The sequence below is a fragment of the Sturnira hondurensis genome, unplaced genomic scaffold (genome assembly GCF_014824575.4).
Source record: "Sturnira hondurensis isolate 20B ecotype Veracruz unplaced genomic scaffold, ASM1482457v3 Scaffold0010428, whole genome shotgun sequence".
Classification (NCBI taxonomy): domain Eukaryota; kingdom Metazoa; phylum Chordata; class Mammalia; order Chiroptera; family Phyllostomidae; genus Sturnira; species Sturnira hondurensis.
This window is the reverse complement of record NW_028083059.1, coordinates 20,119,977-20,264,155: the sequence shown is the minus strand read 5'-3', so window position 1 is coordinate 20,264,155 and position 144,179 is coordinate 20,119,977.

Genomic DNA, 144,179 nt, shown 5'->3' with positions numbered 1-144,179 from the left:
CTATTTCTGGGAGGAAAACGAACTGCATACCAAATGTAAAATTATATTATTTGACACTTTTTAAAAGTTTTTTACAAAAGGATAAATTAGTTAAATGTCATATGAGTGGTCCTCGCAATAATGCTGTCATGATGTCACTAGAGAAAGAGACACCTGTGTTCTAGACTGGCCAAGAAAACTTTCGGATTGCTGAAGAAAGGGCTTTAAGAATGGATAGCATGTAAAATATCATATGATCTCACCTAATCAACAAAACAAACAGGCAAGCAAAATACAACCAGAGACATTGAAATAAAGAACAAACTGACAGTAACCAGAGAGGAGGGGGAGGGGGGATAATAGGAGATCATGGAAGAAGGGTCATCAAGGAACATGTATAAAGGACACATGGACAAAGCCAGAGGTTAGGTTTGAGGGTGGGAGGCGGGGATGGGTGGAGTGGGGGGGATGGTGTGTGGGGGGAGAAATAGAGACAACTGTACTTGAACAAAAATAAAAATAAAATATTTTTTAAAAGTCATTGGGCCCTGGCTGGTGTAGTTCAGTGGACTGAGCATGGGCCTACAAACCAAAGGATCGCAGTTCAATTCCCAGTCAAGGCACATGCCTGGGTTGCAGGCCAGTTTCTGGCAGGGCACGTGTGAGAGGCAACCATACATTGATATTTCTTTCCCTCTCTCCTTCCTTTCCCCTCTAAAGGCAAATAAATAAAAGCTTTAAAAAAAGTTCTTTAAAAAAAAGTCATTAGGATCAAGGAATGCATTGCAGAGAAAAGATATAGAATCAAAGACCCAGAAGTGGAATATCCCTAATGTTTGCTACAACAGAATTGTAAAAGGAAACAGGCCAACAAACACACAGTGCTTATGTAATTATGTTGTACAATTTCACACAAATGAGTACGCTTATGCATTACTGGACAAAAATATGAATCCCTGTGTCAGTTGGTAACATCTGTGAAGAAAGCCAATCCTGTGCACATTCCAGACAACAGTATGTAATTCTTTCACTTTATTATAGGAATAGACACTAATAATGATCAATCTTACAAAAATATCCTTAAGGGGAAAATGATTTCTGATTTAATTCTTGCAAGATGGTATACCTGTAGCCACCAGCCCAGTATTTTAAAATTTGGCATTAACACAGATCAGGAGTCTATCCTAAGGCACACAAAAGAAAAAATAGGCCTTTAAAGCTCTTCTCTTGCAGCTGGAATAAGAGTGAAACAAATATTAATAATCATGAATTGTCACCAGGATTTGTAAATGGCAGTTTTCATGGACGAATATAATAAAGCAAAACATATAAATTATAAAAGTATTAAAATGAAAATTTCACCATTTTCTCCCTTCATTCCTGATTTGATATAGAATTAAGTGCATATAATTTGTAACTCTGGAGGATTCCTTTTTTAATACTTATGAAATTCTTATATACCTTGGCAACCAAATGAACTAGAGAGCTCAAGAACACAATCAAACTCCTACATGGTCAGGGTTGTGTAGACGGTTGCCAACTCTTGTGATCCCCGTGGTGTGAGCTGTGATGCTCCCACAATCTCTCTGTTAATTAGAATAACGAAAACAGACATGAACTACTTGTGATGTGCACTGCAGGAACAAAGAGCACTAAGTACATCAGTGCGTTCCATAAAAGAGTTAGAGGAATGATGCTTGAGGAAGAGTCTGATAGCAAACCTATCAAAATTTTTATGCAGGCTTGTGCTTAAAAACAAATGAGTTATTAAAAATAAAGCATCTTTATGTGCATTTACCTCAATGCTACTCTTAATTTTTGCATTTTTTGCATATTTTTACTTTTTATTGAATCAGGTAATTATCCTGCTATTTTTTTGTGCACAGTCTTGTGGAGAGGAATGAAAGAGAAGCTCTGAAGTTAATGCTCATCTTTCACACCTGTCAGTAGAGGGAAAAGTTAGATTTTTCTCAGAAAGAATATATGTCCACTATAGACTTTATATTTATGATTGTATAAATGTTGTACATATATATGGTTATTAATCAAATAGTATAAAAGACTGATGGAGAAAGCAGTAGTAAGAAACTGCAATCTTATTTTAAATCCTACCTCCTAATTTTTATTTTTGTTAATGTTTAGAATGATAGTAAATATACTTACGCTTCTATTTCTAATTCATCTCTTGCAGACTATATACTTTTGAAAAATGAGAATTTAGCTTAGTCACGCAAACTCTTCTTCCTGAAATATCTCTAGATCTCAGATACTTATGTTATAATTTGGTTATTTTATGGTAGCTTTTGTAACTATAAAGATTACACCAGAACTCCATTTCCTATTCCATGAACTATAAATAGTAAGAACTCCATAATGTCTTTTCACTTTTTTGAGGAAACTTGCTATATTTATTTCTATCTTTTTCCATATATCTGCATGATGCCTTATGTTTTTCATATTTACATTCCTTCTTGTGACTACAGTTATGTCTTTATATATTTGTTTATAGGTGTATGTGACATATCAATGCAGATGGGAGCAAAAAGAAAATAAAAATAACAAACCATTTCAAATAAATAACTGTTTTTCATAGATAACATGCTTCCCATTTATGTATTAGCAATTCTAATAAGCCCATCTAAACAGTTGTTTTTCTTAAAACTGACCCCTCATGGTTGACCTAACAGTACCAAATAAATATCAGTCGCATCAGTGCACATATACCCACCCACTTCCATTGCTGGTTTTATAAAGCAATCCTAATCTAACACATGCACACAGTTAAATTAAAATTAAAAAGAAAGTTGGAATCAAGTTTAAATTTGAGATATGAACATATCAGTTTGTATAATAGGGTAGCTTGATGTGTCTTCAACAGTTTTGTATCACTTAAATTTTTCTATCACTGCTTGTCATTTCTTCATAGAGATTATCTTTCAGTCCAGTGGTTTGAATTGTGTCATCATCTGTTCTCCAGTTCTACTTGTAGTCAATGATTTTGAAGTGCCTTGAATGCTACCAGAGTAGATTTCAGGATATAATTAGGATGTGGAGATATAATTTTGTTATTATAAACATTTAGGAGATACTACAAACTAAGGGAGTAAACAGATTTTCTCAGATATAACAAAGAACAGAGGTGATATCACAAATGAAATATAAATAATCATTGGTGGTGAAAGCAGTGAGATATTTGGTCCTGTTTCTGCTCTCATGGTTGTGTGGAGGTCTCCTCACTGCCCAAAGCTCCACAGAAACTCTAGTCACAGAAGTAGTGGTAGGAAATGTACTTTTTCCCTCACAGAATCTGCAAGAAACCTACACTAGACCCCAGTTTTCAGTAGTATGTCCATTTCAACTCCGTGACGCTTTCGGAGCCATTAACACATTGTTCTGCCAGAAACTGCCACTTCTGCAGCCTTTTCAACCAGCAATGAGCAAGCCAGAGTTGCAACCAATTCTCACCTGCTTCAGATTTTAATGTTGTTTTGTTATGTTTGTGGTCCTAAAATCGTCTATATTGTTTTAAAAATGACTTTAAATTTTTAATATTTTTATATGCCATCTATTATTTCTGGAGCAATAGGATGGTTTAAAACATAAAAATCTAGAACAAGCCATTTTAATTGAAATCATAGCATTTTTTTAGACCATTAGGACCCTTGACTGTTAAATTTGTTTTTACAACAGATGGAAGGCTAGCAAAATTGCTGAAATTTAAATACATGATAGATGGCAATTTCCCATCAGAGTGCACTGAAAACACAGGTTGGTTAACATATTTGAAATTTATAAAAAGATATATTATTAATATACCTGCTATTCAAAAGCAGGTATTTTGTTTCCTATTTGTGTTCATTTTAATGCACCATACTCTCTTCCCCACATAGCTGGAAAACAAACAAACAAAAAAAGGTGTAAGTTGAACAACAAGTGGAGTTTTTTTTTTCCTGAACTCAAGAGCCCTGAGGAGAATTGTTTGCCTTGTATCCAAATAAAAGTTTCACCGTCCTACGAAGCACCTAACTGTGCTGTAGTGGAGCTTCTCTGTGCCTGTGTGATGCAAGTCATGGAATGACTGTGAATGACCAAGTAATATGTAGATTAGTGTGCGCTCCAAGGCTGGGGAGGAGGAGTAAGAAGAGAAGTTATCTCATTATTCACTAACAAAATTACTTCTTTTTTCTTTGTAAAATAGTGTGACCTCTGGCCAAGTGTGACACTGGGAAAAAAACAAACAACTGTCTCACTCTAAGATCACAGACAAGAGTTACGAGCTCCTGGGCCACTTATGACTGATTTGTTGTGTGACCCAGGGCAAAGCTCTTAAATCCTCCACTTAAGTGTTTCCGCAGGTCACTATTTGATGACAAGGTTGAGTCAACTTCGTTTCTCTGTTCCCTTCACTTACCTCATATTGTATTCTTTGCACCCTTGCTTCTCTTTGTGGAGAAGAGCAGGTTAAATGTTTTCAACCACTTCTTTTTTCATGCTCTGCTTGAAGCTCTTCATGGTGCAATTGATAGCCTTGCAGAATAAACTTTTCTTAGGGAAATGAATAACTTTTCATGCCCACTGGGATTAATATTAGGAAAGTAGGAAGAAGCCAGGCATAAGAGATAAGGACCTGTATTCTTAGCCTGTCTATACAATAATGAGTTCCTTGCTATAAACCCAATGATTTAATTGCATCCATAGGAACAATTTAATTTAATTTAATTGGAATGTGAACAGAGTGATGTCTGAAGGCATCAAATCACACCTGGAAAGTGAGAAGTTATAATCCTTCTCATTAAGTTAAATGAGGAAAAGGCTCATTTTAAGAATGACTTGGGATGCCTTCAGCAATATGACCCAAATTTTTTGTTAAATAGCCTGCAATGTAAAATCACTTATTCATTTTCAATGTTATATATAAAGTTGAAAATCTAGAATATATTAATTATGTAAATTAAACTGTTTTTTAAATGTAAGTTAATATAAATTATTGACATTTGATGTGTAAAAGAAGTTGGATAAAATATGCATTATCTCCTATCAATATTCATTTTAAAGTGCTACATGCAAAGTTCTTTCATATTTATTACATATTTTTACTCTAGCTACACTAAATGTTATTGTATCATTTTTACCAATAAGGAAACATGAAGCAGAGAGAACTTAGATGGTTTTCCTTAAGTCAATTTAGAATAAATGCCATCTTAATTGATAAAATTTAGATTTCTCAAGTTCTCTCTCTGATTTTGAAAATTATATTAGCCAATTAGAAAATACGTTTAATTGCCATCTCTGTAATTTATTATCATTATTAATTTATTCATGATCAACTGGATTATAAATATTTATATTTGCCTTTTAGCTATCTATTTTATTTTTTCTTTTCTCCAAGATGCTCTATTGCTGATCCATAATAGAGCATACTCCTAAATTTATGGAAAGGGAAGCAATTGAGTTACTCTCAAATAGCTATGAAGTAATCTTCAGTTTTTGTTTAAGGTAGTGACTTTTAAGAGGGAGGCCGTAACTGTATAATCTGCCTCTTCCAAGTCTAATTCATCTCTGGAGTAGGCAAAGTGAACACTTTATGTAAGTTCGCCATGTCATCTTCTAACTCTGTTAAAAACAATAAATTTGTTTGACTTCATCCTGAGGATCTGAAATTTACTAACATTCTAAGTTAGAATTATTTTAGATATTACACTCTGTTAACTCCGTTTGATTCTTGGTAATTCTAGCCATTAATCGTAATGTTCTCGTATCCTCCACAGTGCAGTAGAGATTCTCTGAATAAACATGAACTAAATGCATACTAAGGCCAACCTGGAGGTGGGTGTTGCAAGGCAATCATTCTCCAGATTGTTCTCAAACCTAAAGACGTGTGTTCTATACTACAGTTAAGGCCAGTCCCGTGTCTATTGTTTTATAGAAGCTAAAATGGACACTTGTTTCAGGTAAAGCAATTTTTTTGAAATTTTATAAGTAGCATAAAGTGTGTGCTCTAGAACAAGAGAGTTTAGTTTAGAATTCCAGCTCTACCACTTCCAGCTGTGGAACTTGAAGCAAGTTCTATTACAATGGGTGTCCTTATCGTCATTATAATAAAACGTGGATTGACTTCACGGTATGTGTAATGGACAGACTCTAAAATAATCCTCTATAATCCCTGACTATGGGGTCATTTCTTTGTGTAATTCACTCTTCTGAGGTGTGAGTAGAAACTATGACTTGGATCTAACCAATAAAAATATGGCAAAAATGATGGCATGTCTTTCTATATTATATTATATAAAGATATAATATATCTATATTATATTATATTATATTATATTATATTATATTATATTATATTATTATAATAACTTGGCAGAAGATTCTCTTCAGAGACTTACTCTTTTGCAGATTTGAAGAAGCATATAACCATGTTAAGTCCTCAAATCAAGGGTGACTTTCAGGAGTCAAGTCCTCTATAAGCTGAGAACAGTCTCCACTCAAGAGCTAGCATGAAGTCAGAATCCTCAGTCTTACAAGTGCATGGAGATGACTTCTTCCAACAAATTTATGTGGGTTTGGAAGAAGACTATTCTCCAGTCAAGTTTCCAGCTGAGAACACAGTCTACTAACACCTTGATTGCAGTTTTGTGATATCCCAAGCAGAGGATTCAGGTAATCCAAACTGCTAAAGCTGGCAACTAGTACTACAAGATTATGTCTGTAGTATTAAGGCACAGAGTCTGTGGTTATGTGATACACAGGAAGAGAAAATCAAGAGTGTTGTGAGTGTACATACATCTACACATAGACACATGTCTCAATCTCATATCTTTATTTTCAATTTTTTAAAATATTTATCTTTTAAGTACAGTTGACATATAGTGTTATATTAGTTTTAGGTGTACAACCCAGTGATTAGTCATCTATATAACTTACAAAATGATCACCCCAATAAATCTAGTACCCTTTGACACCATATAGAATTATTATAATATTATTGACTATACTCCCTATGCTGCAGTTTACATTCTTGTGGCTATTCTGTAACTATCAATTTGCACTTCTTAATCCTTTTATATTTTTCACCATCTTCTCCCACCCCCCTACACTCTGGCAGCTGCCAACATGGTCTCTGTCTATGAATCTGTTTCTGGTTTGCTTATTTATTCATTATTTATTTATTATTTATTTTGATTACACATATAATGCCACATAAAATCATGTGGCATTTGTCTTTATCTGCCTGACTTATTTAATTCAACACAACTTCTACATCCACTCATGTTATTGCAAATGGGGAGATTTCATTCTTTATTTTGTTTTATTATGTTGGAGTCATATCTCATTATCTATATGAACCACTTCTTCATTTATTCATCTGATGATGGACATTTAGGTTGCTTCCATATCTTAGCTACTGTAAGTAATGCTGCAATAAATATGTAAATTCATTGTCTTTTTTATTTATTTTGGGGGTTTCTTTAGATAAACACCCTGAAGTGGCACTGCTGTGTCCTTCACTGTGTTGTGTTGTGACCTTTGTTTTAAAGTCTGTTTTCTAGGGTATTAGTATTGCTACCCCAGTTTTTCTTTTCTTTTCAATTTTTGTGAAACATATTTTTCCATTCCATTACTTTCAATCTGTGTATGTCTTTTGATCTGAAGGGAGTCTCTTATAGACAGCATTATGTAAGGATCTCGTTTTATTATTCATTAAGCCACTCTATGTCTTTTAACTGGAACGTTTTATTCACTTACCTTTAAAGTGACTGTTGATAGATATGAATTTATTATTACTTTATCATGCATACTTTTTATCTTTTTATTTTTTCTTCTTCTTCTTAAGACTCTTTAACATTTCTTATAATACTGATTTTGTAGTAATGAACCTTCAGATTTCTCTTCTCTGGGTGGCTCTTTATCTGACCTCTGATCCTAAATGATAACTTCACTGGCTAAAGTGATTTTAGTTGTATGTTCTTCTTTTTGCCACTTTGAATATTTCTTGCCAATCTTTTCTGGTCTGCAAAATTGCTGTTGAGGAATCAGTTGATAGTTTTGAGCACTCCCTTGGAGAAAACTAACTGCTTTTCTCTTGCTCCTTTTAAGCTTCCCTCTTTGCCTTTCACAATTGGCAATATATGTCTTGCTGTGCAACATTTTTGGTTCATCTTGTTTGGGACTCTATGAACTTGTATGTCTATTTCATTCACCATGTTAGAGAAATTTCCTGTCATTATTTTTAATAGGTTTTTAAAACCTTGCTCTTTCTTTTCTCTTTCCAGCAGCCCCATGATGTGAATGTTGGTAAACTTGAAGTTGTCCCAGAAGCTCCTTACACTCTCATTTTTTAATTTTTTTTCTCTCTGCTGTTTGATTAGGTGTTTTTTGCTTCCATATCTTCCCAAATCACTGATTTGATCCTCTACTTTATCCACTCCCTTGTGGATTCCTTGTAATGTATTCTCTATTTTATTTAGTGTATTCTTCATTTCTTACTCATTCTTTTGTTTCCTAACTCTTTGTTGAAGTTCTCAGTAAGTTCTTATATTCTTTTCCCTAATTTCATTGAGAACACTTATGACTAGTGTTTGGAACTCTGCATCTCGTAGATTACTTTTTTCCATTTTCTTAAGTTCTTTTTGTGGAGGGTTTTTTTTTTTCATTTGGAACCTGTTTATTTGTCTCCTTATTTTTGCTGCCTCTCTGTGTGTGTTTCTGTGTAATAGGCAGAGCTGCTACATCTCTGGTTTGGTAGAGTAGCCTTATGTAGTAGGTGTCCTGTAGGCCCAGTGACACAGTCTCCCCAGTCACCTAATCCGGGTACTCCAGCTATGTCCCTGTGTGAGTTGTGCACCCTCCTAAGTTGATTTTTTATTGCTGTTGGTACTTTAATGGGAGGGATTTATTCCCAGGCTGATCAGTTGTGTGGACTGGCTAGGACCACCACCCCACCCCTGAGGAGGAGCTGCTGTACAAGGGCTGACTCCATCTAGCAGTACTAGCTTTAGCAAGACCCTGGTGATTGATGAGTCTGCTTTTTGATTGTGCTTCTCATGGAGGTGATTGGTGTTGCTCTGATGTGGTCTAAAACTGTCCACTCTGTGTACTAGTTATCCAAGGCCTCCCAGGTAGTGTGAGTCAAGAAGAGCCTTGACCTGAGCCCTGCCCAAGGTCATTCAGCATGAGCTACAGAGTGATTTGCAGATGGCTAATACTTGTGCTAGGCTTAGGTGTGCCTGGAAGAGGCCAAGCTTCAAACTGAGGCTGGTTCACATTTGTGCTGTGCCTTGGGCAACTTAGGAAGAGAGGTATGGAACATGCTGAGGCCAGGTGCTGACAGCTTGGGGTTTCTGAACCTTCAGAGAATTTAGGAAAGTCCCTAGCACGAGCCAGGCCATTTATGGAAGAGCCACTGGAAATGGCTTCTGTGGGCCTGCAAGTTGGGTGGGGTGGGGTTTCAGGGCATCACCAGGGAGGGCAAATAATGTTAGCCAGATAAGATACCCACCTGCTGGTTCTCTGGGGCCAAGGGCCCAGCAAACAAACAATGGCCTTTTCCAGCACTTCCATCAAGGAGAAGGGCCTCTCCAGCCCTTGCTGAACAATGTAGTTCCAGCCTAAATGTCCTTGGCACCTTTCCCACTGCTGCCCAGTGCTGGAGCTCAGAACAAGTGAATTTGAGTAAGTATGAGTGTAAGCCCTTTAAGTGGAATGTGTGAGACTCCAGAAGCCCTCTATTTCAGCCACAATCTCTGCTGCCTTTTTATAGCCAGAAGTTATGGGGACTTCTCTTCTAAGCACTAGAACCCTGAGCTGGAGGTCCTGGTGAGGTGTTGGAACTATTCAGAAGGTCCTCTGCACTGGAGATACCCCTCCCTATTCTTGTCCACCACATGTAGGTGCGGGAACTGGCCCTGCTCATCTCTACCATTCCTAATAGTCTTGATGTGATTTCTTCTTTGTTTCTTAGCTATAGGATTTCTATTTAACTAGGTTAAAGTGATTCTAAATGATGGCTGTTCTGTAATTTAGCTGAAATTTTGATGTGGTTGTGGAAGGATGGGGGTTCCACCTTTACCCATGCCACCTTAACCAGAGCCCTTTTCTATGTGATTTTTTGTCCAATACAATGCACATAGTGTACAATCTAATATCTGCAAGTGTTATAAATATATAGTAATATTTTTATCAGATAACATAATTCACATAAAATAGATCTTAATATGATAGAAATACTAATACTTTATTGCATGTCTATGAAAAATCATATGGCTTCATTAATAAAAGTAGTTGGAATATTCTTTCTTAGAATTATTTCATTACAAAAATACATTTCAAATATTGAAAAGTTATTTTATACATACAAGCCAGGTGCATATATATTTATATAATTTTATATACTTATTACATATGTAATGTATATGCAATGCTGTCATAGCATTAATCCACATATGTATATGCAAATTATATACCTTATACATTATATATAATTATACATGTCTATATATTAGATGTATTTTTCATATTATACATTGATCGTGTTATGTGTATGTATATGTATATTTTACATGTATTGGTATTACTTTTTTTTCCTTTGCTTCTAGACTTTATGCTGCCTGAAGGAGTGCCTCTAAATTGTGATTGCAACAGGATCTCCTAGCACAGTATGGAGTACAGAGTAGGAACATGAAATACTATCTAAACAATTGACTTTACCAAAGATGCCTCTACAGTTAGAAGACACTGATTGAACAACAGTCATGATTCAGGACTTACAGTATAAACTGAAGGTATAAATAGTTTCAATAGGACTCTAGAAGTTCATTGTCTAGGAATAGAATCAGACCTACATAAACTTTTGTGACATGTACAGGGCTGGTAGACATAAAAAAAATTAAGAAAGCAGAAGTAAGTGAGGCAATTTTCTGACAGATGGGGCCAAAAAATTCTTTGTAAAATAAAGAATTATATAAATAGAAAGCACTTGTGGGTTGAAAAGTTTGGAAGTTAAATTCATTAATCTCTTTTCTTCTTAGAAAGATAAAGGTCAGAGCCCCCACTGGCAACGGCTCTGCGAAAATCTACTGTACAAGCCATCAGTTTTGGTTCTGGTGGTTCCTGATACTTTTCTTATAAATGAGAGGAAGGAAAGATTGAGGAATTCCAGCAGCAACCTCATGTCTCCAGTTGCACAGGGTTTTGACCTGGTACTATGTGACCGTTCAGTTTGCCTTAAAAACCTGTTTTCATGTTTTTAGAGAAAAAAAATAAACAAAAAATAAAGAATATTTTCACTTGCTTCTTTAACTTTTATCTTCCTTGTAAGCATTGTATTATTATGTACAAAATTAAATACAAAATCATTTTAAAGCAGAAAATGCGTGTCTTCAGATCTCATCACCTCTGTTTGTTTCACTCTTCCTCCTGAGGATGATAGCTTTTGTGTAAAATAGCCCTATCTTTCTCTCTATTACCCCCACCAAACTCCTGCTAAACATGATAAAGCTATGCAACATGTTGTGAATTTTAGTAGATATGGTAATTAACATCTTTTTGATTCAATGTAATTGTTGAACACACACTGTTTAAATGCCCAAACTGAATAAAGAGTTTGCATGCACCAGCAGGAGAAAGTTCCTGAGCTGCAAGGGAGTGGTGCTGCTCAGTGGTCAGACTTAGGTGCTTCCATCAAGGCCTGGCTTTTATTAATTCATTTTTACTTATTTGTTTTATAGTTTAAATAAAAATACTGATGAATTACATTTATGTATGTAGTTTATAATAATTAAAATGTTCCTGTCCTCCCCCAGTCACACACACACACACACACACACACACACACACTCTCTCTCCAGGCTTTCACAGCATCTCATTGCTCACTGTCCTTGAAAAGATAGATGAATAACTTATAACCATAATCACTGGTGTAATGAAGAGAATTAGAAAATGTGTACACAATAGCAATGCAGGAGAGAGGAATCATAATTGGCAACTCTTAATCTAATAGAGAGAAAAGTAGTTGGCTGGAATAATTAACACATGCCACGTAGAGTGATCGTTTATGATAAGGATGACTGAAAAGGCAGCAGTATTACTTAGCTGTCCCCACTGGCAAGGAAAGCCAGAGAAAAAACAAAACGAGTCTTGGCCCAGACAGCAGCCATCATGTTTTCTGAGCTGTGGTGGAAGGAGCCTCTTTAGGAATTCATTTAGTAATTCTCCTTTAATCCCTGCTGCCACTAAAAATATATAATCTTGGGTCAGCAGCACAATGAATACACCCAAATTGTATTTAAAACAATCCTTGGTTATGAAAATATTTATCCCTGAGCACAATTTGAAGAAATGAAACAGTCATACATTTGAGAGGAAAGCTCATGTGCTCTCTGTATTAGGTTTGGTCCATTCTAAAATATAACCCACCCAAAATATCACTGAAAACTGTTCTAAATGATCCATACACAGGCATGTAGTCCTCACCATTAAGGAGAGATTAAATCTATTTACATAGCATACAGACAGGAGCATAGTACAGACATTGCTAATAAAGCCCTCATTTGGCTGAATTAGCTGAAATAATCATTATTTGATTATTCTTTTGGTATTCTCTTCACATATAAGTTAATAATTATATTGAACATCACTAATCATAAGAGAAATGCAAATTAAAATCATAATGAGATATTGCCGCACAGATTCTATTGATGATGTCTATCATTAATAATATCAATAACCAAATAAGCTGGCAAGAATGTGGAGAAGAGGAAATACTTGAGCACTGCTGGTGAGAATGAAGACTTGTGTAGCCACTGTGGAAAACAGTATGGAGTTTACTCAATAAATTAAAAATGGAACTACCTTATGACCTGGCAATTCCACTGCCGGGATTATACCCTAAGAATCTTGAAAAACCAATACCAAAGAACCTATGCACCCCAATGTTCATAGCAGCACAATTTACAATAGCCAAGTGCTGCAAGCAACCTCAGTGCCCATTAGTAAATGAGTGTATTTGAAAACTGTGGTACATTTACACAATGGAATACAATGCAACAGAAAGAAAGGAGCTACTACCCTTTGTGACAGCATGGGTGGAACGGGAGAGTGTTATGTTAAGTGATATAAGCCAGGCAGCAGAAGATAAATATCATGTGATCTCACCTGTAAGTGGAACCTAATCAACAAAACAAACAAGCAAGCTAAGTATAATAATTTGTTATATAAATATTGTTTTAAATATTATTTTCTTTTTCTTTGCCTTATATCTATCCCTTACCTCTATTATTTTTCTTCCCCCACCCTCTCAAAATCATTTTTCTTTATATTAGCTACCTCATATTTTTTCCTTTCATATAATCTTATTTCTTCCCACCTTTATTAATTTTAGCTTATTTGTTGTTGATCTCCTGGTAGTGGTTGGGGGTATTTTTGCTGGTGTGGGTTTTGTTTGCTGGATTGTTTTGTTTTGTTCCGGCAGCTCCTGTACAACAGCACACAATATGTGGTGGGAGTTTTGGCTCTCAGTCAGCCAGCCAGAGGGGAGAACCCAACAACAAATGAGTCTACAACAACAAAAACCCAGTTACAACAACACAGGCCCCATATATTGCATAAAGGGCATCCCTAGAGCATCCAGCTCAGAAGATCAAGGAAATTGTACCACTGAGATCCATAGGACTCCTACCAGAGAAGGCCACCCCGTGGAGACAGAAAGTCAAAGCAGATCAATCTAAGGTGCAGAGACAAACATAAAGTGTCACCTGAAATGGGAAGAGAAAGAAACAGCACCCAATCAAAAGTAAAGGAGGAATCCCCAGAAAGAGTGCCAAGTGAAACTGAGGCAAGAAATTTATCACATACAGAATTCAAAGTAATGTTTATAATGATGCTAAAGGACCTCAGTGAGAACTACAAAGAACTTAGTGGGAAATACATTAGCATGAAAAAGGACATAGAAACTATGAATAAGAACCAGGACGAAATGAAGAATACACTGGAAGAAATTAAAAGCAGGGTCAGTTAAGCAGATGATTGAAAGCGTGAGCTGGTTGACAAGGCAAAGAAAACAAAATCATAAAAGACTCAAAAAGAATGAAGATATTTTAAGGGAGCTGCAGGACAACATGAAACATAAATATGTTTGCATCTTAAGGATCCCAGAAGAGGAAGAAAATGAGCGAAGGATAGAAAACCTTTTTGAAAAATAAACACAAAAAACTTCTTTCACTTGGTGAGGGAAAAAGTCACAAGTTCAGGAAACACAGAGGGCCCCAATTAAGGTCAACCCAAAGAGGCCCATTCCAAAACACATCATAATTAAAATGGTAAAAATTTAAAGACAAAGAGAGAGACTCTTAAAGGCAATAAGGGAGAAACAATGAGTAGTATACAAAGAAGCTCTAATAAGGCTATCAGCTGATTTTTCAACAGAAACACTACAGGCCAGAAAGGAATGATAAAAAATTCTCCAAGTAATGAAAAGCAAGACCTGCAACCAAGACTACTCTACCCAGCAAGGATTTCATTTAAAGTGGAAGGCAAAATAAAGGAGCTTCCCAGAAGAAAGAAGGCTAAAGGAACACACCACCTATAGCTATACCTCTCTTTATTATACATATAGATTTGGTAAAGGAATCAATAGTAGACAGGAGTTTGGAGAGAAGTGTTAAATAGATAAAGTACAACATAATTTTTAGGGAAGTTAAACTATTATGTAGGACTTTGCATCGGTGAATAAGGGTTGATACTATGCATTATTAAAAGTCATAAGATTTTTTTCATTTAAAAAATAAAAATATTTATAGCTTTACAATAATAATAAACCTATCCCATGTTAACATAAGTGATATACTTTTAAAAATGCTGTTTTTCAAAACAAAGTTTGAGTAAGGTGATGGGCATCATTTTTACCTTTTTGAAAATGTCTTCAAAGTTTTTTTGCTTCATAGAGGAAAGTTGCTTTCTCACATCAGCTTCCACTTTTTTTATTACTGACACTATTACAAGTGTCCCCCACTTCCCTCCCCCCATTTTCACCTCTACCGAGCCCCACCCTTTCCCCTGATCTTCACCATATTCTTGTCTGTGCCCATGGGCCATGCATACATGCATATATATTCTTTGGTTAATTTCTTCCAGTCCACCTATTCCCCCCACTCCTCTGAGTTCTGTCAGTATGCTCAATGTATCTATACCTCCAGTTTTATTTTGTTCCTTAGCTAAGTTTGTTCATTAGATTCCACATAAGTGAGATCATATGATATTTGTCTTTCTATGACTACCTTATTTCACTTAGCATTATATTCTCCAGATCCATCTATGCTGTCACAGATGGTAAGAGTTCTTTTTTTTATACAGCCACATAATTTTCCATTGTGTAAATGTACCATGGCTTTTTTCATCCACTCATCTACTGATGGGCACCTGGGCTGTTTCCAGATCCTGGCTAGTGTAAATAACACTGCTTTGAACATTGGGATCGATAAGAAACAATATATGCAGCACTATGTTTTTAAAAGTTATAGAATTTTAATACCAACAGTAATCATTAATGTAAGAATTCAGACTTTGAAGAAAGATCAAACTGTATTGTGATTGTAGAAAATAGCCTCACAAAAGCTTAAGAGAGAGGAGTAGTAACTGGAATATATGTAGAAGCTATAAGCCTAAAAACAAGAAAAACTACCAAGCACTGAACTCTAGTTGATAAAATAGTTTTCACAGCGGGTATAGGTTATTAGTTCCAAAAACACTATATATGTACATTGGATTTGAACATTTAAATAATGGATAGCCTATTATGAGAGCCAGGTCCCTTACTATTGGAGTAAGAGATTACAAATAAAGAGAGACTAGAATAACCCATGTGGTATTGGATTAAGCTTGGAGATATAAATATGAACTCATGCTGCTTCAATATAGATACAGAAGAAATATGGGAAATATTAATAGACAGGAGTATATACATTCAGCTTAGTAAACCCACACATATATATGTCCTTGTTCTGTCAGCTAAGAGAACCTTGAAGCCATGAGAGCCAAGTAGCAATGAATATATCTCAATTCTAGATAGTGTTTATTACCATTTTCTAATAGAAACAACTGGGGCTTCTAGAAGAAGTAGCTTGTTTGGAGGCTGAGACAGGAAATACAGAAGATCTGAAGCATTTATAACGTTGGAAAGTTAAAAAGTGCTCAGAAATATCTACCACAAGCCCTGGCTGGTGTAGCTCAGTGCATTGAGAGCGGGCCTCAAACCAGAGGATCACAGTTTGATTCCCACTCAGGGCACATGCCTGGGTTGCAGGCCAGTTCCTGGCAGGGGATGCATGAGAGGCAACCATACATTGATATTTCTCTTCCTCTGTCCTTTCCTTCCCCTCTAAAGATTAGTAAATAAAATCTTTTAAAAAATGTACCACAAGAGGGACACAGGAGATAACTGAAAGAGACCCTATGGCCAAAGCTTGAACAATTTTAACCAACAAAATAAAATAATATTAAAGTATAGAACCCACAATATTAAATAAATATCTCTGAGTCTGTGCATATATAAAGTTGAATATCTAAATTAGGGAAAAGAGGCAAATCTTCCTTGCAGAAAAATTCTAAATAATTTATGTAAATTCTCTGCCCTGAAAGTAGAAGAACATAATTTCTCACCCATTAAGTGTGGACTGTATATTGTGACTTTCTTTTAAAGAGTATAGTATGTAAGAGAGGAAAATTAAATTTACAGTGGAGAAAACTTTTGAAACACTACACTAGTCAGGTGATCAAAGTTAACATTAACAATGTTAAGCCATGAGAGCCTGTACACTAGATATATTGTGATGAAAATAACACTTTACCCCTGTGATCTTCCTCTCAAGAAAACATAATGCTAGTTTAGTCACAGACAAATACAATACAAACTATATTGTGGGACAATATATATATAACACACCTGATCAGTATTTTTCAAAATTCTCAAAGTTCTTGATAATAAGACAACTCTGAGAAATTGTTGCAGGCAAGAGGATCCCATAGGGACATGGCAAATAAATATAATTCAAAATGATGGATGAGATTCTGGAACACTAAAAGGACATTCGATAAAACTGAGGGCATATGAATACAGAATGGATTTTATTCAATGAAGAAAATATTGGCTCAGTAATGTGACAAATATGTTTTATTAATATAATGTATTAGCAATAAGAGAAGTGGCATAAGACATCTATGGTAATTCTCTATATATGTTGGAACTTTCATGTAAATTTAAAACTATATATAAACTCAAAAGGAAATGTTAAAAGATGAACAAATAATTTTAATAGGCACTTCGTGGAAGATGTATGGATGGCAAAGATGTACACGAAAAGGCGCTCAACTGTATTGGTCATTAAGAAAATCTAACTAAAACCACAATGAAGAACTACTACACAACTACTGGAATGACTATCATGAAAAAAGAATAAATATATCACATGATGGTGAAAATGTGGAGGATCCAGATCTGTCATACACTGTCAGTGTGATTTATGATGGCAGAGCTTTGGGAGGTAGTGTAGATGTATCTTCAAAGATACTTATGACATAATCCAACCATCCTGATCTTAGATATTCACTCCATCTACACTTTACTTGTTACAACCAGTACAACTAACTAGTGTTCTCCCTTCCACCCTCCCTCTACCCCAATGACTACACACACACACACAAATATTCAAATTATTATTTGAAACAAATAATTGTATGTTTGTTAAGAGGGCACTACATTAATATTCTTTCAAAGTTAAGCCTGTAATTCTTTCAGGAAAACTTAGATATTGAATCTAAAACTAGAAGAAATCTTGGAGATTATCTAGTAAATTGCTCTACTTTACAAGTAGGGGCACATAGAGAAAATAATACTTAAGCAGCTCTTGTATGTAATCACAGTCAAAAAATAATTAACATGCCAGACTACCACTTTCTCTTCTTATATCTTATAGAACTATCAATAGAAAACTGTAGTTTAATCTATATACGAAGTATGTCCAGAAAAAGTCCAGAAATTGTTAATATAATGAGAACAGTGTGTGTGATGTTGATGTAACCTGGCAGCCAAGGAAAGTGGACTGGAATACTCATGTGTGAATAATGAGGACTTTGCTGTACTAGTCAGTGAGGGCAGTAGATCCCACTGAGTGAGTATGTGTACTGTGTGGCCATTGCATTCAAAATGACTGAGCAAGTAGAGAAATGAATCTGCATTAAGTTTTGAGTTAAGCTTGAACATTCCTCCATGGAAACCATTCAACAATGCACCTGTCCATGCATCAGTCTCCTGCAGAATTTTTTGGTGAAACATCAAATCACCCAGGTAACTCATCCCCTCTCCAGCCCAGATTTCATGCCCTATGACTTCCGCCTTTTTTGAAAACTAAAATTACCTTTGAAAGGGAAGAGATTTCAGACTATCGGTGAGATTCAGGACAATATGAAAGGGCAGCTGATGGCTATTGGGAGTACTTTGTGAGTTCCCAAGGTATCTACTTTGAAGGAAACTGAAGTGTCATCATCCTATATACAATGTTTCTTATACCTTCTTTAATAAATGTTGCCCTTTTCATATTCCGTGGCTGGAACCTTCTGGACAGATCTCATATGAATTCCTATGCAATGTATTGTTTTCCATGTTTTCTCCACATTTTCACATATGACATCACACTAATTTACTTCATTTGCATCACAAATAACTCTATAATCTAAATGGTGTTTGACACTAAACATGTGCAGGGAGGGAGGAAGGAAAGAAGGGATAAAGAAAGGAAAGAAAGAAGAGAAAAAAATTAGAGGCAACCACACATTGATATTTCTCTCGCTCTCTTTCTTCCTCCCTTCCTCTCTCTCTAAAAATAAAATAAATAAAATATTTTTAAAAAAGAAAAATTTGAACATTTCAAGGCCTTTCTAAACTACCTATAAATGTTCTAAATTTTGTTCTTTGTAAAATTAGTTAAGATCAAAAAGGAAATCAGATATAATTCATTCATTTTACCAACCTTAAAATGGAATCAGGATTCATTTCAGTTAGAATTCTGTTGATGACTTAGATGTGTGAAAATGTACCCCAACTCTCTATTCTTTTAATATTGTTTCTGTAAAAAGTGTTTTTATAAAAGATGAATTGTTAACTAGTATGTAACCTGTGGATAAACTGCATGTTTGTGGAAGAGTAACAGTTATCTTTGAGGAAGGAGGGCAATTCCAGCAACCAGACATTCTGGCTGCAGGAGACTTGCTGATTCTCAGCCATAAGAAATAGACTTTCACTTGACTGGTTTCAAGATAATTGTCAGAATGGGCTGTGCTGACTTACACACAGAGAACTTTCAACTTTCATCCCTCCTCTCCCTGATTTGTTCTGCTCTCCCTCTCCCTCCAAATAAAAACCCCTGCCTGAACTGAAATGTTAAGATGAACTTTGGGACAAGAATACCCCATCTTCTCAGGTGGCTAACACTTGAATAAACTGATTCTTCACACCAACACCTGCCTCATGAGTTTGCCTTTTTTTAGAGATTTTATTTATTTATCTTTAGAGGGGAAGGGAAGGAGAGAGGGAGAGAAATATCAATGTATGGTTGCCTCTGCCGGGGAAACACAATGTTTCGTGTGTCCCCTGCTGGGAACTGGCCTGCAACCCAGGCATGTGCCCTGACTGGGAATAGAACTGCGATCCTCTGGTTCTCAGGCCTGCGCTCAATCCACTGAGCTACACCAGCCAGGGCATGAGTTTGCCTTTTGTTATGGTGGGCAGCTAGCTGAACCTGTGTTTGGTTCCAAAAGTGGAGAATGGAACCAGTTCCTCTGGACATTGATAATTTGCTGTGTAAAACTACAAGACTGACTTACATAATGTTTCTAGCTTTAATATTCTATGATTTTTCCAATATATTATGTTGGAAGTGAGATGGAATGGAAGTAAGAGATTGACAGAAAAAATGTTAAGAAAATAGATAATGAATCCATAATGACTTTCATGACTACCACAGGGCATAGTGAGGAATTACTGTGATTTCACTCTACAAAAATTTCAATGCTCTCTGCTGTGCTGAGCATTAAGGAGAAAAATTATACAACTGCCAGTTCCTACATTTACAAATCTATACAGACTAATTAGCAATTAAATGGAAATATTAATAAATGCTATGAATCAAGCCTAAATGCATATTCTGTCAGCTAGCAGTGATGTGAAAAATGCCATTTCATATTTTTTCTCTATTACTCTGAATAATTGAGAATAAAGTGGGTGTGAATTGCTGAACAGTTCCTTAGTATTTCAAAAACATCAAGAAAATTCACAACTCTTCTATTTCTATGGAAAACATTAATCAATTTTACATTTTCTTAGATATGAATATGAAACAAGCAGATCATAAAAACATGTCTTATTCTGAATTATGACAGTAAAATAAATATACTCTCTCAGAGAAGAGAAATTAGTCTTGAGCTAAAAAATTTCATGTTTATGCTCCAGGCACCTTCGATGATGGTCTATGTAATGATAATAATACTAATAGCATAAAAACAAACTTGAACATAATAGATTATCTGTTTGTGCCCCATTTTGTAATTTATGGTACAATGAATCATGAAGGCATCCTTTGATAGCCAGACAACCCAATGACACTCTTTTATTTTTAGTCGTTGATATTTCTCTCTCACATTTGATACAGGGCACAGCCAAGAGGGGGACCCAGAAAAAGGGATTTAGAATGGGTCCCAGAACTCAGGGTGTCCAGGATATATTACAAAGACATATAAGATGTCCTCACCCCTTCCCCCACAGGTGTGAGTTGGGGGAAGGGACACATGGAGCAGGAACATGCAGAGCTGTTTTGTATAGCCACAGCTTTGCAGCTAATCCATGGCATGGTCATTTAACATATCTATAGCCTTTGGCTGGTTGCTTAGATATGTTAAATAGCGGTGGCCATGCTCTGAGCCAGAGGGGTGGAGAGGAACTCTCCCGCAAGATGAAACTGGGGGCAGGTCCCCCAAGTTACAACACCTGCATGGGAGCCTGGAGAAGATTGTCTCCATGACATGGGGCCACACCTGCCTAGACTCACGATGGCAGCCCAGTAAACTTGGAATCATTCAGAAATGCTGGCAGGTGTAACTGATTATAGGAGGAGTTGGAAATGGGGGTACAAAGGAAGACTGGCACTAGGTTTTAAACCCAGACAGGGCAGCCACTGAAGGAGAGATCCATGTGCTTTTGGCCAGAGTGGGGACCCTCGCAACTGGGTAAAGAGAATCAACATGCAGCTCTAGCAGAGAATTGCCACTTGGCTTTGACAGAGTGGTGACTACCCCCTGTTCCCCATAGCTTTGGAGGAGAGGAGAGATCCACACAGTTTGGCCAGAGTGCAGACCTCTGAAGCTCTGGTGGAGAGAAGAACCATGTGGTTTTCACCAAAGTCAGGACCCCTGCAGCTTTGGTAGAAGAGGACCACACAGCTTTGGGGTGCTCCCTTTGGCTGAGTGGCCTGGGAAGCAGAAGAGACTTTGCCTGGAAGAAGGGTGAAAGAACTCTTGCCAGTAGGCCATGAGAAGGTGCCGCGTGGCTTTGGATTAATTAGAGATTCTGCCTGGACGGTGACACAGCTGACGGTGCCAGTGGCCTGAAACATGTCCGTGTGCTTCTTTTCTGGAGTTATAGTACCCTCAATTAGGGCAGGGGGAGAAGGAAGCATGTGCCAACATGGGCATCTATGGGTATCCTAAAGAACTTTGATATTTTAATGAAGACATTAGGTCACTACTTTAAGTCTCTATAGCATTAAATAAACACTTCCTTTCCTTTTCACAAATTTCTGGCATCGAGAGATGTCTTTCCTATTGGTGATAGACAACTGAGCCCAGTAGGGGGTCCTTTCTGTAATAGCATATTGTGGCTCCCCGTGGCCCTGTATGTGTGCCCTTTGTTCTGTAACACATTGGTATTTCTCTCTCCCCGCCTCCTTCCTTTCCTCTCTCTAAAATAAAAGCAACAAAAAAAATGTCTTCAGGTAAAGATAAAAAAGAAACCTTAATAAGTCCTGAAGTGCTACATTACGTTTGTTAAGTCCAGAAAATCCTATCTTCAGATGTAATATGTATTAGTACGTAATCTGAGAAATATTATATCTCAGCATGTAGAATCTTCAATTTTTATACAAGGATTACTTCATGATACAGGAATAGCAATAATAAGTTAAAATACTGCTTCTACTAGTTATCTGTTGCATATAAAATTACCTCAAAATTTAATGGGTTAAAACCTAATTAATATTTATTATTGCACAGCTCCTAAATCAAGAATTCAGAAGTGGCTGAGCAGGGTAATTCTGACTCAAGCTCTTATGAAACCCACTACAGGTTTCAGCCATGTGTACAGTCATTGTAATAGTCAATAGTTAGCTATTTTCTTTATAATTCCAAGTTTTAAAAAATATAATTCTCAAAAAAATAAGATTTGGGACACATTGTTTTATAAAACATGATGAGTACAAGAAGTAATGTGGTTTAGAAGATCAGGGTTTGACTTGGAATCCAATGCCAAAATTTCAAACCCCAAACTCTTTAGCTTGTACCCACTGAGACACTGAGCAAGCCGGGTAGACATTCAGGGCCTTAACATCCTCCTTGATGAGGTGAGAATAACAGCTCTACCTCAAAATTATCAACGAGAACCCACTGAAATATCTTCTAAACACGTTTTAAGTTTTAACATGTGTTTGAGGTCTGAGATATTATTAACATGCTGATTCCAATGCTCATTTGTGTAAAAACAAATCAAAGTTAATTTAATCAAATAATACAGTATAGTGAGTAAAAGAAGCAGGTAGTACATAAACTAGACATTTTTTTCCATTTCTACTGTGGTTTTTTTTTTGTTTGAGATTATTATTTTTGTCTACTTCATTAATATGGCTGTCTATAATCAATGCAGTTATAAATATTTGGTATAGTTGTGAAATTCTTTTTAGCCAGGTACAAAGATACTTGTGCATTAACCATAATTGTGTAATGTTAAAATTATGCTTGATGCATTCAGCAACTCCACACCATGAATCTCATTTTAAAAGTAAATTTAATGATGCAATTCATGTAAGTTGGCTTCTGCAAATTTGTAAAATAAATGTGATTCAAACTCAATTGTCTAAAAAAAAAGTTAAATTAAGTTTTTCTTAACTTCCATATTACATCTTATAAGACAAAATATTTTTGTCATTTTGACGATTCTGTTCATTTGTTCTTTTATTACTAAAGGTTTAGGCCATATCCTTAGCTTATGCTAGTATAAAAAGAACCAATAATGGTAGTTTACTACTCAATAGTAACACAAATTTAACCTAATTTTCCTGAATCATTGCAACTACCCTATATCATAGTACAATAGAGAATCAGTAAGCAACATATATGCTTAACAAGAGATGTTTTTCAGTTTCTTTTTTATTATTTTGTTTTCTTTGGTTGGTTTTCAATGTTAACATAGAAGTATGATAGACACATGAAAAGAATATGAAGCTTTGAAAAGGAATGTAGTAGCCAGTCTCCAAGATGGCTCACAATAAAACTCCCTTTCTATTTAAATTTTTAAAAAGAACCTCCCACCCCACATTGTAGCAGAATTGGTCCGTGTGACCAATACAGTATGGCATAAGTGAAAACATGTGACTTCTGAAGATTGGTTATAAAATATTTTGCCGATTCTACAATGTTTTGTCATGAATTGCTAGCTATGAATAAAGTCAACTGGCCACTTGTGAGGACAGGTAAATTGTCCCAAGCAGACATCTTTGCTTAAAGAAACTGAAAGCCCCTACCAACAGCCAACACCAACTTACTAGCTAAGCTGAGTGAAACATGTTAGAAGCAGATTGTTTCACCTTAACCCTTAAAATGACTGCAACCATGTCTGAAATTTGTCTGTAACTCATAAGAGACCTTGAACCAAAACTACCCTGCTCAACCCATTCTGAATTCTTGATTCAGGAATTGAGATAATTGGATATGCGACAGAGATAACTAGTAGAAGAAGCAGTATTTTTAATTGTTATTGTACATATACCAGAATTACATGTAACAATTATTTTATAAAATTTTAAGGCTCTACATACTAAGATATGTTATTTCTCAGATTGCCTATAAATATATTACATTTGAATATAGAATTTTCTTGGCCTAATGAACATGATTTAACACCTTAGAATTTATTTTCTTTCACAAACATTTAAAAATTTTTTTCACTTGTGAAAACTAGATTCTTTCAGTCAAAGTCCTCAGGGCCATGGCATTTTCACTGATAGTCCCATTTTATTTGCCCATTTTAACACATCATATATTTCATTGATTGGCAATCTCATGACTCTTGACATTATAAAATTTTACCTATTAAACCATAAGCAGGGTCTCATAAAATTTCTATTAATGCTTTTATTATACAGGAATGCTGTAATATATATTTAAGATAATTGAAAAAAAGAGAGAAATTAAAAACTAACTTCAAAAGGCCTATGAAGTCTTTCCAATGGAAAATCATGGCAAATTAACTCTTTCTATGATGCTATTTATTAATTACTAATGGACTTTCCTATAAATTTAAAAATGTATTTTTTTGTATTCAGCTTTACTTGATACATTTGAAAAGCAACATCACTTGATGTTCAATATTAATTAATTTAAAATTAATGGCATTTTCCTCTAATTTTTAAAACAAAAGATATAAATTAAATTTCAATTACATTTCAGGTATCAGTTAGATATTCAAATAATATTTTTCAAAAATGATGGAAAAATGTACTTTAGCAGAAATGAACTGGAGTTGATATTCTTTTGTTCTTTACTTTTGAATTATGAGCAATTTTGTTTCTCAAATGGAATGTTTTACTATTATTCGGCATATAATGTAGCCAATATTAAAATAGTTACTTTTATAAACTTTAAAAGTAAAATTAATTTTTGCTAAAATTAAGTTGACGAGAGAGGAGAAAGAGAAGGATAGAAACAGCAATGTGTGGTGGCCTTCATGTGCCCCCCACTGGGGATGTCGCCCCCAACACAGGCATGTGCCCTGATTGGGAATAGAACAAGTGACCTTCTGGTTTGCAGGTTGACACTCAATCCACTGAGCCATACCAGCCAGGGCAAGTTAAGTTAATTTTAAATAAAATTAATTTGTCCAACCTTTCTTAAGAGAAAATACAAATTCAAATCACAAGAAGTACTAATTTAAGTTTATTAAAAGGATGAAAATTAAAGTTTTTGACACACTAAGCATAAGTAAAATAATAATCTTAGACTTTAATAGTCCAATATGGTGAATGCAGACAATTTGGAAATGATCTGAAGTCAACCAGTAAAGCTGAGCAATAATTTCACTGTGTCCTTAGATAAGTTTTTGTCTAAATACATATGGAGACATGGCTCAAAATACCTATAGCAGCATTTATAATAACAAACACTAGAGTGACTCAAATATCTGTCAAAAATAATTTAAAAAATGAGTGATGAGGTACTCATAATAAGACATTAAATAGCAATAAAATGTAAGTAAACTGAAACTATGCAAAATCAATGTGACTGATTTTCAGGAGCATACTGTTGCAATAAAAGCAAGTTTCAAAATTTCACATACACTTTAATTTTATACATTACACTTTCAAAACCATACAAAAGTAAAAAATGCATGTTAGTTACAGACACTCAGTAGAAGAATGACAAATACAAATTTATGGATAATTTTTTGGGTGTGATGAATGAGTTTATAGAGATACAAGTTACTTCAAATCATCATGTACTGTTCTATTTCTTTTGCCATATATGTGTGTGGATATATATATCCACACACATATATGGTCTTTCTATATTTTTTCATATATTTTTACACAGTCTTTTGGATATATTTCTATGTATATAAATATATATATGTATGTAAACTATTTATAATATTTTAAGTAAAAGAATATAGACATTAGGAATATACCCATTTCATTCTAGAATGGTATATTATATACTGTGGACTGTAACAGAATAATTCATATATGTTTAAAAAGCAATCTGTTATAAAGAGCGATTAGAGTACGTACAGATGAAAAAATTAAGATTTCCTTAAACTACAAATATAGAGTGAATACAACTGAAGAGAAAGAGATGGGAAGTAATTAAAAGGAAAAACTTACTTCAAATTACCTTGGTAAACACAGATGGGCATCTACAGACAGAGTAAAATGCAGGAAACAGACATCAAAAACTAATTCAATGTTATATTACATTTAATAATGACTAGTGTGAGTTGGCTTATGTGGGTTCATGTGACAGGAGCCTAGTTGCAAGAGGCAAAGGAGGAAAAGGGAAATGTGTTGAGAGGGGAAAGGAGAAACAAGGAAAAGCATAACTAAAAAAACTCAGAAAGTTGGTAGGTAAAAATTAAATATACAGAGGGATAAATAAATTTTCTTTCATTGTAAACTTTTAATGTACATATTGTTGAAATTTAATTTATTACTACTCTATATTAATATAGATTTGCTTAGGAAATAGAGAAAAAAACAAATATCTAAGTAGCATGATTATTTATTGCAGGAAACCAGTTAAAATATGATAGATGAATCTAAAGCCACAATATTGACAGACTAACCAAAGTAGGTGCTGACCTTCTGTATCAGTATAGTATGAAATTATTTGTCCTATATACTTTTTAAATAATCCTTGTTGCTTCCTTAGACAAGATCATACATAAATATGTCTGAAAGAAAATGTTCAAGCAGACATTTATCTTTGCTTTAGGAGCATAAGTCAAGAGCAGAAAAAGAAGCTCCCTTAGCATCTATCTACATTAACCAATACACCACTAAATTATGGTTAATATGCTATCATAGTCACAGATCATAAAACACAGCCATGCTTATAACACAGTTATGGTTATCATTTCAAAACCTTGAAACATAAATTAAAATGCAAAACCAGCCCTTATTTTTTAAATCTTCACCTGAGGAAATATATATTTTTAATTTTATTCATTTATCTTTAGAGGGGAAGGGAAGGAAAGAGGGAGAGAAATATCAATGTATGGTTGCCTCTTGTGCATCCCCTGCTGGGAACTGGCCTGCAACCCAGGCATGCTCCCTGACTGGGAATCGAACTGCAATCCTTTGGTTCACAGGCCTGCGCTCAATCCACTGAGCTACACCAGCCAGGGGGAAATATTTTTTTAATTGATGAAAGAGAGAGATAGAAACATCTATACGAGAGAGAAATATTGATCTGTTGCCACATGTATGTGTCCTGACTGGGTATTGAACTTTCAACGTAGGCTTGTGCCCTGACTGGGGATCAAACCCACAACCTTTTGGTTTATAGGACAATGTTCAAAACAGCCAAGCCACCTGACTGGGGTTAAACAAGACTACTTTAAATAAGTCAAAGATTTAAAAATATTTAACTGAGAAATTATTCAAAAATTTAGGGCATTTTAAAAATTACATAACCCTTTCATATCTATGTAATATTTATCATTCTCTCATCCCAATAGGCTTTCTGATTTGGTCATCTTCACCCTCTGTGAAAGGAATGCTTTGGGAAAGACTCAACACAGATTTTACTCGAAACCCTGTAGTTCTGTGAGGCATTACTAAAGGAATGCAGGACCAAGGAATGCAAGCTTTCTGAGCCTGGGGCAAAGTAATTAGGTGATACAGACAACAAGATAACTGTTTTTGTCAAGCCACTTGGGAAATCATTAATAAAAAATCAAAGATGAAATTTGATATTTAAAGAAGGACAGTAACATCCAACATATTGAAACCTGTCTATCTCCACCAAACCTTGAGACTTCAGGCAGATGCCCCAGGGACTTCCTCTAAAATTACAACCCATTTTCTTACTAATGCTTCAGAAAACACTAGAGAAATTTTCAGATATATACACTCTATAATTTTAACATATATGCCTGAAACTGTGCAAAAGAGCTTTTGTTTTTGTCATTTCAAGAAAAAATAGCAAAAATATTATTTTATTTCATTAAACATTTCGAGGGCTATGCATTTTTTATTCTCTATAGACAAAGCCTTGGACACATTCTTTTAACATTTATTCTTTGAAATTAGCCATTCACCTCTTTCCTTTTATCATGCTATTGAGAATATACCAATATAAAAAATATTGACATAGTGTTCACCTCATCCCATGACCACATAAACATTACAATTATATTATAGAACAACTACCTTGAGAACCAGGTGAGCACTAGCTAAACAAAACTCATAACTAAGGATATAAAGAAGAAACCACATCCAGAATGGTAGGGAGGGGTGGTAACACGAAATGGGCTGGTTCCACACCCATGTGGCAGTTAAGAATTGGGAGAGGTTTCTTGGCTGAAGAAGTCCCCACCAAGGAGCAAGGTGTCCCAGCCCCACACTAGGTTCCCAAGCCAAGAGCACTGGTACTGGACAAAGGACTCTACAACATTTTGCTGTGAATCTCTGTGGGGACTGCATCTGGGTGAGATGATGGGTTGATGTAGACCCAGGTGACATCTTAAAAGTCCCAATCACAGACTTACTCTCTCATCAACACTGACCCAAAGCGCCAAAGAATACACAGCTTAAAAATTTCCAGAAACATATAGGAAGGAACCTTATTGCCTAGCTTCAGAGTGAGGGCTTGGAAAGGTAGCTCTCTCCCAGACAGAAGTGTTAGCAAAAGCTGTAATTTTTTTGTTGAGCTCTGCCCCGACGCAGCCATTAAGTGGAAGCTGGCGCTGCATGAGTCTACGTTAAACTGGCCAACACTACTGGCTATGCCACTGTGATTCTAACTACTATCCTGGCCTGAACATCATTCAGCAGAAGTGCCACACAAGTTGCCAGCCTTTGCTGGTGCTTCAGTCTAAAGTCTCTCAAAGGTCCAGAAACACTAAATAAGCAGAAGCTGGCTTCAGCATGCCCTGTACAGATGGTTAGGCAACTCCAAGCCGAGTACTAGTGGCAGCAGGCCTTGGTTCACAGCACAGAATCTCTTATGGTCCTTTCGATCAGCAGCACAATCTTAGAAAAGAAGAACAAAGGTATAGTAATTATACCATCTGATATATAAAACTATGCTACAAGGCTATAGTAATCAAAGCAACATGGTACTGGCATAAAAACAGACACCTAGATCAATGGAACAGAAGAGAGAGCCCAGAAATAAACCCACACCTTTATGCTCAATTAATATTACACAAAGAAGGCAAAACATATAATGGGGTAAAGACTGACTATTCAGTAAATGGTGTTGAGAAAATTGGACAAATACAAGTAAAAAATGAAACCAGACCACCTTCTTACATCACACACGAGGATAAACTCAAAATGGATCAAAGACTTAAATGAAGGACTCAAAAATATAGAAATCCTATGAGAGAGTATAAGCAGTTGTATCTCAGATATTTCTTTTTTCTTTACTTTTTAGAAGATTTTATTTATTTATTTTTAGAGAAAGGGGGCAGAAGGGAAAAAGAGAGAGAAACATCAATGTGTGGTTGCCTCTCACATGCCCCCTATTGAGGACTTGGCCTACAACCCAGGCACCGCTGCCTTGACTAGAAATCAAATCAGCAACCCTTTGGTTCACAGACTGGCACTCAATCCACTGCACTACACCAGCCAAGGCTTGGATATTTCTTGTAGGGATATTTTTTCTAATATATCCTCTTGGGAAAAGGAAATGAAAGCAAAATATATAAATGGGACTGCATAAAAATAAAAATTTCTTGCTCAGAAAAGGGAACCATCAACAAAATGACAAGACCATTTACTGAATAGAAAAATATATTCACCATAAAGGTTTAATATCCCAAGTTTATAAAAAAGTTGTACAGCTCAACACCAAAAACAACAATAAACACTCCAATTATAAAATGGGCAAAAAATAGACACTTCTCTAAAGAGGACATAGAGAATACATAAATACATATAAATATGGCATATAAATACATATAAATACTCAATGTCACTAATCGTCAAATAAATTCAAATGAAATCAATTAGATCTTATCTCATACCTGTCAGAATGACTATCATCAATAAATCTACAAACAAGTGATGGAGAAGATGTGGAGAAAAGGAAACTCTCATGTACGATTGATGGGAATGCAGATTGGTACAGCTGCTATGGAAAGCAGCATGGAGTTACCACAAAAAAAAACAAAAAAACTGGGACTGCCTTATAGTCCAGTGATCCCACTTCTGAAAATACGTTCAAAGAAACCTGAAAGACTAATTAGAAAGAGTATATGCACCTCTATGTTCATTGCAACATTATTTACAATAATAAAAATTTGAAAGTAGCCCAAGTGTCCGTCAGTAGACAAGTGAGTAAAAAAGCTGTGTTACATTTACATAACGCAATACTACTCAGCCATAAAAAAAGAAGCAAATCTTACCTTTGTGACAGCACAGGTGTGCCTGGAGAGTATTTTATACTAAGTGAAATTAGCCAAATACCATGTGATTTTACCGATATGTGGAATCTAATGAACAAAATAAATAAACAAACAAAATAGAAACAGATTCATAAATAAGGAGAACAGACTGACAGCTGTCAGATAGAAGTGATATTAGGGGGCTGGGTAGTAAAATGTGAAGGGATTAAGCAATAAATAAAAACCACTCATAGGCAAGTTGACAGTATGGTGATTAAGAAACAAAGGGGATGTGGCAGGTAGAAGAAGGTAAAGCATGGATAAATGGTGTTGAATGGAGATCTGACTCATTGTGGTAAATAAAAAATACAGTATACAGAATATATATTATATAATTGTATACCTGAAACATATATAATTACCAGTGTCCTCCTAATAAAATCAATTGGAAAAAAAGATAAGCCCAGGTAGCTACCAACTGCTGGTTACTTTCTAGCTCTTACCTGGTGGTCCTGGAATGAGGCATAAACAGTAGATGAACTGCAGTAGATGAACTGCAGGCTCTGGGCCTGCACCAGAGCCACTCCCAAGTAGCTTTAGAAGAAACACATGGTAACCAGCTTCAGATCATACTAGAATTCCAACCAATCAGAAACACAAATGGAGGGAGGATGGCGACAGAGTAGGATGGAGTGGATTCCATTTCCCTGTACACATGGGAGAAAATCTGGCTGATCTACAGAAGAACAGTACAAACAACCAACAGTTCCCCAGCATGTATGAAAATAAGAGACCAGAAATTGTAACGGACATTGGAAACCCAGATGGTAAGGAGACGGCTGCAGGTCAGTAGGGTCTCTGGAGCCGAAGCAAAGACAGGAGCAGCAGTGGCCTTGGCTGGCAGCCAACAGCCTCGGCTGGCCACCAGCCCCCCTCAGCTGGGGACCAGCCCCCAGTGCCCGGTGCATCTGCCACAAACTCTTTGGGAGCCCTGGAGCCCAGTGGGTCTAGGACAGAATGCTTGGGAGCCTTGGGCCTTCTGCAGGGTCCTTGGGAGAGAGCCGGTCATCTGCTCTCTCCCTCTCCATCTAAGCAAGATTGGGCAACACCAGGGAGAGACCTTTCTGCTTGAGTTTATAGAGAGGGTGATAAGGACAAAAGGCCATGTTCAACCATGGACTCTGTGGTTACCAGCCAGCCTGGGAGAACTGAGAGGTCTATTGTCAGGCTCTGACTCTGATAGTCACCGGTCTGGCTGGGGGATTAGGCTGTGCTGAGAGGCAAGCTTTCTTGAGAAATTTTTTGGAAAGTAAACTGAAGGATTCTCTCATGACAGCTGCTTGGCCTGCTTCCCAACCAGCCTGTCAGTGATCCAGAGGAGGGGTGGAAGCCCTTGAGTTCCCACACAGAACTGGGAAGGACCTGTACCAGATCCCACGGGACCCAGGCAGCCTGGGTGGTGCACACGTGCTTGCACCCTAGCCCACAGCGAGGACTCTCGGGGAAAGTGCTCTCAAGAGGACCTAGAATCCCTTCATGGGGCACTGGAGAGAGCCACCCGGTTAGCTCTGGGAGAGCGCTTGCAGAAAGACCACACGAATCACCCCTCAGCCTGCTGCAGCTAGAAAAACCAGTTTGGCCAGTTTGAAACCAAAAAGAAATGTTTTTTTTTTTAATTTAGTAATCTTGTATCTTTTTAATTTTATTATTCTTTTATCTTTCAATACTTTTTCCCTCTCCTTTCTTCTTTTCTGTTTTATTCCTTCTTTCTTTCTTTCCAAACCTATTGCTTTTTCCTCCCTTCTCTTCCCTTTTTTTTGTTTGTTGCTTTGTTTTCTTTTACCAACAAGGGACACAAACAACTGGGAACTGCAAAAAGACCAGAGTTGGACCCAAGGAGGGGGCATCCCAACAGTAGAGATAGATATATTTCACTTTGCTATAGCAGAGAAGCCAAAAGTTGCTGCATATTTGTATTATTATTTTTTAATTATTCTTACTTCTTTTATATTTTAATAGTATCTTTGTATTCCTACTCTTTCTCTATAGGCTTCTTTGCCTTGGCTCATTATATTGTATCATTTGACAGGTTTCCCCAGTTCTCACCTCCACAGTGTATTGCTAATTTTCTATACTTCACACCACTTGTTTTCCTTTAGCACACTATCCAAAGTTCTATACCCCTTATTCAGACAGATCACATAGAGTCTGTCATATGATTATTGCTCTAATATTATTGTAAATAATAGCTGTTCTATACAACTGTAAGTACTTCACAACACATCTCTCAGATCTTAGCCTAATTTACAGGTTCCTGAATTCTATTACTGTAATGATTAACTCTATTTGCTCACACATTACACCTAGTTACTATTCTTTACTCTCACCTTACCTCAAAATCTGACTGCCTGCAACCTCACTGCTTTCTAGATCCAACTCACAAACCTTGCCTCCCCAACAAGAAACTTATCTTTTGTCCATCCTTTCTTAAAAGTGGCAAGTTGGGTTGAAGATTACAGTTAACACTATATATAGCCTAAATATCTTCTATCTCTTCTCTACCAGCTGTGACTGTAAATATCATAACATATTCTCCTGCTGTCATAAACCATTTTGCCTCCCCCTCCAACTGATCACACACACACACAAAAAGGAGTAGGTGGAAGCCTAGAACACCAGGATATACTAAAGAGACTTCAGCACTGAATTTCACAGGTATTCTACCACAGAAGTTCACACCATACACCCAAGGAGTTAGAACACATCAATTTAAGAAGCTGAGGCTAATAAGACTCTCACAAACAATGGGAAAACAAAGAAACAATCCCTAAATGAAAGAAAAGGAGGAAGCCTCAGAAAGAATGTTAGATGAAATAGAGGCAAGTCATCTATCAGATATTGAATTCAGAGCACTGCTTATCAGAAAATTCAAAGAGCTCACAATGAGCTACCAGGAACTACAGGGGAGCTACAATGAACTCACCACAAACTATATCAACTTGAAAAAGGAAATAGAAGCTATCATCAAAGGCCAAGAGGAAATGAAGAACACAATTTCTGAACTGAAGAACACAGTTGAAGGAATCAAAAGCAGGATCGATGAAGCAGAAGATAGGATAAGTGAGTTGGAGGACAAAGTAGGAAAAAAAAAAACAGAAAGGGCAAGAAAAGGAAAAGGGGCTCAGAAAGAACGAAGAGGGATTAAGAGAAATTCAAGACAATATGCAACATAACAATATCCGAATGATAGGAATACCAGAAGGAGAAGAAGAAGAACAAGGGTTAGAAAACCTATTTGAAAAAGTAATGATGGAAAACTTCCCTAATTTGATGAGAAAAAAAGTCATACAAGTTCAGGAATCACAGAGAGTCCCAATCAAGAGGAAATCAAAGAGGCCCACTTTAAGATACATCATCATTAAAATGGCAAAATTCCAAGATAAAGAGAAAATCTTAAAGGCATCAAGAGAGAAAAAGGAAGTGAGATACAAGGGACCCCCAAGTGGGGTAGCTACTGACTTCTCAATGGAAACATTCAAAGCCAGGAGAGAATGGCAAGAAATATTCCAAGTAATGAGAACCAGAGGCCTGCAACCAAGACTACTTTACCCAGCAAGGCTCTCAATCAAGGCCAAATAAGAAGTTTTCCAGACAAAAGAAGTCTAAAAGAATACACCTCCACCAAACCAGCTCTACAAGAAATACTAAAAGGACTGCTTTAAGAAAAGGAAGGAAAAGAGAGAGACAGAGAGGAACTCAGGTACAAAAATGGCAATGAATAAGTACCTATCAATAATAATCTTAAATGTAAATGGATTAAATGCTCCAATCAAAAGGCGTAGAATAGCTGAATGGATAAGAAAGCATGACCAACACATATGATGCCTACAAGAGACCCACTTCAGGATAAAAGACCTACACAGTATAAAAGTAAAGGGCTAGAAAAAAAATTTCCCAGCAAATAAATAGGAAAAAAAAGCTTGGGTAGAAATACTCATATCAGACAAAATAGACTTCAAAAAAAGCATCATAAAGAGAGACCCAGAAGGTCATTTCATAATACTCAAGGGAAGAATCAACTAAAAAGACATTAATATTGTAAATATATATGCACCCAATGTAGGAGCATCCAATACATAAAGAAAATCTTACAGGATGTCAAGAAAGATATTGACAGCAACACAATTATAGTAGGAAATTTTAACACCCCACTGTCAAAAATGGACAGATCTTCCAAACAGAATATCAACAAAGATATTGTAGCATTGAACAATGCCCTAGATGAAATGGACTTAACTGATATATAGAGAGACCTTCATCCCAAAGAAGCTAAATACACATTCTTTTCAACTGCTCATGGAACATTTTCTAAGATAGACCATAAGATAGGGCACAAAACGAGCCTCAACAAATTCAACAAAATTGAAATCATACTAAGCATTTTTCTCTGACCACAAGGGACTGAAACCAGAAACCAACCCCAAAGGAAAAAAACCAAAACACCCCAAATCATGGAGATTGAATGGCATACTATTAAACAACAAATGCGTCAAGAATGAAATTAGGGAAGAAATAAAATAGTTTCTGGAAACAAATGAAAATGAACTCACAACAACCCAAAACTTATGGGACACAGCGAAGGCAGTCCTGAGAGGGAAGTTCATAGCAATACAGGCCTATGTTTAAAAAGTAGAAACATTTCAAACAAAAAACCTAACCCTAACCCTACAAGAACTCGAGTAACAACAACAAAGACAGCCCAGAGCAAGTAGAAGGAAGGAATTAACCAAGATCAGAGCAAAATTAAATGACATAGAGACAAAAAGCACAATTCTAAGGATCAATGAATCCAGGATCTGGTTCTTTGAAAAGATAAACAAAATGAACAAGCCATTAAGTGGGCTCATCAAGAAAAGAAGAGAGAGGACACAAATAAACACAATCAGAAATGAAAAAGGAGAGATTACAACTGACACCACAGAAATAGAAGGGATTGTAAGAAATTACTATGAAGAACTGTATGCCAAGAAATTTGAAAACCTAGGTGAAATGGTCAAATTTCTGGAAAAATATAATCTTCCAAGACTCAATGAAGAAGAAGCAGAAAGCCCGAACAGACCAAACATAGCAGATGAAATTGAAGCAGTAATCAAAAAACTCCCATCACACAAAAGCCCTGGACCAGATGGTTTCACAGGAGAATTCTACAAAGCTTTTAAGGAAGAGCTAACCCCTATTCTTTACAGACTTCCAAAAAATCCAAAATGATGGAAAACTCCCAGACTCTTTTTGTGAAGCCAACATTATCTCAATTCCAAAACCAGATAAAGACACAACAAAGAAAGAAAACTTCAGGCCAATATCGCTGATGAACATAAAGTCTAAAATCCTCAACAAAATATTAGCAAGTTGCATTCGACAATACATTAAAAAGATTGTACACCATGACCAAGTGGGATATTTCCCAGGGATGCAAGGATGGTTCAATATTTGCAAATCAGTAAATGCAATACACCACATAAACAAAAGCAAAGATAAAAATCACACGATCACATCAATAGATGTGGAAAAAGCTTTTGATGAGATACAATACCAATTTATGATAAAAACACTCAGAAAACTAGGAATATAGGGAGCATTCCTCAATATAATATGGGCCATATATGAGAGACCTACAGCCAACATCATACTCAATGGGCAAAAACTAAAAGCTTTTCCACGAAGATCAGGAACAAGACAAGGTTGTCCACTTTCACCACTTCTATTCAATATCGTATTGGAATTTTTAGCCACAGTGATCAGAAAAGAAAAAGAAATAAAAGGCATCCAAATAAGAAAGCAAGAAACACAACTGTCACTGTTTACAGTTGACATGATAGTGTACATGGAAAATTCTATAGACTCTACCCCAAAACTGCCCAACCTAATAAATGAATTTGGCAAAACTGCGGATCCAAATCAATATCCAGAAATCAAAAGCATTTTTGTATACTAACAATGAAACAGCAGAAGCAGAAATCAAGAAAAAATCCCCATTTGATATAGCAAAAGGAAAAATAAAATATTTGGGAATAAACCTAACCAAGGAGGTAAAAGACCTGTATGCAGAAAACTACACAACACTGAAGAAAGAAAGCAAGGAAGACACAAATAAATGGAAACACATACTGTGTTCATGGACTGGAATAATTAACATCACCAAAATGTCCATACTACCCAAAGCAATTTACAGATTCAATGCAATACCTATTAAAGTGCCAATGGCATATTTCACAGACATAGAACAAACACTTCAAAAATTTATGTGGAACTATAAACAACCCGGAATAGTGGCTGCAATTTTGAGAAAGAACAAAGTAGGAGGGATCACAATACCTGATATCAAACTGTATTACAAGACCACTGTAATCAAAACAGCCTGGTACTGGCATAAAAACAGGCACATAGACCAATGGAACAGAACAGAGAATGCAGAAATAAACCCAACTCTCTACAGTCAATTAATATTTGACAAAGGGGGCAGTAACATAAAATGGAGTAAAAATAGCCTCTTCAACAAATGGTGTTGGAAGAACTGGACATCTATGTGTAAAAATATGAAACTGGAGCACCAACTTACACCATACAGCAAAATAAATTTGAGGTGGATAAAAGAACTTAAATATAAGCCCTGACAACATTAAAATCCTAGAGGAGAACATTGGCAGGAAAATCTCAGATATTTCACGCAGCAACGTTTTTACTGATATGTCCCCTAGAGCCAGGGACATAAAGGAAAGAATAAACAAATGAGATCTCATCAAAATGAAAAGCTTCTGCATAGCTAAGGAAAACAGTATTAAGATAAAAAGAGAACAACTGTATGCAAAAACGTATTTGTTAATGATACCTCAGACAAAGGTTTAATCTCCAAAATATACAAAGAATTTACATGACTCCACTCTAAGAAGACAAGCAACCCGATTAAAAAACGGGCAAAGGACTTGAAAAGACACTTCTCCAAGGAGGACATACAGAGGATCCAGAGACACGTGAAAAGATTCTCAGTATTGCTAGCTATCAGAGAGATGCAAATTAAAACCACAGTGAGATACTATTTTATACTGGTCAGAATGGCCATCATAAACAAAGCAACAAACAACAAGTGTTGGAGAGGTAGTGGGGAAATGGGGACCCTAGTTCATTGTTGGTGGAATTGCAGACTTGTACAACCATTATGGAAAACAGTATGAACTCTTCTAAGAAAACTAAAAATGAATATGGCTTTTGAGCTAGCAATTCCACTATTAGGAGTATATCTTAAGAACCCTGAAACACCAATCCAAAAGGAACTATGCACCTCAATGTTCATAGCAGCACAATTTACAATAGCCAAGAGTTGGAAGCAACCTAGATGCCCATCGGTCAATGACTGGATCAAAAAACTATGGTACATTTACACAGTGGAATTCTATGCAGCAGAAAGAAAGAAGGAGCTCCTACCCTTTGCAACAGCATGGATGGAACTGTAAAGCATTATGCTGAGTGAGATAAACCAGGTGGTGAAAGACATATACCCTATGATCTCACCGTTAACAGGAACCTAGACAACAAAACAAACAAGCAAGCAAATTATAACTAAAGACACTGAAAAGTAGAACAGGCTTACAGGGACCAGAGGGGAGAGGGGAGAGAATTTCAGGGGAAAAGGGGAAGGATTCACAGGAACAAGTATAAAGGACACATGGACAAAAACTAAGGGGGGTGGAAATGGGAGAGAGGTGGGGAGCACTAGGGAAGTGGGCTGGGATGGGAGTAAAAGACAGAAAACTGTACTTGAACAATAATTAAATAAAAAATGCTTAAAAAAAAGAAACACAAATGGCATGCCTAAGGTGTCATTAGAGCCCAGCTAAAATGAATTCCATTCAATGGAATCAGCTTCTGCACAGTAGTGCACCCACCATAGTCACTGCCAGTCTTCACAGCCATGTCAGCCAGAGAGTCAGTCACATCCACTGATGGCCCACAGTAATCAAGGACCAAACTACAACAGGAGGGCATATAAAACCCATACAAGACACATCCTTGGAGCACCCAGCTCATGTGTCCAGGGAGACAGATGACACAGGACCTCAAGAACACTTCCTACAGAAGGTCACCATGCTAAAACTGGGGAATGTAGAAGACCTATTTAATATATGGAATGACACACAAGAGAGGTAGCCAACGAGAAGACGCACACACACACACACACACAATTCCCAAATTAATGAACAGGACAAAACTACAGAAAAATAAACAAAATTAAGTCAAGCAATATACCAGAAGCAGAATTTAAAACATTTGTTATAAGGATGGTTAATGAACTTAGGAATATAGCAGATAAACTTAATGAGAGCTAAGAGACAGGGAATATAAAGAAACAATCATAAATGAAGAACATAATAGCTAAAATAAAAATATATCAGATAGAATCAACAGCAGATTTGATAAAGCTGAGGATTGAATAAGAGATTTGTAAGAGAAAATAGTGGAAAACACCCGATGGAAGAATGGAAAAATTAAAAAAAATAGGAGCAGTAGTTTAAGGGATCACTGAAACAACAGTAAGTATAACAACATTTGCATCATAGGTTTATAAGAACTAGAAGAGAGAGCAAGGGAGTGAAAATTTATTTTTAGAAATAATAACTAAAAACTTTCTTAACCTGATGAAGGAAATAGACATACACGTCCAGATAGTGTAGAAAGTCCCAAACCAGATGAACCTTAAGAGACCCACATTGAAACACATCATAATTAAAATGCCAAAGTTTAAGGACAAAGAGAATTATAAAAGCAGCAAGAGAAAAGTAGTTAGTTAGCTACAAGGGAGCTCCATAAATCTCTCAACTGATATTTCAACCAAAACTTTGCAGGCCATAAGGGAATGGTACAAAAGACTCAAAGTTATGAAAAGGGAAGACTACAAACAAGATTACCTAGCAACACTATCATTTAAATCAAAGAAGAGATAAAGAGAATCCCAGAGCAGAAAAAGTTAAAGGAGTTCATAATCACCAAATCTGTATTACAAGAAATGATAAAGGGACTTCTTTAAGAAGAAGAAAAAGAAAAGGAAGTCAAAATAAAATGATAATAACTACATATGCATTAGTAATTACTTATTTTTAAATTTATTTTTTTAATCCTTACCTGAAGATATGTTTATTTATATTTTAGAGAGAAAGGGAGGGAGGGGGAGAGAGAGAGAGAGAGAGATGATTTAAGAGAACAATATTGATCAGTTGCCTCCTATATGTTCCCTGACCAGGAATTGAACCCCAAACTTAGGCAAGTGCCCTGATGTTGGAACAAACCTGTAATATTTTGGTGTATAGGATGATACTCCAATCAGCCAAGCCAGGCCAGGTCCTATCAGTAATTACTTTACATGTAAATGGATTAAATTCACCAATCAAAAGACATAGAGTAGCTAAATGGATAGAAATAATAAGACCATAGATGGGCTACCCAGAAGATACCCACTGCAGTTTGAAAACCACATAGAGACTGAAAGTAAAGGAATGGATAAAAGATACAAAACAAACAAATAAAAAAGGTTGGGTAACAATACTTATACAAAATAGACTTTGAAACAAAGGCTATATTAAGAGATAAGGAAGGACATTTCATAATAATAAAGAGATTAGTTTAACAAGAGGATATAACCTTTATAGGAGCACATAAACATATAAAATGAGTATTAATGGATATAAAGGAACACACTGGCAGTAAAACCGTAATAGTGCAAGTGGAAAAAGTTAGTATTCTTGCTGCCTGTCACTACCAGAACTAATAAGTAGAGGCAAGGAAGGAATCTTAGTTCACATGCTGAATATCTGAGAAGATGAGAGATTATGTACCCTAAAAACCAACCTAACATCACGTCTCAAGTGATTTTTTTATAAGAAGAAGAAAAAGGTAGCAAAGGGGTTTGGAAAATAGGTAAATCAGATAAAAGTTTCAGCCTGGGGGTGATTTTCCTAGTACTTCTTTATTTGCTGATCAACAAGTATCTGTTTCATAGACTTCCCTACTTGGCACACAGTGGTTCAGATACCATCCTGATCACTTGCTGACCGCTGGGATACAAAGGTTGAAGTGCTTGTCAGCCTCCTGGAGTCACAGGTCATATATTTGAGCTCCTGGAATAATAGCTTTCCTCATGCACTAATGACTTAGGCCTACCAACTCTAACTACAGCTAAAATTGTTAACTTTTGAGTTTCCCTATCAATAGTAGGAGACTTTAAGCATGCATTAACATTAATGGGTAGATCATCCAGACAAAAATCAGCAAGGAAACAGCGTTCTTAATTGACACATTAGACCAGATGGATTTAATGGATAGTTTTAGAATATTTTACCCCAAAGAAGTAGGATACAGATTCTTTTCAAGAACATATGGACATGTCACAAGACAGAACATATGTTAGGCCACAAAACAAGTCTAAATAAATTTTAAGAGAGTCAAAATTATATCAAACATCTTCTCCAACCACAATGATATAAAATAAGAAAGCAAATATAAGAAAAAACTGAAAAACACTCAAACACATAGAGGCTAAATAATTTGGAAGTAAACAATGAATAAATTAACAAGGAGATCAAGGAAGGAGTCAAGAGATACCTTGAAAAAATAAATATAAAAACACTAATATCCCAAATCTTTAGGACATAGCTAAATCAGTGTCAAGGGTAATTCATAGTGATATGAGCCTACCTCAAAAAACAAGAATAATATAAATAATATAAGCTTACACCTAAATTAAGTAGAAAAGAACAACAGAGTCCAAAGTGGTAGAAGGAAAGAAATAATACATATCAGAGAGGAAATAAACAGCAAAAAGATCTAGAAGAACAATACAAAAGATGAATGAAACCAAGAGCTGGTTCTTTGAAAATAAAAACAAACCCATGCCTATAGGATAAGTTAGTCTCTGACAAAGGAAACAAGTATATATGATGGGGTAAAATGATATATTCAATGAATGGTGTTTGGGGAAGTGGAAAGACAAATTTAAAAATGAATAAGAAACTAGACCATATTTTTACTTCATATACAAGAATAATCTCAACATAGATTAAAGATATAAATGTAAATCCTGAAACCATAAAACTCCTAGAAGAAAATAGGCAGTTTTGACATCATTCTTAGCAATATTTTGGGGGTATGTCTCCTTGGGCAAGGGAAATGAGAAAACCAAAGGCACTATATTACGCTAAAAAGTTTTGCACATAAAATGAAACATTCAACAAAATGAAAAAAAAATCTATTGAGTGGGAGAAAACATTTGCCAATGATATATTTGTTAAGGGCTTAATATACAAAATGTCTAATAAGCTCATACAACTTAATAACAAAAAAAATCCCAAGCAATTTAATTTAAAAAATGGCAGAGGACTTGAATAGACATTTCTCTGAAGAGAACATACAGATGGTCAATAAACATATGAAAATGCTCAATATTACTAAAATCAGGGAACTACATATCAGTACCACAACGAGGTATCACCTGATACCCGAGAATGTTTTTAACTAAAATATCAACAAACAGCAAGTTCTTGAGGGATGTGGAGAAAAGGAAACTCCAGTGCATATTGGTGTGATTACAAACTGGCACAGCCACTTGGAAACCAGTAGGGACTTCCTTCAAAACACTAAAAAAGAGTTCTGCCACATTATCCAACAATATTCTTTGTGGGTACATAACCACAGGTGATTGGTATCTTTATGGCATAGGTTATAGTGATGGTTTCATGGATGTAATACTGATTGCCAAACTCATCAATTTGTATACGCGAAATATATATTGCCTTCTGAATGTTAATCATGCCTCACAAAAGTGTTTTCTTTAAAAACTTAGTTTTCTCTATATGCAATTGAAACTATATATTTTCCTCAAGGTTTGCTTTAAATAACTCCATAAGCTTTGACATGTTTTGTTTTTATGTTCCTTTTGTTAAACATACTTCTCTTTTCCCTGTGCTTTTTTAACTCATTAATTATTTGGAAGAATGTTGTTTAATTTTCAAATGCTTAGGGCTATAGAGTTTTATATATAGTTCTAGTCAGTAAATCCAACGATTTTAAATGTATTGAGACTTGATTTACATTATCCTGCTACTTTTCCCCATCTAGCATTTTTATAGGATGACAGACATTGTAAAAGCTATAGGTTGATCATTGGATTTATTTATCTCCTACAGAGAGAATGAGGGTTTAACATATAATTACTTGTAGATCAGTTTGATTGCTCTGAGGATTATTTTTAAGCATTACTATGGAAGGTACAAATTAGTCTTCACTTCAGGGATATTTCAGTTTTATTACTAAGAGTTCACTGAGCTGTGGTCTGTCCGGAAGAAGTCCAGCCGATGTTAATATAATGAGAACAGTTTGCACGACAAAAATGTAACCTGGCAGTCAAGAACAGTGGACTGGAATGTGCATGTGTGAACAACAACAACTTCAATGTACTAGTCAGTGGGGCGGGTAGATGCCACTGAGTGAGCATGTGTACTGTGTGGCCATTGCATTCAAATGACTTAGTGAGTAGAGCAACAAGTCTGCATCAAATTTTGTGGTAAAGTTGAACTTTCCTCTGCAGAAACGGTTCAGATGACTGACAAGGCTGCAGCTAGGGGCAACTGGAAACTGGCAGCATCATCATGTCTCCATGCAGAGTTTTTTGGTGAAACATCAAATCACCCACATGACTCAGCTCCCATAAAGCCCAGATTTAGTGCCTTGTGACTTCTGGCTTTTCCCAAAACTAAAATCCCCTTTGAAAGGGAAGAGATTTTGGACTGTTGAAGAGATTCAGTAAAACATGATGGGGCAGGTGATAGCAAGTGGGTGCTTTGGGAGGTCCAAAGGTGCCTACTTTGAAGGGGACTGAGGCATCATTGTCCTATGTACAATGTTTCTTGTATCTTGCATCTTCAATAAATGTCTCTATTTTTCATAGTGCAGAGCTAGGTACTTTCTAGACAAACCTCTTGTGACCCCAAAGTGCTCTCCACCATGCCTGACTGGAGTTTGAATGCCCCCTTTCTTGGTCACACTGGGATTGTTCATCTTACAACTTCCATGTAGTTCTTTGCCAGAGCTTCCTGTGTCTCCCTCTGCACTGCAGTTAAATGGTCTAGTGCTCAGAAGAAAATAAAATTTCATTTAGGTAACCCTTATTGAAATACTTGGAGCGCTTTCTGTATCTTCCTCTTTTATTGAAGTTTGTCCCCCAACTTCCAGTTGTATCAGCTCCTTCTACTTTCTCTAACTACAATTTCTGTCTTCTCAACTCAGTGATTCTCTGGATAATTTAAGATTTCCCTCCCTCTTTCCTCTTCCAACTATTTTACCCAACCATGAATTTAGGGTGGTTATTGGCTCACATTGTCTGTTTCTGTTATTCTCGGATCACAGTCATGCTCTGTCTGTTGTCCAAAGTCAGAAAACTATCATTATATAGATATTGTTCAGTTTGGTCTTTGTTACTCCATCATGACAAAAAAGAAATTCTCCTAAATCCGTTTTTAGAAATAAATGTAGGTGTATGGGTTTGCTAGTACATAGAATTCAACAAAGTTCATTGGTCACTAAAGCATAAAAACCAATGCCTAATTTAAGGAAGGTAAACTATATTTAAAAAAATAACTTAAGTCTAGTTACATGAGTATCCAATGTAATGTAGGTGCAAGGTGAGCCCTTTCACTTACTAGTTTCCTGAAATGTGTCCTTGTTGTAGATGTTTGGCTTCACATTAATCAGAAGACAAATTCTAAACAAGACTATTTTATAAGCCTTTTTAATAAAAAAAAAATCAGAGGATTCTAAAATCATGTTTTAATGTATTTGCATGAATATCATAATTTTAGTGGAGCTGTTTGTGGGGTTAAAGGTGGAAATCTATCAAAAATATGTCTAGCTTTTCTTTGTACAGACATGAAATATTAGATGTGATGATAAATTATAGATATAATTGAATGTGACACAGAATGATTAAACTTGGACCAAACAGTAAGCAGTCAGTAAATACCACTTGACTGATTTATAGGCAAGGCTGTAATCTTAAACGAATCTAAAAGTTAAAAAAAAAAAACAGCACGCAGTAAAAGTACAAGAAATAAATGTTAATAATGTGTTGTTATAAATCCCCTAACCCTTTATTTCTTTGAACAGATAAACCAAAATATAGGTTTGCCTATCTCTGCGGTCAATAAACTGATTTTCTTAGCAGGCCACTTAGGAAATAGAGAACAAACAGAACATGTCTGAAAATTTGTCCATTTCCTGTAGTTTTGTGATTGGAAATTCTAGGTAAACTACTGAAGTGTCCAACTTAGCACACAAACCATAAGATATAGATATTTGTATTTTCCAATATTTTGACTTCAGAGTTATTCTTAAGAGAATTAAGAGATATAATGAACATTTTTTAAGCTTTTTATCTACTTCCATTTGATCTTCATCTCTCTGGCACTAAAATATGTGTGTCTCAGTGTTTACCTTTTGTAATCAAGTATAATATCACCATCTAAATGTTTCTTTCTTATCCTCCAAAAATGTAACTGCTGTTTCTCATTATTTTATGGGCCTTATATTAAGGCAATGGTGAAGTTAGGTGATAAATTAATTCTAGGATGACTATATAATATCAAAATCTGTTCATACTAACTCTCCAAACCTGTTCCACAATGGAAAACACCCCTGTGTAATAGTGGCCCTCACTGCAATAACCTCATTTTGTTTTGAACTTGCAGAAGTTGAGTTAACACAAAGTTATTAGTTCATGCTACTAAGCAGGGCAGATTTCATCATGACGACTTAGCAGCAAATGTATCTAGAGAGACTAAATCTAGTGGAACTCTGAGTCACTGCCCCGGCCTTATTCCAGGATGTGAATTTTTTATCCTGTTCTCATAATGTTAAACTATGTATGGAAACTCATTTCCTGCTATGTGGAGTCTAGTTTAGAGAATTCCTTAAGTGTTCTTTTGCTAACGTTCAATGGACTTAAACAGGGGCCTCTAACCTATGACACAAATTTTCATTTGTTGAATAAGTAACAGCATGTTCAATTTATGCTCATAGTAATTTGGCATATGTCTATGAAAGATTTTGAAGTGTTGCAATCAATTTTTCTCCTACCTTGTTGCAGAAGTCATTTTGCTAGTTAGAGGTATGTATTTTGATAGCAAAAACGCAAAAACAGTTAAAAAAAGCAGTAGCTAAACTTACTTTCAGAAACTCTGCCACTCATCTAAAACAGAATTTTTTCAGAGAAGAAAATTGCATTTAATCAATACATTGCTTTTGTAACTTTAGGTACCTTAATTCTTATTCAAAGTTCTAATAAGTTTCATTGTCTTGACTGATAAAACATAGGCATATATATGATTTTTAACAGAGGTTGTATTATAATAAGAAAGATAAATGACTTGACCAGAATTGAATGCTCATCTGAGAACAATTTCAATCAATGGCAATATCTTGGGTGCAATCAGACATCACAAACTTGGATTATTGTTCAGCCACAAACTCCTGATTGTCAAATAAGCACAGGGAAGGAGCTTCAAATTTCAATCAGGATCTGGAAAAATCTCAAAGCCTTGGTAGATCTGTCTTATTTTAAAAAATCTTCATGGATGTCACAATTATAACAGATTTAAAACAGTGGGAAAAGAGAAAAACTGTTATATATAAACCTCTTAAATAAATCCCAATATCAGAAAATATTCAAACAGCAAATGTTTTACCATGTAATATTAATCTATATTGTTCCTCAGACAATTAAACTGAGGTTCCCTCCAAGAACTCTTCAACCACACTTGAAATTATAATAGAGAAGACAGTTTCAGACAGAAAATGAAAGCATGTGTAACACTATTCACTTTCATGTAGCATGCTTTAACAGGTAAAGATTTTTTTGTGCCATACAATACAATATCATGTTAGAATCTTTTAAAAAAAGTTTTGTGTAATTTTTATTTTATTTTATGTATTTATTTTTAAATAGAGGTAAAAGGAGGGAGAAAGAGAGAGAGAGAAACATCAATGTGTGTTTGCCTCTTACATGTTCTCCTGGGGACCTGGCTAGCAACCCAACCCAGTCACATGCCCTGACTGGGAATTGAACCATCAACCCCTTGGTTTGCAAGCTAGTACTCAATCCACTGAGCCACACTAGTCAGGGCACACTTTTTGTATCTTTTGATATAATGGGATACAATTACACCAGTGTGCTCCTGAGAGACACTCCTAAGGAGATAATATTTTCACTAAGACCACTTAGATGGCTATATCTATAACTGATATATCTTGACACAGGTACTTAGAATTTTTATGGCAAAATATTTACTACTAAACTTATAAAGAAGAATTATCTTTATATCAAAAAGTAATTTATTAAACAACATTCTGAGTATGATTTTATAAGAAAAGTATGAAGTGAATTTTTGCATTTTTTATTACTCTAATTTTTAGATTAACAGACTATTTGAATGTGGGATAGTCACTAATTTTTTTGGATCTTGTTTTTTTCTTAGGAAATAATGGAATATTAAAGTATAGGATTCCATAAGGTTATTTTTGTTTATTAAATCAGAAGACAAGCTGTCTGTCCACAAACACCTTAAATTCTACTGAATTATGGATACAGTGTTTTTCAGTTCCCACATTTTTAAAACTGTTATTGCTGCAAGAGAGCTTCATACATGAGAATGCATTTAAACTTTTTGTCAATGAATAACATAACCAGGACTTATCCTTCAGAATTTCTCTGAAAAAACCTTAGCTATTCCTTTCCGTTTAGAGCTAAGTATATGGAATATATTTCAGGTGCAGAATAGTCTCCAATCTTGTGCTTACCATGTGACAACAGGAAGCAGACACATTTCCACATATATGAAATGGAAAGATGCTTGGCTGTTTTTCTCATTGATATAGACTGAAAACTTGTGATTTGAAAGGTAGCTAATGGAAAGGATGCATCATCTTTATTTTTTCTTGTACTGCAGAAGTATATTTATAATAACAATTGTTTGCTCACTTTAGTTCCATCTTCACAATTGTCAGGAAAATTTCTCTAGAATTTAGACAGTGGTTTATATTTCAGTGCTCCTATAAGCCTTTAGTTCTGGAACTTAGGGAGAGATGCTTGTGGATATTTGGTACTTTAACCAGAAATCCACTGTATATTAATTTCATGTTGCAATCTACTAAATGTGATAAATATATTTAAAAATTATTTAGTCAAGGCACTTAAGAGTTTAGTTTTACCTAATCCTGAAAAAAAAATACCCTGTGAAGATCTGGTAAGAAAAATAGAAACAAATATTATTGTCACTTTGATGGTGTTAAGGATATCATTGATAACTAAATGCTAAACGTTACTGCACTGTCCCCCCGTCCCCTCATATATTTATGTGTGTGTACACACACACCCACACACACACACCAGATTTGGTTACTGACTCATCTGCTAGCAGATGTCTAGGTAATAATCACTATTTGTGATGCCTGTGGTAACCAGGTCTAACCACTCCCTTTAGCAAAATATCCTAGTGCCATTAGTATTTAGATTGGAATTTTGTATATTTTATAGTTCATTTGGGAGAAAGCAAATATCTTCTGCATTTATGGAACTAGTTATTCTCTCTTCCCACGATCTTATATTTATAAATGCTATAGCTTCTACTGAATTGAAATTCATGAACTTGTTTGTTGAGTACTGATGAAGGAAGGTATAAGAGGAAACGAATCTAGCCTCTTCCCAAACTTGAACACATTCAATAGGGACAATGCTGGCTTGCTTTGCAATTGCACATATACTGTGGATCTCATTTTGTAAAAAAAAAAAAATTACTTAACAGCTGAATCCTCCATATAGCTTCTATTCTAGTGAACATGATTTATCATATTCATGTAAATGATCATAAAATCATCACACATTTTGGAATGTTTTCTTATATTTATTACATAAAGTTTTAGCAAGCATGCATTCTTCTTGTAATTTTTGATGTAAATTTTCTGGCAAGTATGTATATGCCTGTGTGAAGATTTTAAGGCATATTAGGAGATGGTATATAACTAGCATATATTTAACATACATTGCCCATTTTCTTGGAGTATTTTCAATATCTACTTAAAGTATAGGTTGAACTTGGCTAAAAAGAATCACTGAACATAGAAATGACAGGAATTTAGTTTTAAAATATCCAGTCTGGCAATTAAAAATAAAATCTGTTAAAACTCTTGGTATACATTTTTTGAAAGAATTGTTTTTGAAACCTTGCTTTTTGCAGGAGACCCATAATAGATTAGAGATAGAGGGGGGAAATGTGCTTTTTTTCTGATAAGCATTTAGAAATAATTTTGGCACTAAAAAGTTAATTCATTGTGTACAGTATAAGTAATAGTATAATGTATCTATATAAAATTTTCATCTTGGGGATGCCAAAGCAATATAAGGCTTGGATGTCTAATTCTGAAACACAGAGGAGGGGCGCTGCCCACTTTCTTTCCATTAGCATTTATATTGAGAACCCAACAGAGTTGGGCTAACACAAAGGTTGAATACCAATTACAAGTTTGTTGGTTTCAATAGAGTCGCATGAGTGCATATCATGTTGTCTTGGAAACTAGATACTTGGAAAGTATCTATAAATACAATTGTCCTCCATTTAGATTGTGTGAGCATCTATGGACACTTTCTTGGATTTCAAATTATACAAACAGTATGTTCATATTCATGTTACCATGGTAACAGGACAGGTGGTCCATTAAATAAAATGAAAAACAAAGAATTTGACTAAAGAAAGTAGAACCATATATAACTATAAATGTTTCCTTTTTCTTTAACTCTGTTTTTTCTAAAAACATGATATAAATATAAAAAACATTTATGTCCGTAGAGTACATACTCCTTATATTTCACTTATTTTCAGAAAACTTTATACAATTTTTAAATGCTTAGTGATTTAGTAAATTACCTGAAGGTTCATTGATTAATATTTACTTGGTCTTGTTTCTGGCTTGATTTAATTTTCTCTGTTATATTAAGATTTATTAAAATAAAATACAAAAAAAGATAAAATATATGAACTAGTTAATGATACTTCTCTTTGAATCACAATTGATACAAACTCACTAGCATATTATACTTACTTCCCTCCCTGCTTTTATATAGACAAATACAAATTATTAGTGTTTTGGTTAAGATAAAAGAGTTTTCTTGTTACAAAAAAGAGGATTATTTTAATGGTTGTATTAAAATTTAGATATGTAGGTCTTTTGACTATATTTAACTGTTTGAATATTTTTCTATAGCAACTGAATATTATTAATTTTTATTTTTAATTAATATATATTTTATGAACAAAATTATGATAATCGATCTATAAATAATAAGAAACATTATAAAGGAATATAAGTGCGGTTTAGAGATTTATAAATAATGTGTTTTTAGGACTGGTAGATATTCTGTTAAAGTTTTCTTTCTGACAAAAACTAATTATTAGTTAATTGAAGCTAAAATGGTTTTCAGTTGTAAAAGGATTTTGAATAAAAGGCTTTGCTAGAAAGGTATTTTTCACCGAAAATAGTGGGGTCTTTTTATTTTCTTATCAATCCCTCCTTTTTCAAATTATAAGTTTTTAATCATTTTTTTGTATTTCAATTACAGTTGACATGCAATGTTATATTAGTTTCAGGTGTACAACTCAGTGATTAGACATTACATAACCTAATAAGTGATCATCCAATAAATTTCTTACTCCTGTGACACCATACATAGTTATTAGAATATTATAGACTATATTCCCAAGGCTATATTTTACATCCCAATGACTATTCTGTAACTACCAATTTGTACTTCTTAATCCCTTCACTTTTTTAACCATTTCCCCTCTCTATCTGTAAACCATCAAAATGTTCTCTGTATCTATATGAGTCGGTTTCTGTTCAGCTTGTTTGTCTAGTTTGTTTTTTTAGATTCAATCATTGATAGATAAGTATTTATTGACATTTTATTGGTCATATTTTTGTCTTTTTCTTCTTGTTCTTAAAGAAGACCCTTTAATATTTCTTGTAATACTGGTTTGGTGGTAATGAATTCATTTAGATTTCTGTTGTCTGGGAAGCTTTCTGTCTGTCCTTTGATTCTAAATGATATCTTTGCTAGGTAGAGTAGTCTTGGCTGTAGGTCTCTACTTTTCATCACTTGTGACATTCCTTTCTGATGAGCAAAATTTCTGTTGAGAAAACAGCTGACAGTCTTATAGGAGCTCTCTTTTAGGTAACTAACTGTTTTTCTCTGGCCTCTTCTAAGATTCTGTCCTTGTCTTTAACCTTTGGCATTTTGATTAGGATATGTCTTGGTGAGGGCTTCGCTGGGTTCTTTTTGCTTGGGACTCTCTAGTCTTCCTGGACTTGTATATCTATTTACTTAACCAGGTTAGGTGAGTTTTCTGTCATTATTTTCTTCAAATACATTTTCAATTTTGTGTTTTCTCTGTTCTCCTTCCAGCATACCCATAATGCAACTGTTGGTATGCTTAAAGGTGTTCCAGGGGCCCCTTATACAATCCTCATTTTTTGTTTTTTTTTCTTTTTACTATTCTGATTGGGTATTTTTTGCTTTTTATATTCCAAGTTGCTGTTTTGATTCTTAGCTTTGTCTACTATAATATTGATTCCTTATAAATTATTTTTTATTTCAGCCAGCATATCTTTCATTTCTGTCTAGTTCTTTATAATGAGTTCTATTTTCTTTTGTAAGCCTTTTTATGTTGTTCTAAGTTTATCTACTTTTCTCCTAGCTTCATTGAGCTCCCAGTATTTTGAACTCTGTATCTTCTAGATTGTTTGTCTCCATTTCATTTTGCTTGTTTTGGGGAGTTCTGTTTTGTTCTTTTATTTAGGGCATGTTTTTTTTTGTCTCCCCATTTGATGGTCTTCCTGTGTTTGTTCCTAAGTATTAGGTAGAGTGGCTGCATCTCCTGGGTTTTGAAAATTGGCTTAATGTAGTAGACAACCTGTAGGGTTCAGTGACACCTTCCTGTTCACTCAACCTGGGCACTCCAGGAGTGCCATACTATGTGGGATGTGTACACCTTCCTGGTGTAGTTGAGTTCTGTTTGCTGTTGGCACACAAATGGGAGGAATTTATCCTGAGGCTGATTGGCAGCAAGAACTGGCTGTGACCACCATGGAAGACCAGTTGTTCAGGGCCTCACTCCACAGAGTAGAATTTAGTTCAGCAAATTTCTGGTGCCTGCTGAGTCTGCCACTTGAGTGTGTCACTTGTGGAGGAGGTTGGGTACTGGTGCTTCAATATGGTCTGAAACTGTCTATCACATGTGTTGGCTCTGGGGTCTCTCAGGAGGAACAGGTCAAGGTCAGCCATCACCTGTGTTCTGCCCAGGGCTAAGTGGCATGAACTATAAAGCATGGCTTTATAGTGCACATGGTTGCCACTTATGATGGGCTTGGAGGTACCCAGGAGAAGCTGAACTATTATCCAAGGCTGGCTACTGCTAATGCCAAGCCTAGCATGACTTAGTGAGAGGCATGGAACACAATACAGCCAAATGCTCCTTATTTGAGAGATTTTAGAGAAATCTGAAGCCTAAGCCAAGACAAACCATTTGTATTGAAAAACCACTGGAATCAGCTTTAGTGGGTTTAAAAATCGGGTGAGGTGGTGTCTCTGGAATCATCATGGTGGGACAAACAGTATAAACCAGGTTGATGGTGTCTCAGATATGGTGCCTGCATACTAGCTCTATGGGGGAAGGGCTCATCAAAGGAACAATGTTTTCTGCCAGCACTCCTGTCTGTGTGAAAGCTGCCCCTCCAGACCTCACTGGACAATTCATTCCCTCTTCAAATGTTCCTGGCACCTTGCAGGCTGTTGCCCAAGTACTGGAGCTCAGAGGGAGTGAATCTATGTCTGTATTCAAGCCCTTGAAGTGGAAAGCCTAGTTCTACTTCCACCCCTCCTGCCAGTCTCAGGGTGTCTTCTTCTTTATACCCTGAGTTGTAGGATTTCCATTCTGCTAGATTCCAGGTGGTTCTGAGTGTTTGTTGTTGTTCTTGTTTTGTTTTGCATTTGTAATTTAGTGGTATTTTTGGTGTGGTTGTGAGAGGATGCAAGTACTGCATTTACTGATGCCTCCATCTTGACTGGGTCCTTTATAGAGACTGAGTTTCAAATATCATGCATGCTGCCTATACAATTTTAAATGTAAAAAAGTTAATTAGAAGAACATCCCAAACCATGCATTTTTTGAAAAATAAGTTCTTATTTGGCTCCATCTTTATTAATTATTTTTCTTAAGAAGATGCACATATATCTTATATGAACATATCTGTTTCAAAATTATCTGTATAGCCATTTTATAATTTGTATATATCATTATTTATGTGTCTAATTCCCTCTTAATGGAAATTTAGGTTCTTTCAAATTATCCTGTTACTAATTATGTACAACGAACATGTATGTGTGTATATATATATATATATATATATATATATATATATATATATTTGCTTAAATCTGTATAGTTTCTGTAGGATAAATTTTGAGAAAAGACTTTGTTTCTCAGATAAAATCTTGATAGAAACAATAGTATAAATGATCTTTGACAACATTCACTAATAAATATATGAATGGATATACTTTCTGTTACTTTGGCAAAAATGCAATGTGCCTGTATAAAATTTTATCATATATGTTCTAATGCATACAAATGTAGGACACATTTTAAAAATTGATTATCTTAAATACATATCACACAAACAAAGATGGTTTTATTTAAATATCTATTCATGAGAAAACTTGCAGTCATTTTTTAATTGTTCAATAAAGGTGCTTAAACTTAGAATTAATAGTAATCAATTTTAACAAATAAATACTATATAATATTAGTTCTTAAAAATCAACTATGATGAAATCCATGAATCCAAGAGACAAATATTAAGAAGAGAGTCTTGGCTGTTGGATTACCACTGTCATTGAGTACTTCAAATTACAAAGTGAAGTGGAGAAGTTCTAATGTTATTCATAGAACACAACTAGAGGTTAGCCCTAAATTTATGATAGACAGATGCTTGCAGATTTTAAAGAAGTATTTCATAATACTTTATATAATTCAGTATTCAGGTATGGCTCAAATAAATAAATCTCAGTAATCTTGCAATGTATATGAGTAACCTCAAAATATGTCAAGCCCTCACCCCATGGTACTACTGTGAGGTTCACTCAGATTTCCCCATGACATTTTTTTCTTTCCTATGTTGGGGGCTTTTTCCCTCCTTGGTACTACTGTGAGGTTCACTCAAATTTCATCCCATGGTACTACTGTGAGATTCACTCAAATTTCATCCCATGGTACTACTGTGAGATTCACTCAAATTTCCCCATGACATTTTTTTCTTTCCTATGTTGGGGGCTTTTCCCTTCTTTCAATGCTTAGGTTCCTTGAAAGCAACTCTTGCTGTGATTTGTATCACCAAGAATTAGGTGTATCAACTCACAAGGTAGTGAAAAACTGAGTCTTACATCCTCTGACCAGACCCAAAATTTCAGTGCTTGCTTCTCTACCTATGCCCACCTCAACCAAATATCCTCATGGCTGAGTAAGCTCCTCAGTACTTTAATAGTATTCAATTTGGATAATGTTATCTAGCATAGTTGTTCTTTGACCCTTTGATAACAGAACTGTCAAAAGTTCTAAGTGAACACTTGCTTTTTAATTATTATCATTATTTTTATAATTGTTATAGTTGTTGCTATTGTTATCATTGTTACTTGCTAGTGAACCATTTAATATAGTTTTTTTGTTGATTCCAGCCACATGCCAGTTTTTTTCTCCAAGGCAAAACAGGAATACAGTGTCTCAAGATTATAGAATGTTACTTAAATATTGCAAAATTTTAACACATTATTTTAAAGTTTCAATGTCTCTAATTATATCTTGCTTACTAGTCTGTTTTATTGATTAGGTTCCACTTAAAGGTGAGATCATGGACATAACTGTGGAAAAAGTGAAACTAACTCCAATTCCCTGTTCCTTTCAATCTGTGTGATAATATGAAAATACCTAATGCCATTCATGTTTATAAATAAGTGTCATTTATATCAATATATACACTCTAGAGAGCCTAACAATACTAGGGTACCCTACAGAATTATTCCACACAACAAACAAACAATAGCAAAACCACCAAGATTCAATTGCTACCAAACATGGTACATGACCATTAAGATTGTCTGCCAGAACTGACTGTTTCCATGCATGTTTTTTTCTCAGAATAATTAACCACCTAGAAACTCAATAAACAGTGTCATAAAGACTCACTCATGGGTTTCCTGTTTTCTAAGATATAATCATTTCTTTTACTATTAGAATGCATTAAAAATGAAAGGCAAGAACATGTTGGTCTAAACAAAAGACATAAAAGAAGACATATGGGCAAGAAATGTCTAATGTAAAAGAAATGTCTGAATGTATAAGATATGTAGAGAGTTAAAAGATAAACTTTTCTATTTAACCAAGTAAATAGATTGACCTGATTAACCTATTATATAGATTGACAATCTGTTCAAAAATAAATGGATTAATTCCTTTAGGTTCATAGTTGTTAGATAACTCTCCACAAATGCAAGATTCTTTACAATTTTGCTAACTCAAGCCTTTTTAAAAAAAAAAATTAATTACCTTTAGAGGGGAAGAAAAGGAGAGAGGGAGAGAAATATCAATGTGTGGTTGCCTCTCATGAGTCACCTGCTGGGATTGGGCCTTCAACCCAGGCATGTGACCTGACTGGGAATTGAACCGTAATTGTGTGGTTTGGAGGCCTGCGCTTATTCCACTGAGCTACACCAGCCAGGGCCAGGTCCTTGTCTTTCATGACTTGGAATACTTCAAGTCTTGGGATTAACTCAAGCCTTAAAAGATGATACAAGAGCAATTTTCATTTGAAAAATTTCTTATTATTTAAGAATTGAATAACTCAATTATTTTATACTTATTGCAAGATAATTTTGGAGGAAAAAATTGAGTCATTATACCATCAATATAATATAATACCAATAAAAATTGAGCCATTATTATATTACTAATAAAATATAATATAATGTAATATAATATACATATTTTGGCTATATTTGCATTTCACTGATAACTTTTGCTGTTGGTTATCAGTTGATATATTCATCATCATATATTCTTATAATTTTGTCAGATATTTATTAAAATATTTTGTCCATATTTGTCTTTTATAATTGAATTTAAATATTTGTTTATAATACCATTTTATATACGTTTTGTGGATATTTTATACCCATGCAGGCTTTATTTTTTGTTATATAATGTTTATTGAAGAACAGAAGTTTTTAGTTTGATAAAATCCAATTTATCACTTTTCATACTGTATTTTTATTTTTTTTCCTGAGGAACCACCGTCTATTTCAAGGTTTGCGAAGATCATCTCCATGTTTTTTTCCTACAAGTTTTGTAGTTTATTTATTACATTTAGTATGTGACCCATTTCAAGTATAATTTTGTTGGCATGAGGTAAAGTCAAAGTTATTTTTCACATATGTACCATTATAGCACCATTTATTTAACAGATTTATTCCACCATTTATTTGTTTAAAAGACATTTGTTTCTTTGATAAATAAATCATATATATGTAAATTTATTTGTTGACCCTGTTATATTCCACTGGGCTGACTCTCTTTGTACTAGTACTGCACTCTCCTTATCACTGTAGCTTTATTATAAACCTTGATGTCCTATATGAAAACCCTCCAAATGTTTACTTTTCATTCAATATTACTTTTCTACTTCCCTTGTATATTTGGTAATTTTCACACTCCAAACTTTAAAAGAAAAAGCCTTCTGGGATTTTGATTTGGGTTTAAAAAAATCTATAACTAAAACTGAGAATTAAAATCTTAATTTTCCTCATTTATGAATGTGCTATATCTTTTTATTCATTTAGCTTCCCTATAATTTTCTCATCCATGGTACAAAACTTTCAGACACAAAGACTTTCACTTATATTATTTAATATATTCCTAATAGTTTAGTTTTACATGTTATTCATATTGCATGTTTAAATTACATTTTACTATTGTTTATTGATAGTTACATAAAAATTGAGTTTATTTTTGTATTTTGACCTTTGTCCCTTTCCAAGTTTACTTATTAGATCTTGTAGCTTTTGGGGGAATATTTTTAAAACTTTTTATTTAGGCAGTCATGTCATCTGTGATTAAAAGCATTTAATTTCAAAAATGTGTGCCTTATATTTTTCTTTCATTGCTTTATTGCATTCGATGCATTTTCAGGTACCTGGTATGACTTTTCTCTCTCTCTCTCTTTCTCGCACTCTTCTCTGATTCTATGCTCTGCTTGTTTACCCATTTTTTCTTGTTATTTTATTTACAGTGTGTCTGAAATGTAATTTTAACATGTAATAAAAATAAATAAATCTAGTACTCAGTACTTATGTATTGCTAGAATAGTCCACTAGTGAGACACGATCTCAATGGGATTCTTCACTGAAGCACCGTAGGCTCCCAAGGACTCACCATTTCACTACTCAATACTCAAACCTCTCCTAACCTTGTGTCAATTCTAGGAACTTTGAATTTTTTGTACCAGGGCCAGATTTTGCACAGCTTCATAGAATTTCATGCTACACATCATATAGATTAGTTGTCTGTCACAAACCCAGAACAAGTTTTATTACATTCCTGGCCCTGTTTCTTGATGCAACACTCTCTTCCCTAGTACTCTATAAAAATTCCTGACACCTCAGCCCTTTGATGTCTCGTAATTTCTTCTCCAGTCAGTATGAAAGCTGTGCAGTGCTTGGGTTCCATAGCTATGCAACCTAATCCAGAAAGTGTCTTCAGACAGAGGGCCTGGGCAGTTGTAGAGCTCATTGGCATTGTTTTTGTTTTCCAGGCATCAGTCCTGTGCTGTTTATTGTCCACTGTCCAAAGACAGCTACCTCATGTTTCCACCCCTCCAGGCTTCTAATTGTTTTGGATGGGGTGACTGCTAGCTATTATTTTTTTAATTGAAGGAAACATTTCAACTTTCTGTGATTTAATTTCCTTATGCTCAGAGTTTGGGTAATAATATATAGCTTTAAAAAGGTTATCTTTATTACAAACTGCACTACAGATAAGACACTCCCAACTTTTATTGTTTCATTTTCCCATAAATGTAGGCCTTTCTTTTGGGAGACAGTTACATAAGGACCAAACCGTGACACCAAATGTATGGTTTATTTGAGTCATATGCTAACGGCCCTTCATTAGACTATCAGATGTAATCATGCCCATCTGATGTGCCAGTTGCCTTTGTCACCAAAAGTAGACACCTCCTTCGTCCTCACTAAGATATTTATTCTCGTAGTGCTTTGCACATCTCTGTCTCACCAATCCTCTTTTGCCTATCCTCTTCAATATTTTCACTGGAACCTAATTTACCACATTCTCAGGTTTTCTCAATCTCTTTGAAAGTTTCTTCCACCTCCTGGTATATACTGACCCCTGGATATTTTCTGTGATTGTTTCCTAGCCTCCAGCCTCTTCCGTTGTAAGCTGCTTCTTTTCAGCATCTCTATTGTGTTAGTTGTGAAAATGGTAGGAAGTATCCTTCCTCTCTTCCATCTCTGCTACCCAACCATTTCTTTTCTTTCTTCTTAACATACTCTACTCTCTTTTAAAATCAGGCTGTCCATTTAGGTCATCCACAACATTTCTTCCTTCTATCACTCTTGGTTACTCCTCATAATTATTTGAAATTTTAGCTCAAGTCTGCTCTAGCCCACTAACTTAAAATTTGAGTTATTAATATAACTCCACCTTCAATGCAAACGATATCTTCACAGAGCTAATAATCTCTTTATTCCTATTTAATTGATTTACCTTCCTCACTCTTTTATTGCCTTTATAGTTTTAGTGTCATTACATTTTATGGTTTCCCTAATAATCCCTTTTCCAGTTAATCCTCCTCTTTTGTAAAATTAAATATCCCCAGAGTTCTCTTTATTATCTTCACTTTCTGTTTAGTTTACCCAGTCCCCCTACTTTACATGCTACCTAAAACATATTCCCATTTATTTTTCTAGTATTATTATCTTTCCTGGGCTTAAATTTCATATAATAAGCTACTGAATAGAAAGCTAGATGTTCGAATAGGCATCTCATTTAATAAAACCAAGAGTTCTTAATTTTTAATATTCTGTCACAAACTTCTATTTTCCAGTCTTTCTCTAATTTATTTGTAATATTAGTAACTCAGTTGTCACAACCAAAAAGTGCCACCCTTATTGTCATTTTTCTCATTATTATTCACATTCAATTATTCAACAAATACATTGTGTCCCATCAGCTCACATTTCTATCATGTCCTATCACTAATGACATTATTATGTAATCTGAGCTACTGGAACTGTCTCTCAAGTCACTTTCTTTGTCTCCCATTTTCTTTCCCCACAACTCAATACCCACTGTATAACCAGAAAGACCTTTCTTACTCTCTATGGCGCATATTTTATTATAAATATACTGACGTGTTTTCTGCTGAAATGACCCAGTCCTTTTCCATTTTGGGGTTTCTGCACTTGCCCTGCCTCAACTTAGGCACACTTTGCTTTACTAGAAATAGTAAACTACTTTCATGGTCATTTTAATTTTCACTTCTCAGTTGATATTTCAGAACTCCAAAAAGTCTTTTACTAGTCCATAAAATAAGTATTTATTTAATAATTTTAATATATTGTCTGTATTTGATTCAAAACACTTATTATAATCTAGTTTTGTTATTAATTTTGTATTTTTTCATATTGCTTGTAAGTTCCTTAAAGGAATGATGCTTTGTCTTTCATGCTTTCCAAAGCATTTTCAGAATTTAAAAGATTGCCTATAAGCAAATGTTTAATATTTGTTGAATAAGTAAATAATAAATCAATATGAGGAAGACAGGTTTCTAAATCACCTGCAAGAGTTTCTTAATAGTTAATGTTATATCTGCTCTGGAACACTTTGAAATACCTTGTAATTTTCTCAGGTGTAATTACACCTCCTGTGTAATTGGAGGTGTAATTCCCACCTCCAATTTTGCATCAGAAGAGTCTGCACTTTAAGCTTAAATTTTTTAATTAGGTAGACACTCCATATACTTTCCTAGAGTCATGTAAAATCTGAGATTAGGAATCTTCTCTGAACCCCAGGTAATGGCTATACGTTGTATCCAACTCTTAGTAGGCTTACCTCTCTGGGTCTATATATTGCTTTCCATACTTTGTCTCTCTCATCTGGACACCTCTCTGCATGGATAACTCTTCCATTACTGATAATTTCTTCAACTTCTGAATTCATCATTTGGCATAACCCTCCAAAATTAGACCACCTGGTATGATTACCAAAATCATTGATTTATTAGTACCTTTTGGTACTTGACTCTGAATTTCTGACAATCTTTGCCAAGTCTTTGATTATGTATTTGAATGAATTTCCTCTGCTCACCTGGATACCTCATCTCACATCCACCACCAGGCACATGTTGCAAAGTGTTCGTTTGTTTTTTGTGCCTAAAATTACCATAATGAGTCAGCAATAATTATATTTATACTATTTGTTAAAAAGTATTTTAAATATTATTATATTTTTATACATAAAGCATTTAGGTAGTAATTGGTTTTAAGTTAAAATGAATAAGCAGACCTTTATAAAGGAGTGTAGGAAAGTCCTTCTACTTCAAAGGTATTTTTCTCTTGGTTTTTATGTTCAAACCATTCATATGAGTTTTGTTCAAGGAGTAGGAGGAACATGATAAAACATAAAAGTGCTACCTGAGAAGGTAAAGTAATAAACTACCTCCAGCCATTAATCTTGGGTGCTTGAGGGAAAATGAGACCTAAAGGCTTCTCAGAAGTATGTAGCATTTCTAATAATTGGAACAAAAAAATGACCAAATTCTGGTTCCAGTTGACCCAATTCTTTTAATTTATTTCCATGAGCAGTAAAGTATGAGTAATGAACCACCATCTACATTACCTATCTGGAATCTACTTCAGATATCTGTTCTAGTGTTCTGGTTTAAATTAAATCCTTATTGTATCAGAAACTTACCAAATCATTCTGTTCTTTACTTAATTTTAAATATATTTTAATAAAGCATGAATGAGCCTAAAACTTGCATTATTAAAAATATACTTCTTACGTTTTTTTTTAAGACATGCGAAGTTTTCCTTATGCATTTCAGAGTCCAAAAACACCAGCTGGTGCTGCCATGTGTTATGGGATTCTGGCAACAGGCCTTGGACAGAACAGTTTTTTCATGACTTTTTTTTTATTAGTCACAACAAAGTGAACTTGTAACAGTGCACCAGAGGAAAGGTGAAGAAACACTTGAAACAAACCCAACCAATTAAAACTAAGCAGAGCTTTAAGTTTCAAAAAAATCTGTTCAAGGAAAAACTTTAGTGATTTCTAAAAGCACAAGGTAAAATCATGTTTCTCTATCTCTCAAACTCAATAATAATGTTATTATTGACTTAGATTGTCATAATATGCAGTGCATGTTTGTGTGTGTGCTAAAAATTAATAGGCTATTAAAAATTTATACTAACTCTATAATCTGTAGATCCAAAGAAAGTATCTGTTAGGGACCCAAAAGTTAGCCACTTTTCCATGTGTATATTAAATTTTCTGTTCATTTTTGATATTATAATTTGAATATATTATTATTTAATAATTTGTGCCATTTCCCATTGCTTATTTTGTCACCTACCAATATATGCAAATAGATAAATGCTTGTATAATTTTGTTTTCTAATTTTTCTTAATTCTTAGGTACTTGAGGATTTTAAAACAATCAAAAATCTTGAAAATGGGATTTTTCAGATTTTTAACTTTCATTCTATTACAAATATGATATTCTAAATTTAATGATCATATTTTTATAAGTTTTTTAAAAAGATTTTATTTATTTATATTTAGAAGAGAAGGGAAGGAGAGAGGGAGAGAAATGTTAATGTATGGTTGCCTCTCGTGAGTCCCCTGCTGGGAACTGGCCTGCAACCCAGGCATGTGCCCTGACTGGGAATCAAACTGTGTGATCCACTGGTTTACAGGCCCGCACTCAATTCACTGAGCTACACCAGCCAGGGTGATCTTTTAATATTTAATCATCTTTAAGGATTAAATTTTAGAAAAATGATAGCATAAGTTATACTTTGAAAGACAAATGCAATTTAAACACATCTAAAGTATTGTTTCTTTCACTAATGTGTTTGTATTATTAGCTTTGTGAAAAAAGAATCCAAAAGTCAGAAAAAAAAAAGAAGGAAGCAAATTAAAGCAGAGAGAAAAGACATATTAAAGAAATAACTATACCCATAATTCTTGAATAACACACACATTTATATTTGATAAATGTGATATATTAAAATTTTTAAATAGTGTTATATTATGGGCATATTTCATCCTATTAAAAGAAAATTAGTAGTTTGCAAAAAAACCCAAAAATAATGTTCTTAGTTTTCAGAATAAAAAATAAAGACCTTAGATATTATTATATACTTAAATATGGTTATGCTCCTAATTTAATATATACTTGATTGAGTTATGATAAGGATCTTTGAATGTTATGTTTAGTATTTCAAATATTTGTATTGCATTATTTAAACTAGAAAAAGTGGTTAAATAGAGTAATTGTTTCTAGTTAACTTGGTGACTTTTTTGTTACAAATTTTTATATTTCTATTATAAAATATCAGGCATGTAAATCTGATTGTGTCTACGGTTTTTACTCTGCAGAAGTTGTAGCCTTTCCTAAAAGGATATGTAAAATTAAGGTGATATATAGATTATATTTACAGTGGGGTGAGAAAGTAATGTTTCAGATGTTTCACTGGGGAGTAAAAACAAATCCTGAAAACTTTTGTGGTTCCAAGTAACCAAATAAATTAGGATTGTGTGTTTACTAAACTGAATTATATGCATATCATTGAATAAATCTGGAATGTTGACTACAGTAATGAGTATACTCAAACAACACCAATATTTCATCACTAATAGTAATATATATTGCAAGACAGGTTGTAATGTGTTTGCAGAAACATTCAGGCAAGGAAATCAGATGAGTAGCTTTATTTTGCAGAGCAGCATACACTCATTATGCTAGGTGATTGTATATCATCTCTGTTTGAGTCTATAAATCTATGTTAAAAAATTAAAAATCAGATTTTGAGAAGGTATTGAAATTAATAGAGTGGCAAAATACTTAGCTTACATACAGTACTTGAGAAATAAAATTTATTTTTCTTCATCCAAAACGGAAGTAAATTTTTTTCTTTTTCTCTTTAGTATATTATGAGTTTTAGATTAAAAACACAATTTTAAATAATATAAACATGTTTAGTATGGCTTTAGGAAATTTAAGAATATATATTTTAAATAAAATATATTTATTTGGAAATACTACATAATGTTAGGATATTCTTTTTGAGATTTTATTTATTTATCTTGAGAGGGGAAAGGAAGGAAAGAGAGAGAGAAATATCGACACGTGGCATGGTTGCCTCTCATGTGTCCCCTGCTAGGAACTGGCCTGCAACCCAGGCATGTGCCCTGACTGGGAATCCAACTGCGGTTACTTGGTTTGCAGGCCCACACTCATCCACCTAGCTACACCAGCCAGGGCTCATCGTTAGGTTATTTTTAACCTTGGAATAGATATCTTTCTCCTTTTTTAGACTTAACCAGGTGGTATCACTTACTCATTTTTATAATAAAGGTATGAATGTTCAAAAAAATAGACTTTCCATTGTTTTCAACAATTCTATAGAAACAAAATTTTTATAATTCTAAGACTAGTGAATTTCATTTTCTGCCATTCCCAGTCTTCTTAAATGCAAACTGCCAGGGTACTATTTGCCATCATAAAATTAATAGCCCGACCTTAAGCAATGCATTCTTTATCTCATCTTCCAAAATAAAGATATTGACATAAATAAATCATTTTCAAGTTTTTTTTCTTTTTCTTTTTGCCAGTTCTAAATGCTATGAATTAATTAACACAGCTGTGGGAAACTGTCACCCATACATTTCTGGTGCAAAGTCCAATCAGTAGAATTGTTATAGAGAAGAATTTGACAGTATCTACCAAAACAACACATATGTTTATCTTGTGACTAAGTATTACCCTCCTAGGAGTTTATGTTGAGGATACACCTACAATAATGAAAACACCTATACAGAAAGTTATTACTTACAGCATTGTTTGTATTTACAAGATGCTGTGAATAGTCAAAAGGCTCCTATACAAAAAGTGGCTGATGAATTGGTATGACCACAAAATGGTCACACAGCTTTGTATGGGAGTGGAAAAGATCTACAAGGACAGATGTAGAACGATTTTCAAGAAAACAAAAATGAGTATATATACACACAAAGAAATAACACATTTTGTGAAAAAGAAAGAAATGATAAAATATATATGTACTTGCTCATTTATTCATGAAGAGATAAAGAAATACAGAAAGGATACACGAGAGACCAGTGATATTAGTTACTTACATTGGGACAGATGGATATAGGGCAGAAAGAATAGAAATAATAGGGATTGAGAATGGCATTACTGTGAATATACCTTTAAAATACAATTCTGACCTTTAAAATTGTGTTAATGCTTCACATATTCAAAATAATATCAGAAGTCAAAAAGAATAGAGAAAAGACACTAATAGGAAAATGAACAGAAACATATTTATTCAAGTGGATTTTAAAAGAATACTATAACTATACTAAAGGAGGAAAAGAGCTCTTAGGCTAAACACAAATTCTGTACTTTAGCTGCTGCTTTAATTTCCCATTTTTACATGTTAGTGATTCTGAAAGTACTTTCTGTGTATTCTGTGAATGAGTGAATAGATTAAAATATTGTTGCGTACTGAGATTCAGATTTGTTACTGTCAAAGAAAGAAATTAAAAATACAGAAATAAGGAACACTTGAATGGACCATGTGATGTTGAACTGTAATTGGCAGATGATAGATAGATACATACTGAAATAGAAGAGATGTTAATAGAGAAGTGTGAATGTATGAATATATATTCATTTATTTTCTAGCTCTGTCCTCTCATATAACCAAGAAGCCATAACTTTCAGTGGCACTGAGCGCAATCAGTTTCTAGATTTTGACTTCTATATACAAGTCTACTAAAAGGAACTAGAGATTCTTCATAAAATAGTTGGTGCCAAGACTAGATCAGTTAGTTCTAGATAAGCCTAGAACATCTTTTTGTGCTAAATATTCAGGAAGTGCTATAAAAAGAGTGGAGATATTTCAAAAGAACACAAGGGTCAAAATGAAGGAGTTCTTATTGAGAAACTTGGGACAATTCAAGGATCAAGTAAATAATAAGTAAATGATTATAATATAGTAAATACAGATAGAAGCCATAAGCCAACATTGATATAAATTAATTAATAAATTCAAAGAATTAGAAACAATTGATTTTACAGTGGAAAGACAACTGAAATGTGTAGAAGAAATGACATAATTATAAAAATTGCCATTTGACAAGCATGAAAAATAATTGACATAGGGAAAGATCATCACTGAATGTTAAAATTAGCATTAGAAAGTTTTATGACTAATAAATTATTTATTATAATCTCAAAATATATTACCATACTTAATGATTACAGTGGAGAAAATAATAATTTTATAGTGGAGGAATCTGGCAATAACAGCTTTACCTTAGTGATTAGAATAAAGATCTACAGAAGTAGGTCAAATAAGCATCATGAATCCCTCGATTTGATGCATTGAGAAAAATGAAACATCTTTTCTGCACTCTTCAATCCATATATGCAAACCCTGAATGCAATCATGAAGGGTAATCTAACAAACCACTATTCAAAGATATTTTATGAAATAACTGATACAAAATGTAAATATCATAAAAGATAAAGAGAGAGTGAGCTAACTTGAGATTGCAAAAGAAAAAAACAATGACATGTGAATGGAATACCTGGTCTAAATAACATCTGCAGATTTAAGTTTTTGTCAATGTTAACTTCCTGCTTATAATAATTTTATGGTTATACATAAAAATGTCCTGATTTGCTAGGAACTGTATGTCTGTAACATGTTAATATTTTGCAAATTTACCTTTTAACAAGATTAGTAGGTAGTACTCTTTCTTGTAGCTTTCTATTCAATTTTAAATTATTTTAAATAAAACATTAAAATATATTTTCCATTGCAACATTTTCAACTGTAATATTTCTACCTATCAGAATTCTTTTTTATTAATTGAGTCAATTGATCACAGTTTACATGTAGAATAACTCTACTAAGTCACTCAGTAATAGGAAGTGCAAAATCCTTATGTATGTAGCACTGCATTTTTTATCTATTGCTTTCATAGTAACAAGTGGTAAATATTTAAACAGATAATTGTTTGATATTACACAGGTTAATAGTAAGAGTCTAAGTTCAGAGATCTGAGTTCAAATTCTCACTATACCACTTCCTAACTGTGTATCATGAATGCACATTTTGATTCTTTTTTATTTTTCTTTCCTGTGATGAATTTATTTATTTATTTATTTATTTATTTATTTAATTCTTGTTCAAGTACAGTTTTCTGTCTTATATTCCCAGCCCTGCCCCCCTCAGTGCTCCCCACCTCCCTCCCATTTCCACCCCCCACCTTAGTTATTGATTCTTAATTTTTAAAATGTGGATCTTAATGGTATCTAACTTATTGAACTGTGTTGTGCAACATTATAACCATTGCAAATTAAACTGGGACACTTTACAAGGTGAACATAGCTTAGTGACTGGCACAGTAACCAGTTAATATAGGGTGGGCCAAAAACAGGTTTATAGTTGTTCGTATGGAAAGTAGTACAATAATTAATAGATAATAATACAAGAATAAACCCTGTGTTTCACATATTCACAACTGTAAACCTACTTTTTCCTCACCCTGTACATGTGTGGCAGGCAGAGTTCAAGATGGTTCCACTATTCCCACTCCCTGGAATGCAAACCCTCTGTAATTCCTTCACTGTCAGTGTTGAGAGGATCTACGAATATGATTGGATGTCACTGCTGTAAGTGACTTACGGTGTGTGGCAAGAATAAAGAGAGCTTGCAAATGTAATTGAGGTCCCATACCAATTATTTTGAGTCAAAATGAAAGTACATTATTTCCAGTGAGGCTGATTTAGTCAAACAAACCTTTGAAGAGGAACTGAGCCACTGGTGAGGAGACATTTTCCTGCTGTCCTTGAAGAAATAAGCTGCCACATTGTAAACGAACTTGTGTGAGGTTCTTGTGGCAAGAAATGCAGGAAACTTTAGGAGCTAAAACAGACCACATGCAGACAGTCAGCAAGAATATGTGGAACGTTTTCCCACAACTGCAAAAAACTAAATTTTTGAATTTGGATGAAAAGCCTAAATTCCAGAAAAAACAAAGCACACCCAGTAACTTTGAAAGGTTCTTTTTTTTTTTGATTCAATACGACAAAATGTCATTTAATAAAAATAAAAGGGAGTAAATGACGTATGATCCCAGCATTGTCTGATAGAACTTCCTGTGATCGTGGAAATGTTCTCTATCTGTGCTGTCCAATACAGTAACCACTAGCTACATAGGCTGTAGAGCACCAGAAATGTGGTTAGTAAAAGTGAAGAACTGAATTTTAAATTGAATTTAATATTAATTAATTTATTTTTTTTTCAATTTTTTTATTTAATAATTTTTCAAGTACAGTTTTCTGTCTATTACTCCCATCCCACCCCACCCCCCATCTTCCCCCCTCCCTCCCATTGAAAGGTTCTGAGTGAAGGACTCAGCTCAGTTTTGCCCAGGCTCCTAATCCAAAGAAGCTTTGAGGAGATAAATCCATGTCAGTTTATTCTCTGAAGGTTGTGATAATTTATTACACAGCACAGACAAAACATACATGTTATCACAACCACATTAGCTCTGCATCTGTAATATGTTCTTGATCATATTGAAAGTATATGTGGCATTTAGTTTGTTTTATAAAGTGTAGAATACAGTTTTAATACATTTAATATTTATTATTTCTAATTATCTCCATTCCACTCTTAATTCGATTTCCTAATTTATTAATTTTTCAATTATAGTTTATATTTAATATTATTTTGTATTAGTTTTAGGTGTTAGGCACAGAGGTTAGACAATCACATACTCTACGATGTGCTCCTCCTGATATTTCCAGTACCCAACTGGAACCATACATAATTGTTACAACATTACTATCTGTATTTTCTATGCTGTACTTTACACTTTAATAACTATTTTGTAACTACCAATCTGTACTTCTCAGTCCCTTCCCCTTTTTTACCAGTCTCCAGCCCCACTCCCCTTTGTCAACCATCAGTTGGTTCTCTGTATCTATGAGTCTGTTTCTGTTTTATTTGTTAATTATTATTCTTTAGATTTCACAAATTAGTGTGTATGCATATGTATATATATTCTTTGTTATATTCTTTCTGTTACCAGTGAGTCCCCTTCTACCTCCTCCCCCAGCAATCATGACACTGTTGTCTGTGTCCTTGAGTCCTTTTTCCTTTTTGCTCAAACCTTCTATCTCCTAACCTCCCCCACCCACTAGCTGTCACCTGTTCATCTTTGAGTCTGTCTCTGCTTTGCTTGTTAGTTTAGTTTGTTCATTAGATTCCCCACAGGAGTGAAATCATATGGCATTTTTCCTTCTCTGACTGGCTTATTACACTTAGCAAATGTTCTCCAGATCAATCCATACTGTTGCAAAGGGTAAAATTTTCTTCCTTTTTATAGCTGAGTAGATTCCATTGTGTAAATGTCCCATAGTTATTTTATCCACTAATCTACTGATGGGCTGCTTCCATATTTTAGTGATTGTAAATGACCCTGTGATAAACATAAGGGTGCTTATGTTCTTTTAAATTAGTGTTTTGGGTTCCTTCAGATATATTCCTAGAAGTGGGATTGCTGGATCAAAAGATATATCCATTTTTAATTTTTTGAGATATCTCCATACTGCTTTCCACAGTGGCTGCACCAGTCTGCATTCCCACCAACAGTGCAGAAGTGTACCTCTTTCTCCATATCCTTACCAACACTTGTAATTTGTTGATTTATTGATGATAGCTATTCTAACAGGTGTGGGATGGTATCTCATTGTGCTTTTTATTTGCATTTCTCTGATCATTAGTGAAGTTGAGCATCTTTTTATATGTCTAGTGTCCATCTGTATGCCTTCTTTGCAAAAGTATCTATTCAAGTCCTTTGCCCATTTTTTAAATTGGGTTGTTTATTTTTTTGGTGTTGAGCTTTTAAGTACTTTATAAATTTTGGATATTAACTCTTTATCAGATGTATCAGTGAATAAGTTCTCCCATTCTGTGGGTTGTCTTTTTATTTTGCTGACCATTTCCTTTGCTGTGCAAAAACTTTTTAATTTGATATAGTCCCATTTATTTATTTTTTCTTTTGTTTCCCTTGCCAGAGGAGAAATATACAATAAAAAATTTCTGTGAGCAATGTCAGATATTTTATTGTCTATGTATTTTTCTAGTATTTTTATGGTTTTGAGTCTGTCATTTAAGTCTTTAATCTATTTTGAATTTATCCACTTGTCTATTTACAGGCACTTGGGTTGTTTCCATTGTTTGGCTAATGAAATAAAGCACAGACAGCAAAGTAAACAAGAAAAAAAAAAGGCAACCCACTAAATGAAAGAACATATTCACAAGGATATGCCTGATAAGGGTCAATATCCAAAATTTATAAATAACTCATTCAACTCAACACCAAAAAACCAAACAACCCAATTAAAATATGGGCAAAGTATCTGAATGGACAGTTCTCCAAAGAGGACATACAGAGGGCTAATAGGTATACAAAAAGATGCTTAATGTCACCAATCATCAGATAAATGAGCATTAAAACTACAATGAGATACCACCTCACACCTGTCAGAATGGTCATTATTAGTAAATCAACCAACAAGTAGTGGCAAAGATGTGGAGAAAAGGGAACCCTCATGAACTGTTGGTGGGAATGCTGACTGGTGCAACCACTGTGAAAACATCATGGAATTTCCTCAAAAAATTAAAAATGAAACTGCTTTATGTTCTCATGATTCGACTTCTGGGACTATATCCAAAGAAACCCAAAATACTAATTCAAAAGACTATGGGTACCCCTGTGTTCACTGCAGTGTTATTTATAATAGTGTTATTTACAATGGTGTTATTTACATTATTTACAACTGTTAAATATAAAATCTATTACAAAACCAAATTTTAACTATCAATGATTTGTTATTGAGAATGGGTTTAAAAAAGTAAATCTTTCCTGGAACTATATCATATATGACATTATTTAAATAGTGAATAGCTATTTTTTTCTGTATTACTTGTAATGATGTTCCCCAATTTAACTATTAATATGTGTGTCAACATACTCTGAAAGACATACATTTTTTTAAATAATAATAAGTTTTAGGTAAAACTTAAAATAGGTAAATATAAGTTTTAATAAGTTTTGATCAAACTTTTACTTTTAAGAATAGTTTTATATTTAGTAAAAAAAATTGGAGAAGGTAACTAAAAGAGTTCTTTGTTTCTTGCATCCAAGTACTAACCAAGCCTGACCCTGTGTAGCTTCTGAGATCAGACAAGATCTGGTGCATTCAGGGTGGTATGGCCATAAACCTTGTTTTTCTTATTATTAACACCTTAGTAATTTATTACAGTAAATAAACCAACATTGACAGTTTAGAATAACCTGAGTTTATTTAGATTTCATAATTTTGACATAATGTTCCCTTTGGTTGCAAAATTCCACACTACATTTAGTTTCATATCTCTTTAGGCTCCTCTTGGCTATTGCATTTTCTTACTTTCCTTGTTTATAGTTTTTAGTTTTTAGTTTTTTATTTTAAAACTTTGAGTGCTTTAAACAGAACTCTGGTATTTTACAAAAGTTTCGCAGTTGGGATTTGTCTGATTTTTGTCATGATAAAACAAGTGCTATGGGTTAATCTGAGAAAGACTGCAGTGGAAAAAATGCCATTGCCATTATATCGTATCAAGTGTACATATCATCAACATGATTTATGACTCTTATGTTGCTATACATGTATACTTAGAATAATTAAACAAATGGGTGACAGATGGTAGGAGACAGATTTCTCACTGCTGCAGTGAGAGTTTATCGATAAGCAAGAGAAGGAAACTAGAATGGTGATATCATGAGGGACTGGAGACACCAGAAAAACCTCAAGTTTAGCTTAATGTAGACACAAATGGTTACATATAGAATTACTTATAGATATGTGTGTATATGTATATATATATATATATATATGTATATGCACATTTGTATGGCCACATATAATTTTGATCTGTTAGCCAGGAAGGCAAGACATGCAAACCAAATAATAAGAAAACAGAAAAAAGAAGCAAAAAATCTCAGTAGCAATGAGTACATATAACACCCAGACCTTGTTTTACATGCCATTCTCCAATAAAAAGAATGAGGACTCTCAGTAGAAATGGCTGATTCTAGGAAAAAGGCAGGCTGTACACAAGATGAGACTATATCTTCTTATAATAACAATAAGTAAGGATGTGCCCAAACACACACACTCACACATATCTGCAATGTATGTCCAATGAGTACAAAAACCAAATGAATGAGTCCCTGATGTTCAGCTTAAACCGAAACAATGTGAGCAATGTTAAAATCATATATTGCAAACTGTAAAGTAAATATATACTCATATAATATAAACAATTGAATAAATTGATTAATTAGTAAATGGGGGAAGAGACAAATCTCTTATACAGAAACATTCTAAATGATTTATGTAGATACATCACCCTCAAGGTGCAGGAGTGTAATTGCTCATTCCCTAGGGGTGGACTGGGAACAGTGCTTTTCAAGGTGAATTGGTCAGAAAAGATGGGGAGAGAAAAGTGTGCAAGGTACTAACTGCATAGAGCAGAGGCTTCAGTAGGCAATTAGCCAATGAAAAAGATATCACCTCTTTGTTATTTTGAATTTGTAATTCCACCAAGTTGTATTAGTGTCTGAAATTTATTGAATATGGTGACAACATGTTGGTATGCCCAGCCATAGGATAAACCAGGCCATTAGAATTGAGAATGGGTGTCTAAAAAGGACTTAGAAAAGAGACGTTATTAATAAGACTGTCTTGTTTGATGCATTGCCACATTTTAAAGGAAATATAATTTATGGAATTACAAATAAGTAATTTCAAATTAATAATGTAGTTTTTAAATTTATAAAATTGTATACAAGTAATTCTGAAGCAAGGGAAAGAATCTACATATAACTTGTTTCTTAGTCCATTCTAATGCTACTAAAGTTCAGTGGGTAGTGGATTGCCTTGCATCTACAGATAATCAATACATAATTTTTATTTGATGTGATTATAACTTCATAGAACAGAAATAGTGCTGTAAGGTGATTTTCATTTTGACATATAATTTCCTGCTCTTATAAAATATACAGATTTATATATATGGCAATTGCATAATTTTAAGATACTCCTGTTCAAGAAAACTCAGTTGGTCTTTCACAGAAGAAATATGTAAAAACTATCTTCTTTACCAATTAAAAATCAGGAGAATAAGGATTTTAATAAGCTTCCTGGGACATTTGTCTTTTCTATCTTTGATAAATACATGATTATAAGGACAAGTTATATGAGCAGCAGTAATTTCCCAGTAATGTGACCATTAAAAGACCTCTCACCTGTAATATATCAGTATTAATTGGGGACAGATGATCATTTTAGTGACATGCTCAAGTAATTATCCATATTTCAATACTTCATGAATACTTGAATATTCTTAACAAAGTGATTATATTTTTTATATTTTCAGTGCAAAATATCTTAAGTGTGGTGTATATTAAAATTATAAAAATAAGTAGAATTAAGCATTGTTAATTAAGACTATTTAATAAACATATTTGGAAAAAGTAAACCAAATATTAACTTTTATAAATTTTGGATGTAGAAATGCTTTAATAGTTACTAAAATTATGCTAACTCTTACCAGTTTTGTTGTAGAACCAACCATTCATGTGTGTTCTGAATCATTGTTCCAAATTATATTAAAACACCAAATAATATATACCCCGAAATCCCTATAAAAATCCTGTATTTTCTAATAATTATTGTTAAAGAATATTTTATTGATTAGACTATTACAGTTTTCCCAATTTTTCCTCCTTTATTACCCCTCTATTCTGTACCCCCCAACCCTCCAGCATTCTCCCCCCTTAGTTCATGTCCATGGGTTGTACCTCTAAGTTCTTTGAATTCTCTGTTTTCTATACCATTTTTATTATATTTTGCTTGTATAATTTATTTAATATTTTTGTATATTTCTCCCTCTATAGAATGCAAGTTCCAATATCTCTACTATTAGAAGGAATTCCAAAATAAGTCATTTGTTCATATCTTTATTCTTTCTATAACAAATTATGTATCTCTTAATTTTGAATATATCACAATTGTGTCCTGTTATTAAGCTTACTAAACATACCAAAAGTAGTTTTTACTACAGACTTATTTTATAAAGTTCAGCTTGTGTTCTTTTAATAATACAGAATATTGCATAATATTAGTATAAAGCCAAATTCTTGGCAAAACATATTATGCTTCTTTCTTCTGATAAAATCAATCTTTTTTCCTGCATTTTTGAAGTCCACATCCTCTCCATTGGCCTCTTTGGCACCTTTCTATTCTGTTTCTCTTCTTGGCTGTCTGGCTACTTTTTATTTTCTAATTTGATATATATTTCTTTATTTGAAATTCTTTAATATCAAGATTCTACAAGTTCTTTTGGTCATTCATTTCTTTTCTAAATTCTCATCCTGCTACTAGTAATCTTATTTCTGTATTCATTAATTTATGAATCTCAGAATGGTGTTTCCCCTGCCTTGAGATTCTGTCACTGATTTAAAATTAAAATTGCTATTTCATTTAACCTTTACACAAACTTGTGGTTAGTGCTGTTCTCATTCTCTAATTTTAGATAAGCAACATACAGGGAGGTTACATAATTTGCTCAAGATCACACAGGAAAGTGATAGAGCCAGGGTTCTAACCAAAACAATAGTACTCCAGTTACTGTCCTTCATAAATGTTTTCTGTACCTTTAAAAACTATGGTACATTTACACAATGGAATTCTATGCAACAGAAAGAAAGAAAGTGCTCCTACCCTTTGCAACAGCATGGATAGAACTAGAAAGCATTATGCTGAGTGAAATAAGCCAGGCGGTGAAAGACAATTACCATATGATCTCACCTTCAACAGGAACCTAAACAACAAAACAAACAAGCAAGCCAAATATAACCAAAGACACTGAAATAGAAAACAGGCTGACAGTGTCCAGAGGGGAGAGGGGAGGGAATTTCAGGGGAAAGGGGGCAGGATTCACAGGAACAAGTATAAAGGACACATGGACAACAACTAAGGGGGGTGTAAATGAGAGGGAGGTGGGGAAGGCTGGGGGATGGGCTGGGATGGGAGTAAAAGACAGAAAACTGTACTTGAACAATTATTAAATAAACTTTAAAAACTTAACAAATCTGTGATTTCCTAAGAAAACATGTTTTCTACTAGTCAGTAGCCCATTCTCATAAACTGGAAGGCTTATTATTCTCTTCTTTTATAATCCAAATTCATTAAATTCCATCTCTTCTTTTTCAAACCTGACTTTCACATTTAACCACTCCATTCCTCTCTCCACTGCCATAATTTTGGACCTTGACATTCTTAATTTTAGTGATTACAACAGCCTCTCATCCATGTCATCAATCTCTAAAACTATCCCATTTCCAATTAATAGATCATCATACTACCTGCACTGTCTTCTCAAAAGATGAATATTGATCATGTTACTATGTTGTTTAACTGATAGCATGTAAAATATTTATACGCCTTTTTAAAAATAACTTTAAAATTATTTATTTATTTTTAGAAGAGAGAAGGGAAGGAGAAAGAGGCAGAAACATCAATGAGTGGTTGCCCCTCATGTGCCCCCTGCTGAGTCCCTGGCCCTCAACCCAAGCATGTACCCTAAACTGGAAATTGAACTGCCAAACTTTTGGTTCTCAGGCTGGCATTCAATTCACTGAGTCACATCAGACAAAGCAAAATACTTGTATGCCTTGAACTGGTGTCATGAAAGTGGGAGAGTATGACCAAGTCAATTATATCAGTCCCATTGTATATTAAGAAACAAAACTATGAACATTGGGGTGCATAGGTTCTTTTGAATTGGTATTTCAGGGTATAATCCCAACAATAGTATTGCAGGGTCAAAGGGCAGTTCCATTTTTAGTTTTCTGAGGAAACTCGATACTGTTCTCCACAGACTGGTTCTCCACCAGTCTGCATTCACACCAACAGTGCATTAGGGTTCCCTTTTCTCCCTAATCAACAAAACAAACAAGTACAACCAGAGACATTGAAATAAAGAACAATCTGACCAGAGAGGAGGGGGAGAGCGGTAATGGGGAATTTGGGGGGAGCATTAAGGAACATATATAAAGACACATGGACAAAACCAAAGGGAGTGGGTTAGAAGGTGGGAGGTAGGGGTGAGTTGGGGAGGTGGGGCATGGTGGGGTGAAATGGACACAATTGTACTTGAACGACAATAAAAATAAATAAAAAGAAACAAAACGAGCCCTGGCTGGTATAGCTCAGTGGATTGAGCACGGGCCTGTGAACCAGAGGATCGCGGTTCGATTCCCAGTCAGGGCACATACCTGGGTTGCAGGCCAGTTCCTGGCAGGGGGCATACGATACATTGTGTGTCCTCGGCAGAGGCAACCATACATTGATATTTCTCTCCTTCTCTCCTTCCCTTCCCCTCTAAAGATAAATAAATAAAATGTTAAAAAAAAAACGAAATAAAATTTGACTGTGGTGCAGTAAGCAAAATTATATATGGTAATTAGAAAGACCCTTATTGCTGACGGGGCCAAACCTCCAGCCCAGTGGTGTTCCTGTTTCCTTTGACTTGGCAGATGTCTCGTTCTCTAAAGTCTTCATTGGTCATTTCTATTGGTAGCCTTTTTGAGAAAAAAAGAAAAGAATAAAAAGTGTCTTATTGACTCACTTGCTTTTCTGACCGTGTGAGTATACTTTGTATGGTTTATTAGATTGTTATTAAACCAACTAAAAACACTCCTGAGTCTGTATTCTCCATTCTCTTCTGCCTTTGAAACAGGACCAGCTTTCATGTCAGCACACTAACAGACTTAAAATCTTACCCCAGCTTAACTCTTCTCCACCATGTACCTAACTTACACTGTGTAAAAGTTTCTATTTGGGAGACACTGTGGTGCTTTTTGTGCTTCTACTTGAAACATTCAATTCTTTCACAAACTCCATCTCAGCCTGCCAAGCCTATCAAACACATTTTTTCCGCAGTCACGCCCACTTCCCTGTGCTCCCAAGAGGTTCTGTTGAAAAGACAGCTCTGCATGTCATTTCTTTGGGTTTCTCATACTTCATTGTAATTTATTTGCCTCTGCCTCGCATTTCATTCTTTTGATAATTAGAACTTTAAGAGCAAGAATTTTGCTCATTGATTGATGTTATATAGCTTGCTCTTTTTTCTATTGCTGTTTTTATATCAATTATATAACGAATATATGGAGAGTTTCTGCTCTGTCCTCCTCTAGGTGCCTCTCGTTTGTGACACAATGACTATTCTGCAGTCATGTTTCTGTCTTATTTTCCTTTCTTTATCGCCTCCCACCCTTACCATTAAATTACCAAATGCTGTGAAGATAAATGTCTTATTTCACTAATTTTTATTCCCTCTGAAGCCCCTAGAACATTGTTAAGTATGTAATAGGCTCAGGATAATTGTCTTTAAAATAATGTGTCTAAAACCAAGCAAAAGCTGGATTAACAGATTTCTGATGATCCTCGTATTTGAAGCTCTGTTAGCCTTTATTATAATCCATTCAACCACCGAAGAGAATGTTAATTATTTCCCCTGATAAATTTTGCATTTCAATCAAACTGTATTTTTACATACCATTTAATCTGTGATTAAGCAAATGCATATAAAACTGACCATTAGGGTTTGTTATTAATTTTAAAATAACTACAGTTATTGAACTACAATAATTTCTGCTTTAAAAAATGATGAAACATTAGTTGTTTTTATAGTACCTTTTTAAAGGAAAATACGTAGTATTCATTAAGCATCATTTTTCTTTAAATAGCACCTCTACAGCAACTTCCCACACTCTAATGGTCCTGAACTTGGGACAAGGCACCATGGAACGTGTTTGTCACTGGTCATATTTTTAAATGTTACTATCTTTTCAGGAATAGTAACAGATTGTTATTGTCTTCTTTCTACTCTCTTTGATTCTTTTAGTTAAAATAAATGTAACCTTAGCCAAAATAAGTGTGCGCATTTTGGTTGTTTAAAACAAAGAATTTTATGAAATGAGTTAATACTAAAGAGATTATTAAAAATGTTTTTCTATTAAGATTGTGATTAGCTACGGAGAGATGGAGAATAACAAAAAACAAAATGAAGAAATTCTAAACAGGGGTGCAGAGGCTGTGCCCTCGGGGTTATGAAATGGAACAATGGGAGACTGGAAGCTAATATCATGATGCTGGTATAACCTGGAAGTTTTACCATAATTGCTAAAAATAAAACGCATATTTTAGAAAGGGATTTTGATTGACAGAAAAATTGACGACATGGTGCAGAAATTCCCATGTACTCCATACTTAGCCTCCCCTATCATTGACAACTTATGTAATTATGGCACATTTAAAAATAATATTTATATAGTGTTATTACTACATAAAGTCCATACATCGTTCATATTTCCTTAGATTTTACCTTATGTCTTTGTTCTGTGTCAGGATCTCATCCAGGATGTCACATTACCTTTAGTAATCCAATTTCCTTAGGCTTCTCATTATTATAATGGTTTCTCTAAATTGCCCTTGTTTTTGATGATCTTGTCAATTTTGGGGAGTTCTGATCGTTTTTTCTCTATGAGATTTTTCTGACATTTTAAAAATAGTAGGCCAGTGTTATGGGTTTTGAGGGGGAAGATCGCAATGTGTCATTGTCATCACGTTACATGAAGGGTACATGCTATCCATATAGCATATCACTAGTAAAACTGACCTTGCTCTCCTGGCCAAGTCGAGGAAGTATTCCTCAGGTTGTTCCTCTGTAGTATTACTCTACCTTGCCTGCTCCACACATATACTTCACACTGTCCACTTTGAGAGGAGGTCACATATACAGTTCATACTTAAGGACTGGGTAGTTATGCTCTACTTCTTTGAGGGTGAAGTGCCCACATAAATTATTCGAAATACTTCTGATTAAGAGATTTCTCAATTAAATTATATTTATGTACTGAATTATTTATTTATATTCATATGGCTCATAAATATTTATATTACACTTTGGGTTAAAATCTAACACTCCTTAATTTACTGTGTTGTTCAAATTATCTATTAACATAAATAGCTACTTAGTTATTAATACAGAACAGGAACTAATGGAATCCAACATTAAGTCTCATTAGTTAGAACACTGTAGCATTCAGACTCCCCAGGGCACAATCTCATCCTCTTCCACCCAGAGGCTAATCCCCAAGAAGGAAGGAAGAACCTGCTTTCCAATCTCTCCCAGAGGGACAGCTGGCCAATTAGCTGGGATTATTGGTTGGGGGTGGGAGTGTAAACCAGCAGGGGAAATCCTCCTGCTGAGCCTGTACTCTGCAGAAACCAAGATGGCAGAGTCGGAGGTAAGACTATGTGCGGTAGAAACCAAATAAGAAGGCAAAACTTTGGGGCATGCACAGTAGGAACCAAAATGGCGACAAAAGGAAGGTGTTTGGGAAAATCTGGGAGAAGCATGGGATGCAGATAAGGGCATGCAACTTGGGAAGATACAGGAAGGTGACTAGTTAGTGGGAACCCAGCACAAACTCACAAAGAATTAGGAAGAAAATTGGTTGGTTTGAAAGCTTAATCCTTCCCAAGTCCAAGGAGATATAATCAAAGCTTAACAAAGGCCTGGGGCTTGCTGGTTTTCCAGCCCTATGTAGCAACGGTGAAGGCCTGGCAGCAACACAGGCTCAAGCACAGTGCCGGTCCAGCACCGTCCAGCCTCGTCAGTGGATGCACCGATGGGGAAAGGAGACACAAAGTTCTACATCCATGGGTCTTAGCCCTCCTGAGCCTAATAGGCTGGGTGCCTGTTTAAGGCGCCATAGCTTGAAATTCTTCCACAGCAAGTCAGCGCTGAGCCACCTGGTTGTGGATGAGGCACCTGGAAGAATCCTTTGTTTTTGCTCCAGTAAAACTTGTCATAATTGCTCACATCCTCCTATGAATGAGTCCAAGAAATGCGTTTCTCTGGACTCTGTGGAGGAATCCTATTTCCACCAGCAACAGTTTCAGTGTTGTCTATTGGCTCCTTTATCTGACTCCTGTATCCTTTGGACACATCACTATCACTGTTTCTTTTTCTTTTTAACACTTCCTTATTTCTGACACAACAAAATACTCCATTTATGTATGCATTTATTGATTTTCCTTAATATTCTGGTTTTGCATGAGAGTTAGTATAATTTATTATATATAACCTGAACTACTCTTTTCACATTTAAAACAGTAGAGAGTGGGGCAAAAGCGGGTTTACAGTGTGAATATGCAAATCAGAGTTCATCTTTATATTATTATTTATTATTTATTGTATTATTTTCTATACAAACTAGTATAAGTGTACTTTTATCCTACTCTGTATGACTAAAAGGCTTATTTTGGATCATGAATAAAGATAACATTAAAGTAATCTTAAAACTATATATTTTTGTATGTATATATTACTTATAAACATAACTTTATAGATCAGAATTAAAGGAAGAATTTTAGGATGACCCTAAGACCTTCACCCTTTACTAATATGCTTTGGGTTGTGTTATATTAGTAGCAAACGCAGATTACCCAGGTAGGCCTAAGCATGATCCCTTTAGAAGTAGCAAGTTTTCTTTCTCTTGTGACAGAGAAATTAAAAGAGATTTGATCTTAAAGAGGTATTCCATTTCTGTCTCTGAATATGGAAAGGACATGAGAACAGCCTATAAAGAGCTGATAGTAACCATTGGACTATGACATAGTCGGATTGTGGACTTGATTCTCAGGCCCGCAGAAAGACATTGAAAGTTTTTATCAGGGGGAGGACATAGACTGAGCAGTGGCTTTCAATATTTATCCATTCTGTAAACTAATCAATTATCATCTCTTGCCTGATTCTGAGACCTACAAATTGAAATGTGTAATAAAGGTCTCTAAGTGGGAAACTTGACTTTAAACCCAATATATCACAAATACTTGTTCACCCCATCTTAACCTATACTCCACTCCAAATATTCCATTTCTTGAAGTCATTCCCATCTCACTTCAAATATAGAAAAATTAACCTCTTTTGTCTTCTTCCTGTGTCATTATCTCCAAAGACGCCACTCACCGTTTAATTAGGACTTTTGCAAAAAATCTCCTTAATATTCTTGTGTTCCCCTTCTTGCAGTCACAGTGATCCTTTAAAAATCTAATCAGATTACACAGCCAGTTTAAGGTTTCCCATTGCCTTCCCTTTTAATCAAATGAAGGTAAAGGGCTTATCATGTTCAACAACATCCTAGCTAATCCAGCTCCTCTTGATCCTCTGACCACATTATCTTTTAGGTCCCCCCACTGTCCCTCTACTCCAGACACATTCACCTTTTGTTAATTTACAGGCCTATGCCTTCCTCAAAGTTTGCACTGTTTACTCAGCTTGGTAGAATCTTGCCCCAGGTATCCACATGGGTCATTAATTTGTTCCTTCATGTCTCTCTATATCTCCATATCAAATTTCTCTATATCTGAGAGGCCAAAGCTGACTTTTTTTAAAATCTAAGACCAGCTTCTGTGCTTTTGTCATCACTATCTATTCCCTATCTTGTTTTTATTTTTCTTTATAGCTCTAAATGCCACCCAGCATATTATATATTTCTCGGTAATATCCCCCTTCAAAGTAGTATAAACTTATTGAAATCAGGGTCCTTGCTTTGTTTTTTTCTGTGTAGTCACAACTTAAGGCATCACCTGAAACATAGTAGATACTCAGTAGTTATTTGTTGACTAGATGTTGATTCTGTGACTGCATTAAAAAACTCAACCTGCCTACCATTGAGAAGAATTGATCTTGGCCAAGAGTCTGAAATACTAAGAAAATAAATTGGAATGATATTGCAGTAGTTTTGAAAGGACCTGGTATTAATTCATACTACAGTGTTACTAACATAGATGAAAAATGTAGAGATACAATATTTGGCCATAAAGCACCCAGGGCTCCTGTAATTGAGAGAAAGAGGGAGAGGGGGTATTGCAGACAGCCCTTTGGCTCAAGGGGGTACAATTTACTAACAAAAAATAAATTAAGGATTGGGAAAATAGTAGGAAAAGGGCTGTGATTTTTACCATTTCAGATGTCTATTACATAACACTTTTGGATATTTGAGTTTTATTTTGGTAAAGGGGTAAAGTTACAAATTTAGGAATTGTCCTATAATAGACTATTGTGATCCAGTCATTCTTCACTTATTTCAATTTCCATGTGACCTAATAAAATAGATGAAGTAAACATCCCAATTCAATGATTTTCCACTTACTCAAATACCTTTCTGTGGCCAATGAAAAATTAAGAAAGGTGATATAAGTGGAATGTTGCCGGGTCAAGGTTGTCACCTTGCACTTCTACAATCTTCAAAGGACATCTATCAAAGGACATGACCCCTAGTAGCTATCAGTTTAAGGGGAATAAAAGAGATAAATGGAATAAGCCTATAAAATGCACAAATAGGAGGCAAATTTAGCTGATCTAAGAACTGCAGCTAGTTGCACACTTATGAGAAAAATAAGTGCCTGGTGAGTTGTGGGTTGGTTGCAGTATACAACTGGCATATAAATTGGCTTATAAATGGTAGTTAAAGTGTGGATTTAGGTTATTTAGGCAAAAAGAAAACAGAAGAGGTGAGAGTCTAGAACACTAAAGCATTTTGAGGTTCTATTATTGAAATAGGTTGAGTATTGTGTGTATATAGGGCTCCAAGAATGTAAGGAAGATAGAGTTAACTATGTTAAATGATGCTAAAAGGTAAACAAAATTGATATTAAATAATTATATTTTATATTAAGTACATTGAACAAAGAGCAGCACCAAAGAAGATATCTAAAAAAGATAGCTGCTGAGTTAGCTCTTTAGTTCTCTTGATAATATAGTTCTTTTTGTCTTTGAGATAACTAATTTATCAAGTAAGAATAAAATATCTATCTTTTTTCAAGTTCTATAAATCTTATGAAGTGAAACACAATCATATGTCATGTTAAAATCTGGGTAGTTTCTTTTTATTTTCTTCCAGTTTATCACCATATTATTTTAATTACTGGCAGTCAAAAATTATTGTATAACAAACATTGTTCTCAAATATGAAGTTAGGTAAATTTTAAGTAGTCAAAACTGTATTCCACTTATGAAACTATATTTTTCTCTGTGTTGTCATGAGTGTTTTACTGAGGAGTAAGAGATATGTGATCCAACAGTGTGGTTTTCAATTTAACCTCCCACTTTACAGATATTTAAGTATGTCTAGTTGATAAATTTTTATTTTCTTCACAGAAGACAAATCACTCACCTCACAATGTCAACTAATCTGAAAGTAATACATTTATAAAAATGTATTCTGTAGCTCTAAAATGTATCATTTCTATAAAAATTACAACTAAGAATATATACATTTATCAACTATTTTATTTGCACAATTTCAGTCACACACAATTTTACTTGTAATCAATTTATTTTAGAATACAAAAGTATTTAATTTATTTCTAGCACTGGGCTTACTAAGCCTTAATTGATTACCATAGTTCTTTATATATATTTTTTGTTCTCTCCCAACATTTCCTTTTAGTTCTTCCCTTTGTGCTTGCTCGTCTCCTGTTTCTCTCTTTTCCCCTGCCCCCCTCTTTTTTTTCTCTTCTACACTTGCACACACACACACTTTAGATATTTCTCTACAGGCTTTTGACAAAGTGAAAATGAAAAGACTATTTATAGATTCCTCTGAAGTGTCACTAAAATTATAAAACCACAACATAAAGTTCAACCACAAACTATTCACTACTGGTAAGAAATTGTTATTTTCTTTAATTAATCATGACAAATTTTTTTCTGAAAAAGTAATGAAATGCCATGTTTTTATTATGATGTTTTGAAATAGATTGAAATAAAATCACTCCAGCAAGTTTCCTTGATTTTATCATGTGTAAAATTAATTTTATTTTAAGGCTTATTTTCTTATGTTACCTTGGAGTAGTAGAAGGGAGATTTATTATTTCTTTGCTGTATAGGAAAGTGCAATTTTCAAAAATTCCATTAGACGTGATCTATTCTTTGGTTATGCTTTAAATGTGAAAATACTTTTAACAAGTCCTCTGTTCAGAATCATATCAAAGGTCTAGTCTTTCTCACTGTTAGTTGAAAGGGAGAAAAAATAAGGGAAATTACATAATTTGCTAGGCTTGTTTTTCTCTGTTATTTTTGTATTGACATATCTAAATGTTAAGTATATTACCAAAGTTTCAATGTTTACACTGGAGGGAAAATAATGAGAAGCATTTCAGTTAGTAGCACTAGGGTTTTTCACTTTCTTGATGATAAGGACTTCCATACTTGGTTCTCTCATAATCACCATTTTATTGCTATTTTATCAAGTTGGAGTGAGTAGAGCTGTTTGTCCTGAAAGAGTTGTCCTACCTCCATTCTTTTTTTTAAATTTTTAAAAATATTTTATTTATTTATCTTTAGAGGGGACGGGAAGGAGAGAAATATCAATGTATGGTTGCCTCTCGTGAGTCCCCTGCTGGGGACTGGCCTGCAACCCAGGCATGTGGCCTGACTGGGAATCGAATCGTGTGGTTCGCAGGCCCACGCTCAATCCACTGAGCTACACCAGCCAGGGCCCTACCTCCATTCTTAACCCAATTTTTATGACTAAATAAAGTGAAATTTTGAGAGAGTATGAATAATATTCTGAAAGTTGACTATTCATTTGTGTGCTCTGACACATTTGTTATTGCATGCCAAAGCTTGTTTTTAATCTTCTACACTGTGGTTCTTATTTAATGTTTTCTTGCTGGTAAATTCATTTGTCCTTTGAAGTCAATACCAGCTGTAGATAAGCCTTATTTCCAGCCTAAGTTTTAAATTTCAATTTAACTAAGTGGGAGAATTATAACTTTAGAACAATAACTCACTGAGTCAGCATTAAACTTGCCTCAGAGCAGGTTCTGTCCTGACTGTGATAACCAAGTTCCAGTACCAGGAAAATGTGCACCAAGGCTCTAAGTTCCTGATCGTTCCACTTTCAGAGACTGAATCTCAAGCTTGTATACTAAGTTTCTCTAAAATGAATGAATGCTGGACATGAACTCCAATCTTCCAGTAAGTCCCTCTTCTCTGTTTTAAAAATATATATATTAAAAAATTCCAATTACAGATGACATTCATTATTATATTAGTTTCAAGCATACAGCACAGTAATTAGGTAGTTACATAATTTACAAGGTTATCACTCTGATAAGTTTTATGCCCATTTGACACATACATAGTTATTACAATATTCTTGACTATATTTCTCATGCTGTATTTTATATACCTGTGACAGTTTTGTAACTACTAATTTGTACCTCTTAATCCCTCTACCTTTTTTACCCATCCCCATCAACTCTTTCTCACCTGGCAACCCTGTTTGTTCTTTGTATCTATAAATCTGTTTCTCTTTGGTTATTTTGTTTTTTAGATTCGGCATATAAGTGAAAGCATATAGTATTTGTTTATGTCTGATTTATTTCATTTAGTATATTATACTATATTATCATATAAATTATATTATATTCAGTAAAAAGAGAGACAACTAAAGACATATATTTTTCTTTTCTTGGACTCCTTTCCTGGCCATAAGAGATACGGCAGGTCCAAGACTGAAAAGACAGAGTTCCAGTCCTTTGCATCTTCATTCCCTATTAACTATTGCAGGAATACTCCCACGATCTGTTTCCTTAACACTTGTATGCCTATCTCACATTTAATGAATCTGTGTCTTCCATTTATTGCCATTAGAAGTAAAGACACATTTCTTTATGACTAGCCTGAGAATGATCAATTCCTTGATCATCAGTTTAGAGAATGTTAATTTCCTTAAATGTGCCATACTGGCCTTCCCTTATTCATCAAGTTTTTGCTGACTGAGAACTGTTTATTTTTTAATATTCTGTATAACAGTTGTTTTTACTACACTGTATAATAATGTATTACTGTAATACAAAATTGAATGAAATTACTGCAGTGTTTTAGCTTCAAGCTATCTCTAACTATTTTTTCCTATTTTTTCATTTAATTCTTTTTCAAGTACAGTTTTCTGTCTATTACTCCCATCCCATCCACCCCCATGCTCCCCGCCTCCCTCCCATTTCCACCCTTCTCAGTTGTTGTCCACGTATCCTTTATATATGTTCCTCTAAATCCCTCCCCTATTTCCCCTGAAATTCCCTCCCCTCTCCCCTCTGGTCACTGTCAGCCTGTTCTCTGTTTCAGTGTCTTTGGTTATATTTTGCTTGCTTCATTGTATTGTTGTTTAGCTTCCTGTTAAAGGTGAGATCATATGGTATTTGTCCTTCAACACCTGGCTTATTTCACTCAGTATAATGCTTTCCAGTTCCATCCATGATGTTGCAAAAGGTAGGAGCTCCTTCTTTCTTCCTGCAGCATAAAATTCCATTGTGCATATGAAACCTAAAACACCAATCCCAAAGAACATATGTACCCCAATGTTCATAGCAGCACAATTTACAATAGCCAAGAGTTGGAAGCAACCTAGGTGCCCATCAGTAAATGAATGGATCAAAAAACTATCTCTAACTCTTAGTACTCCGTCATATATTTAACTATAATAATATCGAGCATATTTAAATATGAAAAAATATAAGAATGTTGATACACATATTTCTATAGTAAGTTTATGTGGTGCTAAATAAATTAAATAAAAATAAGATATTCTACTCTCTTATTACTGATAGTCTTCATAAGTAAACTCAAACATTGTTATAGTAATTAAATTTAATAACTAGTAATCTATTTTTAAGGATATTTCTTAGCATATTGTTATTTTTCTCTGGTGTTTTAGAGATTATCAATTATATTAGTGAGGCTTCAGTATAAGTATATTAATCTATTTCTCAACTTTGGATGTTAAAAAATAGGTGATAAAAGTTGTCAAATATCATATATAAAGTAATTTCTGAGAAAGTCAAATTTTATTTACTGTTTCATCTGCTGAGATGGCTGTCTTCATGTTATTCAAGAAATCAATTCTGTAAATATTTGATAGGAAAATTTGTTAAAATTTGTATCATATTTGGAAAGAATACAAATAATGCTTTCAAGTGCATGAATGTATCACTGTGATTTGCAGTCCAATAATAAAATTGTTTGTTGAAAAACAAAATAATATGACATTCCACATTTGTACATGTAGAAAGTATAATCAAGGCACTTAGAAGTAAATCATGTGTTCAAATGTTTAAGAAAATACCACTGCGGCCACTGCCTCTGTCAAGTACTGTGATGCCTAATTGAGAAAGGAAGGAAATACAGATATATTTTTATTTTACTATTTCTTTCCTCTTTATTCTGGTTTGTTTATTTGATTTTTTGCCTTTTTATTTTTATGTAATATAGAATAAAGCATTCTTGGGTTCATAAACCTGTCCAGGATGGAAATATTCTAGGATATTTCTTCAAATTCAAGATAATATACTTTCAATTCACTTAAAGATATGAAGAAAGCAGGAATTCTGATTTAAAAAGATATGAAAGTCTTTCACCTGATGTTGAAAATTAGAAATGTCAATAATACTGATTTTAAAAATGAATCAAAAAGCAAGTCAATTGTTAAAGGATGAAACTGTAATTATGGTTTATAAAAAAGTTTAATCCACTTTTATTTTTATATACAGGTGTAACCACTGATATAAAAGTGAAAAGCAGATTTATGTTATTTAAATAAAAAAGAACTTATAGCTACATTGAAGATATATGAAAGGTCTAGTCATTTTGAATATTATATTATTTTCCAACAACACAGCTACCGCCAATATAAAAAATGTCTAGAAAACAATGCAGAAGAATAAGCTATGTAATATTAATGTAAGCTTGTATTCTCAATGTGTACTTTCTGTGAAACTTGAAAAAGTAGTTAAAACGATAAAAGGTATAAGCAATACTATATTTTGCTTTCTTACACTTTATTACATTGGAACAATAGGATATTTCACAAAGTTTAAATCCAATTTTCTTGAGAAAAACAAAAACACATTCACCTTAAACTGCTGCATTTTTTCTTGGTCAGAGGAAGTAAATAAATTTCAAACAACAAAAACATACTATAGTAGCCAAAATATGTCTTATATAGAGCTCCAGTCTTGATTAAATTAAAAAGGCAAGAAAAACACAAAGGAGAGTGAAGAAGGGAAAATAGAAAGAGAAAAATGGAAAGTACACATTAGGTTAGTTTGGGCACTAAAACAAATTCACTGGGAAAAAAAATGAACCCAGTGGTTTGGAGCTTGGGAAATTACCCAGACCTGGATGAAGACTGACATTATTAATGAGTCAAATGTTTCATGATTACAGATTGTCAATCCATTATCTGGCAGAAATGTATGAATGCAACCAGAATTCCCTTGTCGAATAGTAGTAAAATAGAAGTCACAATCCTGAGTCTTCAAAGGCTTATAGTCCGGCTGCAGAGAAAGAAAATGATTCAAACACATAAAAATCTCTAAATCATAAATTATCTAAGTATAATATCACATAACATTTTCTAAGCTCCAGACCAGATGGTTAAAACTTAGATAGTTTGGGATGTGTAATAGGCTCAATAATGGCCCCCAAAGATGTCCATATTCTAAATCCTGGAACCTGTGAATGTTACCTCATCTGGTAAAAGGGACTTTGCAGGTGGGATTAAATTAAGGACCTTGGAATAGACAGATTATTCTGAAGTATATGGATTGGCTCTAAATAAAACCACAAGGGTACTTTTACAAAGCTCCCTTTGTAAAAGGGAGAGAGATTTGACCACAGAAGATAGAAGTGGAGTTTGGGGAGGTAGGAGGCACTGTGATGGGAAACTGAAGAAATTGGAATGGATTCCAGAAATACAAAAAAAGCAGGAAAACTAATTTTCCCCAAGAGCCTGTGAAAACAGTGCAGCCCTGCCTACACTGATTTTGACCCAGTAAAACTGATTTTGGACTTCTGACCTCAAAAACAAGAATGTACTATGTGTTTGTTTTAAGCTACCAAGTCTGTGATTATTTATTACAATACCCATTTTAAACTAATAGGAAGTGCACTCCTGAATTCATTTGTCCTGTATTTGTTAAGGACTATATGCTAATAATTCTAGGAGTACTCCATCACTGCAGACATAAAGGAGTTATCTGCCAGCATGAAGCTTACATGTTTTGTGGAGTATATGGACAGTAATTAAGTAATCCCATAAATAAATAAGTGAATGTCACAAACTTTTAACCATTATGCAAAAGAGATGGGCAGAATTATATAAGAGAGAATGACTTTTAAGACAATGAAGGACAGGCTACACACTAGAAGAAAATATTTTTGAGTCATGCATTCAACAAAGGACTTAACTAGAATACATAAGGACTTAACATCAGAATCTAAAGCAAAAACCCAATTTAAAATACATACAAAACACATGAATGACTCTCTATGAAAAATGTGCAATGCAAACAACCATATAGGAGACTTCAAGATTATCACTGTTTAAGGAAATGTAAATTGTAGCTTCAATGAGATACCACTAGACACATAACAGAGTAGCTAAAATAAAAACAGACAATGTTTTTATTTTACATGACACCAAATACTGGTAATCATGTGGAGCAACTCAAATTATCATATATTTATTGATGGGAGTAAAAATGATACAACTATTCTTAAAAACTGGCAGTTTATTGTAAATATAAACACATGGTTATATATGCTAATAAAAAAGGAATGAGTTGATACAAGTAAAAGGTGGATGAATCTGAAGTGCATTATGCTGAGTGAAAGAAACCAGTCTCAAAATGTTATATACTGTTTGATTCCTTTTACATAAAATCTTGTGGAGATGAAATATAGTGCTAAGAAGAGGTCAGTGAATGCTCGTGGTTTGGGGGTGGGTAAAACATGTGTCTACAGAAAAGTAGCACAGGGAATATTTTGGGAATTTTGGAACAGTTTGATATACTGATAATAGTTGTGGGTACACATAACTATACATGTATTAAAATTGATAGAATGTACACCAAAATGGTAAATTTCATTGCAAGTCATTTTTAGTTTAGTTAAAAAATAAAATCTAAAGAAAATGTTTCTGTGGTTTTCCTTTTTTCCATTCAAAAATAATAAATAACAGTGACAAGAATAAGGTAAAAAAATTAGAAAAGAGGGGTCAGGAAAAGGTTCTGAACAGGTAGAATCCAAGCAGTAACTTATATGACAAGAGGGATCAATCAGAGGGCGATCTAGAAGAGATGGATTCCCGACATGGGTGGGGACATATGCAGGGTTAAAACAGAGCAGGCTTCTTGTGTCTAAGTGAGAGAAAAGGCTGATGTGGGTGGCATCGATGGGGCTGGGAAGGAAGGTAGCACTAGAATAAGGGCAGAGAGAGATTCGTTAAGAAAAGTTTTACCAAACAGATGAATCTTGAGCAGTTAGGACAACATAGTTTAAAAGACTTAAGAAAAAAGAACCAAAAACCTATCTGAAAGTTATGCATACAATATGATTCCAACTATATGACTTTCTTGGAAAAAAACAAAACAAAACAAAACTATGGAAACTAAAAAAAAAAATCAGTACCTGGCAGGGTTTGAGGTACAGAGGAGTGTTGAATACAGGTGGAGTATAGAGACCTATTAAGAGAGTGAAAATGCTCTGTGTAATACCATAGCACATACATGCCATTTATTACACATTTGTCCTAACCGTTTGAATGCACATTAAGAGTGAATGCTAATGTAAACTATGGAATTTGGGTGATTATGAAGTGTCAGTGCAGGTTCATCAGCTGTAACAACAGTATCACTGTGGTGGGGGATGTTGGTAACAGGCAAGGATATGCATGCACGTGTTGGGGTAAGGAGACATGTCTATGGGCAAATAGGTGTTTCCCCTTAATATTGCTGTGGACCTAAAACTGCCCTACAAAAATGAAGTCTTAAAAGTTAGTAAATCTAAAACAATACAAAATATTTTTAAAAACTTTAGTACACTTCCTATATAAAAATTCTTTACTCTGAATTGCTTTATCTCCATTGCCAAGGTCAATCCTTAGGCAAGAACTCTACACTATCTTAATAGCTCTTTTTCTTCCCTTATTTCTTTCCTCTCTTCCTCTTTTCTCTCATTCCTCTCTAATTTTGTGTGTGATATTTGTACTTTAATTATCTTGTTATTTTTTTTCTTCCAAGTTACCGTAACGACAATACAAATACTCTTAAGTCAACAGTGAATGTAAAATTTACTTGCAGCCCCAAAACTGAGGATAGTCTACTCAACAGAGTAGACACTTGACGGGTATTAGTCAGCTTTCTGTTTGTTTGCTTCTCAACATTTTCATAAAATGTATGCATTGTATAAAGAAATAAAGTATGAAAATTTAAAATTAATTTTCTAGCATATTAGAAAGCACAATTTTTTTACTATGTTCTATATTTATCTCAGTAGAGCATTCCCACTTCAAGATGTCTAAGAAAACTATCAAGATGTTTAGAAGGAAAAAAAAGTGGTTCTATGGAAAAATGTAGAACAATTATATATAGATATATCCATATATATATATATATATATATCCATATATATCCATACACACACACACACACACACACACACACATATATATATATATATATATATGTATATAATCAAATTCAGATTAAGAAATAAAATGTTAAGGGTATGTTTTCAAGTATACTAAGCTTGATTATAGGAATCATGTTGACCATATATTTTTTAATTTTTAAAGGTCATGACAAAGATAAAATCATGAGTTACTTTAATACTATTAATTAGACATAAAGAAGGCAAAAAGTGTTTAACCGTGTCATTAATTAATTACTAAAGCAAATTATCATGGAGGTTGTAAAATTCTAAACCTCAAAATAAAAAATACATATATATATATTTCTGGATTATTTTTGTCTTAAAGGAAATGTGTAATATAAATTAACCTTTGAGTATAATTTCTCTATCATAAAAAACTTGCTTTAAATTATAAATCTTTTGTGAATAAAGTTGCTTAATTTGAAATTTTCAGTGTCTTAATTTTAAACATTAAATACAAGTTATGTCTACTTGGATAGGTTTAATTAATTTGCAATAGTTTTTCTAAGTAAATTGAAGAACCTGGAATGTCACAGTAAAATTTATTTATTTATTTTTAGTAAATTATTTTACTAAAAATACAAAAATTAAAGATTTATATTAATTTGTATTTCTCGTCTATATTTTTGACCTTTCCAATGAAACATTTTCTATAAACAAAGAATATTTTATGTCTTCACTAATTTCAGAGTTTAGCACACAACTAGGCACAGAGAAGGCTGTTGTACTATATTCCATGTTTTAAAGCCATACTCATATATTCTAAATATTGAACAATAGCAACTTATCAAAAACATTCAGTCATTGTGGTAGATGATATTGGTGATGTATATTAAAGAAATATAAAAGAGTATCCTTTGTCAGAATTAAAAGATATAGGATATGATCACTGACAAAAAAACTAATTTTGTAAAATTTATGTCATTGAATGTAAAATTATATTTCCAAGGATGGGGGGGTCTGAAGCAAGTGAGCAGGTGTTCAAGGCTTCATTTAATTATTTATCAGGTATCTCACATTTACCTATTTCGTTTTCCTCTGAATTGGGAATTACCAATGTAGAAACCTAGCCTCTGCAAAGGAGGTAAAACCTGAGCAGTGACGAACATTTCATAGTAAAAAATTTATACATAAATGCAGAGAGAGGACGTGGACATAGTGTGATGGCAGGATGCTCTGGTAAATGCTAGAGGTCACAGGAAGTGTGATTGGCTGGGCATGCCAACTGAGAACTTTTACTAGAGATTGTCAGTAGTACAGAACTGTTACGTTCCAGGTTCTTGTTTGCGGATTCATTTTTGCCTTATTGTAAACTCACATCAATTATCACATGCCTATTAACAACACAGAGAATTTCTTTTTCTGAATATCTACTTCCATCTCTAAAAACTTTTCTATATAACTATAGGAATATCCTTTAAAAAACTGACATTGCCCTCTTCCCTTTCCAATACCCATCATATTTACCCTTCTCGTTTAAGCATAAAATCTGTGTATAAATGAAAGCCAGCCCTCTACCTAAAAATCACAGGCTATTCCTCTATAAACCCAGCACCTTGACTTCATCCATTAAAATCCAATGTTTCCTTTCAAAATGAATTATTTCCTGGATGACTCATACCCAGAGGCATCATCAATTTCTATCTAAACTATCAGTTAAGATCTTGGCAACTATTAACTAGTAACCCAGAAGGAAAACGGATCCCAGAATAAGTGCGAGGCTTGTGAAGGTTCTTAGAGAAGAAGAGGGAATTCTGCAAAAAATGAAGAGTTGTTTATGTAAGGGTGATAATTATCACATATTGTACTCTTTATAAATTTGATGAGGCATACTATATAGATTCTAACCCAGGTATGTTTTGGGGGTTTTTACAAGATTTTTTTTTTCATTATCTTGTGTGGGTGGTTCTTAATCTAATTGTCACCATTGATATGAAATTCTGCTTTAAACTATTCTGTACAGCAACAATTTTTAACTCTTTCATCTCATGCTACATGTAAACTAATTCTTGAAATGTTACGTATTTTCCTATATGACAAAAATAGATATAGTTTTTGATTTATTCACACTGAACAGCCATTGTTGTGCTAGCCTTTGTCATCTTTCTATTCAACAATCCAGGAGAAAAGAGGTCAGTACCCCTGACTAAATAGTTTTAAAAATTCCTGCAGCACACCAGTTGAAAATAGCTGGTGTACAGTAACAGATTTTTCTTTTCTACCAGGAGCCAAGTGTGGTAGAAGAAGGGCAATTGGTCACATTAGCCAGTAGCAGGATAAGCTTATTATAAATTGGACTAAATCTGACTGTAGGCTCAGCTGAGTGGCAAGACACAAACACCTACTGAAAAAACAAAAAGGTGTAGGTCAATACTAAATATTCAAGACCTCATAACTGTAAAACCTCAGTTAATCTTCAGATTCCTAGGGGTATAAATGAGGCAGGAAGTAGAAGACCCAAAATGCAAACCTGAGGAGATGAAGAACTGTTTCAAAATAAGGCCAACCAGGACTGTCATTCCAAGAGGGAGTTTCAGACAATCAGAGATCTTGGGAACCTGCCCATAGCAGTGAGTGTTGATTTAATGGGGAGGTGAAGGGCAAGTTGACTGAAAGACATTAAGTAAACCCAACAGAAAGAATATACAATAAAAGAAAGCAGACAGGAAGCCCGTTGTTTTCCTTTTTCTTTGTTTTTCTGATCAGCCACATGACCTTAGGCAAGTTATTTAATATTCACACATCTCAGTGGACACTCCATACTTACGTGACCAGGAGTAAGTAGGGCACCCGGGAGGCAGAAATGAATAAGGCATGGACATAGTAATATGGAACATGCCCGAAGGAAGCTGACCAGACTAGAGGATATTGAGAAATCCCCCTGCGTAATTTTGTTAGAGATGCAATAAAAAATTCTTTGTTACTGATTTTTATATCTGTGGTTTGTTTCGTTTGTGTTAAAAAGCCACATCAGTGCATTGGGGAAATTTTATTTGCTAGCAGAGAATCTAAGCAAATGTGTGTGTTTGTGTGTGGCCACTGGTATTCTTCTATACTTCTTATTTTATCTTAAATAGTGTGTTCAATTTCACGAGTAAGCAACATATCCAAGTCATTGCCTAACAAGAACTGGGGTACATCAGAGGGACTGAGAACCATGTTCTAATTTTTATTTTGAGGTTTACCAATTTACTACTTAGTCAAAGTCAGAATAGGCTTTGTGTAAGGCAAAATTTACGAGACTTGCCCTCCCTTAGATTATGATACGATAATTCTACTTTTAATTTTGTTTATGAACAAAATTCATGCTAACATTATAAAATGAGGAAGTGGCCAAATGTCTAATATATGTTTTGTTTTAAGTCTTTTTTTTTTTTTTTTGCATTGCATGCTCTATGAGTCAAGAAGCATGGCTCTTATTTTCTTAGACTCTGATACTATGTCTCACATATACTAAGAATTTGGTAAATGTTATAAATGAAAAGAAGGAGAGGGAGGGATGGAGGGAGGGAGAGAGGGAGAAAGAGAAAGAGAATTATTCATTTTACTCGGCATTTTCTCTTAGTCTGATTTCTTCCTGATGTGTCTTCCTTTCTGTTTATCATTAAACAAATTCCTCTTGATTCTACAAGATTTAGATTAAATATCATTTCCTAAGAAAGCTTCACTATCACCCCAAAATGACTTAGGCTTCTTCCTCATTGTTTAGTCTAATCATTGTTCTCTATGCATTTACTTTACACGACTTATCAAAGTTGACAGTGAATTATTACACAGTTTATTTCCATAGGGAGATGATTGCAAAAAAATACTCAATCCAAAGTATTATAGCTAGCCTTCAGTATTTTAGGGGTCTGAGCTCCCTTGGAGAAGGGGAGATTTGACAGTTATTTTAAATGTGTCGTAATACCTAGCCTTTAACATATCTCCATGCTGGCCTTGGTCCCTGTGTCTGTGCCTTTCCTTCTCTCTCACTGGAGGATGCAGAACTTCCACGCTTCCATTAGAAAACTAGGGAGTGGCCAGATGCCCGAGACATTTTATGCGTTGTCTCTTTTTTTTTTTTGGATGGTATGTACTGAATGTAAGAGTTATGCATGTCACTGTATTTATTTGCTAGACACACTGATACTCTGTTTCATACTAATAATTCAACAAATGATACAAAATTGATAAATGAAACATTCCAACTTTGCTTCTGTCTAACCTTTTTATCCCACTTCTATCTTTAGATTAACCTCAGTCCTTACAGTGTGTGTGTGTGTGTGTGTGTGTGTCTGTGTGTGTGTGTGTGTGTGTGTGTATTTACCATTCTTATAATGGACACATTTCCTTGAATGAGTTACATATGCCTGGCAAGAGTAGATGTCAGAAAGTTTATGCACCCAGTAGTATTTAAAACTCCACAGTTCTGATATATTTTGAAACTACTAACAGTTTTTAATTCAATAATTTCTAGTTAGTTTTGTTCAAGATAAAAAGAGAAATTGAAGGGTAATTGAATTTATCCTGTTTCACAATTCACATCTCCAGAGAGAGAGAGAGAGAGAGAGAGTTGGAACAAGTACAAAAGAGAAAATCAGAACCAAAACATTACTTTAAGGGGAAGAAGCATGACGCCACGGACATTTTCATTCAAAACATTTTATGGCACAAATCTGTTTCCACACAATATGTTCCATAATTCTCGTTCCAAACTAAAGCACATTAACTTTTAATCATACATAAAATGTCAGTTCTCAGCCAAAAAACAGGAAAATTCTTTACAAAACTTATTCTGATAAATTAAAGCCTAATGTTACTTCTGCCAAATCTGCTAGCAGAATTCTTTAATGAATTTCAATGTGACTCAAGGAAAGAAATCACAGCTCAGAAAATTGCCAGCAGAAGCCTTTCAGTTTGAGTTCTTCTCCCTCCCTGACTTCAGAAAATAGAGTTGGAAGAAGAGAGGGGCTCTATAAAAGGCACTGCTTTGCAGAGTGAAGCTTATACTAATAATCAAATGCATATGATAGATGAAGGTAAAATAGACTTTAAAATACATTGTAAAATTTTTTCTCTCCTATCATGTTTTCATTTCATTTTTTCTCACTCGAGATCATTTTTTTTCATTGTTTTTAGAGAGAAAGGGAGGGGGAGAGGAAGGGAGGAGTGGAGGAAGTCGGAGGGAGAGACTCAGATGTGAGGGAAAGAGACATCAGCTGGTTGCCTTCCACACATGCTCAGACCAGGGATTGTAGAGCATCCAGACTGGGAATCAAACCCACAGCCTAGGCATGTGCCCTGATAGGGAATTGAACTGTAACCTTCTGATTATGGGACGATGCTTTAACCAGCTGAGCCACACTGGCCAGGGCATGTATTCTATTTTAAATAAAAAGTCTTATTAAAATTAAATAGTTATTTATTCAACAAACTTAAAAGTGTAGAATTTCTGAAGAGTCGGGACAGTGTTGTTTTTACTAAGCAGCTTATATTTAGCAAGAATTTACTACTGATTCTTTTTATGAAGCTATTTACACAAATGGGTTTGAAGAAATTAAAACTGATCAAGAAAATATATTGGAATCATCAGATAATGTTCAGGGAAAATAATGCTTACAAGCAGTCTGTTGCTATTATAAAGCAAATAGAACAGTTTGAAAATTGATCATTTTATTTAACTACCTTAATTCGTATGAGGTGAAAATACTACCACAAGCATTTTAAAATAATTGTGAGTTTAACATCAATGCATAAGTGAACGCTAGTGTTCTCTTTGCTCAGTGTGCTCTTCCTTGTCTCAAATTGCAGTTTTTCATTACTGTTCAAGTGTTGCTTTCTGCCCTGAATACTTTCATTCTGAAGGACCTCACCTAAAATTTGCCCCCAGGCCACACATTCCCTTATGCTCAATCAGCTGCCTTCCGCCTGTGCACCCAGTGACAACCTGCTGTAGCTCTTACATTGTGTTTGAGTGAGCACTATTCTTCTATAGTTCCACAAACCACCAGAGTCATGGAATTTGTTTTTTATATGTGTATGTATTAGCATCTAACCTAGTGTCTATTCCAAAGCAGGCTCTTTAGCAATGTTGAGTACTTTACGATTTTTTTTTTTGTTCAGTCATTGGTAATTGTGTTTGTTGTCATTTTACTGTTCACAGTTTTGATCTTTTTCTTAGATAAATCCCCTTAACATTTCACCTAATATGGGCTTGGAGATGATCAACTCCTTTATCTTGACCTTATCTGGGAAGCACTTTCCAAGCAAGAACAAAAACAAACTAAGCAAACAACTAGAAAAGGAACAGAGTCACAAAAATGGAGATCACATGGAGGGTTATCAGCATGGAGGGAGAAGGGAGAGAATGGGGGGAAAGGTACAGGGGATAAGAAGCATAAATGGTAAGCACAAAATAGATGGAAGCAGGTTAAGAACATTTCAGGAAATGGAGAGGACAAAGAACTTAGACCCATGACCCATGGTCGTGAAGTAAGGTGGGGAAGAAGGCTGGAGGAAGGGAAGTGCAGGGTGGAGAGGGATGAAAATGGGACAACTGCAATAGCAGAATCAATAAAATATACTTAAAAGAGAGAAATGTTGAGTACTTTAGTCTATTATGTAAAACCCAGGATAGGGAACAAACAGTTCATTCATTGTAGTTAGGAAAATCTACATTAGTATCTCGCAGACTTTAACTTTTAGAGTACTTCATTATGCCAGTTCTGTTTTGAATCTGTGGGACTGATTATGTCACTTTGACACTGGAGTGATTTTTTTAAATACCCACAGGATGATTCAAAACAGGGGAAGCAAAGTCATGCACTAAAAGGGGCAAGGAAATTAGTATAGTTTAAAGAAAATGGGATAACAACGCTATGCAGCAGGCCCTGGTGAAGACTATGGCCAAATAACACTTACTTTTGTCATTCAAAAGGAGGCGGCTTCTACTCACTTCCAGATGAGTGCACAGAAAGAGGGTACTTTTGAATATGCTGATTTTTCATGAGGAACTCAACCTTATTTTAACTAGTCTGAATCTCATTCATAACATATTTATGACGATCCTTCCGTTACTTATTTGTCTTATGCAACTTCTCAAATTTAGACCACGACCTTAACTATCATGTGAAGATATGAAAGATGTACATATCTTTATTATTCAATGCCATACTTTGGTTGAACGTTCTCTGACTTTTGTGCTGCCTGTGAGAGGAATCCAATGTGTCTAATCCTGAGGTTCTCAGGTCTAACAGCAATCACCCAATTCACATTTATACATTTTGTAAAACTTTATAATTTGGAGCAATCAATCAATCAATCAATCATTTGTGGCATTGTATTGTCTTCCTGTTTAAATGTGTAGAGCACTCTCCTAAGAGAGCAACCTGCAAGGAGATTTTCAGTACCTGAGTCTCTTAGTTAAGATTCTACACACTTGGTTACTCAAGTGTCTGATTTAACACAGTCACTGTAGTATTCACAAATCACCTTTACCATATCAAACCCATCTGTACTATAAAAGAGCAAGCATATATTTTATACATTTACAGATTAGCTAAGATTCTGAGAATATTTTCATTTTATGATTTAAAAATTATTCCAAGTAATAATTTGCATTGCACAATTTGAAAAAGGACCTTAGGAAGTGGAACGCCTCTTACTTTTTCTTATTGAAGGTAATAAGAATCAGAATTTTGTACTTTAAAGTAAGATGTTTTATCCATATTTCATCTTTCTTCCTTGGTCTCATATTCGTTGCAGTATAAATGTTCTACAACTCCCTCCACATTATCTAACTGATAGTTTTTGGCCCAGCACTTTGATATTTCACATCAGTTAATTTTATAAGATTTTTGTCTTGAAGTCTTATCATGAAAAATAACTTCTATTAATTTTATACAAAGCCCAATAATATTTTATTCTTAAATTTTCTGTTTGTAATAATGAATACCTTTCTTTCTGTCCTTTAAACATGCCTTGTAGGTATTCATATTCTCATGCCTTTTATTGCTAACCCTAACCTCAAATTAATTATACACTATGAAAATTGGGAACTTCTAACATTTTAAAAACCTCCTCCAGATCATAGTAATCTTTTTCCCCCCTGAAATGTTAAGCATTAAATTGTATTCCATTGCTTGGAATTTTTAAACCCTGATTATTTCCAAACTTGCTGTAAATAAGCAGCACAAGAACAAAGAGATTTTTTTCTATTTGTGTTATACTTAGCATAGTGATTGGGTACTCTGATTGGGAAATAATCTTATAGAAAGAGGTATCAATAAAACTGAGGCTGGCATTGTAATTTAGAACACAAAATTTGACTAAGGCTTCTTGTAAATTAAAATAGAAATGAAGAAGAGTCAGTTAAAATACTCTCATCTCCTAATAAAAAGTATGTAAATACATTGATAAGGAGAGGGAAAAGAAGCTTTTCTTGATTCTGTATGTAAAGAGGAATTCACAATTCTTTGAATTGGAATTCTGGAATTCACTATTTCTTTGAACATGCCTTAATGGGCATGTGTTTAATAACAATGTCACAAGATATTAGATTGATTTGTCATCTTATTGTTTCTTATGTCTATTCACACTAAAAGCAATACACATAATGCAGAATCAAGTGTCTATGAAGAGATCTCTGGAATTAAATAGTATTACAGCATAGGTTTGAAGAGTTCCTGTTGTGAGAAAGAACCATTGAATATTTTCACGTTCCTGAAAGGGTAAAACTGATAGGTAGAATAGGAGGTGGAAATGGTAAAAATGTAGGTTGGAGGTAAATAATGAGGAAGTAAAGGTATTTAGATTTAACTTTGCTAGGAAAAATGAAGGATTGTAGTGTGACACAAACATGGTTGGCTTTGAAGTGTTGAATAACAATTTGGATTCTTTGTACAAGCACCCTAATTTCTGTGTATTTATTCTATTGAAATAACCATACGGATATATTTTCAAAGGCTGCTATAGAGCAATGCTTTATTGAAAAGTAGAATGATTTGTGACTGTATTAGGAATTGGTTATATAATATACTGTAAATCCATAATAAGAAAAGTTGTAGCTCTGGCCAGTATGGTGCAGTTGGTTGGAGTGCTGTCCCATAGACTGAGATGGGATATTTTTGATTCCTGGTCAGGGCACCAACCCAAGTTGTGGGTTTTATCCCCAGGTGGGGCACATACAAGACGGCAGCTGACTGAAGTTTCTGTCATCTCTGTTTCTCTCCCATCCTCTCTCTCTAAAAGCAATGAAAAACTGTCCTCACATGAGGACAAAAAAAAAGAAAAAAAAACTGTAGAGCACTGCAAAAATGAAGTAGATTTATGTTTACACATATAGGTAGATTTATGAAATATGATAATAAAATAAAGAGGTTCAGCTTCAGTATCTTGCCCCCAGCATGTATGTATGTATGCATGTGTGTGTATATATGTATGTATATATATATATATATATATATATATATATATGTATATATATATATATATATATATTGCAAGAAGCAAGGTCTTTCTCATTTTGACAGTCTTCAATCCATTTTGAATTTATTGTTGTGTGTGGTTAGGAAGGTGATCTCATTTAATTTTCCTGCATGTATCTGCTCAATTATCCCAATACATTTATTGAATAAACTATCTGTAGCCCAATAGATATGCTTACTTCCTCTGTTGAATATTAATTGACTATGAAGATGTGTGTTTATTTCTGGGCTCTCTACTCTGTTCCATGGATCTATATGTCTGTTTTTACTCCAGTACCAGGCTGTTTTGCTTACTATAGCCTTGTAGTATAGTTTGTAGTTATTAAGTAATGTGGTTTTTCCAACTTTGTTCTTTCTCAGGATTGCTGATGCTATGAAGGGGCTTTTCTAGTTCCATATACATTTTATGAAATATTTATTCTAGTTCTCTGAGATACCTCATTGGAATCTTCATAGGAATTGTTTGAATCTATAGATTGCTTTGCGTAGTATGGACATTTTAATGATGCTAATTCTTCCTATCTATGAAAAAGGTATGTGCTTCCACTTATTTGTATCTTCTTCAGTTTCTTTCTTCAGTGTCTTATAATTCTCTGAGTACCGGTCTTTTGCATCCTTGCTTAGATTTATTCCTAATTATTTTACTCTCTGTGAAGCAATAGTGAATGGGATTATTTTCCTAATATTCCTTTCTGTTAGTTTATTTTTGGCATATAAAAATACAACTCATTTCTGAATATTAATTCTGTATCCTGCTACTTTGTTGAATTTATTTATCAGTTCTTTAGTTACTTGGTGTGTTGGGAATCTTTCTACCTGGTTTCAGAAGTTGTAACCACCCCCACCCCCACCCCCCCCCCCGCCCATGGCTAAGGCCGAGTGAGCACCTTCAGACCATAAGCCACTAAGGAGACAAACAAAGCTAATTTCCCTGGCAGAAGCACCACTTCTGCTTATTTTTTCATAACTGGCCCCCAATGCTTGATCAGTTAGCCAATGATGGGTAAGATTCCCCAAGGAAGGAACCACCTAAGACAGGCATGATCACATGGAGGCCCCAGCGAAGGACTTGGGGGGCTATGGAGAAAGGGGGTGACGGAACTTTGCCCCTTGGCTTTGACAAAGCCTGACTCCCCTGAGTCCACAAGAAGTCTCTGAAAATTCCTTGGTTATCTGCCTCCTCTGCCTGAAACAATGACTGAGGGTGGTGCAGCCCTGACTTAAGCCTGAAACAATGACAGAGGGTGGTGCAGCCTTGTGCTAGAAAAAGGCAGGCTCCCTGGGTGATCAGGCCTGAGAAAGGATATGTAAAATCCTGTGAAGGCTGCATTGCTAAGAACACTCTTAGTTAAATGATAAAGGTCCGGGCAGGAAAGGAGTTTGTTTCCCAAAGTTTTGTAGCCTTTTAGCTAAAGGACCCTGACTCAGACAGAATAAGCCCTTGTAGTTCTTTGTATGCTATCTATCCTTTGATCCTTACTGCCTGGCAATGATTAATGAGCTGGATTCCTGTGCAAATTAAACCCAATAAAAGCCTGTCTAGGCAAGGGTCAGCACGCTCTCCCATTGAGAGAGTGGCCAGGCTGCTCTGAGGCGTTCCCCCTTGAGGGAGTAGCTGACGGTCCCTTTTCCTCCACAGGACTCAGTAGTCCAAATGAATTTGTCTCATATTTCATCTATGATGCCATGGGCATTGCAAGCTGGTGCACGTGTCATTGGTGGAGTCTTTGGGGTTCTCTATGTACAGTATCATGTCATCTGCAAATAAAGACAGTTTTACTTCCCCCTTTACAATTTGGATGCCTTTATTTCTTCTTGTGTGCTTGCTGTGGTGTGGACTTCCAGTACTATGTTGAATAAGAGAGGTGAAAGCAGGCGTCCTTGCCTCATTCCTGATGTTAAGGGGAACACTCGTAGTTTTTTCCCCATTGAATATGATGCTGGCAGTGGGTTTGTCATATACATATCCTTTATTATGTTTTAGGCATGTTTCCTGAATTTCCATTTTGCTGAGAGTTTTTATCATAAAAAGGTGATTTGTTTTTTTAAAAGCTTTTCCTGCATCTATTGATATAATCATGTGGTTTTTTCCTTCATTTTGTTGATGTGGTGAATCATATTTATTGATTTGTGAATGTTGTACCATCCTTGCATTCCCAGAATAAATCCCAGTTGATCATGGTGTATGACCTTTTTTGATGCACTGCAGTATTTAGTTTGCCAATATTTTGTCAAGAATTTTAGCATCTATGGTCATCAGTGATATTGGCCTATAATTTTCTTTCTTTGTAGTGTCTTTATCTGATTTTGGAATTAGGGTCATACTGGCTTTGTAAATGATTTTGGGAGCCTTTCTTCCTCTTGAATTTTATGAAATAGTTTCAGAAGGAGAGCTGTTAGTTCTTCCCAGTATGTTTGGTAAAATTCACCTGTGAAGCCATTTGGTCCAGAGCTTTTGTTTGTTGGGCTTATGGGAATATTTAAAATGGCAAGTTCAAGTTCATTACTAGATCTAGGATTTTTCTTGTTATGCCTTTAATCTTGAGTGAGTTGTATTTATTTGCAGGTGTTTTTTTTTTTAAGACTTAGTGTACCTTAGTAGACTGTAAATATCTACAGCCTGTATAATATTATATATTTTATTTCTCATAATTTTAATTTGCTTTTCTATTTTATTTTTCCATTTTTCCTGGAGGTTCATTCACTTTATTGACCATGACAATTGGAGCCTGGAGGGAAAGCTGACTCAATATGGATGAACTGAGCCCTGCCTACCATGGATTTAAACTTTGAATCTAATGATTATGGTAGGTACTTGAATGATATGAGTGGTAGAGGTAAAGATAATGTGCTTAAAAGGTCTTCCAGGGAGGGACCACAAAAGCCAGAATTACCTTCTGACAGCCAGGCCACTTGTAATACAAACTTTTTTTTCACTAGGTGGGTGTTCTAGGAATCCATCTGTATCAGTATAACAGCTGGTATTTTTGTGAGAGGGGTCATTTGACTTCAGTAAACTTTTTTTAGAGGGATGAAGTATCAAGGAAAAAGGACTTGTGGACATGCACAACAATGTGGTGATTGCTGGGGGGAAGTGGGGTATGGGGGACTAAATGGTAATGGGAAAAATACATTAAAGATTAGATAAAAAATTATTTTGGGGGAAAATTCAATGTATTTGCCCATTTGTGATGCACAATATCTGAGTGCAACTGCACAAATTGCTCTGAGTGTTCAGCAGTTTTTGAGTGAAAATGCTTGGATCCCTGTGCCCCACCCTCTCTATGCACCAGATCTGGCCCGAGTGATCTTTTTTCCCCCTGGGTGAAAAATGTTCTCAGAGGGGAAATTTTTGTAAATACATGAGAGGTGAGACAAAAAATGGTAGAAGCACTAAAAAGCATCAAAATCAATCAAACAGAGTACAAAATCTGTTTTGAGCAGTGAAAAAATATCTCTATAGGTGTATTGGATCAAATGGACAGTACTTTGAAGGTGACTAAAGTTTAAACTGTAAGAATAAATGTACAATTTTTAATAAATAAATTCTGGGGTCTCTGTTTGTAAATCACCCATTGTGAAATTAGCAAACATGTTAAGAGAGTCTTCAAGAAAAAAATCACTGAAGCTGAATGAAGCCTCTCACATCAATGCCAGCTGGTATACTGATACAGATGAGTGCCTAGAACACTCTTGTAGCCTGTACTACAAGGAGACTACCCTTCAGAAGATCACTCTACTTTTTGGAGGGACTCCCCCTCATAAATATCCATGTTTACATCCAGTCAAATTTTTCAACATATTCTTCCTAGGTTTTAATACCTGTTAGGATGATTCCTTCTGTATAAAACAGAAAGCCATATTTTACTGAATTTGAAAATTCAGGAAAAATTATTGTGTCATAATACCAGAAACTTTAAGACATAATAATGGTTAATTTCAGAGTCTATAGGAATTACATATGAGGATCCAGTTGCTATTTGTAGAAAATTGACGGTGGGGAGACAGAACTAACACAAAGAGAAGACAATTTATAGCTAAGGGTAAGCTATGATATTGCATACAAAATGCACTGTACAGACTTTTAACATGTTAAAGATGATTTTCGAGATGAAAGCTGCTGCCAGTTATTTCATCTGGGCACCAGGATTTCAACTGAAGGAGTATTTTTTTTTTACACTGTGAGTTTCCACCCAAGATTCAATTTAAAGAAAGAAGAGACTTTCAAAAAATATTTGCACACAAAAATAATCAGAAAATTATGGAGAAAATTGTATTTGAAGAAAGACCTACACAGTTTGGTGGTATAAATCATGTATTTCAGTTATTTTTCCTTATCATATCAGTGTAATATAAGGTTGTGTATATGTATATTTTTTTGACATGATCATCAGAAGTTTAAATAAATGTCATTTTTATATTGATGACAACAATTCATCTCTCATAAGGTAAATGTCTTTTGTGGTATATTTGTAGACTTTTTTGGTTTGTTTGCTTTATTTTTTAATTTATTTTTTTAATTGTTCAGTTATAGTTGTTCTGTTTTTTCCCCATTGTTCTCCCCACATATGTAGTTTTTCTTTTTTTATATGCAAAATTGACTTTTGTGGTTTCTCTTTTACAAAAAAGGTAAATGTTATATACATTAATAAAAGACAAGAAATACTCAGTGAAGATTTTTCAGTTTTTAGCCATTTTCTCTATTGAACACAAGAGTAATGAAATCAATTTTTAGAGTGATTTCAAAGATAAGGCAGGCAGCATGATATGTTCTCTAAGACTGGTAGACACTATCCTTCACCTGTCTGCATTTTCTATTTCACTTTGTACTTCTTGGATGTTGCTGAGCTGAATCCTAAGTGACAGTTTGGAAATCTGCTTTTCAACTTGAGTATTCATTCTGATGTCAGAGCAGTTAACTGTGGAGCAAGAAATGCTTACTCTATTGAATTCAGATGGTCAGTTTGCTCCTCTTAATAGTTTATCTGAAAAGTTTGTCTGAAATATTATTTAAAATATCTTTTTTTAACTGATATTAAAAAATAGTATTTTTGGAGAATTTTTAAGTCATGGACAAATTGATGGGAAAGTAGAGAAATTTCCCATATACCCCCAGTCTCCACACATGCACTGATTCCCCATGCATTATGAGCATTCCTCACTAGAGTGGAACATCTGCTACAACTGATAAATCTACATGGAAACACATTATTATTATCCAGAGTCCATGATTTACATTAAGGTTCCCTGTTGTGTTATACATTCTATCACTTCAGACAAATTTACAATGACATGTATTCATCTTTACAATATCATAGAGTATTTTCATTGCTTTAAAAGTTCTTTGTACCTTGCCTATTCATACATTCCCTCTTTCCCAGACTCTGGCAACTGCTGATTTTTTCACTGCCTCCATAGATTTTTCTTTACCAGCATATCATATAGTTGGAATCACAGATGTAGCCTCCTCAGATTTGTTTCTTGAGTTTAGTAATATGCATTTAAGTTCACTTTATATCTTTTAATAATTTGATGGCTCATTTCTTATTAGTGCTGAACAATATTGTATGGTCTAGAGGTACTTGATACATATATTAAGGTCTGTCTGGAAAAAGTGATGCCATTGCTAATATAATGAGAATTGTTTGTGTAACATTGGTATAACCTGGCAGCCAAGGTGAGTGGACTGGAATGCTTATGTGTGGACAATAACAACTTCACTGTACTAGTTACTGGGAGCTGCTGACACTGATGAGTGAGCATGTGTACTGTGTGACGACTGAATTCAAAAGAAGCGAGCAAGTAGAGCAATGAAGTTGCATCAAATTTTACACTGAGCTTGAACATTCCTCCATGGAAATTATTCAGATGATTCGGAAGGCTTTAGGGGATGATGCAATGAGTGCAGCAAAAATAAAAGAGTGGCATAAATGCTTCAAAGATAGTCAAGAATCTGTTGAAAGTGATCTATGTTCTGGAAGGCCTGCAATAACCAGAATACCTGAGAATGTAGAATGTGTATGGGCTGCAATCAGCAAAAAATTAGTGACTGACAGGAGCTGATCTGGGTATTCCAAAAACTACCATGTCCAAGATTTTGGTGCAGGATAATGGCATGAAATATGTCATGGCAAAATGAGATCAAGGAAGAAATCAAAAAGTGTCTGGTAACAAGTGAAAATGAATACACAATAACCCAAATCCTATGGGACACAACGAAGGCAGTTCTGAGAGGAAAGGTGACAGTAATACAGGCCTACCTAAAGAAGATAGCAACATCTCAAGTAAACGATGTAATCCTACATATAAAAGAACTTGAGGGGGGAAAAAAAGAAGGAAAAAAATGCCCTGAGAAAGTAGAAAGAAGAAAATAATCAAGATAAGAGCAGAATTTAATGACATAGAGACTAAAAAGCAATTTAAAATGTGAATAAATTCAGGAGATGGTCCTTTGAAAAGACAAACAAAATTGACAAAACATTAATCAGACTCATCAAGAAAAAAAAGAGGAACTAAATAAATAAAATCAGAAATGAAAGAGGAGAAGTTACAATCAATACCAAAGAAATACAAAGGATTGTAAGAAATTACTATGAAAAACTCTATGCTAATAAATTGGAAAACCTGGGTGAAATAGACAACTACATAGGAACATACAATCTTCCAAAACTGAATAAAAAAGAAGTAGAAAGCCTGAATAGATCAAAAACAACTAGTGTATTTTAAGCACTAATCAAAAAACTCCTAGCACACATAAGACTTGGCAGGATGGCTTCACAAGTGAATTTTATTTACCAAACATAAGGAAGAAGTAATTCCTATACTTCTCAAACTATTCCAAAAAATTCAAAAAAAGAAGACTCCCAAACTCTGTATACGAGGCCTGACTCATCCTAATACCAAAACCAGGTAAAGACACAACAAATTAAGAAAACTAAAGGCCAATATTGTTGATGAACATAGATGCTAAAACCCTCAACACAATACTGGCAGTCTGGAGTCAGAAGTACATTAAAAAGAACATACAGTATTATCAGGCAGGATTTATCCAAGGAATGCAAGGATGGTATAATATTCTCAAATCAATAAATGTAATACACCACACAAACAAAGAAAGGCCAAAAATCACATGATCATATCAGTAGATGCTAAAAAATAATTGTATAAAATCTAGTACCAATTTATGGTAAAAAAACACTCAACAAAGTGCAAATAGAGGGAGCACAACTCAACATACTAAAAGTCATATATGAGAAACCTACAGCCAGTATTGTGCTCAATGGGCACAAACTAAAAGCTTTTCCATTAAGAGGAACAAGACAAAAGTCTGCTTTTACCACTCTTATTCAGTATAGTACTGGAAGTTCTAGTTACAGAGATAGACAAGAAAAAGGAATAATGGCTCAAAACGGCAGAGGAGTGAATGGAAGTCACACTAACCACCACCTAGGAGCCATCTGGAATTACAACTGAGTTGTGGAGAAATCACCTGGGACGAACAACTGAACAGTAGAGAGAGAAATCTTACAACCTTGAATAGACAGAAGAATCAGCTTCAGCACAACCTGACTGGTATAGAGTGCAGTGGAGACTGGAGAAGCCAAGCTGGGAACCCACAGGCAGCAGCACCAGAGGAATAATTAAGTGGATGATTGGATCCCCCTGAGAGAGTGCAATCTAAACCTTAAGCTGGGATCCACAGCCTTGAGCATCCAGAGCCCAAAAAGTACACAGATAACAACCAGCTGGGAAAAGTAGCAGGACTACTTTCTGCCAGAGATGGACCACTGGAGATGCAAAGAACCATTTAAAGGGCCAATACACAGCTTTTTATTTGCAGCCACTTACCTGGGATTTCCAGCAAAGGTGGGGACAGTGCCCTGGAGACGCTTGAGGAGAGACTGGGGACAGAAGCTTTGGAGAGAGAACTGAGAAAGTAGTTGCTGGGATCCTGGTGCTGAGTCATCCCACATATGGCAGCAGCCATAATGCTCAGGCAGAACACTCTGCTGAGATTGAAGGTAAACAATAGCTCTGACCCTAGGAGGGCCTCAGCCCTAGCACTGTGGTATTTAAGCCTGACTGCTCAGTGCAGAGTGACTAGATTAACAACTGAAGGAGTATCCATTAAGTCTCCAATTGATTGCCTAATATCCGAAAGGGTCAACACCTGACATCACTCCAGGCAGATCCAGAAAGAAAAAATAATGCACCTGCTCAACAGCCTACAAGATGTGGTAGATAGAGTGACTCTTAGTCAACCAACTAGAGGGAAGGACCCACCAAAGAATGACCCAACAACAATCAAAACCCAATTACATCCAGAGAGCCAACATTAATGTCATAAAGGGCACCCCAACAGCATCAAGTTCAGGAGATCAAAGAGAATGCACCACTGAATCTTGCTTGTCTCCTGCTGTAGAAGACCATACCACAAAGTCAGGGAGTCAAAACAAATCAAGATAAGAAGCAGAAGCAAACAAGAAGAGTCTCACAAACAATGGGAAGACAAAGAAACAAGCCCCAATCAAAAGGAAAGGAGGAATCCTCAAAAAGATTGCTAAATAAAACAGAGGCAAGTCAACTAATCAGATATTGAGTTCAAAACAATGGTTATAAGGAAGCTCAATGAGCTCAGTGAAAATTACCAAAAACTACAGGGAAGCTACAAGGAATTTACTGCAAGCTCTAACATTATGCAAAGAACATAGAAACTATCAAGAAGAACCAAGAGGCAATGAAAAATACAATTTCTGAATTGAAGAGCATAGTGGAAGGAATCAAAAACAAACTAGATGAAGCAGAGGATTGAGTCAGTGAACTGGATGACAAGATAGAAAAAAGCTCCAAGAAAGAGTAAGAAAAGGAAAAAAGACTGAAAAAAAAAATGAAGACGGGTCAAGGGAACTGTAGGACAATATGAAAAGTAATAACATCCATATAATAGTGATACCAGAAGGAGAAGAAGAGAAGCAAGGGATAGAAGACCCATTTAGAAAAGTAATGATGAAAAAACTTTCCTAATTTAATTAAAGAAAAAGTCACACAGGTACAGAAAGTAGATAGGGTCCCAGTCAAGAACAACTCAAAGGGGCCCACTCCAAGACACATCATAATTAAAATGGCAAAATTCTAAGACAAAGAGAAAATCTTAAAAGCAGCAAGGGAGAAATAGAAAGCAACATTCAATGGAGGCCTAATAAGATTAGCAGCTGACTTTTCAATGAAAATGCTCCAAGCCAAAAGGGAATAGCAAGAAATATTCCAAGTAAGGAAAAGTAAGGGCCTGAAACCATGACTACTCTACCCAGCAAGGTTCTTAACTAAAATGTAAGGCCAAATAAGAAGTTTCCCAGATAGAAGAAACCTCAAAGAATATATCTCCTCCATAACATCATTGCAACAGATGCTGAAGGACTGATTTGAAAAGATGAAGAAAAAGAGTGAGAGAGAGAGAGGAACACAGGTACAAAGGGGTAAAATGACAATGAATAAGTACCTATTAATAATAACCTTAAATGTAAATGGATTAAATGGTCCAATCAAAAGACATAGACTAGCTGAATGTATAAGAATACATGTCTTGTATGTATGCTGTCTGTAGGACATCCTCTTGGAACAAAAGACTACACAGGCAAAACGTGAAGGGTTGGAAAAAATATTCCAAGCAAATAGACAAGGAAAAAAACTGGGGTAGCAGTATATGTATCAGACAAAATAGACTTCAAAACAAAGACCATACAAAGAAACACAGAAGGACACTTCACAAGACTCAAGGGAAGAATCTATCAAAAAGACATACATATTGTAAACATATGTGTACCCAACACAGGAACAACCAAATATATAAGCAAAATTTTGGATGACTTCAAGAGAGGTATAGACAGCAACACATTTATGGTACGGGATTTAAACACCCCACTCTCAACAATGGATAGATCTTCCAAACAAAACATCAAAAAGGATATCGTGGAGCTTAACTCTGCATTAGACCAAATGGACGTAACTGATATATGTAGAATATTTCATCCAAAAGAAGCAAAATACATGTTCTTTTCAGAAGTACATGGAACATTTTCAATGATAGACCATATTATAGAACACAGAACAACCCTCAATAAAGTCAAGGAAACTGAAATAATATCAAGGATTTTCTAGACCATAAGGTCTTGAAACAAGAAACCAACCTCAAGGGAAAAACTCAAACATACTCAAACTCATGGAGACTGAATATCATACTATTAAACAATGAACAGGTGAATGATGAAATCAAGGAGGAAATAAAAAATTTTCTGGAAGCAAATGAAAATGAAAACACAATAGTCCAAAACCTATGTGACACAGAGAAGGCAGTCCTGAGACAGAAGTTCATAGCAATACAGGCCTACCTAAAAAAAGATAGAAACTTTTCAAATAAACAACCTAACTCCCCATCTACAAGAACTGGGGGAAAAACAAACAAAGCCCAGAGTAAGTGGAAGGAAGAAATAATCCAGATCAGAGCTAAATTAAATGCTATAGAGGGTAAAAAACAATTCAAAGGAACAATAAATCTAGGAGCTGTTTTTTTTGAAAAGATAAACAAAATTGACACGACTTTAACTAGACCCATCAGGGAAAAAAAGGAACGGGCCCAAATAAATAAAATCAGAAATGAAAGAGGAGATATTATAACTGATATCACAGAAATATAAGGGAGTGTAAAAATTACTTTGGACAACTAAGTATAAGTCAAGAAATTTGAAACCCTGGGTGAAATGGACACATTTCTAGAATAATATAATCTTCCAAAACTGAATCAAGAAGCAGCAGAAAGCCTGAACAGACCAATAGATAACAGCTGCTGAAATTGAAACAGTAATCCAAAACTCCTGGCACAAAAAAGCCATGGACCAGATGGTCTCACAGGAGAATTTTACAAAACATTTAAGGAAAAGCTAAACCCTGTGCTTCACATACTACTCCAGAAAATCCCAGAACAGGGAAGACTCCCAATTTCTCTAAGAGGCCAGCGTCATCCTAATACCAAACTGAGACAAAAACACAATGAAAAAAGAAAACTATAGGCCAATATTGCTGATGAACACAAATGCTAAAATCCTCAGCAACATACTTGCAAGTTGCATCCAGCAATACATGAAAAATATCATACATCATGATCAAGTGGGATTCAGTCTAGGAATACAAGAATGGTACAGTATTCACAAATGATTAAATATAATGCATCACATAAACAAATGGAACGAAAAAACTCACATGACCATATCAATAGATGTGGGGAAAACATTTGACAAGGTACAGCCCATGTTTATGATGAAAGTACTCAGCAAAGAGGGAGCAGAGGGAACATACCTCATCATAATAAAGGCCGTATATGAGAAACCTGCAGTGAACATCATACTCAATGGGCAAAACTAAAAGCTTTCCCACTAAAATCAGGAACAAGGAAAGGTTGTCTGCTTTCACCACTTCTTTTCAATATAATATGAGAAATCCTAGCCACAGCAATCACAAAAGAAAAATAAAAAATATATATCCACATTGGAAGGGAAGAAGTAAAGCTGTCATTGTTTGCAGATGACATGATAGCGTACATAGAAAATCCTAGTTCATTGTTGGTGGGAATGCAGACTGGTGCAGCCACTGTGGAAAACATTATGGAATTTCCTTAAAAGTCTAAAAATGGAACCGTCTTTTGACCTGGCAATTCCACTGATGGGATTACACCCTAAGAATTCTGAAACACCAATTCAAAAGAATCTATGCACACCAACGTTCATAGCAGCACAATTTACAATAGCCAAATGCTAGAAACAGCCTAAGTATCCAACAGTAAATGAGTGCATCAACAAACCGTGGTACCTTTACTGGAACACAATGCAGCTGAAAGGAAGAAGAAAATCCAATCTTTTTCAACAGCACTGAGGGAACTGGAGAATATTATGCTAAGGGAAATAACCTAGTTGATGAAGGAAAAATACCAAATGATCTCACCTATAGAAGGTATCTAATGAATGAAATAAACTAACAAACTAACTAGAGCCACAGGCATGGAAACATGACTGAAAGTGACCAAAAGGGAGGGGAGAAGGCTGGAAGGAGAAAGAACTAGAAAAAGAACCTGTTTGAATGACCCACAGACATGAACAACAGTGTGGGAATCACTATGGGAGCAGGGGTATGCAATGTAAGGAGGATAGTAAAGGGGGATAAATTAGGCAACCATAAAAGAATAGTAGAAAAATAAAAGAAAACTTATACCAATCACATGAGTATCATGTTTGGGCCAGATGTTGGGGGGGAGGGGAAGCCAAAACAAAAAACAGAGAAAAACATCCTTCTTTATACTATATAAAGCATTTATAATTTATGCTCAGACTTCTCAAAAAAGTTTGTAATTGTGTATTAAAATAAGCTAGGATGTAAATACAAAAATCTTACTCCATATTTTTACTACATACATACTGGTCAAGTTATTTCTGGAGCCTTAGTTTTTTCACTGCTAAGTTGAGCTCCTATTAAGAACATTGATTATATTATACAGAGGTCATAAAATTTTAATGAGATAATATATAAGACAGTCTGCTTCTAACAAATTACTCTTCTATGCTAGGTAGTGGTAGTAGTAGTTATTGTTTTCTAATAGTATAGTAATGGTGGTATACACATTTCAAATAAAGCTTCAATTAAAGATAAAAACTAAAATCAAAACCCATACATTAAGAGGAATAAAAAAAGCTAACAGTACATTTAGTTAGTCCTAGGTTCCCTGGCAACCAAAAATAAAACACAGAAAAGAAAACATTGTGATTCTCACTGATAAAATTTTTAAAATATAAGAAACCATTTCCTGATGCTAACCTCTAAGCAGTTCATCAAGAGTCTTTAAACTAGTATCATTGATGCACAACAAAATGGACAGTGTCTTCAACTATAGTTTTTTCAAAAGATATCTAAATCTTATAAACATTTTTAATAAAAATCCTTGATAACCCTGGCTGGTGTACCTCAGTGGATTGAGCATGGGCCTGTGAAGCAAAGGGTCACTGGTTCAATTCCCAATCAGGGCACATGACTGGGTTGCAGGCCAGTTCCCAGCAGGGGACACATGAGAGGCAACCACAAATTGATGTTTCTCTCCCACTCTTTCCCCTTCCATTACCCTCTGTCTTAAAATAAATAAATAAAATATTTTTTAAAATCCTTGATAAAGTTGATGTAAAAACATGAAAACATAGCTTAGGGAAAGCATTCTCTGGGGACAAAGTACTAAGGACTAGGCTATAATTATATAGTAGTTATAGTCTTTTTTTTTTTAGCTCTGTGTTTACCAGAAATGGGACCAACATATCTCATGATGACCTCTAATCTTCATGACAGCCTGTAAGATGGGTGTTATCATCACATTTTACTAGTTAGTTGGTGATGACCATCACACCATTTCCATTATACCAAATGATCTTAAACTTGATACATGGATTAGCTTTATGATGTAAGTGAGCCACATGTTCCTCTTATCATATTCAAATATTAACTTTGTCAGTGAGGCTTTGGAGAGAAGTCAGACCATAAGCAGTTCAAGGGTCAGCGTCACGGAGAGGATCCAGGACGGGGTCCACCCTCTCACCTCATTGAATGAACATCCTATTGCTTCTTCTCGCTTTTCCCTGACTCAACTCTTCCACAGCATTTCACAATATGGACTATACTTTTGGGTTCAGAAATACAATCAAACAAATTATATTTAATAATATTATTTACACTTTTTAGAGTGTGATTATTTAAATTCTGCATCTTCAAAAGTCTTTTCCCTCTATTCTGAAGATAGAATACTTTCTAGCTCCCTGGACTACAGGTAAGGTCAGGGAGACAAAGAATGGAAGTGGGGTAAAGAGTTGAGAGAGCAAAATAGCATATTCCTACATTTCTTGCCCCTGCCTTCCTGATAAATTTGTGAGTCTGTTTCTTTTTCAAGGTAACTGGACTTTTTAAGTTTATACACCCATGTCTAGAAAACAAAAGGGTAGCCATGACAATGGTTTTATTGAGGTTCTCTGAGGTGGTAACTCCCATCACCATACAATGCATTGACTATGAGTCCCCCCACTCCCCAAAATTCTCTCAGGTGATGTTGGTGTATTCCCCTTAATGGTTGAAGGTCTGATCTCCTATCTAAGTTTGCCACCTTTAATTCTGGGAAGATCTATGTTAATCCAACTCTGGTTAGGTCTCTTGAAAAACCCTTTCCTTTCTTATGGGCTACCTACCCTGGGCTGCAGTGAGGAGCATCATCCCTACTAAATAACAAGAGGCACACAGCAGTCAGGAACGGGGTCCCAACTAAACCACTGGAGTATGGATTTTCCCTTCTCAAAGGTTCTAAAATGTGGATGTTTCTACTGAGCTGGCCAAACAGTGTTAGGGAAGACATGACCCTGTGGCCCCATACTATCTGCTCAGATTCTGAGTTGTCCCAAAGCTAACTTTACACCTCTGCCACACAACTGATGGGCTTTATTTCTGGATACTTCTCCTTTCAAGCTGTTTGTTTCTTTTGTTTTGATAAAGAAAACAAAAACTTTGAAACATTCTTACTCTTAGATGACACCTTAATTTATTCATTGTTTAAAACTGTGTAGTATTTCAGGACCACATTGGTGTCAACAGAGCAAAGTAAAAATGNTAGTCTTTTTTTTTTTAGCTCTGTGTTTACCAGAAATGGGACCAACATATCTCATGATGACCTCTAATCTTCATGACAGCCTGTAAGATGGGTGTTATCATCACATTTTACTAGTTAGTTGGTGATGACCATCACACCATTTCCATTATACCAAATGATCTTAAACTTGATACATGGATTAGCTTTATGATGTAAGTGAGCCACATGTTCCTCTTATCATATTCAAATATTAACTTTGTCAGTGAGGCTTTGGAGAGAAGTCAGACCATAAGCAGTTCAAGGGTCAGCGTCATGGAGAGGATCCAGGATGGGGTCCACCCTCTCACCTCATTGAATGAACATCCTATTGCTTTTTCTCGCTTTTCCCTGACTCGACTATTGCACAGCATTTCACAATATGGACTATACTTTTTGGTTCAGAAATAAAATTAAAGACATTATATTTAATAATATTATTTATACTTTTTAGAGTGTGATTATTTAAATTCTGCATCTTCAAAAGTCTTTTCCCTCTATTCTGAAGATAGAATACTTTCTAGCTCCCTGGACTACAGGTAAGGCCAGGGAGACAAAGAATGGAAGTGGGGTAAAGAGTTGAGAGAGCAAAATAGCATATTCCTACATTTCTTGCCCCTGCCTTCCTGATAAATTTGTGAGTCTGTTTCTTTTTCAAGGTAACTGGACTTTTTAAGTTTATACACCCATGTCTAGAAAACAAAAGGGTAGCCATGACAATGGTTTTATTGAGGTTCTCTGAGGTGGTAACTCCCATCACCATACAATGCATTGACTATGAGTCCCTCCACTCCCCAAAATTCTCCCAGGTGATGTTGGGTAATTCCCCTTAATGGTTGAAGGTCTGATCTCCTATCTAAGTTTACCACCTTTAATTCTGGGAAGATCTATGTTAATCCAACTCTGGTTAGGCCTTTTGAAAAACCCTTTCCTTTCTTATGGGGTACCTACCCTGGGCTGCAGTGAGGAGCATCATCCCTACTAAATAATAAAAGGCACACAGCAGTCAGGGACGGGATCCCAACTAAACTGCTAGAGTATGGATTTTCCCTTCTCAAAGGTTCTAAAATGTGGATGTTTCTACTGAGCTGGCCAAACAGTGTTAGTGAAGACATGACCCTGTGGCCCCATACTATCTGCTCAGATTCTGAGTTGTCCCAAAGCTTACTTTGCACCTCTGCCACACAACTTATGGGCTTTATTTCTGGATACTTCTCCTTTCAAGCTGTTTGTTTCTTTTGTTTTGATAAAGAAAACAAAAACTTGAAACATTCTTACTCTCAGATGACACCTTAATTTATTCATTGTTTAAAACTGTGTAGTATTTCAGGACCACATTGGTGTCAACAGAGCAAAGTAAAAATGGAAATTAGAGACCCTTTATTCAGAAATTCAGAATTTCAAGACAACAACAGAACATTAAGACAAACATAATGTGAGACTACACAGACCACATGCCTGTGCAGCCACCATGGATGTATGTGTAGGTTGGTTTTCCTAAAAGCAAAGCCTGAGACTGGAAATCATATTCAAGCGATTAAATGGGAAGCATCTTCAAGAAAGTGTAATTTAAGGAAAACAGCAAGAATGTGGTCTCAGCTGAATACTAAATCAGGTGTAATTTCACAGAAGAAACTCTGGATCTCAAATTTAATTGGAAAAAAAGGGGGGTTTGCTAATCTTGTGTACCTGATCATAGTTGACTCTCAGAGAAGGGAGTCACACAGCAGCTGGATAAGAGTGCAAATGCTGGTAAGCATGGTCTGGGTAGGGAAAGAACTACTGTGGCTTCGGTCACCTTCAACTTGGGTTCTGTAAAAGTCTCCTATACCAGTGATTTTAAACCTGTAGGCCATGGTAATTTTTGAAATGTGATATACCTAACTCTTTGGTCAAGAACATTGACTCCCATTCCCTTAGAATGTCAAAAAAAAAGGAAAAAGAAAATAAGGGACAACACAACAATAACATTCAGTATGGATGAATGACGCTTATACCTACCTTTCATGTCAGATTGGCAAAAGATATACTATTGGGTTGTCATAAAGTTTTAGTAATTAGTTTATGTGTGCCATGAAATAAAACAAGCTGAAACTCACTGCCCTAGACCAATGTATCTATGGCAGACTACAGTTTAACACATCAGTAAGATCATTCATCACTTGGCAATTTCCAAATTGCTCTCTCTTAGTTATTTGAGCAGGTTTGAGAGTATTACTCTAAGGGAAGAACTGAGGTTCTAAGCAAAAGTTTATTTTTTACTGTGTTTTGGTCCAGATTTATAAACAACAGAAATTTATTTCTCATAGGTCTAGGAGCTACTAAGTGCATAATCAAGTCAACAGCATATTCAATGTGTGGTTAGAGCCAACTTTCTGGTTTATAGCCGATTATCTTCCTGAAGTATCTCCTCATGGAAGAAGGGATGAGGAAGTCTCTTTGTAAGAGCACCTATACCATTCACAGGACTCCATCTTCATGAGCCAATTAACTCCCAAAGTCCCCAAACTACCACCATGACATCGAGGATTGTTACGTTGTAACCTATGAATTTTGAGGGGACATAACATAGTGTCTACAGGTGATTGATTTTAAATTTTATCTTTCCCTTCTGTTATATTCTGGAAACTTTAGAGTACACTTGATTTAAATCTCAATAAATTAACACAATCCAACTTGATTTTTTTCCCTTTATAGATAATTGAATCTAAAAAATAGTTTACACCTTTGTATAGAATTCAGTCAAATGGACTCATCACAGTCTACAGGCATTCTTAAAATCATGAAGGAATTCTGCCAGTGAGCCTCATATCTGTACACCACCCCTTTTTACAGGGTTATAGCACTTGTTTCAAGGTGAATTGCCTTCAAGTACTGGGCTTTTAAAACGATCACTGTTGCATGTCAAGTAATTCTTGAAAATTCTTTGAAATCTCAGAAGGATCCCATTAAATGAAGAGGCCATGGCTATCAATCCATCAGAGTGCTAAGAATGGAAGTCTTCCACCATTTTTCCAAAGAAAAAATTTGCTTTCTGTGTGTAGCCCCAATTCCACTGAGTAGCCAAAAATAATTTTAGGCAATTCAAGGTCATTTTTCTCCAAAGAAATTTTCTTACTTCTAACAACTTCCCTGGGGTGAGAGGAGTATAAAATAGCCTTTCATTAAGTCCTGGCTACTGTGTCAACAAATGGGGTAGCCTTTGCTTTCAGTTTGTCTCAGTAGCCATTTCTAAGCACGTCATTGCTGTACAAATAGCAATGACAAACACAAGACCTCAACTAGGTGATTTTTACTTAAACTTTGTCTAAGTTTCACCTTTTCTCAAATCCATATTTTAGCAGAGGTGCACATGCCGCATTCTGTTATACTGCATTCATCTACTTTTTAAAACAGAGCTGCACTCTGCACACCTTTCACCCAAACCCTCCCTCCCTACCTCCTGCCCATGCTCTCTCCCTTCTCTGCTGTTCTGACTTGGACTTTCTTCAAAGCCAGGAGCTGGCACAACCTGGAAGTTATAAGTCATGATCACTGATTCCCAGAGGCAAAAATGAAAAATGGGGATCAGGAATCCAGGCGTAAACGCCATAGATTCTCACCTTTCATAAGGAAATTGTGAGGTGCACTCTAAAGGTTTTTGGGGGCATTCTGAGAGGGGTTGAGCTCCGGGCGCCAAGAGCAGTAACAAAACCAATAATACAGTTTTATTCTTCCTACTCCATCACTCCAGTTTCTCAGAATCTTTTCCCATATCAATCACTTATACACAAGTTCTTGTTTCAGGCCTTTTTAAGGGCAAGTCCACATAAAAACAGTTTCTGCTGGCCATTGGTCCTAGGAAACAGACCCTCTAAGTGGGATATTGGGACTGGATAACTCACCTTAAATGACAAGTTCCCTGCTGAGGACTAGGCAGGAAAAGAGTGATACAGTGAGAGCTGAAATTTCAGCATGTGGGTGAAATGCCCTTCAATCATCCAGGCTCATTAAAGCAGTCTCCTCACTCTTGCAAATAAAATAAGGCTCTGTTTCTCTGGAGTCCTTGGTAAGACTGCAACTGAATCAAATGCCTTGCAAGATGACCAAATGTCTTCTCAAATTCACTAATATCTCCCCTTATAGCCTCTAAAAATAACTTTGTCCAGTGTAGCCCAAGCACAGTATTGTGGCCCTTGGTATTAGAGAAAATGTATTCCCAAAAAGGATTACAGAGGATTACAGTTCCTAACAGTAGGAACTGGGAGAATATAATTAGGAATGATTCTTAAGTATGTAAGGACCCAGGTGGGGGAAAATACAACAGGGCATGTATTCGCCTGGCAACATCATTCAAGAACTCAGTATTAATAATTCCAGCAATGACTCTTAGAAATTAATCTCAGGACAATTCCCCTAGGATAATGGGATGACTTCTTGAAGCCTTGATATGACAATGCTTGCCATTTGGCTGATAATTTGTATCCGTTGCTCGTGTTTCACCTCAAAAACCTTCAGATTTTTCCACTTTTCTTTCAGGGATTTTCTCTGAAGCCATAAGAGCTGACTCCCACCAAAGGGCAGCCTCTGTGTGTAAATGAATTTGCAACTTGGGAAAAACTCTCAGTTAATGAGGGACGAGTCCTCAGTGTCTCAATGTTCCCATTTCCTAGTCTTTAAAGAGAAGATTCTGAGGCACAAATTCAGATACCTCAGAGGGTCCCGAGCAGAAGTACAAACGTCAGTGTCCACAGAGTTGACTAGCTCAGCAACACAGCCTTGCTACCTATCCCTCCTTTAACATTTCACTTCCTCCTTTTAGGGTGGTCATTGTCCAGGTCTTTGAATCAGCCTTGCCTTGGGGGGAAATAAGTAAAGATGGATCTTAGTCATTTACTTGATATAAATAAGTAAACAGCTCAAAAATAAAACATACTTCTCTGAGAGCTATATTCGGTAAAAAACAGGAAGTATCTACAGTAACATCTAACATACAAATATTTTGTAAGTTTTAAAAAAGAATTTATTTATTTTTTCAAGTGGTAGGAATCAATATTATGGTCAGGAGAAGAGTGATTTTGAAGAATCAAAAGCATATCTGTTACTCATACATCAGAGATTTCACTGGGGTGATGAAATTTTCTCAGCTGAATTATGTTGATGGTTAAACAAATTAGTAAATTTACTAAAATATCATTGAATTCTACACTTAGAGTGAAAGAATCTTATGAAATATAAACTGTATTATGATGAGGTAGTTAAAATCTAAACAATACTCCATAAAAATAATAAAAAGCATGATAAGGAATTAGGAGGGGCTCCCCAAACCCTGGAATTTATTTATAAATATTTGCATTTTTATTCTTACATGTTAAACTTCAGTCACTTTTTTCTCTATTTGATTTAATACATCTATCAGAATATCTTTTCACCCAACACCACTTTTGAACTTCTATTTTGATGCCTTTTACTGCTTCTGATCATTTTTTTCACCTCCTCCACACAGGGAAAACATTTCCCTTTGAGGAGTCTTTTCATCAGGTGAAATAAACAAAAAAGATCACTTGAGAGTAGATCAAGTGAATAGGAAGGGTGGGACACGGGGTCACATCATTTTGGGTTAAGCCTCTGAACAGGCAGTGCAGGTGTACTCCTCAATTACCCTTCCTGAAATCAGCAAATGCTTTGAAAGAGTCTTCAAAAAAAAAAATCTCACAGAAGCCAAATGCAGTCTCTCAAAAAAACTCCCACAGGTAAACTGCTACAGATGGGTTCCCACAACATTCACGGAGTAGGGGAAGTCTGTACTAAGAAACTCACCACTCACAAGATAATTCTTGTTGTTTATTTTGGGGCGGTCACCCTTTGTAACATCAGAAGTTCTCCTGATTTTTTTTCAGGACCCTGTCATATTAGAAAGGACTCCAGATACTGAGATCAAAGGGCCTCAGGAAGATTTTGACATATCTGTTCCAAGGTTTAATAGAATTAAGCTTCCTCTGGAAGACATTTTTCATCACCTCTGCCATTTGATTGAGCAAAAAATAAATGAGAGAAACCACCACCACCTCTATGTGGCCTCTACAGGCACAATAGAACTCAGACATTCAACTACAGATGGGTGGCAACACCGAGTCCCTGGCAAGTGAAAGAGTTCCCATCCCAGCCCAGGAAATTTTGTACATTTTCAAGCTAAGCTTAGAGGGCTGTGTGCAGAACCAGCAGGGATAAAATATAATAAGGTAACTAGAAAGACCCTTTGTGAAAATTCTAAATTTTAGCTCTTTGACATTTCTTTCTCAATTTCAATAAAAGCATCAAATGGTCTGAATTCCATACAGACGAGATATACCACTTTGGGGCAAATGACATACAGGCAGATAAAATTCATGTATCTTGAAATTTTTTTGTCTATAGAGTTTAATGCATTTGTTTTGTAATTGCATAAGGTTTATAAACAAAAGGACTCTGATCAACACAAACTTTCCTTTTAAGAGTAGGTAGTATTTTCCTAAAAACAAGATTTCCTTATATAACTTAAGTTTGGAAAAATTATATGATATGTCATTTTACAAAGGTGATAGGATAATTAATATTGCATTCTGTATAAACCACCAAATTTCAGTGACTTCCTGACAATTAAAACTTTTTATTGCAAAGCTGCATATTTTTAAATTAAAATAGAATATTTAAGGAGAGAATACAATATGATGGTTCACTTAGAAGATTGATGAATATATGTAATACTCACAATTGTGAGTAAAGGAGTTTGGTAAAGATTCAATTTGAGTCAAAGCTGCATTCAAGTACAGCATTTCGTCCATTGCTGCTGAGAGGAAATCCAAACATTCTGTGACTATAGGGAAGCCCCACTCCCATTTCTTGGTGTGTTGCAGCAAGTCTCATGTTCTTTACACTTGGAGGGATTGTCCAGTCCATGCAGGTGTTGACCATGTTGCAGGAGTGTGCAGCCTGTGGAGGAGGGGAACTCCAGCCCAGGAGTGGGGCTCTCCTGCACCCACTGGCCTCAGGGACCGTCAAGTGGAGGTGGAAGTCTGTGGAACAGCTGACCGCTGGGGAGGCCTCAGTGGAGGGCAGGCAACATCGCTGCTCTAAGATACAGGTCCACTCCTGGGGAGGGGACCACCAGGGCTTGGCTCTTGGCCTCCCCGCAGGTTTGGATAAGCTCCTCGTGAACTGGAGGTTTTCACCACCTCTTCCAGGGCCTTGATTGTTTTTAACATCTCTGCCATCTCTTCTTCCTGCCTGGAGCATCTGAATCTCTCTTCCTTCAGTTGGTGAAGCAGGGACGCAATTTCCTCCCTCGCCACCCAGTAGGCCGTGGTCACCTTTATGCAAGTGTCACTAAGGCCGAGTGTCTTTAGTGACTCTTTCACACGCCTGGCGTCCTCTAAGGACGACTCCATCCCTGCGCCCTCCTCTTTAGTGGCGCTCACCTTATCAATGAGTTGGCATTTCTCCTCAATCTGAGTGGCCAGCGCTTTTGCCAGCTGTTCTTCTCGTCTTCTGTCAAGTCGACTCCAAACAAGTCTCAGTGTAAATACGAGACCCACCAAGCAGCCAATGACGAGCGGGCGTGCCAATGTCCCCCACCAGAAGACAGGGCCAATGAGGCCTACGCGCAAGCCACCTGGCAGCATGTCCACCGCCTCCACACCCATCTTCCTAAGGATAAGACCAAAGCCCAGCTCCACAGCGGACTGCAGCCCTTTCACTGACCATCGGTTCAGGGACTGTCCGGTCCCCATGGAGCTTCAGGTCACAACAAACCCGATGATGCTGCAACGTTCTACCTGGAATCATCCAGCAAGGGCGATCCTGATTGGTTATTCATGGTATGGCTGGGTGGTGGGGTGAGTGAGATTTGTCAGTGACTACCCCAGTGGTTATTCTCCTTTATCTTTACCTGTATGTTTTTCTTTCGGTATAAATTAAAATATAATGAAAATAGCACCTTAAGTGGAGGAGTTGATACATTTTTTAAACCTTTCATCTCCCTATGGCATGCAACCACCCTAGGTATATACCCAAGAGATAGTTTGGGTTCCCTTTCAGGACACCCCAGTAGAGTCAGTGTTGCATTCAAGAGAGTTGTCAAACTGCAGTGACTTTATATAGCAAAAGTTCATTTTCACTCACTGGGTCTAGTGCTCAAGTGATGATTCAGAGGTCTGGATTTCTTTCATGCCACCTGCAACATGTGATTTTGGTTTCAACCACAGGGGTTCGCCTCTTGGGAGATAGAAAGAGACGTATCTGTTTTGGGGTAATTTTATTTATTTTCAGCCAGTAAAGGGGACAGGGAATTCATATCCAAAGTTCTGTATCTCCCAAGGGAGGCTTACCATTGGTTGTATACACTATTTGCTTAGTTATACTTTGATTTCTTTTTGTACTTGGCTACACTTACATGGTTTTGTTCCTGTCCATCTTATCTTAATAATGGCTGGCTTGGTACAGTACCATGCTGCATTCCAACTTTAGAAAGAATAGAATTTAGTAAGAGCTGCCCAGACCTTGAGACCCTTGTTTCTCTTTAATAGTTTTAAGATTCTCTTGACGTGGTCCTGCTAACGGATGAGAGAAGCGTTATTAAGGAGGACCATACAAGATGTTTAAGGCATCAGTACTGGAAATGGCAAACATCTGTCTCCACAATGCCAGTTTTGTTGTTCTGAACTTAATCACAAGGCCCTGCCTAACTACCAAGGAGGAAAAAAAAATGTAGCTAGGCCATATACCCAGGATAAAAATAGAACAGATTCAGTAATCACATAGAATCCTTTCTATTACACTCCATTAACCTGTGTAGCCCTTCCCTACTATTACCGTACTCAGAGAATCCTTCAGGTGAAAATTTTGGTTTGGAAGGCTGCAGCACACTGTCCCTGTAGCCAGAGCTGATCAGACCAGACACCATCCACAGAGATTCCTATTGTTGAAGACCCTACAGCTGCCTTGAGTCTACAATGGCCCCCTGGTAATTACTGTGTAAAGTCCTGTTTGTTAACATTTTCTTAGAGGCTCATTTTGTTGTGTATCCTTAAAAGGAATATATACAATTTGAGATAAGTTAAATGAACTTCCATTCTTTGTTAAAATTCCTGATTGGAACAATTTTACATCCATTCTCATCTCTCCCACTAGACACTTCAACTCTAATTATCATGAGTCCTTTAAACTGAACACATCTAAACTGACCTCATTTTTCTCTTCTCATCTAACCTAGTTTATTAACTTTTTAAAAAATTTATTGGGGTGACTCTGATTAATAGGGCCATACAGGTTTCAAGTGCATATTCCTGTGACACAGGATCTGCATGTTGCACTGAGTGCCCACCACCCATGTCATGCCATCTTCTGTCACCATGTGTTTCACCCCCTTTACCCTCTAGGAACCACCAACCCCCAACCTCCTTCCCTGTGGTAACCACAATACTTTGTCTGTCTGTGCCTCTGAGTTTTAGTTTTCTATACCACATATGAATGAAATTGTGTGGGTCTTAGCTTATTCTGACTGACTTATGTCATTTAGTATAATATTCTCATGGTAACAACATGGATGGATCTTATATAACTTTTAATACTTTTCACTGACAAAAATCTATGAGCTCCATGGACCAAAGACTGAAGTCAACTTTGACTTAAACCCTTCTTTGGATACTGTTTTTTCTAGTGATCTTTCTTTGTTTTTCTCTCAACCTTTTGTTTTTAGTTACAAAGTTATAACTCTAGCAGTGGTTGTCATAATGTGGAAATCATTACCTACCTTGGTGCCTTGCAAATTCATTTTATACACTGTGGATATTTCTCTGGTAACATCTCTCTCAATTGAAAATGTATTAATTTACTATCCAGAGCTGACTTAAACATACCCATAATGATTTAGAATTAAAAATTTATCACACTGCCCTGGCTGCTGTAGCTCATTGGCTTGAATGCGGGCTGTGAACTGAAAGGTCCCTGGTTTGATTCCCAGTCGGGCCACATGCCTGGGTTGCAGTCCAGGTCCCCAGGGGCATCACGTGAGAGGCAACCACGCATAGATGTTTCTCTCCCTCTCTTTCTCCCTCCCTTCCCCTCTCTCTAAAAATAAAATTTAAAAATTTCATCACACTAAATGTTGACCTTTTCTATTTTCTTCTTTCCTCTTGAATCAATTCTACATCCCCTATGAATCAGTATATGCTTTTGTTCAGAGGTATCCTTTTTTAAGTCTGAATTACATGTTACCCTCTAAAATGTGACTTTCTTCATGTAACTCTAGCCAAATTTAATATCCTTCTCCATTGAAATATTTTAATTTATTTTTTTCTAAAATATTTTTGTGTATTTATTCTTGGACATCTTATGTACATATATAGGTTACTTTCATTTTGCAGAAAAAGTACTTCATTTGATTGGTGTCTTAAAAACAAAGCAGCTGCTGAAAATATAATTATGTTATTTTAAATGTGTTGAATGAATGACTATAATTACTGCGCTGATGAAGCAAATTATTTCAGAATGAAAAAAAGTTGTATAACTTTCATAAATCTTTTTTCCAAGCTTAAACATCCAGGTTCATTTCCCCTTAGAATGGCATAATTTGTTTCCTCTGGACATATACACATATATCACCTTAACATTGTCATTTATCCCTCACTCCTCTAATTATCTCTATCAAATAATTCCTACCCAAACTTTTTCTTCACAATGAAAATTAAGCTAAAATGACATTAACTATAATTTGTATATTATAGAAGTAATGTAGTATATTGTACCAAATTTAAAATTTAAGTGAAAAAGGAAATGAAGTATAGTAAAAATCTAGGATCCTCCATATCTACATCACTTGAAAGTATGTAACTGTTTTTGTTTAGTTTTTATTTCATAATCATAAACTTAACTCTGCAATCCAGGTAGACTTGCAAGGGGTAAAGAAAACATGGAACCCAGTGAACCACAGCGGGAACATGAAGATAGTAGAATATTCCAAGCAGGTGGGGGTGAAGGGGTGCTCTCTTGAGCTACAGAAGGGAAGGCCTGGTGGTTAAGACAAAACACAAGTCAAATTTATTAGAGTTGTCCACAGTCACTCATAGTTATCTTCTTGCTGGTCTTGTCATTCCTGGGCCCATAGTGCTCTACGGCTGTCACAACATCAATGCCATCTTTCACCTGGCCAAAGACCACAGGTTTGCCATCCAGGCCCCTAGTCTCTGCAGTGCAGATGAAAAACAGAACCATTTGTGTCAGGGCCAGCATTTGACATGGACAAGATGCAAGGGCCTATGTGCTTCTGGATGAAATTCTTGTCAGACTTCCCCCTGTAGATAGACTGGCAGCCTGTACCATTGTGGCCTGTGAAGTCTCTACCCTGACACATAAATGTCAGAACGATTATTTTTTTAAGTTGAAAATAAATTTTATTTTTATTTTTTAAATTTTTAATCCTTTTTATTGTTGTTTGAATATCGTTGCCTCCATTTGCCCACCACCACTTTTCCCTTCCCTCACCCACTCACCTCTCACCCTCCATCCTTCCTCTCTTTGGCTTTGTCTGTGGGTCCTTTGTCTGTGAGTCCTTTATATATGTTATTTTATGAGCCTTTCCCTTCTTTCCCTGTTATCTTCTTTCCCCCTTCCTTCTGGTTACTGTCAGTTTCTTTTTTATTTCAAAATCTCTAAATCCCAGAATAATTCTATGAAGGCTAGAAACTTTATAACCAAATCTTTTCTCCCCAGTGCTCAGAGCACGAAAGTTTTCTGTTGTCTTTGGAACTTGGCCTGTGCACAGCTTGAAGGAATCATGGCCCAAGGCTTGCAGTTGGCAGCTATGGCAAAGAACACCATGGGGTTGACAATGGCTGGGCGTGGGAAGATCAGAGGCTGAGGTGGCGTCTGCAAGGCAGGGTAAGCAACTTTTCTTTCTGTTTTTTAAAACATATTTTATAGATATGCTACTGCAGTTGTCCCATTTCCCCCTTCATTCCCCTCCACCCTGCACACCCTCTCCCAGCCATATTTTCCCACTTTAGTTCATGTCCATGTGTCATAAGTTCTTTAGCTTCCACATTTCCTGTAGTATTCTCGCCCTTCCCCCTGTCTATTTTCTACCTATAGTCTATGTAACCTATTCTCTTTACCTTTTCCCCTCTCTCCTCCTCCCACTCCCCTTTGCTAAGCCTCCATGTGATCTCCATTACTGTGGTTCTGTTCCTGTTCTAGCTGTTTGCTTAGTTTGTTTTTGTTTTTGTTTTAGGCATGGTTGTTAATAATTACAAGTTTCCTGTCATTTTGCAATACATGTTTTTTATCTTCTTTTTCTTAGATAAGTCCCTTAACATTTCATATAATAAAGGCATGGCCATGATAAACTCCTTTCACTTGACCTTATCTGGGAAGCACTTTAGCTGTCCTTCCATTCTAAATGAAAGCTTTGCGGGACAGAGCAATCTTGGATATAGGTCCTTGCCTTTCATGATTTGGAATACTTCTTTCCAGCCTCTTCTTTCCAGTCTCTTCTTGCCTGCAAGGTCTCTTTTGAGAAATCAGCTGACAGTCTGATGAAACTCTTTTGTAGGTAACTGTCTCCTTTTCTCTTGCTGCTTCTAGGACTCTCTCCTTAATTTTAATCTTGGTTAATGTAATTATGATGTGCCTTGGTGGGTTACTTCTTGGGTCCAACTTCTTTGGGACTCTCTGAGCTTCATGGACTTTCTGGAAGTCTATTTCCTTTCCCAGATTGAGGAAGTTCTCTTTTATTATTTGTTCAAATGAGTTTTCCACTCGTGGCTGTTCCTCTTCCCCTTCTGGCACTCCTATAATTTGGATGTTGGAATGTTTAAAGATGTCCTGGAGGTTCCTAAGCCTCTCTTCATTTTTTTTGAATTCTCGTTTCTTCATTCTTTTCTGTTTGGTTGTTTCTTTCTTCCTTCTGGTCCACTCCATTGATCTGAGTCCCAGTTTTCTTTTCATTACTTTTTGCTCCCTGTACATTTTCCTTCATTTCACTTAGTTTAGCCTTCATTTTTTCATTTAATTTGTGAGCAACCAGTTCTGTGAGCATCCTGATCACCAGTGCCTTGAACTGTTCATCTGATAGGTTGGCTACACTTAGTTGTATTTGTTCTGAAGCTTTGATTTGTTCTTCCATTTGGGCCATTTTTTTGTCTTGTTGGGCCTGTTACGTAGTGAGGGCAGGGGGGACTTAGCTATTTATCAGGGTGGGGCAACCCAGGTTGCTGGGTTGTGATGCAGTATGTGGGGGTGGGGTTCAAGAGGGAACAATGGGGCTTGCTCTGCTCTGTCAGATTTCAGTCTTTTCCACCACTTCCCCCAAGCAAACTGGGCCCTTTTGGTGCTGATTCCCATGCGGGTGGGCTTGTGTACATTCTAGGACCATGTGGGTCTCTCCAATGAACTCTCCTTTGAAGCTGGCAGTCTCTCCCTGTGCATCAACCCCCACAGTTGTTTTTAAAAGAAGTTTTGAGACTTTATTTCCCTGTGCTGGAGTCTTGGGTTGCACAGTCTATCTCGACCCCCTGTTTTGCCTGGTTTATCTGCACACGAATGTGTGACTGCCCAGTCAGCCAGCCGCCTTGCCTGACTTGCTGGGTCTGCCTGCTGCCATCCACACCCGGGGTCTGCCAGCTGCTGCCTGTGTGCCCAGGGTCTACCCACTGCTGACTTACATGCCCAGGGTCTGCTAGCCACCATTGTTTTTTGTTTGTTTGTTTTTGCCGTGACCCCTCTCCGCTGGCAGTCCCATTAAGACTCTACTCCTCCTACTGGTCTGGATGAATGTGTGTATTTTAAATCCTTGGTTGTTGTTAGTTCTGGTTGTTTTTTTGTTTGTTTCTAAATTTTTGTTGTCCTTATTTTGTTGTGCGAGGAGACACAGTGTGTCTACCTTTGCCTCTATTTTGTCCAGAAGTCCCCAGGGTAAGTAACTTTTCAAAAATTCCACCAAAGTCACTATTTCTGGTTATGCTATCTTTCTTTAGATTTTTCATGTGTTATGATTTTTCTGTTGATTGTGTTTTTTATGCTTACTTGTTTTGCCACAATATTTTCTCATTGTTTTGTTGCAAATATGTATTCAGTTATTTTCTATTAAATAGGTTTTGACAGATGACAAAAATATGTTCTTTATCTCTGACTTTCTTTTCCAGTAGAAAAATGTGTTAAAATTCCTCAGAAATTTATTTACAAATAAATGTTAAAAATACCATAAGTGGTTAGAAGTCTCTTAAACAGGAGCCAAGGAAATACTTAGACAAGAAGATGATGAGGCAAAAAACGAAATTGTTGGCTTGGCTCTACTTTAAAGCTCAGCTGTTGTTTGTGAGTGATCATCCTTAGCATTTTTATTTTATAACCTTGAGGCATTTACACACTTAGATTTTTTTATTTTTTTAAAAATACTTTATTTATTTATCTTTAGAGGGGGAGGGAAGGAGAGAAATATCAATGTATGGTTGCCTCTTGTGAGTCCCCTGCTGGGAACTGGCCTGCAACCCAGGCATGTGCCCTGACTGGGAATTGAACCGCGATCGTCTGGTTCTCAGGCCCGCACTCAATCCACCGAGCTACACCAGCCAGGGCTTTACACACTTAGATTTTGAGTTGCTTAGTAGGTGTCACAGAATTAGAGCCACTTCAGTCTAATGGCCTCCTTGTTTAGTTAATTTAATAATGAAAACCTCAATATTTTATTCAGCTTATGAAGAATATACCATAAGAATGTATGCGAATTTTTTCAGCATTAGTCAGTGTTCTAAACTTTATGAATATAGTGATTGTATAAATGTGAAACATAGGAATAAAAAGCAAATTTATTCATTCACATTTATCATATGGCAATTTACACCATTCACACATTCAACAAATTCACGAGAAATTATTGTTACTAAAGAAATAAAGAAAGATTTATTTTGTAGTTCTAAATCCTTATAATCTCTTTAGTGAAATAGAGCATTAGTTCTTCTTTGAAGTGAACAGAAGAGTGCTTAAATATGAAAATTAAGATAGCTAAACTGTTTAACTATAATACTTGCTTATAATATTAAATAGAGGCTAACATCTTAATCTTTAAATTATCTTTATAATTATAATGTCTTTTCAAAGTCACCATTAATTTTCTAGTTTTGATAATGTACTGTAGTAAGATTTACTATTAAGGGGAAAGTGGGCGATAGGCACTATTTTTACAATTTCCTGTGAGTTTATAGTTGTTTCAAAATAAGATGCTTTTTAAAGTAAGTTATAAAACAATTGTGTTACTCTTTACAATTTCTGTTATTAGTTACCATTATGAAATGAGTTTGTACATATACACCACATACAAAAGATCATGATTTGGAGTGTTTAAAGATGAGACATTTTATTACGAGAGAGACAAATGATTCATTTATAGTTATTTTTTTCATTTGACATTTCTCTAGTCTCTTTGCCGAAAGCTGTAGATGCTGACATCATTTTTGATGGATGGGCTGAGCTATTGGACATGTATGTCAAATCTCAAGACAGAAATGACATTTCCCTTCATCCTGTCCTGCCTGCCCTTGCTGTGCATAATTCCCCTTCATTCTGTGAAGCAAGGGTTACAAACTGTGTGACTGACAAGGGAAAATGACCCTTGGGGTGAATTACATAATACATCCTCAGATGCCTTTATAGTCAGCAAGACCACTCCTCCAGGTCAGAGTGATGTATTTGCTATGTGCCCATTCAAATTTTACCAAGGCTTCTTGACGTCATTTTCCACCTTTGAAAGAGTAGATATAGTAGGAACTGGGGTATAGTAGATAGGTATGAAAGCACAAATATTCACATTGGCAAGTAAAAGTGAATATGAATTGGTTTATAGAGTGTAAAACACACTTGACCTCAGCAGCTTCGATCATGCATGGCTTTCACAGGCCTCACAACAGACCTGATTCCTTGCTGCCAAGAACTTCAATCATCATGTTGTAAATCATACATTGTGAAATAATTCTTGTAAAGTGTAAAAAATAAAAGCAATAGAAATACAAATGCAATCATGATTGTTTACTTTCTAATCTTGAAGAAAAGCATAGTCTCTTTGATTCATAGTAATTATTACCATTTGGTTCCTGTTACATAAAAAACAATAATAGTCATGAGTGAGCTGTCATTAATTATAACTTAAAAATAAATGTTCTATGTATCAATTAACTTAATAAACTTACAAATATCTCATATTTGAAGTGAAAGTATCTCCTAAAGTTGTGAGGACTGATTAATGTTTGTACTATTATGTTAATAAATGATACTAGCTAATTATTTAATATTGAGTCTTAATGCATTGACTCTGAAGGCACTTTTTACTATGCAGGGACTTTGTTTGCTCCCTTTTGTTTGATGTTTGTTTGATTTTCAACCATCAAGGGTAACAGAGTTAAGCTTCAGCTATAACAATATTATTGCCTTTGTTTAATGTAAAATATCTGCCTGTAGAGAGTGTGCCCTCAAGAGACTTCATGCAAATGTTTAAAAAAAAGAGATCAAATAAATTGATAGAGAGTCCTTAAAAACTTTGCTTAGAGTGGCTGTGAGTAATATTACTGAATGTTGTACTTGGAAAACAATCAGGAAGCTATGAGTTCAATTTTTCTTGTTTGAGATATGGAATAAATATGGGTTAACTGCCTTCAAAACAAGTGTGTCTGACTCACTATCTGCAGAAAATCCCACATATAATCAACACCGTAGTCATAGAAATTGTGTGTGTGTGCATGTGTGTATTTCTACTCTACAAGCATCATTTGGGGGATTTTTTTGTTTGTTATTTGTGAGTGTTAACATCATGTTTTCCTTTAATCCAGGTTCTAATGAAATATTAATAGAGTATATGCATGGTGATTATGTTTTGAAAGTATGAAGTCTGAATAGTGTAATGAAGCTATCCATAAAATAAAATGTACACTTTCAATTTTTTAAAATTTTATTTATTTATCTTTAGAGAGGAAGGGAAGGAGAAAAGGACAGAAATATCAATGTGTGGTTGCTTCTTGTGAGTCCCCTGCTGGGAACTGGCCTGCAACCCAGGTATGTGCCCTGACTGGGAATCGAACCAGGATCGTGTGGTTCGCAGGCCTGAGCTCAATCCACTGAGCTATACCAGCCAGGGCTCAATTTTTAACATTGGTTTAAATTAGAAAACATACTGTCACTTAGCTATAAAAATTGTTTAGGCAGGTATAAAATTGTTTATACTAAAAGTATAAACAATTGTTTATACTAAATAAAAAATTTATACTAGTATAAAATTGATGCTAGTTTATACTAGTATATACTAGTATAAAATTGTTTATACTAAAAGTTATTTTTTAATTTATTCTAAGTTTAGTCATATCTATTGTTTTCAAGTACTATCTGAGCATCTTGTGTGTATTACTTGTCCCAAAAATCTGATAAAGGTGGGACTATTTTGCCTTTCTGGACTTGAAGACCTGAGATTAAGTTCATTCAAGGTTATTCAGCTAGTAAAAGACAGAGTGGGGCCTTCATCTAGACAGGTGGCTCTAGGATCCATGTACTTAATCAAAATAACATGAAAAACTTGATAATTATAGTAATTGCCTTTATAGTTAATGTTCACTGAGAAATTACTGTATAGAAGATGATTGCTCAGAATTATGTGCTGATTTTGTCACTTCATCTCATTACAAATTGCTGAAGTTCATTCTGTTATATACATTTTACAGTTAGAAAAATTGAGGTTTATGGAGGTTATGTAATTTGTCCATGTCCTTAACCAATAGTTTTACTTTACTATCATTATATTTATTTATGGGCATATCACTAATTACAAATTATGCTATAATATATCCATATGACAATAATTTATTAATTCTGCCAGCCTATATATGTGTTAAACAATGATACTACAATGATAAATAAAGGAGAATTGTTGGTGCAGATGCATGTTGATCTTCTCAGTTGTAATCTTTTTATAATTAGTGCTATATAGAAATAAATGTGCAATGGAAGAACAAAGGAGGGAGTGATTTATTCTGCTAAAAGGATAAATCACTCTGCCACCTGGATAGGAGGTGACTAGAATTTCATATCATAATTTTCATGAGTGGAAGGAAGAATTCAGTAATAATTGGCAATCTAGGCAGTGGAAGGATATGAGTAAGGACCAGACACTGACAGTGCAGGGTGTATTTGAATAATGAATAGTTGCATCATGATGTTGCTGTATGAGTGAAGAGGTGTGTCATGGAAATAAGGCTAGAAAGGGAGATGGTGGCCAAGCTATTGCATTTCACTATTGCATTTCAGTTAGGATAGGCAATAAACAGCAAATTGTATGTGGTAGGCAATAGTGAAAATCAAAAGATCTTTTTAATGGATCTCTTTAAAGTCATGGGATCACAATGGCCATATTTTGTCAGGGTCAGAGAAAAATGCACATGTGACATCATGGGGTCAGTGGGAACAAGGTGGAATAGGCTACATTGGGACCAGATTGACCTTGAAAACTTTGCCTGTCACAGAGATACAGAGGAGTTCATAAGAATTTTTCTCCTAGCATGTATTGTTTACATTTTATTAAAGTTTGAGATTTATTATTTAAAAATAAATTTATGACCTAGAGATGGCATCCTGAAGTTAACCACAATCAATAGTCTCAGGAGGAAATAAGAGGGGGAAGGGAATGTGCAATTAGTGATTATATACAAATAAATAATTAACCATAAAAATACACAGATTTGTTTAAATGTTTGTTTCTGTGACTGATCATAAGACCTTAATGGATACAAATCAATTCCTCTTTCACTGACCACTCCATGTACCTTTTTCTCTCAGCCAGTTTTTCAGCTAGTTGGGTTTCTTCAACTGGTGGAGTAAATAAGTTGAATGCTTAGTGACCCTTGCTTTATCTAGTTATACATTTATTTTAATTTTTACTATTAAAGTTAAAATTTTTAAGAGAAACCTCCAAAAATGCTACAAACTACACAACAACTTCCTTGTCATCTTAGGTAACAACAGCTTGATTTTTCTTTGACAGGAGGATCAATTACTACAGAAATTCTCTCCTTCACTTGGTGTTTGCTAGTATAAAAGGATTACAATGGCCAGGTAGCAGTCTTAACTTGCAGTACAGAGAAATAATTATTCAAAACTCAAACTTGGGGAAATTTGATATAATTGAAAGGAAAGTTAGTTCCAATGAATCTTGTACTCTACTGGATCAATATATTTTAGCATAAAACAAAAATGACCTAGCAACCATAATTAACTCTGTCAGTGGGTAATTCCAGTATTTTTATCAGGGCAACAGTTATGTTTGTTAGATGGAGCACATGGTTGAGACCAAAAATTCCATTGCCTATACTTTCTCCCTTTTTTATTTTTGTGCACCAATTGCCTTTAATTTTTATTACATTTTTTGTTATCATTTAGTCCCTTTATACCTTACTCCCCACCACAATCACCACACTGTTGTCCATGAGTCCTTTTTCCTTTTTACTCAATCCCTCCACCCCCTAACATTCCCCAACTAGCTGTCATCTGCTCTCCATCTATGAGTTTGTCTCTGTTTTGCTTGTTACTTCAGTTTGTTCATAAGATTCCACATATGAGATCATATGGTACTTGTCTTTCTCTGACTGGCATATTTCACTTAGCATAATGTTCTCCAGGTCCATTCATGCTGTTGCAAAGGATAAAATTTTCTTCCTTTTTAACGACTGAGTAGTATTCCACTGCATTCCACAGTTGTTTTATCAACTCATCTACTAATGGACACATGGGCTGTTTCCACGTCTTGGTAATTGTAAATAACACTGCAATGAACATAGAGGTGCTTATGTTCTTTAGAATTAGTGTTTTAGGTTTCTTTGTATATATTCCCAGAAGTGAGATTGCTGTACCAAAAGGCAGATCCATTTTTAATTTTTTGAGATATCTCCATACTACTTTCCATGGTGGCTGCACCAGTCTGCATTCCCACCAACAGCACAAAAGAGTTCTCTTCTCTCCGCATCCTTGCAAGCACTTGTTGTTTGTTGATTTGTTGATGATAGCCTTTATGACTTGAGTGAGATAACATCTTATTGTGTTTTTAACTTGCATTTCCCTAATGATTAGTGATGTTGAGAATCTTTTCATATGCCTTTTGACCACCTGTACATCCTGTACTTTCTTGATGTACTATTATATATAAAATGAATTCTTTAATAAGAAGTAATGCAATTTATCTTTCGATCATCATGGATAAGGAATTGAAATAATTCACTAAGGAAGAGGAGAAAGAACATACATTGCATGAAGGGTAGGCAAATTCATATTCTGAATTACCACTTGTTATATCAAGTGTTCATAGATGACTTCTCCTTAATGAAAGTGTTCCATTGTAATCAGTGTACCATCTGTTTGCACACGGAGTGGTGCCATATTACTGCTTAAGTAATAGACTCAGCTGTTGGTGGTTTGAGGACTCAACACTTCTGCAACCAAATTAATTGTATCGAGGGGCTATATTCTGCCTGAACATAACCTTTATTCCTGCCACACTGATTAATGTTTAAATCAGCACATTGACCAAACACTGAAGTGCCTAGAATAAAAAAGGCTGGATGGTAAATGGACAAGATGTCCACATGATTACTAACCTTTATTTTGTAGTGGGATCCTCTGATGAGTGTTTATATGTGATACAAAAACCTCAACTATGTGTCTCTTCCAGAGAAACAGCCATGTTCTTCTTTACCAGGCACTTTTGAAAATAGATTCTCCAACTTCTTTCCTTCAGTTCTTCACACTGACATAAAATTATGGATTCCTTATTAATTAGCATATGTCTATAGCACTGTCCACCTTCACACTGATAAAGTGCATAGCCATATGAAATGCTCAAAGTTATGCTCACTGGGATGACTTTTATGCTCCACTTTTTTTTTCAGGGAGACAATAGGAATATAATGCTGCAACATATGTAGTTTTGGCTGATACCATCATATGTGCTGGATTATCTATAAGCCAGGCCAAAGTATTTTCTTCCTCAACCAACTAGTTAAAAAAAATGTTCAAAAAGCTAGCAATTTAAGTTGAAGGAAAAATGACATTTTAGCAACAATATACACTAAGAGACTCTGAGTGGCTGGTTCATGAATCTTATACATGCATAACCCAGAGTCTGAATTACCCGACTGTTCTAATTTTAAACTTATTCTTATTGATAAAAATATTATTGATAATTAACAGGTAGAGATATTTTTGTTTAGTTTGGTTTATGTTGCATAATATAAAAAATTGAATATTTTATTATTTCTCATTAATTATAAATTTTAAAAACTAATACAAATTGGTCTTGAGCTGTAAAGTCTGATTCAGAGATATTGTTTTATAGAAAACTGTGTACTTTTGTTTTGTAAAATGCTATGCATCATCTTAGAAATCTATATTAGGTATTATGAAATTCCTCTTTCATTGAGGAGTAGTTAAGTCATGGTAATTATACTTGCTAGTATAATGTGGTTTAATTATACATCAATATATAAGAATTGATTTTAGAAGTAAATTTCTTTCATTGAACATGCACACGAGTCATTAGTTTGTAAGAAACCTACTCAGTAAGTGGGTTAGATTCTGTAATAACTCAGTAGCCCAAGATGTTTCTTATACTATATGTGTGTGTGTGTGTTTATACACTCTCGATTATTAATTTACACATCAACTTACACATTATCTATAAAAATATTTGAGTATTTTCTGTGTTCATAAAATTTACTTTCTTCATTCAAATTATTTACCAACTAGGATAAAAAATTAGCACATAAGTAAAATGATAGTAAGATACCAAATACCGATTTCATGGGAAGAGAAACTTAAAGCATTGACTAAATTTATCCTTTGCCTTATTTTAAGACTGTTTGCATTGTTTTAGTGTGTTCTGTCATGTTTAAGAAAACTGTCTTCATTAAATCCAGAAGTGACACTAAGCAGATTTTGAATGAGTAGTCGGCTAAGTAAAATCCTTTCTGCCTCATGTTAAAATAGTGCTGATTCACAATTCTCAATATGAAATACAGTTGGATTTAGTCTCTTCATGACATAACTTGTTTTATTTTTTCTTTCAAGATAAATATTGTGTTTCTTACATATAATAATGCCATAGAAGCAGCAAACAAAGTATAATAAAATTAATACACATGAGGTCTGTCCAGAAAAAGTCCAGGCATTTTTAATAGAATGAGAACAGTTTGCACAACACTGATGTAACCTGACAGCCACAGAGAGTGAACTGGAGTGCGCTTGTGTGAGTAATGATGACTTCACTCTACCAGTCAGATGGGGTGGTAGACATTGAGGGAGCATGTGTGCTGTTTGGCTGTCACATTTAAAATGACTGAGAGAGTAGAGCATTGAATCTGCATCAGATTTTGCGTTAAGGTCAGACATTCCTCCAAAGAAACTTTTTGGATGATTCAAAAGGCTGCAGCTATGGGCAACTGGTTATCGGCAGCTTCATCATGACAATATGTGTACGCATACATCACATCTAGTGTAGTTTTCTGGTGAAACATCAAGTCACCCAGGTGACTCAGTCCCCCTACAGCCCAGATGGCACCCTGCAACTTCTGGCTTTTCACAAAACTGAAGTCACCTTTGAAAGGGAAGAAGTTTCAGACTATTGATGCAATTCAGGACAATACAACAGGGCAACTGATGTGATTGGGAGAGCTGTGGAGGTCCCAAGGTGTCCACTGTGAAGTGGACCAAGATGTCAGTGTCCTATGTACAACGTTTCTTGTACAATCTTCAATAAATGTTCCTATTTTCATATTGCATGGCTGGATACTTTCTGAACAGACCTCATGTATTTTTTCTCTTTAAATTTATTTCTTCCAGAAAAAAAATCACTTTAAAAAGTAAAATCTCAGCATTTGAAAACTTGAAAAGAATTTAAAAAGGTATTCAGATTGCATCTTACGTCTTTCATACAAGTGCCCTGAGAGATCCAGAGAATTTAATTGATTTTCCTAGGATTTGAGTCAGTGCAAGACAGATATGGAAGTAGAACTCTTGGTATAAAAGGAATGTACCCCAAATCACATGTGTAAAGGAAGTATACATAAAATAGTTAAAAGAGAGAGGGAAGATAGCAAGGAACTTGTAATTGAAAGATACCTTTTTAGTACTGCCTCTTTGCCAGTTCTTTCAGCAACTTGTTTAGTTTTGAAATTGCTGAACCACAATGTGTTGCATTGATAAGGTAATCTATGCTAGTGTAACATAGGGAGCACTTTAGAGTGAATATTATTTGAGTAGAAAAAGGTTTCTTTTAAGTAACATTCAATTTAGATCTTTTCCCACTAACATTTTCTATCACAAAGAGAGAACATTCTAGTATTGTGGTTAAATAAGCATGTTACTGTACAAGCATGTATTCAAGACAAGAAAGAATCTTACATTTTTAAGGCACTAATATGGATCTGGCACATTGTTAAGCATCTTACAAGATGTAATTTACTTCACAGGATCAACTTTTAAATGTTCAACATTTCAAATTCTCTTTTATTCTTTGTTTTTCATCATGAACATAATAGGTAGTTTTCAATTCTTCATGTCCAATTCACTTGTCAATCAATTTTAATCTACCTTTCATTTGTATGTATTGCATTGATGACTTCCAACACTGCTCTTGTTAATGTGACTCGTAGCATCTTTATTGTTCAATGTCTGTCCCCATGCTACGGAGCTCCAATGAGGCAGACACAGGTGGCTTCTTTTCAGTGGGAAACTGGCCTTCTCCTGTCTTCCAAGATTTTTATATATTCTTGATTTTTCTCTTCCAAACTCACTAGTCCATGTTATTCATATTCCAATGTTATATACTCCTTTTTATTTTTTCAGTTATAGGTGACATACGATATTACATTACTTTCAGGTGTACAACATAGTGATTAGACACTTGTATCCCTTAAAAAGTGATCACCCCAGTAAGTCTAGTACCCATCTGACATTGCACATAGTTATTACTAAATTATTGACTGTATTCCCTATGCTGTGCTTTACATATCCTTGTAAATTTTAAAAATAATTTGTACCTCTTCATCCTTTTCACTTTTTTACCCATTTCCCCAACCTCCTTCTCATTTGACAGCTATCAGTTTGTACTGTGTATTTATGAATCTCTTTATGTTTCATTTATTTATTTTCTTTTTTAGATCCTACATATAAGTAAACTTATATTGTACTTGTCTTTGTCTGACTTATTTCACTTAGCATAATACCCTCTAGGTACATCCATGTTGTCACAAATGGCAAGATTTTATTATTTTTATGGCTGAGTAATATTTCTTTGTATATATGTACCACTTCCACTTTATCTGTTTGTCTATCAATGGACACATATATTGCTTCCATATCTTGGCTATTGTAAATAATGTTGCAGTGGACATAGGTGTGAAAATACATTTTTGAATCATTGTTTTGAATTTCTTTAGATAAATGCCTGTGAGTGAAATTGCTGGGTCATACAGTAGTTTTATTTTTAAGGAACTTACATCCTGTTTTCCATAGTAGATGCACCAATTTACAATCCCACCAAGAGTGCATGAGAGTTCCCTTTTCTCCACATCTGTGCTATACTTGTTTGTTGTCTGTTGATTTATTGATTACATGCAGGTGTGATGTAATATCTCATTGTGGTTTTCATATGCATTTCTCTGATGAGTAATGATTTTGAACATCTTTTCATATGAAAAGATGGCCATCTGTGTGTTCTCATTGGAAGAATGTTCTGGTTTTCAGTTTTTAATACTTTTAATCTATTGAGCATTTAATATTAGGATGCTAGACCCACTTATCTATATAAAAAATTCCCAATGATCTCATTGTTCCACATACTTCTGGGCCCTCTGCATGTTCTTCTTGGAGAAGTATCTGTTCATATCCCTTGCCCATTTTTAAATTTGATTGTTTGTTTTCCTGGAGTGGAATTGTGTGCATTTTTTATATATTTTGGAAATCAAACCCTTGCTGGGATTATACCCTAAGAATACTGAAACACCAATTGAAAAGAACTTATGCAGCCCAATGTTCATAGCAGCACAATTTACAATAGCTAAGTGCTGCAAGCAACATAAGTGCTTGTGAGTGAATGAGTGGATCAAAAACCATGGTACATATACACAATGGAATACTACACAGGAGAAATAAAGGAGGAGCTCCTACCATTCAAGACAGCATGGATGGATCTAGAGAGCATTATCTAAGTGAAATAAGCCACGTGGTGAAAGAAAAATACCATATGATCTCATTTATAAGTAAAACCTACTCAACAAAACAAAGAAGCAAGCAAAATATAACCAGAGATGTGGAAATAAAGAACAAACTGATGGTGACTAGAGGAGAGAGGGGAGGGGAATAACAGAGAAAAGAAGAGGAGGAATTGTCAGGGAAAGTGTATAAAGGACCTATGGACGAATCCAAAGGGGAAGATTATTGAGGGTGGAACGTGGGGGTCATTGGGGGAGGGGAAAGTGGTGGCAGGAAAATGGAGGCAACTGTATTTGAACAACAATAAAAACAAAACAAAATAAAAAAACATTTCAACTCAAGGAAAAAATGTTCACACAACTATACAACTATATATTTTTCTTAGTCGTGTAGAGCTGTCATAACAAAAAGCCACAGACACTGGCATTCAAAAACAGGAATTTATTTTGTCACAGTTTTGGAGGCCCAGAGACTTTGGCAGGGTTTAGTTTATGGTCAGGGTTCTCTTCCTAGCTTATAAACAGTTGCCTTTTTTCTGTATCCTCACATGGTGGGATAATGAAAAGAGAGAGACAGACAGACAGAGACAGAGACAGAGAAAAAAACTTATCAACTCAAAGTCCTACTTGGTTATGGCCTTACCCTCTAAAAGCCCTATCTCCAGCTATTGTCACACTGAGGGTTAGGTCTTTAATTTAAATATTTTGGGGAACAAAATTAGGTTCAGAACACATATATATGAATGGCAAATCATGTGTACATGCAGCCCCTTTTAAGAGTAATTAATATTGACCTATTGTTGGTGTTTTCGGTCTTTTTGTATTTAACATTTTATTCAATTACTAGCTTGGAAGTTCTTTTCTGATAACTTTCCCAAACCATTAGACTTGGTTGAGAGATTTTTTTCAAATCCCCTCACTTACTTCTTTACAAAATGTCACATAAGTTATGTCCAAATTGCAATTGTGTATTCTTCCTAGACAAGAAATAGACATTTGGAAATGTTAAAGGAAAATAACTCCAGCTTTTTAGCTGCAGCTCTGACTAGTTAAGTTCAATAAGTAAACACCTTAGAAGTCATCACTCCTGCTCTTACAAGAAAAAAAGTGAAAAAAAAACCTTCTGGGCCCACCAAGAAACTGGAGTTACAAGACAGTTACGCTAAAATCAGAAGAGGCAGACACACAGAGAGATCCAGGAACTGAGATTGGGTTATTCAAAGCCGAAGTCACTGGAACCAGCCATTAGCTGATAGGAACACATAGATGGTAATTTTCATGAAACAGTAAATAAAAAATAAATGAAAAAGTAAATTAAAGTAACTAAAACTACCTCAAAACAGCTACAACTCTCATTGGAAGTGGTGAACCCCTGTGATAGGGACCAAAGTCCTGCAGGGATCAAAGCCCTGTTGCAGGTGGCATGAAAGAAATCCAGACCTCTGAATCATCACTTGAGCACTAGACCCAGTGAGTGAAAATGAGCTTTTGCTATATAAAGTCACTGCAGTTTGACAACTCTCTTGAATGCAACACTGACTCTACTGGGGTGTCCTGAAAGGGAACCCAAACTATCTCTTGGGTATATACCTAGGGTGGTTGCATGCTATAGGGAGACGAAAGGTTTAAAAAAATTATCAACTCCTCCACTTAAGGTGCTATTTACATTATACTTTAATTTACACCGAAACAAAAACATACAGGTAAAGATAAAGGAGAATAACCACTGGGGTAGTCACTTACAAATCTCACCCACCCCACCCCCCAGCCATACCATGAATAGCCAATCAGGATCGCCCTTGCTGGCTGGTTCCAGGTGGAATGTTGCAGCGTCATCAGGTTTGTTGTGACCTGAAGCTCCATGGTGACTGGGCAGTCCCTGTACCGATGGTCAGTGGAAGGGCTGCAGTCCGCTGTGGAGCTGGGCTTTGGTCTTGTCCTTAGGAAGATGGGTGAGGAGGCAGTGGACATGCTGCCAGGTGGCTTGCGAGTAGGCCTCATTGGCCCTGTCTTCTGGTGGGAGACATTGGCACGCCCGCTCGTCATTGGCTGCTTGGTGGGTCTTGTATTTACACTGAGACTTGTTTGGAGTCGACTTGACAGAAGAGGAGAAGAACAGCTGGCAAAATTGCTGGCCGCTCAGACTGAGGAGAAATGCCAACTCATTGATAAGGTGAGCGCCACTAAAGAGGAGGGCGCAGGGATGGAGTCGTCCTTAGAGGACACCAGGCGTGTGAAAGAGTCACTAAAGACACTCGGCCTTAGTGACACTTGCATAAAGGTGACCACGGCCTACTGGGTGGCGAGGGAGGAAATTGCGTCCCTGCTTCACCAACTGAAGGAAGAGAGATTCAGATGCTCCAGGCAGGAAGAAGAGATGGCAGAGATGTTAAAAACGATCAAGGCCCTGGAAGAGGTGGTGAAAACCTCCATTTCACGAGGAGCTTATCCAAACCTGCGGGGAGGCCAAGAGCCAAGCCCTGGTGGTCCCCTCCCCGGGAGTGGACCTGTATCTTAGAGCAGCGATGTTGCCTGCCCTCCACTGAGGCCTCCCCAGCGGTCAGCTGTTCCACAGACCTCCACCTCCACTTGATGGTCCCTGAGGCCAGTGGGTGAAGGAGAGCCCCACTCCTGGGCTGGAGTTCCCCTCCTCCACAGGCTGCACACACCTGCAACATGGTCAACACCTGCATGGACTGGACAATCCCTCCAAGTGTAAAGAACATGAGACTTGCTGCAACACACCAAGAAATGGGGGTGGGGCTTCCCTATAGTCACAGAATGTTTGGATTTCCTCTCAGCAGCAATGGACGAAATGCTGTACTTGAATGCAGCTTTGACTCAAATTGAATCTTTACCAAACTCTTTTACTCACAATTGTGAGTATTACATATATTCATCAATCTTCTAAGTGAACCATCATATTGTATTCTCTCCTTAAATATTCTATTTTAATTTAAAAATATGCAGCTTTGCAATAAAAAGTTTTAATTGTCAGGAAGTCACTGAAATTTGGTGGTTTATACAGAATGCAATATTAGTTATCCTATCACCTTTGTAAAATGACATATCATATAATTTTTCCAAACTTAAGTTATATAAGGAAATCTTGTTTTTAGGAAAATACTGCCTACTCTTAAAAGGAAAGTTTGTGTTGATTAGAGTCCTTTTGTTTATAAACCTTATGCAATTACAAAACAAATGCATTAAACTCTATAGACAAAAAAATTTCAAGATAAATGAATTTTATCTGCCTGTATGTCATTTGCCCCAAAGTGGTATATCTCGTCTGTATGGAATTCAGACCATTTGATGCTTTTATTGAAATTGAGAAAGAAATGTCAAAGAGCTAAAATTTAGAATTTTCACAAAGGGTCTTTCTAGTTACCTTATTATATTTTATCCCTGCTGGTTCTGCACACAGCCCTCTAAGCTTAGCTTGAAAATGTACAAAATTTCCTGGGCTGGGATGGGAACTCTTTCACTTGCCAGGGACTCGGTGTTGCCACCCATCTGTAGTTGAATGTCTGAGTTCTATTGTGCCTGTAGAGGCCACATAGAGGTGGTGGTGGTTTCTCTCATTTATTTTTTGCTCAATCAAATGGCAGAGGTGATGAAAAATGTCTTCCAGAGGAAGCTTAATTCTATTAAACCTTGGAACAGATATGTCAAAATCNGGAAAGTTTGTGTTGATTAGAGTCCTTTTGTTTATAAACCTTATGCAAGTACAAAACAAATGCATTAAACTCTATAGACAAAAAAATTTCAAGATAAATGAATTTTATGTGCCTGTATGTCATTTGCCCCAAAGTGGTATATCTCGTCTGTATGGAACTCAGACCATTTGATGCTTTTATTGAAATTGAGAAAGAAATGTCAAAGAGCTAAAATTTAGAACTTTCACAAAGGGTCTTTCTAGTTACCTTATTATATTTTATCCCTGCTGGTTCTGCACACAGCCCTCTAGCTTAACTTGAAAATGTACAAAATTTCCTGGGCTGGGATCAGAACTTTTTCACTTGCCAGGGACTCGGTGTTGCCACCCATCTGTAGTTGAATGTCTGAGTTCTATTGTGCCTGTAGAGGCCACATAGAGGTGGTGGTGGTTTCTCTCATTTATTTTTTGCTCAATCAAATGGCAGAGGTGATGAAAAATGTCTTC